General features: G+C 38.5%; 8 protein-coding genes across 16 annotated transcripts in view; 6 read left to right on the top strand and 2 right to left on the bottom strand.

The window, feature by feature from the left end:
- LOC117381924 (protocadherin alpha-C2-like) overlaps window positions 1-6,373 on the top strand; it is a 7,777-nt gene extending 1,404 nt beyond the window's left edge. Inside the window, exons 1-3 of one of the 2 annotated variants that reach the window (XM_033978978.2) lie at window positions 1-1,192; window positions 2,235-2,271; window positions 3,425-3,711. The exon at window positions 1-1,192 is cut by the window's left edge and continues 1,283 nt beyond it. In XM_033978978.2, the coding sequence (XP_033834869.1) occupies window positions 1-1,192; window positions 2,235-2,246 (1,204 nt within the window). In that variant the 3' untranslated portion in view covers window positions 2,247-2,271; window positions 3,425-3,711. Of the gene's footprint in view, window positions 1,193-2,234; window positions 2,272-3,424 lie in introns of both variants that reach the window. The other variant, XM_033978977.2, reaches the window with a different exon arrangement.
- An 8,503-nt stretch (window positions 6,374-14,876) lies between these two features.
- pcdh2ac (protocadherin 2 alpha c) lies at window positions 14,877-33,347 on the top strand. 2 transcript variants are annotated; one of them, XM_033978027.2, is made up of 4 exons: window positions 14,877-17,678; window positions 19,759-19,820; window positions 23,296-23,384; window positions 30,114-33,347. In XM_033978027.2, the coding sequence occupies exons 1-4, from the start codon at window positions 15,144-15,146 to the stop codon at window positions 30,431-30,433; spliced, it is 3,006 nt and encodes a 1,001-aa protein (XP_033833918.1). In that variant the 5' UTR covers window positions 14,877-15,143; the 3' UTR covers window positions 30,434-33,347. The 2 variants fall into 2 exon arrangements, with proteins under 2 accessions (XP_033833918.1, XP_055082380.1); XM_055226405.1 differs by lacking the exon at window positions 19,759-19,820 and having other exon boundaries at window positions 14,904-17,678; window positions 30,114-30,254.
- A 2,632-nt stretch (window positions 33,348-35,979) lies between these two features.
- LOC129456815 (uncharacterized) lies at window positions 35,980-45,713 on the top strand. Its single transcript, XM_055226893.1, has 3 exons — window positions 35,980-36,253; window positions 38,307-41,125; window positions 45,497-45,713. Exons 2-3 carry the CDS (start codon window positions 38,367-38,369, stop codon window positions 45,711-45,713), a joined length of 2,976 nt encoding a protein of 991 aa, XP_055082868.1. The 5' UTR covers window positions 35,980-36,253; window positions 38,307-38,366.
- A 13,503-nt stretch (window positions 45,714-59,216) lies between these two features.
- On the top strand, window positions 59,217-60,704 carry LOC117380967 (histamine H2 receptor-like). The gene is made up of 2 exons (XM_033977800.2): window positions 59,217-59,873; window positions 60,131-60,704. Exons 1-2 carry the CDS (start codon window positions 59,262-59,264, stop codon window positions 60,578-60,580), a joined length of 1,062 nt encoding a protein of 353 aa, XP_033833691.1. The 5' UTR covers window positions 59,217-59,261; the 3' UTR covers window positions 60,581-60,704.
- Window positions 60,705-67,535: 6,831 nt separating this feature from the next.
- On the top strand, window positions 67,536-85,676 carry kcnip1b (Kv channel interacting protein 1 b). Of its 4 annotated transcripts, XM_033978373.2 has the most exons (9): window positions 67,536-67,817; window positions 68,461-68,705; window positions 81,926-82,050; window positions 82,513-82,582; window positions 82,670-82,740; window positions 82,987-83,094; window positions 83,565-83,669; window positions 83,780-83,842; window positions 84,405-85,669. In XM_033978373.2, the coding sequence occupies exons 2-9, from the start codon at window positions 68,618-68,620 to the stop codon at window positions 84,450-84,452; spliced, it is 678 nt and encodes a 225-aa protein (XP_033834264.1). In that variant the 5' UTR covers window positions 67,536-67,817; window positions 68,461-68,617; the 3' UTR covers window positions 84,453-85,669. The 4 variants fall into 4 exon arrangements, with proteins under 4 accessions (XP_033834264.1, XP_055082393.1, XP_033834265.1 ...); XM_055226418.1 differs by having other exon boundaries at window positions 67,769-67,817; window positions 82,513-82,740; window positions 84,405-85,639; XM_033978374.2 differs by lacking the exons at window positions 67,536-67,817; window positions 68,461-68,705 and adding an exon at window positions 75,318-75,538 and having other exon boundaries at window positions 84,405-85,676.
- Window positions 85,677-86,085: 409 nt separating this feature from the next.
- npm1a (nucleophosmin 1a) lies at window positions 86,086-89,653 on the top strand. 2 transcript variants are annotated; one of them, XM_033978389.2, is made up of 10 exons: window positions 86,086-86,326; window positions 87,313-87,392; window positions 87,470-87,589; window positions 87,691-87,784; window positions 87,872-87,981; window positions 88,064-88,149; window positions 88,518-88,635; window positions 88,704-88,814; window positions 88,898-88,972; window positions 89,048-89,653. In XM_033978389.2, exons 1-10 carry the CDS (start codon window positions 86,278-86,280, stop codon window positions 89,096-89,098), a joined length of 894 nt encoding a protein of 297 aa, XP_033834280.1. In that variant the 5' UTR covers window positions 86,086-86,277; the 3' UTR covers window positions 89,099-89,653. The 2 variants fall into 2 exon arrangements, with proteins under 2 accessions (XP_033834280.1, XP_055082436.1); XM_055226461.1 differs by having other exon boundaries at window positions 86,171-86,326; window positions 88,067-88,149; window positions 89,048-89,566.
- A 352-nt stretch (window positions 89,654-90,005) lies between these two features.
- cldn7b (claudin 7b) lies at window positions 90,006-93,273 on the bottom strand. Its single transcript, XM_033978926.2, has 4 exons — window positions 92,858-93,273; window positions 91,039-91,203; window positions 90,880-90,964; window positions 90,006-90,794 (listed from the first exon to the last, which is right to left on the bottom strand). The coding sequence occupies exons 1-4, from the start codon at window positions 93,078-93,080 to the stop codon at window positions 90,641-90,643; spliced, it is 627 nt and encodes a 208-aa protein (XP_033834817.1). The 5' UTR covers window positions 93,081-93,273; the 3' UTR covers window positions 90,006-90,640.
- An 8,000-nt stretch (window positions 93,274-101,273) lies between these two features.
- Window positions 101,274-129,506, bottom strand: fgf11b (fibroblast growth factor 11b). 3 transcript variants are annotated; one of them, XM_055226532.1, is made up of 7 exons: window positions 128,528-129,146; window positions 123,632-123,673; window positions 123,177-123,196; window positions 111,834-111,944; window positions 110,713-110,816; window positions 102,848-103,046; window positions 101,786-102,234 (listed from the first exon to the last, which is right to left on the bottom strand). In XM_055226532.1, the coding sequence occupies exons 1-7, from the start codon at window positions 128,722-128,724 to the stop codon at window positions 102,098-102,100; spliced, it is 810 nt and encodes a 269-aa protein (XP_055082507.1). In that variant the 5' UTR covers window positions 128,725-129,146; the 3' UTR covers window positions 101,786-102,097. The 3 variants fall into 3 exon arrangements, with proteins under 3 accessions (XP_033834919.1, XP_055082507.1, XP_055082506.1); XM_055226531.1 differs by lacking the exons at window positions 123,177-123,196; window positions 123,632-123,673 and adding an exon at window positions 113,172-113,195 and having other exon boundaries at window positions 111,834-111,977; window positions 128,532-129,146; XM_033979028.2 differs by lacking the exons at window positions 123,177-123,196; window positions 123,632-123,673 and having other exon boundaries at window positions 101,274-102,234; window positions 128,532-129,506.
- Window positions 129,507-134,129: the final 4,623 nt, after the last annotated feature.

Below are 134,129 nucleotides of genomic sequence, written 5' to 3'. Positions count from 1 at the left end.
ACCATTGGACAGAGAAATGATCAGTAAATACGAACTAATTCTCATGGTGACAGACAAAGGCAGCCCACCCCTATCTGAAAATGAAACAATAATTTTAGACATTTTAGACATCAATGACAACGCACCCACATTCCCTCAGCCTTTTTACACCATCCATGTTGTGGAGAATAATGTACCAGGGGCTCTATTGACATCTCTCAGCGCTCATGACCCAGATCTGAACGAAAACCAATATTTAGTCTACTTCATAATGGAAAAAGAGATTGTGAACACATCTATGTCCATGCTGTTTTCCATCAATCCAGAAAACGGAGATCTTTACGCTTTAAAGACATTCGACTATGAAAGAGAAAGAGACTTCTTATTCCACATTGAGGCAAGAGATTCTGGTGTTCCTCCACTTAGTAGTAACGTGACAGTCCATATTATCATACAAGATCAAAATGACAACACTCCGATAATAGTTTCACCGTGGAGAGCTCAAGGATCTATTGTAGAGGAAGTAATACCCCGCTCCACAGATAAGGGACATCTAGTGGCTAAAGTTATCGCCATTGATGCGGATTCAGAGCAGAATTCAAGAGTGACATACCAACTTCTACAAATCACCGATGCTTCTTTATTCAGCTTGGACCAGTACAATGGAGAGATCCGAACAACAAGAATGTTCAGTTATAGAGATCCGAGGCAGCAAAGATTAGTCATTGTCGCCAAAGACAACGGTGATCCTGCCTTGTCAGCTACAGTAACCATCAAGATCTCAACTGTAGAAAATGTGATGTCGTTTTCAGAAACTACTGAGCTGCCAATTGAATATGACATGTTCACGGACTTGAACTTGTACTTGGTGATCGGACTAGGAGCAGTGTCATTCTTGTTACTAATCACCATCCTGGTTATAATTGTCCTGAAGTGTCAGAAACCAAAGCCCAAAGCTATCAAGATCCCACCAAACGCCAACAGGAACAGTGTCATCAGCAGAAATAGCGTCATCAGTCAGAGAAGTTCCACCATCGCGGATTCGACCCTGATCTCCAGCGATGCTTACTGGTACAGCCTGTTCCTGGCTGAGACGAGGAAGGGGAAAGTGGTGGTGAGGCAGCCCATCATCCCCAAAGGAGGCTACTTTGTGTCCAGTATACCCCGGAGCATAGGCCCCAGTGAGACGGACTCCAGAGCATCCACACTGGAGGTTTGTATGCTTAGGTTTTATATTCATGACTTTACCTGATCAACATGTTAATTCTGTCTTCTGCTTCTGTCTTGAGTAGCACATCGCAAAAAAGTATATGGAGTCGTGTGTAACAGCAAACAATGAGACTAGTGTAGTTTTATTACCAGTCATAAAACATATTATGTTATTTTGCTATTAATTAACACTAATATGCTTTAATATATAACTAACTGACCTTTAAGTGGAATATGTTTTACCCAGTATTTAGGAAACACTACAACATGTATAGCTTAAAATGATCAAAATATATACTGCACTTATGAATCATATTTTATATATTGTATAGATGTATATGAATGTTCACTCTATGACACAAGACTGTGCAATTAAAAAAAAAAAAAAAAAAAAAAAAACGTCACATATGGAACATTATTACATTATATATTGATATTGCTTCTAGACTTTTGCCGGTCAAGATTTACTACTATTAGCACAACTCTTCAAGTGTAGTAAGAAAATCATGCAAATGAAGCTGAAGAATGAGGTCAGTGTGTCATGGAGGATGATGTTACAAACATAATTGGCTTCTACTACACACAGTGGATAATCATAACCAAGAGCAATCAGAAAAAAGAAAAAAACACAGTTTGAATCTAGTCAAAATGCCACCAAATTACACCTGCGCCAGTGCTGTGCGCCTGTGTAGGTGCTACAGATGCACAGAGAGTAAACAGGCATTCTCCAGTGGGTGTGAGAGGCGCCTGACTTCAAAGCATCGCAGCCTGCAGAGCTATGAATCAAGGACAAAAGATGCTGCCATACATGAGATAAACTGCATCTTGCGGTTCCTCCTCACATACAGATCTGCACAAACCAACAGAGCAGCTGAGTTTTGCAGCAGATGTAGTTTGTTTTTCTACAGCTGGATGTGCAGCCCAAACTCAACCAAGTGTTGCACTGAAAGATTAAACAATATGAATATGCATGAGGACGCCTGTGTATATGTGGCTATTGTCATTCACTTGTTGAACTCAATTTGTCTCTTCTTTCTGTTCTAAAGTATTCAAAATGAAAGGAAGTCCACCCGACAACTGGAGGTATGCTGGTTGCTAACTACATTTTGTAGAGCCACTATAATTTTATTTTTATTACACTTTTGTATTTACTAATCATTTTGGTTTAGTCTAAAAAAAATGCAGAAAAAAATTGGTCATTTTAAGTTAGAGCATTACAATATACACTATGTTCTGGTTGTAATAAAATCCGAATTGGCCACTCAGTTTTTCAAGGGAGAAAACCTTTCAGCTTAGAGATTAGAATGGGAATTGGTTGCCAGTCAGATTTTGTGGTGCACATCTGGTTTGCTTGGCCCAGATTCAAGACAATGTAATGGCGCAAATAGAAAAAAAAAAGAAGAAAAAAAGATAAAGATAAAGGAATGATTTTTTGCAATAGGTTCTCAGAGTGCAGTGCACCTGAGAGTGAAACAACACATCATGGTTCATTAATCACAGAATGGAAGACCATGATAGATTTATTTGTGGCCATCATATAGCAGTTTCACACTGCAGGGACACTACTGGACCACCAAATACCAAATCCTGTTTGTGCATGCTTTGACTACAATAGGTCAGATTTTTGTGTGGATTGCTTGAGGTACTATAAAAAAAAGAAGGAGGAAGAATCACAGAATAATAAACAATAAAATCATACTGGTAAAAATACAGCATAATTCAGACTTAAATACAATTGTCCAAGTCCAAATACGTTTTTTACATGAGATGTCAACAGATCTAACAAGTGAACAGTGAGTCTGGAATCATTTATTTTAACCACAGAATAAACTGTTACTTGGTTGTCAGAAATGGTTCATGCTTCTGGTAGTTTAAACTTTTCATAAAATGTTTGCATTCAGATTACACTTTACGTCTTGTCTCTCCTTCCTCTCGCACTTTTTCACTCCACAAAACAAAGTACCCAATACAGTTCACTCAAAAATCTGTGCTATGTATTGAATTTTCAATCTCCTGATTTCTATATTAGTTGCTGTGTTTAGTTGTCTAATTCTACACCCAACTCCTCCAAATTTCTCCAAATGTTTGCAAAACCCTTGTTCTAAAATGCTTGGATTGCACTAACAGTGGCAGTAACCAGTCAGGATCCAGTGTTGCATGAGTGAGGACTTTCTGTGAGTTTGGGGGGTTTGTCTTCCTTTTTTGGACTGATTATATGCTGTGCTTCTTTGTGCAGGGCCCCAGAAGAGAACTGCCATGATATAATCACCTCTTCACTGGTGACTCACACTGAAGACATACCACAGCTGCCCACCCAACTCCCCCCGTCCCCTCCATCATTGACAATTCGACCCATTCTTTTCTCAGATTAAGCATGAATCTGCATGGCTCTACAATATTCAGGCGTCAAATCGTGTATTGCAGAAATCCTGGACATTCCAAAAGTGGCCTCATGCTGTCATTCCTTAACCAGAGAAGTGCTGCCTTCTCTCCAGCTTTACATACAAGGTGTGTCCAGAGAGTAAGAAGAGGGAGATCTACAATGATAATGCTTTTACCATATGAGTAATAGCAGTTGCATACCAAGTTCTTGACCTCTATAAAGAGCTTTAAGAGTCCATCCTAAGACTGTGCAGGTTCTGTTTTTCTTACGTAATATCACAGTATTAAGCATATGTGTGGGTGGCTAACCTAATTTGGTTCCAAGTGAGTACTTGAGTAAACCACAAGTTTTATTTTTGTTGGAGAAGTAAAAAGTTGTGCTTGCATTCTGGTCAACTGTACACAGAAAACAAAAATAGAAAAACTGTTTGGACACACCTTGCATACTGTAGTGATAGAAATCCCTCATTGTTAAGTTCACGTTCCCACATGATTCAGGGCGAAAAACTCCATAAAACTGTAGCTGGTAATAGTGCTTAGACATTAGTGATATTGATTTGACATATTTTATACAAAGCATTTCACTACATTTTAAGTCTTAAGACTCATAGTGTTACTGGTAAGAAAATAACAAGTGGTTCGGTTTTCATTACCATTCTTAAATAGTGAGTTTTCAAGTGTCTTGTTTGATTTAGCTGATTGTAAAGAAAAGAAAATGAGGTAACAGAAAGAAACGCACACCCTTAAAAAATATCAGGTGCATAATTTATTTAGAAATATAAGCTTTATGCCTGACTGCAATAGGCAGAGCAGACCGCAATAATTCTACTTCTTAAAAAAAAAAGGTTTTATTCAAATATAGTATATAAATGGATTTTTACAAATCCAAACCTCTTTACATCATGAAAAATATTGGTTTATAAATTTCGCAACATGGACTTACAAACTAATAAAAAAAGCATTTGTTTTCAACCGTCAACAATCTAATCAGTATTAAAAAAAGGTACTAAACTTTTGTAATACAATTTTTATCATGTACGATAAGGTCCAGACATAAAGTGTTGTTAATGACTGTTTTTATAAATATTTTATGTATCAGATTTTATGCTGCTTTTGTGAGCTTCTTCAAGGGCATTTTGTGTTGCGTATTTGTAGTTTGGTGATGTTTTTGACAGTGTTATAATTATTACTAATATTAAGTATTTTTCTTGACCTTTGTTGACCTCAAGAGTAGCACCTATATTGCACTATAGAAAAGACCAGATTTGTGTTCATCAAAAAAACAAGGAGCTTTTAAACAGAAAAACCTTTGCAGTAGGAATAGTGGACAGAGGTAGAAGAGAGGGTTCGCTCTCAGACGCCTGGCTACAGACTTAAAATTGATTTAACATAAACAGATCAGACACAACTTTATGCGCAGAATATCACTGTGACCCTGTTAGTGTTGATGTATTTAAACTAAGTAACTGTGTAAGTAAGAGCACATTTCACATAGGGGGTAAACTGTGATCTGTCACCTTCATGATGCTACTCAGTCTCTTTATCCAGGTCAAGGGTGATATTAAGGTGTCCCTCTATCCACAGAGTGAACACTGATCAGAATGCTTCAGTGCATAGTAATAATACATACTAATTCCATCTTTAAATGACAAGACTGCACCTCTGTCCACTATTAGTTTTGATTACAAATAAGGTGCTAAACAACATAACCCTAATGGTGTTACTGAACATAGATGTATTACATTAGAGGCCAGTCTAAAGCAGGTGGCTGCACTCTAAAACCCAGAATGCACTGATTGGTCTGTAAATGTGATTTGAGCTGCCTGAATTCTTATGCAGTGGTTCTGAGTGGATGTATCAGGCTACAGTCTGAGTCAGAGAAATCCAAGCTTCAGTTTCCTGGTGTGGCTGTAACACCAATACAGTGCACTGGCTGTCAGACCGAGGATGTCACTTAATCAGGAAAACACTCACCCTGGGGTACAATAGTGTGCAATCAAGACTGGTGTGAAAAGAATTGCACATGCAATGAGCTCCTTGCGTGCCTTCTGCATTGTTAACTTCTGATGAATGAAATTACAGACTGTTCAGTGCTGTGCAAAAGATTAAGATTTAAGGCAGTCAAAAACAAATGGCTTTTTATCGGTGGTTTTCAGATAGTAGAATGTTATGATGTCATACTCTCTGATGGGGCAAGAGGCAGGATTTCTTATTGATTGCATTGTACTTTCCTATGAAATATCCAAAAGGCAAAGTCACAAATGTTGAACATGTTCATTTCTATTAGTGACTAGAAACCCAGCAGTATAAAAATTGATGACCTAATGATTTCTCTACTGAAAAATGGGCTTTTAATGACTCTTGGCTCTTTATTCCAGCCTCACTTAAACTTTGCACAGCATTGGTCTATTTCCCAGTTACAGTTGTCCCTGTATTAAAACAATAGGAGCTCAGCCTTGTTGTTTGTGTTCAGATTTAGAACCGGTAGATGCATTTATTGTACATTCAACTGCTTTCTACTTTGTGTTTTTATACTGTTTTTGATATATCTGTCTTCACTGTGACTGAATGGCACAGGAAAGTGCTTCTAGATCTCTAAATATTCTCATGTGTGTACATTTTAGGTTCTTCTACTCATTTATTTAGATTGTAATAATCAAGCTCATGCCACTTTTAGAAGATTAGAAGTTTTGGGGAGAGAATGGCCTTGCTTTTTTTCAGTTTATTGTCCGTTTTAGATGTTTCTGATTTGGCGTAAAACGTTCTGCCTGATCATGCTAGTTTGAATAAAGCTTTTTAATCTGACTTTTGTGTATGATAAGAATTTGATCAAAAGTGACTCTCTCTTCTGCTCTGGGAAAAATCCACCCCATAAACACATATTGACCTAGTTCTGTGCTAATTCTTGGAAATTGAAAAGCAAAAATAAAGGCCGTGCTAGCAGTTTACAAAATAATAGCTTTGTCAGGATTAGCACAAGCCTTGCGGTAAATTGCATAGTCTGCTTTCCTGCCAGCGCACAGGCCTACATAGTGCACTGTGTAGAAGAAGTATACACTCAAATACTATTACTCTAATAAGGAAGTTACCTGATACCAAAAAACAAAAATACCAGAATTTTTAAAAGGACAGCTACTGACTCTATTGTACTATTGTATTATTGTATCGTTATCCTTGTTACTGCTACAGCTACTACTTCTATTACGATTTTAATTAATATAACTACAATTTAGTAGTTAAACCTCTATAACTGTTACTGCTACATAGCTACACTTTTTTAGGAACACTTCGTATCTTCCACAAAGTAGCTACAAATAGTATAGGTGTTTGAGGAAAGATGGTATCTATATCTATTAAAATACACTGCATCGAATACACTTATAGCCTAGCAAGAGTATATAACAAGTCATTCCTGAAACGCTGGTACCAAAACAACGCCTAAAGGTTCCCGTGTATAAAGATGTGTAAGTAGGTCGACATAAGACACTGTGCACCTGTGGCTATGGATTGTGTGTGCTGAGTACGCCTGTTATCTGTGCCATCAATTCCCTTCTCCAGACCTCTGCAGGGTTTATAATGGGCGCTGTGCGTGGTGCTGAAACCCAGCTGCAGCAAACCAGGGGCCACAGGGATCCACCAGGGCCGATGCAAGGAATAGCATCATTAGATAGTCAAGATTAGATTATGACTGGGATGTTTAGTGTTTGTTTTGTTTTAAAATAGTGAGATAAAAGTTAAGAACGACATGATGGCAGCATGTTAATAAATGTACAGTTCACTTTTTGACTTGAAACAGTGAACAATGTTGTATTTTCAAATGATAGACCACAAACATGAGAAGAAAAATTACTCTAAGAATTACAGTTACATGTAAGTTAAGTAATATAATGTATCCTTTGTACATCATTTGTGGGAGATAATATGACATGTTTAATTATGTGTTTAAATGTTGCTGTAAAAGCCGCAAAAAGATATTTGTGGTAAACGCGGGTTATAAAAACAGGTATGTAATGGTTCTTAATTGCTAATGGATTTTGTGGTACATGGAAAAAACTGTCTTGAGGCGTGACTCAGCTCTAAATGGCAATTGAAACTAAAAGCGATGAGAGCAGTGACCTCAGCCAAGGCATTACAGTCCGTGCATACACATTTCTAAACCTAGATTATTAACTGGATCAAAATTATTTGTTTTGCTAAACTCAAGCTGCTCTGATAGTCACAACCAATCTTTAAACAAATACCCAGTAACCACACAAAATATTATTCCTTCCAGAAGCCATTAATGACCTTTACTGCAAATATCACCAAAATCTCTCCATAACAGCAACTGTTAAGCTAAATAACAAATATCAAAAGCTATACAAGCTGGAGATAGACAATATTAAGGAATAAATCTGATTCATTTTAATGTTAATAAACTACTAATAGTGATGTAATAATAATGATGGTGGTAATAGTAGTGGTAGCTGCCATATTAAGGTCTGCTAGTTCAGTCTTTTGGGACAGAAATTTGATCCTTCCTCCTTTTAGGCCAAACCATATGCTACACTGGTCTCAATAATGAAATATGGGGGTTTTAGAGTCAGTGGGTTCAGAGCACTCATATGTAGCAGCAGCTTAGCACTAAGAAGTCAGCCACCCCACTCCACAGAGCTTAAGCTGTACATTGTCTGTCTGAATAATGTGAGGTTTGTGCATTTCATCATAAATCATGTAGAATTCCCTCTTCTTCCCTCAGCCGAATAAATGCTGGGGTTGCACACAGAGAGTGAGTGTGGGAGCAGTGCATACAGCGTATTGATCCAGTAAGTGTCTCCTTCAGCTTCAATCACCTGACAACGAGGGCAGAGCTACTTTAATTATGACGTTAATGGAACAAATAGCTTTTGAATGATTTCTAAGCTTACAATTAGTATAGACTTTTTTGTATATTCACTATAGTTTTTAACAGTAATTTCATTGTAATTTAGGTATTCAACTTCAACTCTAAAAGCTAATAAAAAAAGTCTTTCAATATTACTTCCTATACATTAACAATACACTTTTATCATTGCCGTTTTAACACAAAAATATACAAATTTCTTCCTTTAAAGTCATAACTCTGCACCACATTTTGATTCAAACTCAAACCTACATAAAATTACTGTTCATTCGTACTCACAAGGTAGATACTGTTACATCTATAACCATATTTATCCCTTTATCTAATCTTTAACACATTTGATCTTGTGCTGGTACTTGAGCAGGGAGTGTTTATTGACTATAGATAAATATTGACCAGTCCTCTCATTTTAAATTCTCACTCCAGTCACTCTATAGTCAACACTATTGATGTCAGATACAGGTGATGCTCAGGTCAAATCACTATAGCACCAGTTACTGAGTACAACAAATTTACAATGACTCTATGACTATCATTAAGCGCCTTAAAAGGTCAAACACTGACTGTGAAAACGTAACTGATGGACTGATTGACCTGCAGTGTTTGTGTTGACCCGGATGTACATATGATTACCACTGATCACATACTTGTACTTGACAAACTCTGTGCAGATAATACACTGTTTTACTCTTTTAAAACTGGATTCATGAATAAGACACAGGAGACCTTGAGCGTGCTGACCCAGTGCTTTGGCTGCTGACAGAGATGGAACACAGTGGAGGCAGATTGCAGTAAGTGCACGGAGATTTATGCCAGGCTTGAGTGACGCCCACGGCAGGTTTTCCTGTGTGCGGCCGACCTTGCCATAGGGTCAGTGCTGCACCAATTTAAGATGTGCACTGGTTTTGTTTTAGATGGCTGCACTTGAGCACGAATCAAGAGCTCATTATATCCATTTTAGAAATCGGACGATGACATTCCTGCAACACATAATGTCTCTTAATATGCTTTGATGGCACTTGCATAGAACAGTAACCACTCACTTGCACCATTTTAGGACACTGTGAATTCAGAATTATAATGACAGTAATGCTACTCAAAAAAAATGGTGTTGCTATGGAGACTGTGTTTACGCAACAGACGGTAAACAACTGATCAGTCTAAATATGAATTTCATTTACATGTATAATGTAGTTATTTAAATCCAGTCATTGTGAAAGTCAATATGAATCTTTGTGTTGGCCACACATCCTTGTATGTGACGAGGGTTGCACAGCTTCAACTTATAAAATATGTCTCTACACAATGGAGACTAATACATTCTTGGAATAAGGTTTGTTGCTACAGAGTAATGTCAAACATTACAATTTATTTTATATATCAGCTCCGAGCTTGCTTCATATGAGTTACAGATGCTAAATGTAAAACTGAACAAATGTGCGATTAGTCATTAGAAAATCTCAGCTCATTTGAAGAAGTTCAGAATTTGTTAACACCAATAATTCATCACAAGTGTTATTGTTGTTTTGCTTTAGCACCATTCATTTAAACGCACAAAAAAGTCTAAGTATACATAAAAGTTGCATTTTAAAATCACTAAAGCCAAAATATAATAGAATGATGTTCTCTGGGCATGGTATAACTTTCAGCCACACACAATTATTATTTCATTACCTTTATCCACAATTTAATGTCTTTTAATGTTTTTTTATGCATTCGATGTTTTGCCCTTACTATGAATGCAGCCCCAGATGTCTGTGTCGTGTTTGTGAAGAAGTCATCATGGCACTCATTCAGCCAGTAATCTATTCTGCTTAAGGCCATGAGGACAGCAGCCCTGCCAGCTGTTGTGACCGACTTTGCTTGTCTGTTTTGGACCAACTTCCCACGCTCTATGTGTCCAACCCAAAATATTTTGTATTGTAAAACAAACTTGTTGTCCTCCTCTGTGTTGAGAGCAAGTGCCTAATTTCACATCTCGGGCTCCAAACTAATCATCTCTCATTAATGTGATCTCAAGGCTCTGACTCAAAGTTTACACACAGTCATTGTTACTGATCTAATCATGTAATATTGTCTGATTTGGGAAAAAGTGTTTTTATTATTCAAATATGAAATCAACTTGTCAAATCAAATCAAATCAAACTTTATTTATAGAGCGCTTTTCATACAAAAAAAATGTAACACAAAGTGCTTTACAAAGCATTAAAATCAGTCCCACCCACCAAACCCACCCAACCACCCCACAGCCAAACAACCCAACCCCAACACATCAATAAACATAACCAAACAACCCCCCACCCCAACGCACACTCCCACCCACCACCCCAACACATGTTAAAATACCTTGGTTTCATTTAAAATATGTTTAATGCAATAGGCTGGATAAAGATGAACCAGATGAGAGAGCGCCACCAGAGGAACCATCTGCACCAGGAGCAGGGTCACCCGCAGCCACAGGACACCAGCCCAGGGCCCAGAGAAGAGATGAGGTCAAGACCAAACCTCCAGGGCCCACGAGCCAGGGCCCAGCAGCCACAGCCAACCACAGCTCCCGGTGCAGAGGGCTCCTCAGAGGAAACACTGGCAAATCTAAAATTATTAAAAGAAATAAAATAAATCAAAGCTAAACAAGTAAATAAGACATAAGTAAAACATAAACACACTAGCCAGCCTAAATAAGACTAAATAAATAGAGAAGTAAACTAAAATGATAAATACTAATCAAAAGCTATGCTAAAAAGATGGGTCTTGAGCCTGCTTTTAAAAACCTGAATGTTCTCTACGGCCCTGAGGTCCTCCGGCAGGCTGTTCCATAGACGGGGGCCATAAAACTGGAAAGAGGCCTCTCCATGCGTGTGTGGCCTGACTTGGGGAATAACTAGGAGCCTGCTGCCAGAGGAGCGCAGGGGCCGCGAGGGTTCATAGGATAAAAGCAGTTCTGTAAGATAAGAAGGCCCAAGACCATTAAGACATTTAAAAAAACAGTAAAAGAACTTTAAAATCGATCCTGAAACACACAGGGAGCCAATGCAGAGATTCTAAAACCGGTGTAATGTGGCCCCGCCCCCTGGTCTTAGTCAGGACACGTGCTGCTGAATTTTTTAATAATTGTAGACCTGAAATCGCCTTTTTGGGAAGACCAGAGAGCAGGGCATTACAGTAGTCTATACGACTGGTGATAAAAGCATCAGCGTCTCTGTGTTGGCCCGAGAGAGAATGGGACGGACTCTGGCTATGTTTTTCAAATGGTAAAAAACAATTTTTGTGATGTTTTTAATGTGTGGAATAAAAGTCAGCTCAGAGTCAAAAATAACGCCCAGGTTTCTTACTTGTGATGATGGATTAAAAGACTGTGACTGTAATTTGGGTAAAAGTTTCTCTCTCTGGGCCTCAGGACCGATGATTAAAACCTCAGTTTTGTCCTGGTTAAGCTGGAGGAAGTTTTCTGCCATCCAGGATGTGATGTCTAAAATACAGTTAAAAAGAGCATCCACTGGGCTGGTGTCATCAGGAGACATGGAGATGTAAAGCTGTGTATCATCTGCATAGCTGTGGAAGCTGATTCCATGTCTCCTGATGACATCACCAAGAGGGAGTATAGGACCTAAAATGGAACCCTGGGGCACTCCACATGTGATTTTATGAACCTGAGAGGAGTAGGTGTCTAAACTTACCATAAATGTTCTGTCTGTGAGGTAGGAAGTAAACCATTTGTGTACAGTACCAGAGAGGCCGACCAGGTGTTTGAGTCTGTTTAAAAGAATAGTGTGGTCTACTGTATCAAAGGCAGCGCTTAGATCCAGTAGAACCAACACTGTCACCTGTTTAGAATCATAATTTAGTCTAAAATCATTTAAAATCTTTGCCAAGGCTGTCTCTGTACTGTGGTTTACTCTAAAACCAGACTGACATTCTTCAAGAATGTTCTGTGTGTTTAAAAAGTAATTAAGCTGTGTAAAAACAAGTTTTTCTAAAATTTTGCTTAAAAATGTTAGACAATGGTCTGTAATTGTTGAAGTCATTAAAATCTAAATTGCTCTTCTTCAGCAGGCTTGTGTTAATAATTTAAGGTTGGACACTTATGACATTGTCCAAGTCATTAAAAGCTATCAGAAAAATAAATAAATAAATAAATGCATCATTACATAGACTGCAATGGTCACAGTGGTTTATATCACTATCGTGCCCATCAGGCAGTGTCCACTTATTACTACTGTCCTCCAGACCACACAGAAAAAAGATGCCCGGATGAACAAAAGGATTAAAGAGAGAAGACCATCAAACAGCACTGTGACAAACCAAATCACTCTCCATGTTTGTTAGACCACGCTGATGTTAAAGGGGAGGGGACTCAATATAAGCAACTGGAACAGAAAAGAGTAAACTGTTGTTTTTTTTTGTTTTTTTTTAAATAAATGGTCAAGTGTGCTTATATAGAGTAGGCTATGCTATGTGAATTTCATGCCAGTTCATTATTTATTCATGTAAATAAATAAATCATTTGTTGTTATACTGACCAGGCCAAGTTCTAATTTCTCAGATCAGATCTGCTGTCTAGTCCTCTCTGTTTTGAATGATGTCCATTTCCTTAACACCAATCACCTCACACTCCCAGTGTGCTCTGGGGCAGTGCAGTCTATCTTTGCGCGTGTCGCCTGTGAGACAGTGAATAATGTAGACAGGTCGTCTATGCCCTGATACAAGCACAGACCACCACAGTCACAGAGGGTCCTCTGCATTTAGATTACTGCATAATGGAAACAATGGGGAGTCAGAGTCAGGGAGGACTTCTGTTTGAACAATAAGACCACTTTAATTGGGTTTATAAAATGAAGCTGCACAATATTACTGTCTGATAAAAGAGATCTAATCAATGTAATCAGGAAACCTAAACCTAATCCAGCCACTAGGGGTTACAAGTGAAAGTACTTTTTATGCCAGTTCTAAATCTGGATAAATGTTGTCAATATAAGGGTAACCACCCTAAAAGGGTGAATCTAAAATTGTAAATAGAACTAGAGGGAGCAGACCAAAATGTGTCATTAAAGTATAACGGGCATCATTTAACAACTGCACCTTAAACTTAGTAACACAGCAGACTACATCACTGAACCCATATGCACACGTCGCGCTCCCTCTGACCCGCAGACCCACTCTCTCGCAGAACCTCGCATAATGGGGTCCACCACAGGCGGCACATGTGAAGCACGCTTGATCTGACCTGACAGCGTGGGCTCCACTGACAGTGATCCGCGCGGAGGGAAGCTTGTGATTGTCACTGCGATGCTTTGTTTTATGTGCCAAACGCGCGCCATAGTGCGCCATAGAAGTGCCTGCTGTAGCCCCGTGTTGTTGCTAGGCTATAGGATGCTGAGGATGTATGGCTGCGTCGCAGAATTGCCACCGGCCAAATGAAGAGCGCACCCCCCTTTTCACGGTTCAAAGACAGGATACAGACAGGCGGAGAGGAGCAGAGCATATACGCAGCGTTCATTAGGAAAAGGACGTGTTGCTGCTCTCCTTGACCCTGTTATGGCAGTTAATGACTCCATAAATGGTTAAAAAATCGTTTTACTCTAAACAAAGCAATCATTAGCATTCGAGTCATGCACCGGCTTTGAAGTGCCAAAGGTGTGGGCACAACGTGACATAATCCCAGAGATAAACGCAGCTATTGAATCGGGACGCACGTGTATGCTACCGGGGGCAGACTATATAAAGAAAACCCAGGTAAAAGAGGGGAAAAGCAAAAATAGAGGGATGGGTGGGTAAAAAAGAGGAGGAGGAGGGAGGAGGCGAGCTGCGGAGGAGAGATGGGTCTGGAGTCTGAGCGCACACCAGGGTGGGATACAGTGTAAAGACGGAGAGTTTGGATCAAATAACTTCCTCTTGGCCATTTCACCGTAAAATCCGTAACGTGAAAACAATACACAACAATACAGGCTACTGACTGTTAAGAAAACACTAAATAAATACTACACCACTGCACAATAACACTAATAATTCTCACTGTACTAGGAATATACTTTAAATATATATAAATATTAATACATAGATTATAATTGCAATGATGATTATTTTAGGTGTAGTCTATAGTGGGTTTAACATTGAATATGACTATGACTATTAATGAAGGATATGATGGGGAACAATAGTGGCATGGCTTGTTTTATTGAATTGTAATATTGGTGGTTTCTTAATCACGGTGCAGTGGCCAACAGTAATATCAGACTGATCTAATCAATAGTATTACACTATTAAACTATTAATAATCTAAAATCTAACATCATTTAAACAGATCTGATCGTGTCACATTCTCTTTTTTTCCTGAAATGAACTCCATAAAGCAAATAGACATTTTACTTTCTGAGGTGTGGACTAGTCTTCCGGTAACACCACATCCTAACTCTCGTGTCTTGACGTTTCTCACAGCTCCATCGGCAGGGAAACACACCCGTCAGCAGCGCGCAGCGGAGACAAAAAAGAGCGCATCACGGACAAAGGGAATATGGGCGCGCTGGAAAGGATTCACCTGGGCTTGGCAACGCAATGGATGAGCCGCTCGTGTTCGGTTCAGCGGGACACCAATTAGCCCACCTTAATGAGGTGCTGGGACGCGAGGTACTGCAAGCTAAAAAGGCGGAAGGAAGGCAGCGTTTAATCCATCTGCGGATCCTATGAGCTTGCGATGGCTTTGGCGGGCATATGCAACCGGATAGGGGATAATGTGCCTTTTTATTTTCTTACATTGCTTTTATTTTGTGGCCTTTCGTTTGGACAGTTAAGATATTCAATAACAGAAGAGCAAGAAAATGGGGCACTGGTCGGTGATCTGGCGCATGACTTGGGGCTGGATATTCGAAAGCTCCCTAGCAGAAAGATGAGGATAACCTCCAGTAGCGGGAGGCGCTACGTGATTGTCAACTCTAAAACCGGTAAACTGCTCGTCAATGAGAGGATTGACAGAGAGTCTCTGTGTGACACTATGAACACCTGCTTGATTAATCTGGAGGTGATGTTTGAAAACCCCACAGAGGTGCATCATATTGAGGTAGAGGTCTTGGATGCCAACGACAATGCGCCACAGTTCCCCAAGGATGAATACCAATTGGAAGTCATAGAGTCTGCTTCACCGGGCTCTAGATACCAAATTGAACATGCTCTGGATCCAGATACTGGGTCCAATGCAGTCCGTATGTATCAACTTAGCACAAACGACCATTTTGCGCTGGTATCCAACAAACCCTCCCTGAACACAAAGCACATTGAGCTCGTGCTCAAAAAGCCTCTTGATCGTGAACAAACGCCTTATCACCAATTAATTTTAAGTGCTGTAGACGGTGGCACGCCAGAGAAGACTGGTACTGCTAAAATCAATGTGCGAGTGTTGGACTCTAATGATAATCCTCCCAAGTTTGACAACTCTGTGTACAAAGTAAAGCTGTTGGAAAACTCTCCCAAAGACACACTGGTAATCAAACTGAATGCAACTGACCTGGATGAGGGCACAAACTCTGAAGTGTATTACTCTTTCAGCAGTTACACTCCAGAGAGAGTCCGGCAGATGTTTAGCATGGACACTCACACAGGAGAAATACGAGTGAGAAGTAACGTGGACTATGAAGAGACCAACTCCTATGAGATGTACATCCAAGCTATGGATAAAGGCCCTGGGGCAGTGGCAGCCCACTGTAAGGTGGTGGTGGAGGTAGTGGATGTGAATGACAACGTCCCTCAGATAGTTCTGTCCTCCCTGTCCAGTCCTGTGAGGGAAGATGCCCGTGCAGACACTGTTGTGGCTCTCATTAGTGTTACAGACCGAGACTCTGGCTCTAACAAACAGGTGAGCCTAGAGATCCCAGCAGGCCTTCCTTTCAAGATTAAGTCATTCAGAAATTACTACACTCTGGTTACCTCAGCCTTCCTGGACCGCGAGACCAAGGATGCCTACAATGTCACTCTGAGTGCCACGGACGGAGGAAACCCTCCCCTTTCCTCTCAGAAGACCATACAGGTGGACGTGGCCGATGTAAATGACAACCCGCCCAGGTTTGAGCAGACTTCTTACACTGTCTATGTGACTGAGAATAATGCCGCTGGGGCCTCTCTGTGTACTGTTAAAGCTCAAGACGCTGACATAAAGGAGAATGCTCGTATCACCTACACAGTGCTCAATGACAACAATCATGGCATCCCTGTCACCTCCTATGTGTCTGTCAAGGCCGATACAGGCGAGGCTTACGCCTTGCGAGGCTTTGATTATGAGTCACTGCGAGAGTTTCATTTCCAGGTCAAAGCCCAAGATGGGGGCATTCCTCCACTCTACCGCATCGCCACCGTCTACATCTACATCATGGATCAGAATGACCACGCACCACTGATAGTTTCACCTGCGGGGAATGGGACACGCTCCCAGGAGACGGTACAGAAGAATGCAGATCCTGGTGCCTTGGTGACCAAAGTGGTGGCCTATGATGCGGACGCAGGTCCGAATGCCTGGCTGGTGTATGTGCTCCAGACAGCCACAGACATGGACCTGTTCAAAGTGCATGAGCACACAGGGGAGATCCGGACCACCAGGCGCATCCTGGAAGACAACTCCACCTCATTTGCTCTGACTGTTATTGTTAAAGACCATGGCCAGCCTCCTCTCACCTCCACTGCCACCATCAATGTGGCAGTCATGGAAGTGCCCCCCAAAGTGGCCCCTGACCCCAAAAGGATCATCCGCCCTCACAGCACGCTGCTCTTCTCCAATGTCACTCTCTACCTGATTGTGGCGCTAAGTGCCACCACCTTTGTTTTCCTGGTGACTGTTGTGGTTCTGGCCATCGTCCGCTGTCACGCCTACTGCTCTCAGCCAGGGTCCTGCTCCACATGCTGTGGCTCACAAAAACCCCCTCCAGATGGAGGCAGCAGCAGTGTGAGTGCAGGTGCTGCAGGTGCAACTGGTGGACAACCCAATAACAATGTGGTGTTGAGAAGAGACCTAAAAGTGGAGCCTCACTACATTGAAGTGCGAGGAAATGGCTCGCTCACAAAGACTTACTGCTACAAAACTTGCCTGACTGCCACCTCTGGCAGTGACACATTCATGTTCTACAACACGGGACGTCCCATTAGTGGCACCTGGGGAAGTGGTGCAGAGCGCTTCTTCACCAGTGGAAGTGGATTTGTACGCAGACTGAGCATGCCCGATGCCTCACTGCAGCTCTGCCCTGAGGTAGGTACAACTTTACTTTGCACAAAATAACAAGCACTAATCCAACTCCTCCAGTGTTTGAGCCCAGCCCTGCTCTGCACTCACTCTGCATTAGTGTCACTCTTGATTTCAGGTTTGTTGTTTCTGATGATTCAGAGATTTGTGTTTCACTTTGAGCTTGTCATCACATCTCGACTAGGAGCAAACCACACACTGTCTATTATAACTCACTCACACTTTTTTTGACCTGGTGTTGGGGTTTGTGATGTGTTAGAAAATGAAAATAACACTGGGAGACTTTCATTAGGTGAGTTGTAATAAAATGACCAGTAACCATAGAGACAGACACAATCAAAGTAGTGCATAAATCTTTAGTGCTTGTCATTCTGTAAAATAAACACACCCATTCTCGCCACTGACAGGAAGTTAAAAAAAAAAAAAAAATTGAATGCCAAGTTTGAAGGTAGAAAAACTGACAAACACACATTTGACTTTTACATTTGATTTGGTCAGAACATCAACTGTCTGTGGGTATGGTCTATATTAATCCAAAAGCTCAGAGAATTGAATAATGAACAGACAGAGTAAAAGAACAGATAAAAAACAAACAAACAGACAAAGGAATAAATGTGACAGTGTAAAGAAGTTGTCAAACCTCACTCACTCCAGCCTCTTTACTCAGCCTGTTTACTTGAGCAAAAAAATCCCCCACTTTGTCTGTGAGTCATTGTTGGTTAAGTGTAATACAAAACAGACATTGTGTATTGCTGGTTGCTGGAAGATGTCAGCCAGATTGCAGATTGTCTCATGTAAAGCTACATATCACTACAGGTGGCACCCACACAATACATAGACAGTTGGGTATATTATGCCTGACTGGCGTAAACACACAGTAGGCAATAGCAGGTGTTAGGAGAATGTGACAGTTCTGGTACTCCCTTGTCTATACTGCAGGGTTCATATGTCAAACACAGAACTATTTGGCTCATTTTCTGAGGTTTAGAAATATATGTTATATGTTAGGTTCACAGAGTTCAGTCCAACTAGCTAATGGCATTTACAATAGCAGATTAAGTAAACAAAAGATCCCGAGGTCACCAGTCATAACCTGTCAGGTGCCAGACAGTGGTACATTAGTTATACACTGAGACAATTTGAAGCTATGGAAATGAGATTAACCTCTTGCTTCTGTTCCTCAGCCCCACAAATTAGATTTACACAAAGAGGCTGGCCATAGCGGCAGAAAATACTCCCCACTGAATTGAATGAGAGAACATAATGTGCCATTTTATTCTGGGACACCTGCTTTGGCTATAGCAGATTCTGGCATTAAGCATGGCTTCCTTAGTGTTGTTTACTTATCTCTGATTCCCATTTGGGGAGTTTTTCTTTTCTTCTTTTTTGCATTAGCTGTCAATCAAATTAACAGTCTCAGGCTAGTATTACAGAAAATTGCTGCATGCACCACTCCTTATTTTATGAAGATTTTTTGTACAGTACATGCAATGGTGCTATATTAGCTTTAAAAATAGTATAATTAGCATATTCTGCACTGATGAAGCAAACGCCTCCCACTGGTCTAACACAGGCGACGAGACACGCATGGAGAATATGGTTGCCCTGGTGACAGAGGCTCGTGGTGATTGGATATGTGAAAGCCATAAATTACAAGATGTCCTCTGGATCCTCCAAACAACCACCCCGTTTATGATGACCAATGCAAATGTATACACAGATGTTTATAAACTGCAATTTTAGTAGGTTTTTATGTGCCAAATTCTATGTTTCTGTAACAATATTAGGCTTTTATAGTCATAGATAGAGTGTCTGTGAAAAACCTTATCAATATGGCCCTTTTAAAACCCTAGTGGGCCTCTATAAACATATGTGTGTCAGTGTGTGTACGGGGAACACAGCTGCAGTGCTCCTATCACATTCAGCTGGGATGTGTGTCATGATTAATTGATGAGACCATGGCCTAGCCTGGCTCTGCACTGTATGAAATCAAACTAAGCTCTCTCCTCCCTCTCTCCTCCTCCCCTCCTCCCCGGTCCCTCTCTTATGCTTCTCTGCTGCTCTTCTTCACCTCGGGCATGTTCAGCCAAAAGCACCCAATGCTGACTGGCGATATTCTGCATCTTTGAGGGCAGGGGTGCAGACTAGGTAAGCACTTCATACACATTTGTAACTTGTTTTAATCAAAATCATCTATTATGCTTGTTATGCACTCACAGAGAGACACGTGCTTATCATATTTACTTAATTGTACATAAAAGCATTACAAAAATGCCATGTCATGAAGGTAACTCCTCATCCACAGTAATATTAAAGTCCCTTGTTTTAACTTAAGAAAATGCTGTGAATATAGTATTTTTACTTTACATTACCTGAAATAAGATTGAAGTTATACATTTATACAGCCATACAATTTATGTTATACAAAAAAAAAATCAACTCTACAAACAGAGACTTAGCACTACAGTGACTTTTGCTGGTTCAGTGCCTTTCAACTTAACAATAATAGAACTGCAAAGTCACTGTATGCAAAGTTTATGTTACCAAATATTTTGGAACAAAAGGTAATTTCCACTCAAGCTGTGTGCCAATTTTAAGACTAGATGAAGCCTGAAGCCGGTCATCATCAAGACAAAACATCACAGTTAGATGGCCCACCTGGCCTTGTATGAAATCATAAAATCTCCCTCATGTTGCATTTCTACATAAACCAGTGTTTCAAAAAAAATCTCATTAAAACCCTGTCCCAATATTGTTTGAATTTGATATGTAGACAAATACCCTTAACAAGATACCCCAAAACAGACCTTTGTGGACATAATGATATAAAATGACTACAACCATTTTACCATCTGTCAAAATCACTGTCATAACCTCCTTTGGGAGAATGACCAGGCACACCTCCCATCCGTGCCGAGTCGCTCTCCTCCACTGCAGTGTAACACTATATAGGTCATCTACATTCAGAGTACTGCTTCCCCCAGCTCCAGTCTCTAAGCAGGAAGCATGAAGGACAAACGAGCTGACTATGACCTTTCTCAGATCATCAGATGCACGCATACATCTCCAGTCCACACACGTCGCTACAGCAACATAAATAAGCACTTTTACATGAGCATAGTAACAGCTCACGTCATCCTCGACACCTACACGTGTTCATTGTGATGCAAAGGGAGTGCTGCTCACATGTCCAGTCTGGAGGTGTAGAGTACACTGTCAGAAAAGATATTTCAATTTGGTAAGTGCATATACAGATTATTCTTGCAGTGAGTATTAATGGATCTCAGACTGTGAAATGGAAGCCAAGTACCGTTTTAACTTGAGAACTCATTTGGTAAAAGCAACAGTACATCATTTAGGATTTGATATTTCAAAATGCCCTCATCAGAAAGGTTGTTTATTGAGCACAAAAAGGCAGGCCAAATCCTTAACATTAAACTGAAGTGGAGAAAACTAGGCAAAAGCTTTTCAGTCTAGCCAGGATTTGGGAATGATACAAGCAATGAAACACGATAACTAATCCTAAAATAACAGAGTAGACGTAGACACAACAGACAAAAGAAATAGTCTCACGGACATTTGAGAACTACGGGATATCAGGTACCAAAATTAGCCAAACAAATTTAAAATAGCAAACCAGACTTAATGTGAAACTGAACTTTAATCATATTTCATAAACTGTAATAAAATAACAACAATTCTTGTATTTTTTGGGTAGTAATAATTAACTTTTTAAAAATCATAATTTGGTATTTTTCATTCACACTAAAAAGTGGCAAAAGTTTTGAATGTGATCCAATATGAGTAATGCAATTCTTAATGACAACCAATCATACTGCATAGCTTCTAAATAACATGGCCCCCAAAATCTGACTAATGAACAATGGGGTCATCAGTCATTTTAATATGATGATCTGTATCCTGAAGTAGCATTATGGAGTTTAATGAAGCTGCTTTGATGTGCGGACATCTGGATCATAGAGCCCTAATGAGTTTTTGCTTCCCGTCCTGATCCTTTGTACTGAATTTCCCTAATTTCATGCTAACAATGTGCGCTGCAGCGGTGACTCTCTGGCTCCGTCTGACTCGGTTTTAATTAGATATTAGTGTTAATTTTGGTGGTGTGGAGAGGGATCTTAATCTGCATCATGTCATCAAGGCCCCTGTGACATGACATGAATTAACATAAAGCATCAGTGCAATTTACCACTGCCATCAAGTTCCAACGAGCAGTGATATGAAGGAAACCACCATGACTCAGAACGTAATACTGGATTTAAAAAACAGTAATCAAAGTTGAAGTAATGTAATTTCACTATGCCTCACAGTAAAGTGTGACTTAAAAAGACATGAACTACATATTTTTAGACAATTGCCACTTTCTCTGTTATTTCTTGATCATTGTTGATACAAGAAGTAAGAACAATCATGTACTACTAACTACTGTAACCAGAAATGCAAAAGTTAATACTTGTATTGTAACATCTACAACAGTACTGCTAGTACTGTTGATTCAAGTCTACTGATGAAATTAGGAAGTTCATTTGGATTTACTTATCTGTTTCTTTGTAACTATTCTGTTCACTGTGCCGTTGTTATACTTTATATATTCAATGTTTCCTTCAAAATCCAACTCAAGTAAAGTCGTGGCATAATAAATGTATCCAGACAAGACAAGTACAGACCTTGAGTATCTATACATTTCCTTGACTGCTTTGTAAACCTCAACTCAACAGAGTTAAAGCTTTGGCACGATCTGCACTGACCCACATTCTTGGCACACTCAGTTACTCGCTCGTATTCCTGTCTTTGCCACACTTCAAAACAGCACCTATACATTTGTTCCTCCCGCTGCTAAGAATATACTTTTCTGTGCTTTTTGCAGTAGTTTCACATCAGTATTGCACCTACACTCAGATACATAGTAGATGTGTTGCATTGCAGATGCTCCAGTCAGTGGAGGTCCCACTATAAGCTCCAACGTAAACTCATTATTCATTTATGAGCAATGATTCTCAGTGTTAGAAAGGGCAGTAAAGTAGAGCAATAAAAATTACATCATGTGATTTAGCAAGACACAAACTTTTATATGGAATGTTTTTATTAATTTATTTATTTTTACATGCAAGAAAATATAGCATAACTTGATCTGTTTGATATGGTTTGTAGGTGTAATGCATTATTGAAAGTATTATGATAACTTGCATCTTAAGCATATGATGCAAAGATGCAAACCAAACAGTTTCAACATGAGAAAAACGTTAGATCCTTAAATTAACTACCTTTTTTATTTAAATAAAAGGAAGATGCTGATTCAGTGAAAAAAGAACAGAAATGTGTGTTATGCCTTGGTTGATGTGTGAACTTTAAATAATTAAATACATGGGGAATGGTGAAAGTGTGCTACTTTTTCTCCTAATAAGAATACACAAACATTGTGCTCTCAAAAATATTAAAGTTAAAGACTACTTTCATTTTACAACTCTAAATAGTGGCCCTGCATGATTTGATTTCCTCTCAACAATGTTTAGTTTTCAAGTATCTACTTCACAGTGCTTTGCAGTGAAAGTAATTAGCCTAAACTTGATGTATTGATGCTTTTGTCTGATGCTCTTACTTCCAGCTCAGTCCACATGGAGGAGTCGGGAGCAGTGATGCAGGGAGCCCAGGGGATGCTGGTCCAGAACTGGCCCACTGTCTCCAGCGCTGCAGGTTAGTGCAAGTCTTCAAGTGGAAGTGTAGTGGAGGAAACATTCCTACAGACACAGCAAAGACAAGTAGTCTTGTTTTTTTGTTTCTTTTTTCCTTTTCTTTTTTTATGCAGACTAATTTTACAAGCATCTTGCATGTGTACGACAAGACTGAAAAATGGCAGTGGCATTATACAAACGAATTAATTATCATTGACATGGGTGGTTTGAAATACAGTATTTAAAGTAGTGTATTTATTATTTCTTAGTTATAACAAAGTAGAGTAGTAGAACATGTTATAGTCTTTACCTGTGGCTGAATTTAATTAGGGTACTTTCTTGTGTCAGGCAAAAGGTATAAGGTAATAGCCACTGAACAATTAGCTTAATGAGAGTCTGCATTGAGGTCAGAAGCTTTAAAAGGTCAAGCCATGAAAATAAGTTGGGTTGTTGATGATAACAGAAGACATTTAAGTAGGGCTGGCTGATATGGTGATACAAATATAATTGTGATCTGATTCCTATGACAATATGCTATTCTGGTAAAATCATCATACTGTGATTCACAATTGATTAATAAAGACACCTTTTCCACCCATCAGCCTCAGCAACAGTGACAGGTGCTTTTAAATTTGAAGATTTAAAGACTTGAAATTAAATGTGAACTTTCAGAAGAATGCAATATAAAGATACTAAGTTTACATGAATCATGAAAAAAATCTAAATTGTAATCTGGCTCCAAGAAAATATTACTTACCCCTACATTTATGTCATTCAACAGAAATGTCAAAAAAATAATGTAGCATTCACCTCCGTGTGATTGCAGCTGTGTCATTGCAGATAGTTCACTGGGTTCAAACTCAAGATGGTTACATAATAAAGCTTGAGCCAACGTAAATATAATAGACAACAGCTGGACCAAAAGTGGACCCAGTTCATCTCAGCAGCTCAGACAAGACCCACCAGAACATGCTAACAGACTGCTAAAATGGACTGTCTAAGTTGCCATGGTTACCCCCTTTCTGCCAAACTACTTGCAGCAGATATATTTTTCATCACTAATCCTGCAGTGTAGATGAAATGTCAACTCTTGTAATTTAGCAACATAGCCAGAGTAGTGAGACTTTGATTTATTACACGATATCAAAGTTTTGATTTATATGTGGTCTAATACAAATAGAGCTGCAGAATGAAGGGTGTGGAGTAAACTGCGTAGTGGATGTAGAGTGCTGATATGAAGCAACCCTAAACATGAAACATCTGCTCTATGTAAATATCTAATCTAATCTGCCAAAACAACAGGTCATCATTGCAAAATGTTCATTTTTGGCACATCGAAGTGGTGGGACAAGATCTAAAAAATGTAAAAATGTTCACACATGTGTTCACCTATTTTAGACGCCATAATGTGTCACAATTACAGCAGAAGTATAAAATCTAAATAAATAAATCAGAAATTACTGGTATGTGGACAGAATTGTGAATTTATTTATTATAAATTATGTCATAATCTTGTCCCACCTCATTCCTGTGGACATGACATGGCATGACATGACAGGACATTGTGTCACTTCTCCTAAAAATTGTGTTTTGTTCCACCCCTAGTACCAATATTTTCAAAACTAGTGCACTCAAAGTGAAAGCACATTTCCATTTGGTGCAATTATCAAATCACAAAACCAGAAATGATTTGGATAACAGAATGACGTCTGCATTATCCTGTCTTGTGAAGAAAAAAAATGTACTTAGTAGATATTTATGTAGTTTAGATCTCTACAAACATGCATGGGATTTTTGTCTAAGTTTATCAGTTCATATTTAATCTCTCAGTTCATATGTCTTCTATCAGATGTTAAATGTTCAATCAAATGAAGCTGTTTACAATGTGAATCGAATCCTACTTTCTAAACATACATTGCAGTTTTTCCCCCAATATCCTCCAGCCGTATTTCAAGCAGCATCTACATAGGTTAGTTTCTGGTAAAAGTAACTATGGTTTGAAAGCGACGGCCCCAGTCAGTTGTTTGCCCTACTTTTGTTCATTGATTTTCTGTCGAGCATCAGAACTTGTTACACAGGTACAGGCTGGAGGATGAAGTAAGGCGTCAGTCAGCAGCTCTGCGTAAAGATATGTTTGCCTGTTGCAAACACATGAAGGCATACTGAGAAATATGCTCAATATACAAGTTTTGGCATTTATTGTATTTTGAGGCCCTTCTCAGCAAACAAACGATTTCTGTGGTTAGATGGAGCCTGAAATCAAAGGGCCATTTCCACTGCGGTCTAGTGTATGATGGGGAATAATTCAATCTAGAGCATAATGGTGGGGATGTACACTATATCACTTTACATTACAATAACTGGGTGCTGTTATTGCCCAACATCCTGTGCTGCATCTGCCATTCGCCTAAAATGGTGTTTATGTAAGTGACCCATGGTGCAGATGAGGAGACTGTGTCTAATGCCAGAGGCCCTGAGAAGCTATTATCAGCAGTAAAAGAGCACCGGGGAAAAGCTCTAAACATTAAGGCGATTTGGGAGAGGAAGACGAGATGAGACGCACCAGGGATAGAGGGAACAGCATGGAGGTGTTGGGGGGATGGAGGAAGAGAAAGGTTAAGAGGATTGGCAGGTTCCTGCAGTACTGTTGTTGCTAGGTAACGCCATGTGACTTGTTGCCTAGCAACACTGTCTCACTGAGACACTGCAGCAGCAGCCGCACCCTCCACAGCATCCTCCATCAACAGTATGTCTGCTCCCTCCCTCAGCTCTGTACACCAGCTCCCTCCACCTGCACCCACAGTCCTCTCCGACTGTCACCCCAATGAGCACCCTTCAACAACACCACTCCAGTCAGCTCCATCTGCTTTTCCCAGTAGCACCCACTATGCACCCTCTGCAGCACCCTCGATCAGCTGCCTCCACCTTGCTCATCCATCACCTTCTTGTACTTGTACCCCCACCTGGTACCTCTGCCACCTCCCTATTAGCACACGTCAGTGGCTTGGACCATCAGTAATATTTTCCACAGCTCTCTCCAACAGCACCCACCATCAGTTCCCTCCGTCAGCAGGGAGTGGGCAAGCCAGTTTCCATGGTAACGTGTAATATCTGAATGGGGAGCATTAGAGACGGGACAGGAGAGGGAAGGGGACTTGACAAGGGTAGGTAGCAGATAAAAAGGAGGTCAGATAGTAATTTAGGAGGCATTCAGATCGAAATGAGTGCATATGAAGACATTCTCATTCACAAAGCGTGTACTGTACTGCGGAGATTTTACACATGCCCTGTGGATTTGTGCGTGATCTACAAGCCACTAGTGACACATTTAAATAGAAGTGTATTATGGCATATATATAAAAAGATATCCTACTTAAAATGTGGGACACCAGGGCAACGGAAACAAGAATTTGAGACGCCCACATCTCTGCAGGTGTCATGGCAACCTACTCATAAGGAGCTAGAGTGACCTGCTTAGCTGCGAAACTGCTATAATCTATTTCAGACGGCTGTTTGCTGTGAAATATGGGCTAATATGAAGTGGTGGCAGAGGTACACATAATCCTCCATATTAGAGATGCAGCAGCAGCAAAGCCAAGCTCCTTGTGTATGTGACATTATACCCAAAACATGACCTGCTTGTAATAGTAGTTATTTTGTGCATGAATATAATTAACACCTGAGCTGCAATTATAATTAACATGGATTTCAATTGGCCACAGTCTGTGAAGGAAGCAAACGGACATCAAGAGATACACTGACAGTTCGTAATTACTTGGACATCAAAGAGCGACTTGACATTTTGGCACGGGTGAACAGTGTGAGGATGACTCCATCAATTACATTTACTAGATTACCTCAACACAGTAATCCATCAGGACAGACCATAAAATCAGCCCATGTCTTGATCGTACAGTCAAATAAAACCAACATGTCGGCTTGTCACAATAACACATGTTGAAGTGTGATATATTGTTACAGAAAAATACCACAATAACAAACAATAATATGGAACCTCCTCTTTGCCACTGACACAATAAATCTAAAGCAGAACAATCCCAGCTACAATACTTCATTTATTTGTTTGTTTTAAATCATTGAAAAGTAATAACATATTCCTCCACAACAATGCAACAATGATCAACACTGAACCCCAAAAAAACATTATTCCAACTATTATTTATTAAATGGTCCCTCAATAATTATTATTGTTACCAACAAAGATCTCATAGTTGTTTAGACATCTTACCAATTCAAATGATCTCATGCACATACAGCCCAACAGCACTGACATTTGATTGTCCCCCAAGATGGGAAACAGTATTTCAAACCCACTCATGTACATATATAGCCATGTGGCATATTTACAACAGCGCCCCCTGCTTGGGTTCATACCCCGATCATATCAACATAAAGACCACACACAGATAAAGACATGTTTTTAATCCCAGTAAAGTAGCATTAACACTTAACACCACTAATGGAAGCATAAGATGATAATGCGTTTTAATCATTAAATAAGCTTGATCTACTGGCAAGAACTGGCACATTGTAAAAGATTAGGTCACAGTATAAAACCAGAGTTTAGGATGTAAATCTGGTTCTATGACTCAAAGGACGGCAACCAGACGATGGCACTGAAAAAAACAATGTAACATCTTTTGATATTGACTACTGTGCAAAGATTTGTCCTCTTTATACTATTATGTAAATGCAAATAGTCATGGTGGTTGTAGCTTAATCTTGCATTCTGTTTAAACTCATGTTGAAGTATATATTTGTATATTTGTATATATGTTTGCTGAAATGTAGATACTTGATACTAGAACTTGTAGGCACACAATTACCCATACACTTCCACTCAGGTATCATGGGCATGTCTACACACATTTTTTATGTAATCCAAATGAGTATTCCTATTTTTAGAAGAGAGCAACACATAATTTATTTATATCTGTATTTATATTTTAGCATCCCATGCTAGTGCCATGTTTCCAATTCCATGTTGTGATGCCCACACTGAACACTGAGTTACTTTTGGATTAGCTCCATTTCCTATGGCTCATCATCATCAACTCTTTCTAGTAGCGCTTAGCCAAACAGAATGTGCCCATTGGATAATTTTTATTTTAATGTTTTATTAAGTCTGTGGACAGTGAGTAGATTTTAAAATAGTGCATTTCCCACTGGGACCAAGCTGCAGTTCTGTCATAAATAGCCTACAAAGACGAATCAAAGCCCCATGTTTGATCTAAATAAAATCTGTAGTAAAAGTAGGTCAGCGCAGAGGGAACTGGTATGTCTGTGAAAACCCGCCCAGCCCTCCCCCTCCTCATCACCATCTCTCTCTCCGCCACATCCTCCCTCCGCTCCTGTTCTGACAACTTTCACCTTTTGACCTTAATAACTTGATTTTCTCTTTACGTAATCGTCTATCTATGAATAGCTTCTTCCTGACATTTGCTATTGTCTTTTGTTGTCATTTTTTGAGCCATCACAAAGTTTCATAGGGAATTTAAAAGGATTTGCAGTCAAATGCAAATGCATATCAAGTTCAGCTCCTATGTGATTTAAAGGTTACTACCCCCTGGTGTTGTGTGTGGATTTGTAGTCCCGGATGAATTGTTGTCCTCAAAATATCCGCTCTCTCAGGCTGCTCCCCCAGTTCAAACACAGAACCTTCACTACACTGAAAGAGATGTGTCCTCCTGGGAACAAAACATGGAGACGAACAATTACAGCACCTCAAATCTGTGCAAACATTAATTATTGATTAGAATATGAATGGAGGACAAGATGATGGTGGAGATTATTAGGAGGTGCTGGCAGTTTGGGAACGGCTCACCTGATGAGCACTGCAGCTCTGAAGCACAGCGTGTTCCTAAAGGAATGAGAAAAAGGGGGTTAATGAAGAGGCGCAGATGTGTGGGGCAGGGAGGTATTTAGCAGTGAATGGGTTAGGGGGAACGGTGCGCTCATTGCCAGACCTCTATCCAAGGTGTCTATACCTTTGGCGCAGCTTGGTTGGATAGGTCACTTAGCTCAAGAAAGAAATTGTGCTTAGTGCCTTACCAACACTAGATCTACATGAAGAAAAGGTAATGGTATTTTTAGATACATAGAATTGTGTATATTGTTAGGTAATTTGTGATGTACAGTATACAAAAAACGTGGCTCAAACTGAGGGCATGTTAAAAATGAATTCTTGAATTAAAACATTGTTTGTCAAAGCTAAAAATAGAAAACATATACTTGTACATAGTTTAATATAATCAATATATTTTAAACAATTGCTTCCCTATAGGTATTATACTGTGATAATGTCAGTTGGACTACAAATGAGTATTATCTTAGTACAATTAGGCTTACTCATTTCCACCTATAATACTAATCCATAATTTTGTGAATTTTCTATCCCCTGATTCGCCTTAACAACACCTCCAGTTCTATCACTGTTGACATTTCTATGTGGATACCTCTGTCTATAACCAGCGTCATTCAGCGTCATGCACTTCATATCCCAGCTATTTAAACCTCCTTGTGTGGAAGCATAGTCAGGCTGTAAATGCCAATAGTACCAATAAACAACTGCATCAAACATCCAGAGTCTCCTGCCTCTCTTTACAACTCCAAGACTCGTCAGGACAACACTTCTTTTTCCCTAACACATAAATTGCATCCTTGTAGCTGATTATGAACTCAATCCAGTACTTACACTTGTCCTGTTGGCTCTTCTTTTGTGTCTGTGTAGATGGAGAGGGCGGTGGAGAGCTGTCTCCCCCAGTGGGCGCTGGAGTGAATAGCAACAGCTGGCACTTCAGATACGGAGCATCGGGCCAAGGCTACGTGCCCGCCCCCCAGCCTCTGAAGCCCGGAGAGATCCCGCCCGAAGCGTTCATTATCCCAGGATCGCCGGCCATTATCTCCATTCGCCATGATGCCGGACCTGTGGATGACAAGGGAGACTTCATCAGCTTTGGCAAGAAGGATGAGGCCAAGAAGAAAAAGAAGAAGAAGAAAGACAAGAAGGACAAGAAGGATAAGGGCAAGGATGACGGGGGGGACGACTAGGGGTTAATAATAACTAAACAAATACAGAGCTACCAACAAACTTCCGTCCCTATTACTGAGCCAGACCCAAGCCAAATGCACACTATCAAAAGTATGGGAGCCTCTTTGCACCAGATTTTTGCATAGACGCTGTACAGTGGGCAAACTCTCATTCGACCAAGTTTGGCTCCTCACACTATGCGAACAAATCCTACTCGGCTCATTTGGCCCTGACTTTGCCCTCAAATGTTTTCAGGTAAATATAAAATGGTTGGACCAAATTCAAACAGAAAGGATAGTATTGGATGAGAAGAGCCTTTCTGTGATTGTGCTGCCCCTTTGTATAATGCCACACCTACAGAGGTGTCATATTTGTATTGAGAGCACTATAAGCTGTTGACGTTGGCATCTCTGTCTTTATGCAGCCCCCTCCTTTTGCACTTGCAAAAGAACAATGTAAAAATAATGAAACAGATGCTTTTGTCTTTGCATTTCGGAGGCCTTGTAGAAATTCAGAAAAGTGGTCTTTTTTATAAAAATAAGAAAAACCAGTAAAAAGTGCATCACAAGATTAGCACCTTTGATTCCAATGAGAGCAACAGTACAGGACCACGTTTTCAACAAGCTCTGTTTCAGTGTAACATAGCACATCGCAGAGGCTCAGGTCAGGGTTGCACCAACTATGAGCAAGTTTGTTCCCAGGTTAGGGCAAGTAGTGGCTTCAATGGAGGTTAGTGAGTTATAACTTTAAACAATAGTAAAAAGTAATGTTACAAATATAGTTAGATAAATAACAGGAGACGTAGCCAATTCAGTGCAACACTGTGCTAATGGGTACAAACCACAAAGGCTTGTGATCTAAAATGGTGGAATTGGAAATATTACTACTGGAATTGGAAATGTTGTTATTGGACTAAATAAATCACTGTATTTTCAAGGACTAAACGAGCATGCATGCTGAAGTCCTTCGTAAACCTAATATACTTTTCAGCTAACCAGCATTATAAACACCAAAATGTATAAAAGGTGCATTTAAATGCAAACTTTGATTTAAAAAAATGTGTATTAGTATTTCACCGGAAATGGTTAGCAATTATATAAAGTATATGTAATTTGTATAAAAACTTCAAAAATCACTTTTGTGGTTCTATAAGTTTAAATATTCAACAAACAAATATACCCTAAAAGAGAAAAAAAGAGAAAAAAAAAATCTGCTTTATGGTTAGTGATTGCAATTCTGTGACTCTGTATCATTTGCACTTGCTTTTGCTTGCTTAAATATTTAGTTGTTATTTAAGGTTGCTTTCGTGTTGCTATGCTTGTGCTTTAGCAATACGTGATTGGATTACATGCGATAGGGACTATGGAATTTAAACTTAGGGAACCTAAACATGCAGCTGATGCAACCGGCCCGCGACCTTTGCCCCCTTCTGGTGAAGTCAAGGGGGCACAGGGTCACGAACCCACTGTGTATCAGCACAGACAAACACAAACAAACACCTGCTTCTGGCTTGTACATGAATAGCCTATTACACACACACTACAACCATACAACACAATGAGAAAGAATGATGCTCAGCACCATCCTTACTACGAGAGTGTACAAAATGGCTGAAAATGTTTTTTGGAGCCTGATCCCTCTATACTTCTGTCTCTGAATGTTATAGTTGTTCTTCGATTTCCTGCAACATTCGCACCGACCGCTTCAGCGCTTGTAGGATGTCCTCCTGTTTCTTCACATCAACACAGTTTCTGAAAGTCGTAAAATATATAAAAAGAAAACTCACTCTTGGCAAGGCGCTGTTCTTTGCTTTACACAAACACAGATGACAGTTGTGGCGTCTCTATGGGTGATGTTGTGAGGACATGTGACAGGTTAGCAACACTTTGGTGGATGCAAAGAGACAAGACAAAGGAGGGTGGTAAGATCGCTCTACAAATAAGGAATAGAAAAAAGAAATTTGAGTCAGACTCGAGTGAGGTATCTGTTTTGGGAAAGAAAAACATCTAAATAGCAAGAAAATGTTGTCTATATGGAAAATTGACTGTATTGCAATAGTGACCCCCAGTATGGAGTGTATGTTATGTTATAGGGAGTGGCATGGTAGAAAAAGTGTCCAATCTTTCCCTTCTGTGTTCCTTGCTTTCTTGGTGCCATTAACGTCAGCAGTCACAATGGTCCCTGCCCAGGTGTAACTTAACTTCTGTGCTGTCACATCACCAAGTGGCTGTTTGCATGTTCTTAAAGCAAAGGAAACCGAATACTATATAGATAATATATATATACAAGATATGTTCTTTCTTTTTCAACTGGGAAATGCGTATTGGAATTACATATACCTCTGATACCAGTTCTCAAAAACAACACAACCATTGTACAAACGGTCCATGCATACATATATACAGTAAATTGTGGAATAAAACTAAAAGAAACACATTTTCTATCCTGTTGAAAATAAAACTTCTAGATATATGATATTGTGTTATGCTATGAAATGCCCTTTGCTTTTGTTTTATGATTTCGAACAACCCCAGTTCCATTAACCTTGTGTTACGCTTTGAAATGATGGAACAAATGATATTGTGAAATCAAATCACTTACTCGTTCTCCATATCTCTCCCTTACCCCGTAGATTATGTAAGCTGCAAAAGAAGAAAATAAAAAAAACTCAAAATGTATAAAATGCTTTAAAAAAAATGCTGTTTGTGTATTCTCTGCTTGTGTATAGTGAATGTTCCTCAGTCATTGGGTGTGTCTGTGAGTGGCACATCCCATTCGACAGTGACAGTGCAAATCTGTCCAAAGCATCATCTTTTGTACACCTGCTCATCATTGTAAAGGTGATAGTAGTGGTTCTTTTTGATTTACTCAAACTGGTAATGTGTTTTGTTAATAAGTCACAAATAAAGTTTTTTTTTCTTAAATATCTCATAATGGCTCCAGCGTCTGTGTGGATGCATTCAGGGAGGAACGTAAACACTGAAATGTTGAACCAAAGTTTTATGTTAAAGGAATTACAAGTTTAAAATATAATATCAATTTCAGTGATTACAGACTAAGTAATCTGCATAACCATAAAAACTGTATAAAGGTTTTATTAATTGAAATATTTACAAGTCACCTTTTTATTAGGAAATGTATTATCTAAAAATGTTTTAATTTGTTTAATATAAGGCTAGAGTGGTAGATACATTTTCCTTTAAATTAATATAACCAATAAGTTCAAACTGTTACTGCACTAAAGCACATTTATACAAGACAAGATGACTAATTCATTCTATTATTACAAGATGAACTGAATACATTAAACAACTAAGTACCTTGAACAAATATAAAGGATTACATCTCAGTTCAGCTGAATACAAGTGGTCATTGGCATATAACCCTACTGGACTCCTGAGGTTATGGCCCATGTCTTGACACTATAAAATACAGTCAGATAATCCGTTGCTGTTTCCTCCCATCCAGACAATGACTTCATGGAGACTCATGCTTGTGTTGTTGTCTCGTAGTAAACCGTCTGCTTGAATCTGTGCCACAGGCTCCATCTGTCTGTAGAATGGAGTCATCCGTTTACACGCCCATTCATTTTCTCCAGCTTCCAAATGTGCTGCAGCTGCGCCCTCTGCTGGGCAGAGGGAAGATAAATAAATAAAACAGAAAATAAAATAGACAAGTTGACATGTCCAAGCCATCAAACATGACTCATTAGATGAAATGTGTATACACATAAAATAATATTCTGAGTATTATGTTTTTTTTATGTTGTCTCTCTGTAACTCTGTATAATCCAACAGTGTGTAGTTATGTTTGTAAAATCCCACAGTGCAATGCAATAGTACAAACACAAAGTTTTCTTTACTACAAATGCTTACACTTTAAGAAAAGTTTATCATTACTAATAAAAGTACACCGGTTTATGTAAATTGTCAACTATACACAATTTGACCGTGCCATTAGTTGTTTGTTAATGGGCTGTAGATGGCTCTCTTTAGTCGCTTCTTGTCACTGCTCTAACTTAAAAAAGGTCATAAAAAAGCTGACATTGGACTCCCCATGAGACAAAAAGCCACCATGGGGTTTATTAATTTGAGCTCCTCCAAACCATTATGGGGCATTATAATTGTTGTTATCAAGAATTAAAGCACAGTAAGCATTTCCGTGTAAAGCCTTATGTAATCACCTTGAGACTCTGTGGTGATATCTTATTCACAAAGTGAGCCTCATGTTTCCCATGGGCCACAGTGATGGAATATGAGTGCAATATACTGAGCACAGCACACTCAGCAGCACAGCCATTACGGTCAAATATAAGAACTATTAAATATGATTAATCACTCATACATACTACAACATGCCGTACAGCACCAGGCTGCCACTGCACAAGTATAAAATGTAGTGTAAGATCATGCAAGGTTCCTTTCCTTTGCTACGCATGGTCTTCTGCTTTTTCTTGCAGCCCCATTTTCTATTCTGGGGTAACGAAATAAAGAGGTTAATTAGTCTTCGAGCCAGACAAGACTCCAGTTAATTTGGATCAGTGCCAGCAGAAAATATGATGTGGCCCTGGAGCAGAGTACGCCTGAGTGACCGCCCCTGACTGTGAGCACACAATAATAAAGTATTTTTCAGTTTACACAGTGCAATGCCATATACAATACTTTATAGGACTGGAAAATCACTGATTAAAAATATTGATTTCAATGAGATTTCTTAACATTAGTGGAGATGGCTGATTATATAGTATGCTTAAGGATACCCTTGCAGTGCTCTCATTGTCCAGTGTTGGCCTCTATTTAGACAGATATGAGAATGTAGAAGACATTTTAGATAGCGATAAAAATGCTTGTGCCCAAATATAATGAGTAGTTGTAATGTGCAGGACTGCTGACATTAAATTTGATTGTGAATCTGTATACAAAACTATAGGAATGTGTTTCGGCAACACAATAAAGATAAAGCAATGAGTACTAAGACTAATTAAATAAAATATAAGGCATGCATAAAATACAGTGTTATGAATGTAAATAAATATACTTCACTTAATATATAAATATAAAGTATGGACAGAACATAAAAAATGTAATACTGCAACTTTAAATTTGAAATAATAATCTTTTAGAGCAAAAATAGCAGTCTTTTCTAAACATGCATATCAGAAACAGATCCACTGTCCATGATCTATAATGCATAGCAGGATGCACTTAAACATTTCACTAGATTAAATGGTTGGCTCTAACTTTATTTCTCTGGGGAACAGATTCCCATGAACATTTTTCCCATGTCCTACATTCAGCTTCTGATGTAAAATTTATTGCAACACATATGCATAGGAGAGGAGAGGTATGTTCTGAACTTGCTGTAAAATTTTCTGCTTTTTTAACTTGAATGAGAATTCACAGACGCTCCCTAACACGGATGCAAGTCACTTCCTCTGTCTGCCTCACTCCGGAGCTCTCCTTCTCCACCCTGCTGTACATCAGGATGCATGGTCGCTGGAAGGGAGGATGAAGACAGGAACACGAGGGGAAGAGAGAGAGGAAAGGGGAGAGAGAGGGAGAGGAGAAGAAGTAGGAGGAGGCAAAAAGGCAAGACATAGTAGGACGGGGAGTGTTGGAGGGCAGTGCACTGTTTAGCACACTGCACTGTTTCTGTCAGTGAGGTGTGGGCATGAGGCACCGAGACCCAAACAAGGAGAGAAGGGATACAGTGGCCACATAGCATCTCCTGGATCAATACAGGATCGATCAGTTCGGCATCACAGCACTGGAAAACAGGAGGAGCATTGCTTTGCAGAGTCGACAGCCTGAGCACCCCTGGAGTTGCACTACGCTGCTGAGGTATGAAATTAAAAGACAACTCTAAACCAGTTCGAGGGCACTTAGGGAGAGAGTGGGAGTGAGATTTGAACCGAACGAGGACAGGTCAGATTTACAGCTGAGTAGGTTGGTAACAATTGAATTAGACATTTGAAAAGTGTGTGTGGTTTGTGAAGACTGAAGGGGAATTTTAATTGCTTGGGGTAGTTGTCACTTTAGATTAAACAGAGACTGATGACAAAGGTCGCTTGGTTAAGGAAAAGGAGCTCTTAAGTGTTGTGATACATTTTGTACTGATAATTTTAAGCACAGATAGTTAGGCAGAAAGAGCAAGATGAGGAATTGTCAAGATGTGTTTGCATGAATTTTGGTCATTAGAAGATAACAATGACAATCCACATCCCTTCTCTCTACAGGATATTGTTATAATGGTATCCCAAATCTGAATACTAACCCACTTTTCTGTATCAAAACACTCACGCACAACAGTAAACTATCACTTCAAGGCTTACCACACCTACGCATGCACAAACTGTAAGCTCTTTACAAGTGAAATGCACACAAAGCAAGCACCTATATGCACCAGTGTATGCATTATGGCCTGTGTCCAAGGTGAGATGAATGCAGAGGACAGCACCTACAGCCCGTGAAGCATTAACTGGTGAAAAAGAGTTCACTGCAGGAGTTTTGATTTGTCACTTCCAAGCTCTCAAATAAATTATTCTCTCTGCTGTCACACGTATGAGCGAGTACCCGAGCACAATGTTTGAAATGCTAATACAATATAGAACAGTTGTTTTGGCAGCACATCACCATCTTGTTACGCACATTAATGGACTGGCGTTCAAGGGTTGTCAGACAGAGCTGAACAAGTTTGAAGACATACAGTGCATACATTTTAAATAGTGCAGCCAACTACGGACAGGTGCACTGATCTGCAGCATTCAGGCCCCTTTGTCTTTTGTTGTTTTGGACGGGTGCTGCCTACTAATGGATTCAAACGCACAACTGCAAAAAGGTTTAGGTGAAAAGTGAAAATGCTTTTTCTTATAAGGACCCTGGCTGTGGTTACATGCGCACTCAAACTCTGATTAACGGCACATTTTCTTTGGAGTTATGAGATTGTTTAAATGGGATGTAAAAACACAAATCATCTAATCTCTTTCTGATCGTGGTTCCTTTGAATACTCACATCAGATTTTGCAGTTTATATGCCATTTAAGTAATCCTAAAGGTCCAGAAATCAGATTATAATCAGATTTTAGTGTGCATTTGAACAAGATTACTGTCAAATTCAGTTTTTATTATTACATTTTGAAGAAAGATTGGAGAAATTTGGCGCACGTATAGATGTAAAAAAATACGATTAGTTTAAGTAGAATCTTCACCAAAAATAGGCACTTGAGGGTTACTGGATAGAGGAAAAGGCCTGTACCTATAAAAAAAAAACAATAATACCCTTGCCACATAGTTTGTTTGTTTTTTCTTTCCAACAGTAATCCATGAGTGTCAGCAAAAATACAGTTTTAAATAAGAAGTGCTTGAATCAAGTAATAGTAATGTTGATGTGAGTATATTTTGAAATGAGATTTGATAATTGAACAAGCATAAAATGTCTTGTTTTACTTAAAATAAGAAAAAAAACAAACAAGCATTTTCTCACTTGAAATGAGCAGACAAATGACACTGCACTTGCAATAAAATAAAATACAAAAAAAAAAAAAAAATCCTTGTTCCTTTTTTCAAAATATACACACATCAACATAACTTGTATTTATTTATTTTATTTATTTATTTGAAGGACAGTGTGCAAATACATTAAAAAGATGGCTGCACCAGATTTAGCAAAATGCTAATTTCCATCTGTAGTCCTTGATGTCACAAACATTAAAAAACAATTTACATATGTGCAAAAGTGCAATACAAAAGCAAAATACAAAAACACCTACTTCTTTCTAGCATTTATTAACTTATTGTCTTATTTAAGATTGTAATTTTTGCATCATTGATTGACCTTTCATTGTCATTTAACCTGTGTGCTGCTCTACTCAATAAATGTGTCTTCCTTTCCCAGAGATGGACATAATGGAGTGGACACCCTTTGGCTCTGTGTGAATACTCTTAACTTGGCGAAATGGGGAGACGTGCGGCGGACCTGACCACTCCTGTTTCTGTGCTGGGGGTCCCGGCTCTGGTTGGGGTGCGCGGCTTGAAGACGACGGGGGGTGACAAGAGCGACGGGGGGGTGCTGCTGCAGACCTGTGGCGTTCAGTGCAGTGTGGGTGTTCAAACATCTCCCGGGTTTTACAGAGCACCAACCGCACACTGCACAAAGCTACCAGAACCCTGCTACTCCGAAACATCCAACGGCTATTTAAGCGTGGAATCGGACTATAAGGAGACATCACTGCTAACAAAAAGTGACAAGGAAAAAAGGGCTATTTTAAAGCAGAAAAGTGGCGAGCCAAAGACCAAAAAAGAAGTGACTTTCAAAACAGGTGAACCCTCCAAGGATGTGGCCTCGAGTTGGAGGAGTGGGACTTATTGCTATGCCAGGGCGATCAAGACCAACCCGCAATTGGCCGGGAACTCTGCCAACGTCAGGCCTAAATTAAAATCTATTAGCCGGTATGCTAACGGCAGTGTGGTTGATTCGGAGGCGATCGGTGGAATTAGCATTGATAATGGTGAATCAGAGCCGGTCTCTGGAGGAATGGACCTAAACAGACAGGGTCATTATGCAGAGCAGCCTGGGATAAAGACAGCGTTATCTTCAAGCCGACCTTTTCCACAAAAAATATACAGACATTGTGGAGGAGGACAACCTGATAACACTGCGATTCCTGTTTGTTCAGTAAAGGCACTACACAACACAAAGACCCAGAGCTTAACTTGTCCAAGAGAGCCCATTGTAAATCCACATGTACCTTCATCTAACGAAGACAGGAAGTACCAAAACATACCGCACCCAGCATGTCCAGTGCATTCCCTGAACAGAAGCTACTGCACCAATTTAAGCTCTCTCCGCGCAAACTTCACTCCTCCAACAACTATTTTCAATTCCAAATCCGTCACTGTTACTAAAGCTACGATTGAAACCAAGCAATCTAGAACGATCCCCAGACCAACTAGTCTTCCACTAACCCCACTCATGGCTACAGCGACAAAAAGCAACAACCCACCAGTGTTCACATTCCCTATGCAGTTTAAAGCGCCACAGCAAAATACTACAAAGCGCCAAGCTACTTCAGAGACCTTAAATCCACACCATCATGTACAGATAAATGCATGTGTTTCAAACAGTTTGTCAATAAAAGAGGAATGTAAAGCTAAAAATGAATATTCAAATACAAGCAATAATACAGATTATGCAAAACTGAAGAAGGAGTTAAGCGAAACCCCCAAGCTACTCTCAAATAAGCATCAAATAAAAAGTAGCATCACAGAAGAAACCAATGCAATAGAAACATCTGATAATAAACCAGATACAACGTCTTCCAAAGAGATTTCTAACAATGCATTACCGGGTACAGAGAGTGCAGCACAAGAAATTAAAAACTCAAAAGTTCCGACCAAGTCCTCGAGCCTAACTTCTCCTGACAGTGATGAAAACTCTGAGGCTCCGAAGTCATCATGCCCCGCTGCACTTAGTAACAAACTATGTACTGATGCAAGCACCAAATACTTTTGTACTAAAGAGGTTGTAACTCAAATATACAAAACCATTTCCAAAGTTGATCCGCCAGCACTAGTCAATTGTCTGAAAGATTCCCTAAATACAGCTGTTAATTCCTCTACTTTATGCAATACTACCTTGGCAAACTTGGTTCAGTGCCCAGCCCAAAATGCTGCCCAATTGGCATCATCAAAACTGCAGAGTCCCAAAATATCTGCAAAACAAAACCAAGAATTTGAATGTAAAGTCAAAAATGAGCAAATTGACAAACTAATGACTCAAGATGCTTCGAATGTGTCTAAACCTGTGCAAGGAAATGATGTAGTGTATATGTCAGAACCCACTACTACTCACCAAACAACCACGTCATCCAAATTAAAAAATACTACAAATGAGGCTAAATGTAACGGTACAGTCCATGAATCAGCTGCACGGCAACAAGGAGACAGTGTAAGCTCAGGCAGCTCACAGGTCACTAACCTTCAGAATTACATTTCCCTAATTAAATCAAGCAGCTCTTATCCACAGGGTCGCATCAACACTAAACAATGGCTTAAATACGATCAAGGATACGCAGAAGCAGAAGGACAAAGCAGCACTACATGCCCACAGGTACCAGACACACAGAGAGATTCAAAAACCCAACAGCTTGCCTCAGGCGTAGCTGCAGCAGATAAATGTATTCATTTGGAATCTGGCACTGAAGACGACACCCGCAATTCAGCTTTTCAAAAAAACAATATAAGTGCAACAACAAATAATAGAAACAGCTCAATTTCTCACTCGCTATCACATTCAGGTCAGGAATACACTTCACTAGCTTCATTCCACAGCACAGAGCGGTCGCATGAAGACCTCAAATGCACTTCCTTATTGTCATCACCAACAATACGCTTGGCATCTGTTCCTCGCCTCCAACCCGGCACGGCGGAGGAGATAGCAGTAGAGGATTCACGGTTTACCCCAGCTCCTCCTCCTCTTCCTGCTCTTTATCCACTAGCCCCCCAGCAGTGCCCAGAGAAGGGGGCTCTGGCGCACTCTCACCCAGGCAAAGCATCTGCGGTGCTGTTGCCGGGCTCCCCCCACAGTGGTGGATCAGAGGCACTGCAGCAGAGACTAGAAAGTGTGGAGGCCAGCCTGGCAGCTAATAAAGACCGGATTACCACCCTGCTCAACATCATCCATGACCTGGAGACGAGCCATGCACCCACCACTGGGTACGAGCGTGTCTGTGTGAGAGCTGCAATGTATGCACTGGATACAGAACACAAGTTTTAATGTTAACTGAAAAATTGGATATAACAATATTGGCTATATGTTATAATAAAAGTTTCACAAGTCACTGTTGACTCACAGGCAGAGCTGGGCAATATGACAAAAAAATACACACACACTTTTTTTTTTCATCATATTGATTGTTTACAGTGTTTGATTATATTATGTTTTCTCTCATTAAAAACAAATACAAATTTAAGTCACAAGCGGCATCTAACACAGGCCCTGCTTCGCACTCCTGGACGTCCCAAAGAATGGCACTGACACACACTTGTCTCTGTGTTATTGTGGCTTTGGGCTGTACTTCACTGGGCTGTCACTATACACACAAAGTCAACACACATTGGAAGCGCTGACGCACTTCATCGACTTTGACCCCAAGACTTTTTTTGATCAGGGTGACCTGATGAGTCACTGTGTCAAATTTCTTCAATGAAACTAAGAAGTTGTTTAATTACTTAAATAAATATATAAATATAAGAAAATCAGGACATTTTTCTATTAGAATAACATGGCACTGTTGTGCATCCCTACAACAACCCAGTGAAAAATTCCATATGGTTACCATTTACTTTTTTGATCAGGATGACATGAAGGGTCATTGTGCCAAATTTCACATTATTATATTATACTAATATTTGTTTTCTTATTATCGGGAAATTTTGGGATAATATATAACATAGTGACGCATTTACTCAGTATTGGCTATTACATGTTAGCAAAAACTATTATACATATATGCTGCTTTAATGCTTTTAATGCTGGGAGCAAGAGGAAGAGCTCAACTTAGGGGCTCGGGCCTATTGCTTTCACCCATTGCACTCATGACTTTCAATCTTTGCCATTTAACGCAAAATATATTTGTAAAATTTACTGCTGCAAAATCTGACCTCTGCTCCAAACCACATGCTTTTACTGAGAGAGGATTGGCAGTGGACGTCTTGATTAAAAAGATCCAGCCAACAAGTAATGATAAGCCAAAGTCATTAGGATACTGACTTTATCTCAATTGAAATATGATTAATAGCTGAGCCCAACTAAAATATTTGTTTTAGTGGAATGAAAAACAGAGAAAAACAATTTCTATGATACTTTGTATCATTTGAGATGGTGCAGAAGACATTCACATTCAAGTAATAGCCCAAAATTGAGTTTTAAGTTTTCTGTTTGACATAGTTCACATGATCATTTACATGACTATCCACACAGACAATGGCTCACTTTTTGTTGCATCAAAAGGGAAAAAACAGCATGACATTAAAACTATGAATATCCATATTGTGAAACTTGAATATTGTTATATCCCTAATTATTTCCTTAGTTTTAAGAGCCATCATGTGTATCCTGTGTTGTTGAGGGCAGAAATATTGTGAAATGTCTGGGCTTCTTGTAGCTTCTCGTGGTTGGATTTATGTGTCAAGAATTTACAACCTTAGATCAACAACTACAGAAAATGTGTTAGACTGTGTTGCGGTTAAATGAAACACCAGTTCCAGGGTCCAGCCAAGGGCCACAAATCACTAAGGGCTGATTAGAGGGGGCTGATGGATCGTCTGCAAGATCAGACCAAAACAGTTGTTTTGAAGATTGAAATTTAGACTCTTGAGTAGATCATTTTTAACAAGAAAAGTGACAAAATGCTACAACTCAATCAAAAAGTGTAATATTTCAAACAAGGGTAAAAAGGTGATATTTTCAGCAACTTTATTTAATGTTCTATTCATTTTTGTGTGATACCTGCACAGGCACATTTTAGCACATTTCTGATGGAAGGAAAAGATATTTCAATGGGAAAATCCAAACAAATATTCAGAATCTTCATCCACAGATTAAGGGAATAGAATTCTGCAGAATTATAATGAATTCACATAATATATACAGAAATAACCAAGACTAAGAAAAAAATCTATACCTTTACGTTTAAAAATGTGCAACTAAAATGTAAAATATGCATTAAAAAAAAAAAAAAAAAAAAAAAAAAAAAAAAAAAAAAGATTACCATTTGATTTTTGAAAAAAAAAAATAAATAAAATGCCTGAGCCAGTATCAATGTATTGATATTTTGGTCTTGTTCCCCGATCGTTATGTTTAGTATTCTCCCTTGCCCAAAGCAATAGCACAAAAACACAATCTGTCTCAATGTACCCTACCTTCAGTAAAATTCAGAGATATAGTAAATTAAATTATGTGAATTATGTTAAAAGCTGCTCTGCTGTACTCACTGTGACCTCATGCAGTTACCTTGCATTATAAATGTGCTGTAAAGGTAAAACACTAAACCCTAATGTCTGTGCATCACCAAACTCAAAAACATATTGTCAGTGAATCTGAGAGGACAAGTTTGCAAACACATCAGCTGTTGTGAGCACACAGGAAGTGAGTGGGCACTTGTAGAGAGAGGGCATGTCGGACACAGTTTTATTTAGCCGTAAAAAGTCTTGTGGGACAAATAACAGGAATTAACACGGCCTTCTGGCAATGTGTCTGTGTCAATCAAGCTCATCCACTGCACTTGGTCTGATCAGATGTGACTGTCTGAGGAGCTGCGTTTCAGAATAACCAGCTCCTAATAAGCCACTGATGCCCTGACTTAATGCATGTTCTCATTACTGCCTACAAGAGTCATTTACAGACAGGAGACAAGGGAAGAGAGGGAGTTTTAGCCATTTTAAAAGGTCATTCAGACTGACACTTTTTTTTTTTTTATTTCAGCCAATCCAGCACCAAAACAACAGGACAAGATCTGAAAAATTGCAAGATCTGCCAGAAAACAGCATGCATTGTGTACAGGTGATTCAAGTTTAATTTCGTACTGTGGTTATTTCTTCAATACACAGGACTGCTCAATAATGGAAAACATAAGAATCTAATATTACAGTAATACTGAATGAAATCATGATTATTTTAACGGTTATTCACAGATAGAGAGAGTGCGGTGCATCAGCTCAACACTTAAAATTATAAGAATGAAAAGATGAAATGAAAGGAGGAGAGGTAACATATAAAACACTAACGTGATTTTTTTTTAATGGTAGGGTGTATCATCACATTTCAGTCAATTCATAGGCCACAGCATAGATGTATACAAGAGGAATATGAGAATTAATTGTAGTCTGTCACTATGTCTTTGCAATTATCTGTGATTAACTGGGCAGAAAAATCTAAATCTAATGTAATACGCTGTAATATTTGTCATTTTTCACATTGGATTTGGCATTTGTGTGTGTGTGCCAACTCAATACAAACCTTATAGCTATACCACAATGCATTTAATTACATTCAGTGGTTAGTATAGCAGACCAAAATATGCAAATGATAAATAACGAGGCATTATAAAAGGTAAGTGTATAAAATGACCGCATTCACTTTGATCTAATGTGTTTGTGATAGACATTTCAGGACAGGACCCTTTTGCCAAGTTGCCAAAGCAGTTCTTCTGTGAATTAATGACTTTGTAGAATGGGCTGCTTCCCAAAACAGAAGCTCTGAGGCCCTCATTTGTTTCTTGCTGAGAATACATAGGACGATTACATTTTCTTCTGGCGAGTAAGCCATCAATCTTTCATAAAGCAAAAAATCTGACAGTTTAAGTGCTTACTGTATGTACCGCAAAGTGTTCACACAGCAGATTTATGGGGCACACTGATCCAGACAGAATATCAACAAACAACTTTTTGGCATAAGATGTTTAAAATATGAAATGCACACAAAAATGTCATGTTCATCAGTATACATTTTCCTGATATAAACTGACCCACTTTTGTTGAATATGCAGCGTATGAAACCCGCAGCTAACTTTGCACCCATGAGCTTAGACATTGCATCAGGTGACAGCGGAACAATGAAACTCGCAACAATTGAGCCACAAATGAGGCTAAAGATGGCTGAAAAATCAAAACTCATCATTTATAGAAAAAAATCATCCTGTGCTCCACAAAGTACAAAGTTTGTGTAGCAGTCCTTATCTTGAAATATTCAAAACTTTCCGTCTTAATCGACTTATTTTCAAAATCTTTCTTCATCTTTGCATGACAAAAGGAGGTTGCATAATGTGCCATGCATCGGCGCCTGGTCCTAAAAGGCCAGATAAGGATATAATGGAGAGAGCACTTTCACAGAACTGAACCATTGCAGGAGGACAAGTCCCTGCCTGCTAGTACTGCTTTGAATTTCTGACAGAAAAGCTAACTGAAGCCACTTACTACAGAGTGCAACATCTAAGAGTTAATTTGCATTTCTTGGAAGCTGAGGTTTACACAGTCTTCATGATTTGACATTTGTTTATGAATTACTGCGTGTGTGTGTCTGTCCAGTGTGGAGTACGACTTCAGGCAACAGGAAAGACGCTTCATGGAGGTTCTGAATCATGCAGCGACCGGAAAAAATGCCTTCTCCACGCATTCGCCACAGACTGTCAACTTCAGCCTGCTCAGAGACGGCATTATTAAGAACCTGGGTGTATCAAAGGTGAAACGCAAAAAGCTCTGCAAAACGTTATTCAAATGGCTGCCCAGGAAAAAGCAGCTCTGAACCTCACACCAAATCTACTGTAATGTATTGGTGCATCTCAAAAAATGTACAAGCATTATGCATAATATTGTGAGCACTTCCCCATTGCAATAATGAACTTCACCACTCGCACAGAACAATTTGTCCACTATTATTTATTTCCCAAATGCTGAATACCAAATCCAACCGTACAGACCAGGTATTCTCTCTATTTGCATCACCACTATAACATCAAATTAAGAAACTATTCTCTACAAACTTACACCTAACAAAAGTTCTGAAGCTAGTTATTAGTAATTTAATCATTTTAATTGAATCTAACATCAATAAAGGACTATCTTTCTGAGCAAAACCAGCAGTTTCCGTCTTTTATATCTGTGTTGCTAATTCTAGTCACTTAGATAAACACGTAACATGTAAAATTTTATGTAGCTCTACTAAACCAACTTCCATTTTACTGACTTCACCTTTTCACCTTCACCATGCAGTAAATGTAACCGTGTATAAAATGTATAAATGTCAGATTTTTGGAGATGCACCAGTGCTCTGTATATCTTATACATTTTGTACTGAGTATTCAAATGTTGTCTTTGGCTGTACTTTTACACTTGTGTGCACTTTATACCTTTCAACTCCTCTAAGCTTGTCTTACTAATGCTTCCTCTAATACTGCTTTTGGAAATTTTGGAAATGCAAAATAAACTGGGTTGACTCACTGTGATTCATCGTCAAATCCCTTTTCTGTCACAGTGTGGTCCCATCCAAGGCCGACAGACTCAAAACGACAGAAATCCTCCTGACAAACAGCGTGTGCATTTTGTCACACACCTGCCTCGGAGAAGGGAAAAATAAGAAACATTCATTATGCCTTTGTCAATTGTGCCGCTGGTCTCAAAATCCCCAAACAATCTGAAGCCTAAGTGAAGTTCATAAAAGCTTGAGGGTGAAATAATGACATGACAAAAGACTACAATGAAGCACGAGTGAGAGCTGATATCGTGGTGTGCCACTGGTATGAAACCAAACACAAATGATTCACCGAGAAAGGAGGAATAAAACTACTTTCACTTGTTTTGTAGAATTACTTGAACTGACTTGAACTGTGTAACAACAACTATAAACAAGGCTAAAAGCAGCTGATCAGTGACAGATTACATTAAGTTTAAATTCAGACGTTATTTTTCCATGGGGGTTCTTCTTTCTAATGTAGATGAATAAAGGACAGTCGTTTAGTTGGCCTAAACCATGATTAATTTACACATTAAAAACGCAAAATCAAATCAAAATGCCCATGACCAAGGTTGTTAAAATCCAATAATTTGTCTTAGAGATATACAAAGTGTACATTACATATTACGTGCAACAATATCCAAGGCAAATCTCTTTAATAAAGGTTCCTGCTGCAAATTACTTCACTGCTAACAATGCTATAACAATATTTAAATTAGTGTGAAAACTTATGTAATAAATTAAAACTTTTGGAGACAAATTTCACTCTGCAGACTTTGCCTGACTTTGCACAACTATCTGTTTAATTGATTGCACAGTATCTCACTTATGTAATCACAAAAACAGTGTGTGTTTCAAACGTCTTAACTATATTGCTAGAGGCACATAGTGGGTGAGAATTAACGGATCATTGCAAGCCAGTGTACTTCACAACACAAATGAGAGTCCTAATCGCCTGCTGTAGTCACAGCGCAGACCATTTAACTCCCTCCAATTAAATAAAAAGTAAAGTTTGTTGGACTCGATAGCCTATTTCACCAAAGACACGTTCATAAGAGGGTAGTATGTTTTATTGTTTAAATGCAGAAAACAGCAGGTAGAGCAGCGGTGGATGGAGAGGTAAATTGGAAGTGACAAGGATAAGAGTTAGGAATAAGTACATCCAGGACCACTCCTATAAACTGAGATATAGTAGAAAATTGGTCATTTCCGATGTAATAATCTGTAGAGTGTAGGGATTTCTCACTATTGAATACATATCTGCATACATGGGATTTTATTATGTTTGAAGTATCAGAAGAACAAAAATAAATGGTTCCTCCTTTAATTTTATTAGGGGAGCAAGATGAATCTAAACAAAATCACATTTTACACAAATTGCAATGGACACACTTAGAAAATCGCAAAAGCTGATTTTTACAAGTACCATGTTACTTGAAAAATACACTTGAAAACCGTATACCAGATTACCTGAAAAATTATTCTGCATAAAAATAGCTACCCCTATAGTCTAGATCTGTACAAACATGTTCTGAAATATTTGATTCTTGCATTAGTTTTAATAGTTTGTTAGTTCATCGGCCTATTTTAGTCTTTTTATCAATACCTCTGAACGTGTTTAACATGTGAACAAAATCCTATTATGAAAATGTAAATTGCACTCTCAAAGCTTGTCAGAAAAAGCAAAATAAGATATTTTCCCCAAATTGTTCAGCCCTAGTTTTTAATGGTAATTATAAATACCTTTTTTAAAACATCATCTTATTCAATAACACCATAACACTATCTCTTCTCTGGTTGAATACAGAAGAGCTGGGTCTTAATAGAGCACAGTGACTGACAGACGCTCTATTGTGAGGGCCGTATTGAATGATTTGATATTATATTGAGTATTGCTGCATCCCTAGAGAAGAGTACACAGGGAAAAAGGATGCTGACAGAGCTGCAAAAAGGCTTGGACCTGAAGTTTGAAAGAAGAGAATAGGGTTATATTGTGGGAGCATGTTTGCTGTGTCAGCTCCTGAATGTGAAAAGCTCAAAAGGAGAAGATAAAGACTAAAAATCTATTAAACATTTATTATTCTCTTTTTTTGGGGGAGGGAAGCATATATTTTAGTCTCTCAAAGCAACCTTTTTATTTGCTAAAGTCAAAACAAATTGACATGTCAGTCTGCATTAAGCTTGTACTCTGTTCTCAGTAAGGTGAACAGACCAGCAGCAGTGGCAGCACAGAGGAGAAGTAACACCTCAGCTCAATGCCGCCCTCAGCCTCTTTCAGCTCATTATTTTGGTTCACTGGTCCGTCTGGTTCGGGTCCAGTAACCTTCAGCAGGCCCAGCAATAAAATCCTATATGGTCAGCTGCCAATGCACAAGCCAGCTCTGCTACAAAACCGAAGGACACGCGGCACTCAAGATGTGTACAAAATGCAGTAATGTAGTGCTCAACGATTTTGGCACAATATCTACTAGATTAAATTTCAAATTTAAGGTTTTTTTTTTCAAAGTGCACCTTTTGTACGTGTCCTGAGGCATTGATGATAGACTGAAGAATGAAACATCAACTGAACAGCTTAACAAATCCAAAAATCCCATGCATTTCAGAACAGCATTTTTTAGATTACAAAACAGGATATTTTGTTATTTGCCAAGGACTTAAATAATTGCAGTCTGAGATTTGCTAAGTGTAACCATTCAAATTGCAGTTTCGGTTTGATTGCAGCTCTACAGTAAACCACATATAAGAATATGCTGGTGTTTTGTGCATGATGTTAGCATTTCTATATATGATTTGTTTGTGGGACAAGGAATCCACACCAGTCTAATCCTGTAACATGAATACTAATCATTCACAAGTGCTGGCTGTCATTCCAAATAGCAAGTACAGAGAAGATACTTTGCTCAAGGGGACTTCCAAGAGCAGTCACTCCGTTTAGAAAATTAAAATGAGTACACAGCTTTAGAGGTCAAATAAGTTCTGGATCTACTTTTGTCCAAATAATATAATACACAGCATCGATCTTCTGGATCTGAAAGATTAGCTGATGCATGATAGGGCTGGATTATGTAAATGGTAAGAAGAGGGATTTCCATAAGAAATTCATGATTTAAGAATAAAAAAGAAAAGGCCACACAATACCTCACAATGCAGCTCAAGACTATGAAATATTAAACTTATATGAGTTAGTACGAAATACAAATTGTAAATTATTGTTTTTGTTTTTTTTATGTTCCAAAGTTCATAATAGACAAGTTAAACTTCACTCTTGTGGAACTGAGCTGAACAGACAAACATTTGAACATTTTATGAAATTTTAGGCATAGGCACTTTGAAAACTAGAATTACATTCCATAATGAATTCTTTCAAATGTAACTCTGGGTCAGCAGACAAAGCACATTTTCAGCTTTCTTCTTGTGTCAGTTTAACAACTTTTCATATTCATTATCACTTTAACTGATTAGAGTCTCGTCCTATAGAGCAGCCCAGACTTTGTCGCCATAATCATCCTCAGCACGATTAAATGGAGAAAACGTCACTCTTACACCCATCGTGTTAATTGGTCTATTAAGGTCACGCTGTTAAATTGTAATAATAAGCCAAAGTCACAGACAAGAAAGACTTTCTATGTTAAGAAACTTGACTAGAAAAACTGACTTTGAATTTCTGCACATTCATTGATTATGAATGATGGTAAAAAAAAAAAAAAAATCTTAATGGCTGACTGTTTATTCACATTTTCACTCTTCAGTCACTGTGTGTAAACACCACATATTGATTCATTATGATTATTACTGTTTTCTTAGCCAGTCACCCACAAGAAAGTGGAAGGGATCAGCTCAGCCAGGTATGGTGGCCACAGTGCTTAAAGGAAAAGTAATACGTATCTCAGTCTACACTCAGTGGACACGTCTGACCAGTCATTCCACAGAGGTTAAACATTGCCAGAATAAGGACTGGGTTGTTTCAAGGATGATGCTCCCGCAACTGAAATAACAGAACATCTTGAACCTAAATACTTGATAACACTGCACATGTCACCAGTCACAAACCACCATGTTTCAGGGAAGTCTAAAAAAAACAAACAACTAAACTATATAGTTTAGTCAGTTATAATATATTTGTACTGTGCTACATAATGTGTCAGTTAACAGGTTATGTTATATATGGACATAAAGAGACAACGCTACTTTATAATATTTACATGCAAATTTATTGGAAAAGTCTGAGGTCACTGTTGTATAGGTCTCCTGACACCATCATGTAAATATTTTTTTTTTCTATAGCCTGCAGAAAGAGTTTCACAATGTGATGTAAATGGTTGAATAAACAAACTGATGTGTTTTCTTTCAGATTACTGCACACGGTCAACCCTCTTAAGCACTTTCCATGTACAAACCAAGTTGTAAATAATGCAGATGATTGTATTCCCAAACCTTTTTTATGTTAACATTAAACACTGTTGATAAATGTCATTTCAGCTCCTAAACTCACTAAACCGTACTTCCACCCTATATTTTCCTGTTCTATTTCTGGCCTTGCTGTTGTTTACTTCACAGATGCAGTTAAATGAGTCACTTGGACGTGGAGACTTACTGCTGGTGCTCCTCGGGGACAAACGGGGTGGAAAAGGGCAGAGAAGGGCGGCCAGGGCTTATGCCATGCTCCTTGTCCCACAGTGAAGTGTCCTCTAGAGGGAGTTTACAGGACCACTAATCCATGTGGTGAGGGAGATCGGCCTCCTCCTGAAGAGAAATGCAATATGACAGTGAAAATGAAGGAGAGTATCTATACTGCGCACACGATAACAGCCTCTGGTGATGGCATGGCCCTGGACTAGTGGTAATTTGGTGTAATAATCTGATGTGACATAGATGGAGCAGTAGACTATAACTCATGAAACTGAGCAACTCATAATAATAATAATGATAATGATGAGGGCCTGATAATGAGGAAACAGATCACATGTTCCGCATGGATTAAATTAATGAATAGGCAATAAATAAATTAATTAATTGGGGGAAAAAAATGCTATAGCATGGGTGCAAACTAAAATATAAACAGAATGCATAATATCTCAATTTTATAGAGACTACATTATTATGAGCTGGAAAAGGCACTGTTGCTGTGCACTGTTGGTGCCAGTTCCACAGGTTTGTTGCAAGAAAAGGAGTAACCAAATGAAAAGAAAGGCATACTTACAAAATGTTTTGTTTTTTTTAGAAATTGGACTGAAATGGCCTGGAACGAATTATGAAATAGGTTTCTAGGGAAAAATATATATACACTGGTTGTATTAAGTAACTATTGTTTTGTATTCCTTATCCTTGGCATTCCAGTTTCCTAAAGATTTGATCTAAAGATCTGGTACTGAAACAGTACTTCTTATGTTCTTATGCCTCGCTCTAACTAAAGGATTTAACATAAAAGGTAAGAGGATGATTAATGGCCACCCGATAGAAAACAGATATCGGAATACAACAGCCTGTGTTGTTTTGTATCATTTGCGTCACTGACTTTTAGATAACCTCACATTATTCCTCCATCAAAAATGGACTTCCTGTCTCCGTTAAGTCCAAGTCCTTAAGGTACAATTTATTATCTCCTTGTAAATACAAGTGCTTCCTCCCACTAGACGTGAGGATGGCTATAACTCATGCAGCTGAAGTTTCAGTTGGGAGTATTTATTGAAAGTTTCCCATACTCAACATCAACCATATCAGTCATCTTGTGCTTGTAGTGGGCATTGGACAGTTTAAATCTTTCCCAGCAACTATGGGCCTAAAGCAATCCCAAGGGAAGACAACACAGAACCAGCAGGACAATGGCAGGGCAATCAATCTGTCAACTATTTTTTTTTCTTCTGTATACAAAACTACAATGTAATTTAAACTTTTCAGCTGAGTAATGAACATTAGCCAAGAAATATGGTAAAGCAGTTTGATTCTTCCATCTAACAGCCATCAAAATGAATGCCTTGTATGCTAAATTACAGTTCTTAATCAACATAACATAAATAACATACATAAAGTACATTTAAAGTATCAACTTTTGCAGTCTAAAGTTAGCTGCATCACTTTATGCTAAAAATATAAACTAATTAATCATTTGGATGGACAGACATAAACAAGCAATACCCAATGTTCTATCAAGGATTTTATTCTAAAGTTTGTCAGACTTTCTGAATCAGATCTAACAAGTTACATAACGTGACTATTTCAGGTCTAATTGAGGACTGAACCGGGTTTAAAATAGGAGCGCACCACAGTAGTTCTGAATAAAGCAAACTCTAAAACTACAGAGGAAAGTGCATATGACTAGACGGAGATGTGTTTCAGTGGTGGTAATCGTACCAGTCTGAGAACCATTGCTCCATAATAAGTATATTATTAAGATTACGTGAGCTATGATACAGTAAATATGCAAAGTGACATGTTTTGTTATTCTATCCATTTTCATTGTCAGCTCATTTCAGTTGCATCAAAAACCATCACCTCGCACATTAGTGAGTGGTTTGTAAATAGGAGAATGTTACTTTTCCCTTTTCTTTATTTGATTTGGACGACAGCTTTGATGATGGAAGAAAGCTTGAATCAGACTGCACGGCTCACAAAGTGGGTCAGACATGATGCCCTTTAAAACAGAGGAGAAAACGCTTATTAGTGGATGCTACCAGGTTTACTGTCATCCCACAAAAACACAAAAATAAATGGGGATGACTGACGGACAGCACGGCTCCGGGGCCTTTCATCATTGGGTTTGGGAGACTCACATTATGCTTTTGGTCTGTAAAGATCATCAAAAGGCCGGCTCAGCTTGTTATTTATTATATGCAGCAGCAAACTGTGCAGGCACAATACAGACATGTTGTGAAGATCCTTTACAATTCAAATAAACAAATAAAACTGTCAAGGGTTGTTTGAAGTCTGGTGTTGTAGAAGACAGGCCATTATCCTTATTGTTACATGTATTTAACTGTATGTAATGGGCACACATCTCCACAAAGCTCCTTAATTTAAGAGATTTAATTAGAAAGTACAACAAATACATTTCTTGCTGTGTGACAATAACTGAACAAATGAAGGCTGCATGTATCTTGAGCAAAAAACAAAATCAACTTTTGACATACACTTTCTGATGATTTATTTATGTGACATTTTAGAAGAGATTCAAGTTAGCTCCAGAATGAATGCGTAAAGAGTACAGCCTTTATGTACATGACACGTGGATGATTGTTGAAGTATGCTAACCCTAGTATCATAACTTTAAGGTCAATATTAAGGAATTTTAAGCCAGTGATTGTGTGTAGCTATGCACCTTCTCTTCAGCTCTCCATCACTCCACACTCAGTAGCCAATTTGCCCACAAGAGGGAGCCAAAGGTTAAACAAATTTCCAGAGGCATGTCACTGTATAATCAGATTTCTTTCCAGTCGATTTACATTTTTTATATATACGTTTTTTCATTTCACTTTATTTTCACATGTTTATTTTTTGTGAGGACACCACCTACAAATGATCTTGTGGGTAACTTGTGGGCCTTTCTTGGGAACATGCATGTATATGTAGATTCAGAGATCTTTATTTTGTCCTGAAACAGATGATCTGAATCAATGCACCGTGTACTCACTATGTGTATTTCCCTCCCTTTCCTTTGCTTAATTTCATTCTAACATGATGCTGGTTGGTAAATTATCAAGAAATATTTACCCTTATGTCTTTCTTTTTCAACTTCCATACAGACCTATTCATTCAATAACTTTAGTGGATATTGTTTAAACCCTTGAAACCTCCTAAAATATTATGTTATCCCAAATAGTTATCAATCACGTTAACAATGTGTACCAGTATCAGTGAAAACAGACAAAAATAAATAAATATTGTTATGTAACCACTTTTCCCAGGGCTCAGTTTTCTTTCTAATGTAACGAGTCCTTCAGCTGTATGTTCCCTGTAACTATGTTTTTGTTTTTTTTTTATTAGAAAGCAAGTTACTTATATATGTGTGTGTGTGTCACTCGTGAACAAGTTCCTGAGATACTTGAACTCCTCCACTTGAGGCAGAGACTCACCACCCACCCGGAGAGGGCAAGCCACTTTTTTCCGACCCATGGCCTTGGATTTGGAGAAGCTGATTCTCATCCCAGCCACTTCACACTCTGTTGCAAACCGCCCCAGTGCCTGCTGCAGGTCCTGGCTCGAAGAAGCCATAAGGACAACATCATCCTTGGTATCCCACATGCAAATGGTGACCTTTAAAACGAAACAAGGAAAGCGGCCACGGCCAAATACCTCTAAGTATTAAGGCAAGTCCTAAGGAGTCAGCTCAATGGTAAGAACAAGACCCAGGCAATAAACAGCTACACTCTGCCAGTAATCAGATACCCAGCAGGAATCATAAGCCAAAGGAGGAGATACAGACCACAGATGTTCAGACCCAAAAGCTCCTGACCATGCATGGCGGGTTCCATCCCAAATCCAGCACCCTGAGACTGTACACAAGTCGTAAGGAAGAAGGTCGAGGACTAGTGAGTGTGAGAGCCACAGTCCAGGATGAAACATCCAAGATCCATAAGTACATCAAGGACAAGGTCCCAACAGATGATGAGCTCAGCGAATGTCTCAGACAGTGGAGTGCTGAAGGAACCATCATGGAAGGACAAGCTCCTGCACGGGATGTACCACTGGAACATAAATGAAGTGGCTGATATCAAGAAATCCTACCAGTGGTTTGAGAAAGCTGGACTGAAGGACAGCACACAGGCACTCATCCTGGCTGTACAGGAGCAGGCCTTGAGCCCCAGAGTGATAGAGGCCCAGATCTACAACACCAGACAAGACCCAAGATGTAGGCTGTGCAAAGAGGCCCCTGAGACAATCCAGCACATAACTGCAGGGTGTAAGATGCTGGCAGGGAAAGCACACATGGAGCGGCATAACCAAGTGAAACATCTATGCAGAGTACGGACTGGAAACCCTGAGGTCAAGGGGGGAAACACCTCGAAAGGTAATGGAGAATGATCCTGTGGGACTTCCAGATACAGACTGACAGAATGGTGATGTTTATCCACCACCACGATGTCCAGTTGGTTCACCAACAGAGCAAAGCTGTTGTGGTGGACATCGCAGTATGAACTGATGGGAACATCAGGAAAAAGGAATATGAGAAATTAGTGAAATACCAGGGGCTCAGAGAAGAGCTGGAGAAGGCTTGGAAGGTGAAGGTATCAGTTGTGCCCGTGGTCATCGGAGCACTCGGGGCAGTGACCCCAAACTGGAGGAGTGGCTACAACAGATCCCAGGAAAAAAACATCAGACATCTCAGTCCAGAAAAGTGCAGTACTAAGAACAGCAAAGATACTGCGCAGAACCCTCAAGCTCCCAGGCCTCTGGTAGAGGTCCCAAGCATGGAAAAGAGGGGATGAGACCACCCGCGGAGGGTGAGGAGAAGATTTTACATATAAAATCCCAAATATAACTCTATCTTTACTGGAAGAATATGGATTTTATATTATTATTATTATTATTATTATTATTATTATTATTATTATTATTATTATTATTATTATTATTATTACAGAAAGTAATTCATGGCTAAACATTGCTGACCATTGCAGTATGCTGCATGTGTGTGTGCTCCAGTGTGTTGCAGTGAGAGGAGGCAGGCGGTGAAGGAGGGAGGAGAGACACAGAGCTCTGGCACTACATGAGGACGGTCACATACAAGCTGGATCTAGGAAGTATTTGAATGCTATATCTGATTTATAAGGACTTTAATGCAACCATGTGAGGTAAGTTCTATAAGGATTTCATAATAATATGTTTAGGGATTACTTTATGATACTTTTATTTGCCATGGTTGGCTATACATTTAGAGTCCATTAATGTAACTATAATATTACATTGTTGCAATTTGGGCATTTACTTTGAGTTTGTCCTCATGGCCACTAGCCTTTTAGCACTTGTGATTAGTTTAGAGGGACTTACTGTTGCACAAGAAGGATAATAGTGTGTTACTTATTTAAAGCTTCTTTGCTCTAGTTCTTTGTTTCAACATCCAGATTGGAGCAAGTATCATAGTTTTTGCAAGATATATTAAATGAATACTGATCTAATTTTATACTTGTCTATCTAAATATAATAATATAATTCAAATAATTATCTAAATTATTATTATACAGTATTTGGCTAACTACACATTTATGAGGAAGCTGTGTTGTTTCTCAAAGATGATGATGAATAGTCCTGATAGAATTAAAAAATAACTGCCTGAATAATCTTATTTAGAAAGCCAATGTAAGGGTACCAAGGATACAAATCATATTGTTCCCAGGATGTATTATTCATGTGAGTCAAACATTGGCTGGCCCATAATCCATTGCTGTCCAACCTATTTGAGTGTAAATGTTTCACTATATTCCATATGGACTTCACTGCTTCAGTATTATTTGATATAGAGAACTTGGTAGAAAAAAGGAATAGTATTACTTATTATTTTTTAAATGAAAGAAAAAACTTGAATTAAATTCAGTACATTACACCCAGAATGTATTCATGGTATTATATTTTTAGGAGATAGGCCAATAAATTATGCATAGAGTCTCTATAGAGCCAGCATATTGAGTTTCATGAGACCTCATTGCGCACACAATGATATAAAGTTGTGTAATATGTGTGCAGACCTATAGGAATTGTTGAAAGGTTTATGTTTCCTAAGTGCTGCAGGCTAAGAAAGCTCCATCTAAAGTGAGTGAAGAACTGTGTCACCATAGAGACTGTATCTATGGAAGAGCAGGTGTGGGTCACATAATACAATTTATATTACAAAGACATTAAAAAGATCTATACCGACATGTCAGGTTATAGTAATATTTATTGACCAAGCTGCTATATTTTTCAGAAGCACAAAGTAATATTTAATGATTGATTAAAATACTGCATTGCGTACAGTAAATGGGCTATAATTTACATCAGTGTTTTTGAAAACTGTGGTGTGTGGACCACATGGTACATATGTTGTTGCTGGTGGTATGTCGTGTCCTCTGCTGTTTGTTTTATTTAGAGAGAAATCTATTTGTGTTTTTGTCCTCTTTTTGGGTTGTTATTATTTAGAACCTTATCATGGTCTTATTTAAGTCTGGTTCAGTCTCATTTTAGATAATTTTAGCCTTAATTTAGACCTGATATAGTCCTAGTTTAGAGTTGGTGGCTTTCAGAAAGGCAAATCTTGAGTGATACTTGCATGAAAAGTTTGAGAACCACTGAACACTGTTCGTTGACAGTCAGTAACGTGCCTTGCCATAAAGCAAGTAGTTGGAGTACTTATTAGTATTACTTGAACTAGTGCTGACTTTAATCTAACCCGCTCTTTACTAATTCTTCTATGGCCTTATCACACAGAATGGTAAACACACGTCTGCCATTAAAAGGGTTATGGCAAGGTTTGGGAAAAGCCTGGATTATTAGTATTTAATCAGGTGCTGAAGAGTTTTTATTACTCAGTTGTGTTTAGAGTAGATCAGTATGTTGAGATTGTTATGTACTTCTCTTTATAGCCGCTGACCTAATATGCCTCTGTGTTTTAATAATCGTCCGTGTCATATGCTTGTATTTTTTATGAGTGCCCTATCTAAGAGAAGCTAATAAATGTGCAATTCAATAGTAATATGCCCTTTGACTTGTATGGAATTGTTAGCCACACATGATATTTTTAGAGCAAAGCATCGTGATTAATGAAGATTTACATTTCACCACATTGTAACATTTGTGTTTTATGGTATTTTAAATATCTTGTCTTCCCCAGCCCTGACCCTGTTAACTTTAATAATCTTCCTGTTTACATTAGCCATGTTAACCATAAATTCTTTCCTCACCAAGGATTGAGATAAAAAATTCACAGCCACTTTCTAGGGCAACGAAGTTATTGTCAATCATTGCACTGTTAGATTTTGTATGAAAGGAAATTAACCAAATGTGCAATACTTTACTTTAAATGGAAAAAAGAACTATCTTAAGGTGTTACAAAAGTGAAAAGCATCTGGGGCAAAAATACAAACCAAACACAGTTGAAGTTGGAGATATTTATTTTAATAGATTCTTTTTCCAGACCAAGATTTAGTTTGTTTTCATCCCTGACAGTTTTGACTGCTCACTAGCGCTCTTCCTCAGAGTGGTCATGTGATGTGACGTTGTAGCAGATTTAAACAAGTTTTGGGGCTGTCCTCCTAGTGATGGAGGAAGGATGACAGCGGCATCTGCGGTCCGGCTTCTTCAGGACAGTATATCAGGTGTGTGAGAGTAAAAAGGCCCCCCTCATCCCAGTTTAAAGTCCCGTGGACATGTTTCCATTTCTTGATTTTGCTTCTTTAATCCAACAACAATGTTTCTTGTCCTCTGTCCCAGTGATGTTTGCTCCATCCCAGTCAATAAGGGGTTCTCTCTTTTGTGGTGGTCAGAAAAGGCCGATTTGAGTTACTCCTGTTCTGTTTTTGTGTTTTGTTGCTCACATGCACACCTAAAATAAAATAAAATAATGGACTATGAAGCTGAATATGTTCCAAAATAGTCACAGTTATTGCTATGGGCCATAAGGTCAGGGTGTGTGTGTTTATCATAAAAGTCTAACATAAAGGAAGTAATGTTAAACTGCAACAGAACTGCACAATGCATCCTTTTTTTTTTGTTTTTTTTTTTACAGGCATACGGTCAGCTGAGTGGCTATGCACATTCAATGCACTGTGACACAGAATGAAGAGAGGAAAATAGTTTGGTGTGCCATGGTCCAGGACTGTCGCCTTTTTGAGCCTTTCACCCTGAGCTCAGAGCGAATCTGAAGTGGACAGAATGATTGCCACTGCACTACTTTGGCTGGCCCTCATCTCCCACATCATCATCACCATTGGAGGTAATGTGCTGGTGTGTCTGGCCGTTGGGCTGAGCCGGAGACTGTGGCGTATCAGTAACTGCTTCGTGGTGTCTTTAGCCATCACGGACCTCCTCCTGGGCCTGCTGGTGCTGCCCATGTCTGCCAGTGTGGAGCTGCGCAGGGGGCAGTGGTCTCTAGGGGGCGTTCTTTGTAATCTATACATCTCTGTGGACGTCATGTTGTGTACATCCTCCATTCTAACTCTTATGGCCATCAGTGTGGATCGGTATCTGGCTATCACCGCTCCTCTCAGCTACTCCCGCAAAGTGACCACAGTCAGAGTCATAGTGGCCACTGTGGCTATATGGACCTGTTCACTGGCTGTGGCCTTCCTCCCTATTCACATGGGATGGAACACAGCAGACTACAGCGTGCAGCACTTGGACTGGGTCATAGGAGATGAGGACCGACACTGCCTGTACGAGTGGAATAACAGCTATGTGATTGGGTATGCCTGTGGAACATTTTATCTGCCCCTGCTGCTCATGACTGGGATGTACCTATGTATATTCAGAGTGGCTCGAGAACAGGTACTTTTTTTGTAAGACATTCACAAATTTACTTTATTTAAACAAACAAACAAATAAACAAATAAAAAGAACATACTAGAAAACATCAAAGGTTGCATTATGGGGACTGGTCCAACCACTGGACAAAATGTGCCAAACATATTTACAGCTGATATGTAGGTGCCTGAAATTATTGGCACAAATATCTCTCTAAGTAGTGCCTCTTAATGACTTATTTGTGTAAATACTTTTGGTGTGTATTTTTCTTTCTGTTACAGGCACGTCGTATTCGAGCAGCTACTCCATCATTTGCGCGCACTGCCTCCACTGCAGCCATATCCAGAGAGCACAAGGCCACAGTGACTCTGGCTGCTGTTCTTGGAGCCTTTGTCATCTGCTGGTTTCCATACTTCACTTATTTCACCTTCATGGGCATGAAAGGCAGAGCCATCCTTCCTAACACATACCACTCTATAGTACTGTGGTTAGGATACTTCAACTCAGCACTGAATCCCATCCTGTATCCAGCTTTTAACAAGGACTTCCACAGTGCATACAGGGAACTGCTTCACTGTCGGAGGCCATCTCGAAAGAAGGTACACCTTTCAAATATGCCTGTGCATAAATGCTTAACAAACGGCTCTGGTGCTTCACAACATTTAAACAATGAAGAGCAAACCAATAAAGAGAGTACAGAGCCATATGAGGCAAACGGTGCCTGTGTCTAAGAAATGCCATGGACCAGCTGTTCAACTCTGGACTTTGTACTCTTTAGCTGCTTTACTCTTTTAAGAAGACGTATGCACTCAGTTTCAGGGGCTCATTTTGTTTAAATGCAAGTGTTCACATGGTTTTTAATCTGAAATCCACTGATAAGCAGTTAGTGCATCTACTGGTTAGCCTAGAAAAGATTCATAAAATAGTTTTTACTTGTTGCCCTTTAGGAATACAAGGCTGGTTGGTTTGGTATTTTTCCTCATCACAAAAATAACTTTCAGTACAAAACTATGTAAATAATCTGAAAAAAAAAATTGTCAAGTTGCATTTTGTGCTTTCTTAAATGAGTACTCCATTCTAACTGGTCATTGTGACCATGCAAGTATAAGCAAATAAATCAAATGTTGCCTTCTGCTGAAAAAAAAAGAAAAAAAGAAAAGGTTTAGAACGCAATAAAACCAACTCTACATCAGGACTCAATCCCAGACCAAAGAAATGAAAATGTCTTGGTGTTGGACTCATAGTAGAATCCAGACTAAACTACAGCGCAAATTACGCTGTGACCTCCAGGTTTATTTGGTTTGTTGTTGGGTAATTTATCTGATACTGATACTAAACCATTTATGGAATAGTATGAAAGACTACAAACAAGTGAATTGTCTGTGTTTGTTTTCATATATTTGATTAAAAACTACAGCCGCACTAACACCTTGCATTGTTTTGAGTGGACTACAAGATAACAGTGTTGTGAATATGTGCTCTGTGACCTTTGGGACGCCACTGGACTGAATAGATGACCAAGTAGTTTCGCTGCAGTCTGTGTGCTTAGGACATTAGTAAATTGTTTCTTTTCACAATCCTTCTGAAAAAAAAATAAAAAATACCCAAGTCAATAAATGACGAGATGGAGACAGGCAACTCTGGATCTTGTAAGTGTGACATATTCACCAAATTTAGGAATTCAAATTGAAATATACTTTAAAACACATTTAATTTGATATGCAGTAAATTGTTTTTTGTATTTCTACTATTGGCCAGTGGTAAACTCAGTGAAGAAGATAGTGTTAAGTATAGTGTAATAGACTCATAAGTCCATGAAGCCTGGCAGTGAGAAGGGACATTATATTAAATGTGCTCCAGGTCAGGAGCCACAGGGGCAAGCGAGGATGAAGAGGGTTCAGTGGAGCATTAGTGCTGTATGTGCAGAAAGGCCAGTGAATAATGGAGGTGCCGCTCTATATGGCTACAGCTAGACTTTTGTACTCCACTGCATTTAGCTATAATAAAGGCCATTTTGATTTACCCTCACCTTTCTGATTGTCAAGATTTGTGAACATCAACACATAAATGTTTGATAATCTAAAATAAATATAACAAACATTAGACAAATAAATCACCACCAGAGGGCAACAAATCTCCATGTTCACACAGGGTCATCTATGGGTTTATGTTCTCATGTCAAAAGAGCAAACTGCATCAGTGACAGTAAAATAAGGCTACATTTGTGAAATGGATATAGAATACATAATGTGAGCATTCTGTCGCCTTAACCTAGGTCAACTCTTTTTGTTTGTTTGTTTGTTTCATGGTGGCACTGTTGTAGCCAAATTCAACATTCTACAATTCACACTAAAAAAGCGTTAACTTTGAGCAGTCAGTGGTTAAATGCAATGAATGTACTGACCACGATGGAAAGTGGCAGTGGTCTTGACAACAATAACCTGCCTCTCCAGAGCGAGGGCAAAGAAAGAGGACCTGGAACCTCCCTGTGGTAAGAATGATCAAAGTATATATATTTGATATGTTATCAACGTATTATTACTTAAACCCTGTGGTCCTTGTCCCTGCAGATTTATCCAAAACCTCTGATTTGTCCCAGTTATATAGAAAAAAAAAACGAAAAGTAAAGAAAAATTCACTGAGTTACACCAACAGAACTCCCTCAGTTTATGACTGACACATGTGAGTGGAGAATGGCATGCTGGGATGTTGGAATGTTACTCTCTTTTCACAGTTTTATGTTTTTTTGAAGGCATGTACTCTTCCAATTCTCCAGCTCCACATATCTGACCTACATGTTGGCTGGATGGCATGACCTGTTTGTCTACTTGGAGACAGGCAAGTTCAATGCTATGAAACATTCCACTCAAAGAAGCCAGGAGACGAGCACAGAATGGCTCTTCACTAGAGAAGTTACAAAGTGCACATTTTAGCCTGCACACAGCTTATAGTGTCAATCTCTGCTCTGTAGCCTACTGCTTGCTTCCAGTGGACCACAGCCCCTGATGGCTGAATGAGCTGTATAATAGAGAATTGACTTAAAGGTGGGTGGCCACAAAGGTGTGTTCACAGACAGGTCACAGAACGGGTTTAGTTTAAATATTACACCCATACTAAATAGTGTAGCCTGTCACACTTAGTAATTTCTCCCATGAGCATTTTCTGCACTCTCCGCTCTGCTCAAATGTAAAAACTAACTGGATAATCCTTTTTCCACAATAGCTTCAGAATGTTGCGCCATTAATTCAACAAGTCAGTTGTCAGATGAAATGACTTAAACCCACAGGTTTAACATGACCAGTTTACTGGGGCCATTTCATAACAAATAATGATAAGCTTCAAAATTTGTCTTTCTGTCTGTCTTTCAAACACCAAACTATCGGAAAAGTGGGGGAGAAAAAGTGTTTGTGTTTAATACTATACTATAAACAGAGAAGAGAAGTTATTATTATATTTATTTTAGTTGAATAGATTCTTTTTCAAGCCCAAGATTTGGTTTGTTTTCATACCTGACAGTTTCAAATGCTCACTAGCGCTCTTACTCAGAGTGGTCACATGATGTTGCTGTGACATGTCCAGTCAGGTGATTTAAACCGTTAAAGTGCAGTCAAAACTGTCAGGTATTAAAACAAACTAAAAATTGATCTAAAAAAGAAGATTTGTTTTTTTATTGTCCTATTGCCCAATGCCTTTTTAAACAGAAAATACATTGCTACTATTGTTACCTATGGACCATTAACATATTTATAAAACGATTACTGCCTATTTTGATAAATGTTGCATAAACACTCGAAGGAAATGTTAGTTTAGTGCTTGTACATTACCTCACATATGTTTGCCTTCTCCTCTATAGTGAAGGTGCTGTAGCTGCATTGGCAATATACCCGAGATTGGCAGAGGTTATTAAAATGTGCAACAATTCATAACTGTCTGTAAACATAGACCTCACCAGAGACAGTAGAGAACACATTTCATTTTATGTCACGCCGTATAGGTTTACAGCTCAGCCCACCAAACTGGAACTTTTCTTAATATATAAATGCTAATCAGATGAAGATGGTGATAATATTTAGGAGGACAAGGCTGTATGTCTTACTATACTATTATATCTAATGCCAGTACATTCATTTTATCCCAAAAATATATAAAACTATGGCATTTTTAGCTAAAGCTGATTTGAGGTGGGCCCGTATGACTTCACTGTATGAGCTTGACATATTGAAGTAGTGTAACAGGGCATTTAATTTGACCTCAGTTTAACTACTTTTGAGATTTGGGAATAGAAAAACATACATAATTACTTTCTTCCCATTAATAGTGCACATGTAGACACTGCACAATGTGTAAACTCTTATGGCATTTGATTTAACTGTAATAATAAAATGTAGGAAGTGGTATTCTCACCATTTTGTTTGTGAGACTGTATATGTATTTCTTAGAGGTATAAATTGTTGTTTAATTAGCATAGCTTTATTATATAACTCTGTGGGTGGTGGAAACAGGGGTTGCCCCAAGGGGCTTGAGGGGGCACTAGCCTCTCCTAGAATGGCCAATGCACCCCCATAGCTCCACCAAGGATTTTCATTTTCATAGGACAGTCATGTTAACTTAAAATGTGACCACAAAGTGTTCAAAATGAGGCTACAATAAAAATAATTCCACATTAGGTTAGCACCCCCATATCTCCTCCAACCAAAAATGTGCACAACTGAATTTTTGCAGATAACTGGGAAATTTAAAAATTAAACTGACTTAGGTCATATTGACCTTATCTAGGGCTGTATAATCGACAAAAGAAAGACATTCTCTGTGCAGGGACTAACTGACCAAAAAACAACTAGGTGGCACATGTAGGTAGGTAATTCCTTCATATGTAAAAAAAAAAAAAAAAGGGAGATTAAACTCACAATTCACTCACAGTTTTTTCAGTTTTCTCACTGCATTATAATCCTATAAAAGTCTGTAAGAAACCTGTAAAAAGTCTTACAGCTCGACATTATTCCATAAGCCGGACAGTACAAGTCACATGTATAATTGAATAGACCTGTAACGCAAAGTGCACCAGGAGTGAACTATGTGAGGGGTGCCCTGCTGGTCAAGCCTGTCAGTCAAAATGGATCAACTTCAGTTTGGATGGAAGATTTCATGTTCTTCAAAATGTATGTTTTTTGTTTGCATTGTTTTTAGTTACTTAGTACCACTAAGGTATGTTTTTGACACTTACTTACTTACACTTACTACTAAGGGAAAACTAATGAACCTAATAATAGGATCACCAGCATCATTTTGCATAAAGTCAGACCAGAAAGAATAAAGATGACAGCTGTGAGTTTCATATCATTGCCTAAAGAAAACTGTGCTTTTTGAGCTTTAAACCACAGTTAAAGACTTGCTTACAAGAAGTGAATATCTAATATCTTGTAGCTTATGTGTATGTGAATCTGATTGCCAACAGTTATTTTGGAGAGCAGAATATTTTTGTATAAATCTGATTTGTACTGTATCCACACTCGCCCACACAAACACTTGACTAAAGCTGATTAAAACTGTAGCCATGACTTTGTGGGTGTGAGATTTGAGCGTTTGCTGCTCACAGTGATAAGCACCTTTCCCCTGTGTTCCATCGCTGTGGTCCCCAGCCTCCCACTGCTCCTGTCATTCCCCATCAGTCCATGTGCAGCGGTTATTAAACTCCTGACTCTTACAAAGCGCTCAGTGGAGAGTCTCCACAGGGCTTAAATCTGTGTAGGAGGAGGCGCAGTGCTGCACAGGTCAGATGCACCAAAGTACTGGCTTATTTTCAGAATGAAGTTATGGATAGAGTAAGGCTGATGCAAAACTATCTTTGCTGGCACCCTCTGAATCTTTGATGCAAATACAAAATGACTGATTGAACAAGTGCCACAGTAAATTTACATCTTGAGTGCGCGGGTGGTGTATCCTCCCCCATATCAGGATATTTCATGCAGAAAAATGTATCTAATTAGAATCTGAACCATATCATAATGCAAGTAATAAGAACAATGAAAAGCGGATGGCCAAATGCATATATCTAATGACTATTTGTACTTACTCTCAAGTCTCGGCAATGGCAACTTTTGTAACAAACTCTTGTGTTAAAATAGCTAGCTGTTTATTATAAGATGCTGTTATTATGAGTTACATCAGGGTTAAGATAAAGTACCTCTTAACTGCAAGTCACAGACAGAAATGTTTTAAAAGCAAATACTGAATAGATAGATACTGAAAGTTTATAGACAGTTAGCAACTATAAGCCATAACTTAATAACTTAAAAGTGTGATGAGTACAAAGAGTATTTGTCAGATTTATAAAACATGTATAATCTATTTCTAGTTGCTTATTAATATCACATATACAACCAGATCAGTGTCAGTATGTGCCTATTTCTAACCACACACGCACTGCTTCTCTCATGGGACTTACACAGGCTTCTGTGAACAATCTCGTGACGAAAATCCAAGGCTCTGCATGCACTGTTTCACTCCGTGGGACAGCGGTCCCAAATATTATGGTGACACTCTCTGGCTGTGAAGTAGATAAATAGATTCTCAGAGCATTAAATATAGACGGAGGATCAGACAGAGGCACTGCGTCATGCTCTGCTCCCTCCAGTTCAGTGGAGTGAGAAGACCTAAAAGTCTCCACCAGCAGTCTGCAGGCTTACATAACCTTCAGTGACTTTATTTGTTTTGTTACAGAGACCTCTTCGCAGTCATGCCTCACTGGTCCCCTATTTACTAGACTGGGGAAAAAAAATTCAATATGCTCCAGCGATGGCCCCATCTTCATACCAAATACTAAATATAATACATATAATATGACCAAATATAGTATAACACAGATAACAGTCAATAACTATCAGAAATATGTCGTTTGGCAGTACAGAATATTCAGCTTATTCTTGAAACAAAGGTTTTATAGCATTTATAATCTTGGAGAATTTGAAGAATGGTAGACACAGTAGAGGTGATTCAGAGCCACACAATCTTCACACATGATACACATCATCAGTGCCATTCCAAAACTCCAAATGCTTGGCAAATGTTTTTATTTGAATTATTATGGAGAATTTACACCTGTGTGAAATACTATAGAGGCAGAAATACAAATGTTGATATTGGGAATTGGGTCAAATTTCAAATAAGCTGTATCAAATTTTAGGTATTCAGACTTTAATTTGGGCTGGACAATGTGAAAATATATATTACAGATTGATCAATTACAATTCCATTTTTTTTCTTCTTTTCCTTGGCTTTCAAAAATATTTTTTCTGAACATAAACAATACTGACAATAATTGCATCGGAACACAAAAATATAGTTATTTCTCCCTCCAAAGTCTGAATTCAGCTCCAAACTACATGCTCTTCCATACAGAGGATTGGCTGTGGGCTAAAATGACAAAGGTTGACCAAATCTCAGTCTTGATTAATTTCATAATCTACTAATAGTGTCCACTGTTTTTTGAGACATACAATAATCCCAACCTAATTCAGACCACAAAGTTCAACAAGACTTAATGGACTAAGGCTTTTGGGACTCCATGGCTTAAGGAAGAGCTTGAGCTCAGAGTGAGAAAGTGTTAGACAGGAGGAGGAGGGGTCCTCGTGTTGGCGTCAGTGGTGGCTGCTAGCTGCAGTCCAGAGCTGCTCAGAGCACTCAGCTCCTCCACAGCCCACAGCCGCAGGATCGCAGTGACCACCCTCAGCCACAAATACTTGTGTATGCAGGGGGAACACCGGACCACCACAGAGGACAGGAGGGGAGAGGAAAAGTGACCTGAGACGTGAGAGGCGGAGGAGGGGGCTTCTCTTCAGACGAGCTCCAACTTCCTTCCATTACGCTCTTCGGATGTCGGAGTTCAGTCAATTATTTATTCTCTGTCTCATTTCTGGTCTGGGGAAGACAAGTTTACTTGCTTTAAAAGTACTTCCTGGAATTGGTAGAGTACGTATTCTTCCTTTCAATCATATACTTGTCTTGTGTTTTTTGTCTGTTTTCATCTAAATTTAATCTGACTGAAGTAAGTGTTAGAAAAGAGTATCATTCTCAGGTAAGCACATTATCCTGTGATACTAGTGCTTCTACTATTAAAGCTCAACACAATTATGTTTAAAGGGGCAATATGGAGCTTTTCTTCTGGTGGATGTTCTTCCTGCTTCCTTTCCCTGGAATGTTCCACAGTATGTCATGAAACATTTCTCAATGGAGACAAAACCACCAGGATAAATTACAGGTCCAATCTGTGGAGAGGCACTTCTGCTCACAGGAAGAGTGTGTATTTCAAGGTGTTGAGTAATAAGAACACCTGCAATTGAATAAATAAACACCTGTAATTGAATAAGTAAAGTATTAGCACATGCCTGGATACAAGCAGGTGGCAGACCCTCCACCAGAAAGTTGCTAATATATTAAATGAAAGAAATGGGAAAAATTACATCATCAATTCATAACTAGACAAAAAATGAAAAGAAGTCATATTTCAACCAATTTGTAGTTTCATATATCATGATGTATTCTGTGCCCTTTAACCTACCTTATTATATTATATTATATATTACCTATTCATCTGTGTTTCTTTTTAATGAAGGGCCTCCAAATTTCAGATCATCAGTTCTGAAGTTCCTTTGCTCCAGTGGACCACTCCCCTCATTAGCAGACTTCTCTATGCTGCTGTGCCCTTTGCTCACACACTAAGGCGGATAGACCCTTCCTCTGTGGTGGACCCTCTCCTCCTCTCTCTCAGCATGACCGGCTGTACAGCACGCTGCAAACAAGGCATCGCCAAACTAATGCAGTCACTACAGAGGCTAGTCTTTGGGACTCTCACCAAAGGTACCCTGTTTTATTTAAGTTTTCTCTCCTACCGTTTATCTTTCAGTCACTGGCTGTGTGATAAATACAAAGTATTGATTCAAATATTGAACTATTATCCCGATAATGACATTATGTCAATAGACCTGTGCAATTAATTGAATTTCAGTGTCCATCCTTAATTAAAGCTGTAGTCTTTTAGTCGATAAATGGTGTCTAAGTCAACTAAATGTTTTATGAGTTGGCTAATTATTTTTGTAGGATTATAAATAGAATGAAGAATGCATGGAGTGAGTTAGTTGGAGTTTTGGCAGTGACTGGACAGTTTAATCTGTCTTTTCACTGGTGAAGATGCTGTTTACCAGTAAATATCTGTATGCATACATAGAATGAGATCATTTTGAGAGGTTATGCCAGTGTGATGTCTCCTTTTAGTTGATTAATTGATGCACAGGACATGTCTACAGCTTTGATTACAATTATAATTATTACTCTAATCAGTTACAAAAAAAATGTGTGATCAAGAAATTCTGATTATTAACATGACTTTGTAAGTGCTATCAATGTGCATGTTTGTGTTTCCTTCAGTGGAAAAGTTCTCACTGCATCTTTCTGTGAGATCACACCTTTGACGTACTTTATTGTATTTCTTCTTTTCATTTTAGACACAGTGGCGCCAACCTTTTATTAATTAAAATATATATACTCAATATTTCAATTATCCATATCTTCAACAAACATATCCAACATCAATATTTCTGCTCACCTGCACATTAGTCATGTGAAATTCTGTGCTATGAGCCTTTGTGCAAACTGTCTGGTGAAAGGCAACTCTGTTTCCCTTGTGAAGCAAAGTGACTTGATCAAAAGTGTGTTCTAGCGCAATGTCCTTGAGAGCGCCACAATAGTCTGAGCTTCAACACTGCAAAGAATTGAACACTAATATTTTTAAATGGTGAAAACTATCTTTCTAGTCAAGTTATTGTCTGTTGAAAAAAGTAAAGCTAGATTGGAAATTTTAAGTTTATAATCCACATAAAAATGTAATAAGAAGTCGTCATATCCATAGTCTGCATGCATCCTGAGGAGAAACGGTTACACGCACAGTCAGCAAGAGACCTTAAATAGATCAGGCTGACTACAGATAAACCACATTTATATTTAAAATGTATTGACTCTACTGTACATAATCTATTCACAGGCCCATAAGCCAGTATACCAGTGCCAGCCTTACCTTCCAAAGTTCGTTATGTTTGCCAAAGCCCAGAAAGCCAGAGAAAATGTGAGCTTCCTGTGCTTTGAGTTGACCTTTTCTTAAAATGGGTTAAGACTATTGTGCTTTGGGCAGCACAGGGAACACTGCTTGATTTTTTAATGTCACTGATTTAATTGAAGTGCCTCCAGTAACACACAGTGGTAATTTGTCTAATAACGAAACAAGGAAGTTAGTTTGAGCTGGGAAATAAAATGTGTGTGAAGTACAAAGTTGTTTTTTTTTTTTTTTTTTTATAGTAACCATGGCAGCACCCACTGATGGAGATATGTAAGACATGGAAAATAGGAAGAGGATGAAAGGAAACATTTGAGTTATGTTTAATGTTACAGCCAAAGGTCTCTTCACAAATGACAAAGGGTATATCATTTTACTATAACATTATGGGACCATAAGGGACATTTTAGAACAAGTTAACAATGCATTTATTTTAGTGTGGCTTTTTATTACTGGCTGTGGTTATATGCTCTCTCAAAATCTGATTAATATAAGATTATTTAAATTACAAATCATCTAATCTCTTTCTGATCATAGTCCCTTTGATTGCTCACATCAGACTTTGCAGTTTATATGTGATTTAAGTAATGTTATAAATTCAGAAATCAGATTATAATCAGATTTTGGTGTGCATGTGAACAAGGCTACCGATTTATAAGACCTTTATATTGTGGTGTATGATTCAAGGTGTGGAGGTGTGGATATATCTGGGAATACATGTCTGTTTGCCAATAAGGGCTGTCATAATGTAAATAATAAGGCTATTGTCCAAGGAGCATGCTCAAAGCTCAAAGCTGCAGTGAGTCTGACAGCTTTATCTACGTTCTTGTGTTACATATCAGTTGGCCAAAATCTGTTCCATGACAGGACCCAGGAATGATTCAGATAAAACAGCATGTACTGTATTTTCTGTGTTGTGGGCTGAGAGCTGAAGGTTAGTGTGCTTTTCACTTTGGTTGGCACAGTCTGATGCTGTGGTGGTGGGTGTTTTCTGATTTTATATGAATCAAATGCAAAACTTTATCAGCGAAGAGTGATTTTCAGAAACACAAAACTATTTTTTTATTTTTTTATCCGATTTGATGAAAGTTGTACAGTCTAATCGTATTTTCTACTACATATTATATTATATTATACTAGATATTATACACTAAATTATACCTTTTTCTGAGGCAGATTTCAGTGACTATCATTATTATGTTATGCATAGTAGAAGACATGAAAAGCTGCAAAACCCACGGAAGCATGTTTGGTAGACTGAAAAATTCAGGTCCCTCACCTCATTCTTGCAGTAATTTGATTTGTTCTGCACACTTGCCTGTACATAGAAGACTTGGAGAGATAGTGTATAGAGTCATGTGAGCTGAAGCATGAAACTTCTGCTCAGTCACGTCTGAAAGGCTGTGTTAACAAATGCAGCACATATAGATTCATGTGAGGACCTTTAAACACTGAGCACAGAGCACGACATGTGGAGGGGAGTGGGTTAGGCCTCAGGGGCCACACCACCAGAGAGGAGAACTGAAATCTTACACTGCTCTTATGAAATCATCTTTGTTACTTTTATACTCCTGACCTAGACAGAAGATGCATGTCTAATCTTAAAACATACCCGCTGGATCACAGGGAAAGATGTTCTACTAGACACTGGAGAGATGTAAATCTGTAGCCTCTGGTGAATGCCTTTGAGACCTGACACTGAAGAAACAATATGAGGCAGATTGAAGCATTGATAATATTGAGAAAAGGGGAATGGATAGAAATAAAGACATCTAAGACAGCTCAACAATACACATTTTTATATACTTGTGCTTATATACAAAGATGTGTACAGAACATACAGAGAGTAACAGCTAGAGGTAATAGTTTTATTGTTGGGGCACTGATGGACAGTGAATGACAGACATAAAAAACCTAAAACAAAAAAAAACAAAAAACAAAACTGAATGAAGCCAATAAAAGTCATCATAAACTCAGGTGAGATAAGAACATGCAGACAGAGGATATACAGTAATATTGAGACTGATGGCTGGTTGTAGTACGACCAAAAGTCAAAAAGTAGTATTAGTAGTAGTAAAGTAAAAATGTATTTAAAAGCATCACTTATTCAAATATACAATTAAACGTCCTGCATATTTTACCTTATAGTGCAGTTCATAGTTACAGTATGACGTGCAGAGCGCAGAGGCAGAGCAGGTGCAGCCTTGTCTCCTTCATGCTACACCTATCTTGTTTTATTCCACCTCACCTGTGTCCTTTGGGTGCATAACCTTGCAGGAACAACACAGCACAACATGGGCATAAATCTCTAGCCCCTTCTGATATAACTTCCCCTGCAATATTTCAAAATAACACACCGTTTATGACCCCTCTTCCAAAATCCATCTTCAACCACTCTCCTTCTGCGTGGAGCTGACAGTGTAACTATGCTTTTAATTTTTCAAATCACCTCACTACATGCATTTATGTAACGGTCTTCATCTGGAAGTATTTTTATCTCTTGATTCCTTCTCCTAGCATGAAGTGTAGCATCCTTGTCTGTCTGTAGTTGTAGATGCACATGGTAATAGGTTGGTCAGTTATGGTGCACTCTATGTAAAAGAAATGCCTTGCTGCCTATTTTACCTGGCATGTTAATCTATTTCTAAAGTATGATTTAATTTGTTCATTATGTCTATCTAAATGCACTCTTGAGAATTGTGGGTTCAGTGCTGTTATTCAAGTACACCTACTAAGTATAATGTACATTTGTAGTGTGCTGCCATCTCTTGGTCAGTAAAGGACATTGCAACACCACATACCAATACCCTTTTTCTTCTTGATACTAATACTACTTGACTGATTCCATGCACACATTAACATAATACTTAAAAAAAAAAATAATAATAATAATGAAATGAGACAACAAAACAAAATATTGAGCGCTTTTACTGCATTATAATATATACCAACCATATGCATATCAGTACAAATATGATAATCAGATAACGAATAAAGGAAGTTTCTATTATTTGCACAGAATCACCAATCTAAATGATTATTCCGCAGTGCTCTGTATTTCTTATAAACGCAATAGAGATTGGTGGTATTGACTGACAACTGATTCAATTTGAGTCTTAGTTCTGAATAATAAATGTGTTTATAGTTATAGAAGAAGCTTTATAAAAATGTTCTGAGTGCAGAGGGAAAGAAACAGCATTAAGAAACAACAGAGATTTAACACTGAAAAAGTCCCTTCCTGTAAAACAAAGTATATAAAATATGAATGTGTTGGCTCAGTTTTATTAAGGCCTTGTGTGAAATGCTTTAGGCTACTGCGGAGTGACGTTTGGATATGCTTTCTGCTTCTTTGTTACATAAAAAGATAAAAATATTGGTTTATTTGTGAGTATTAACCACATAATTGCCCAAATAAATTAGAATATATAAAGTAAGTTGCCACAAGGGTAAGAGCATGAGAAGAAACATATAAGACTCACTGAGGTGGTTAAAATACACCAAAAAAGAAATAAAATATCTTTGTAAATACACTTCATGTAACACTATAAGCTCAATGTTAATACTATTACTATTTTTTTCTCAGCTTGTATTTTAAATTTCAATGCATATGATCAAATTCATGAATTATTACGATAGGTTTGCTTGTTAAATAGTTAGGATGTTAAGTATAGGTGCGTGACTTAACAGTGTGCTCCAGTATACGGGGTGTCACTGATGTTACTCTACTGATCGTGATGGAAATGCACATTCACCATTTTATGCATGACTTTGACTTTCATGCCAACTTAATCTGTTTAAGTATGAACTCTGCTCAGCCAGTTGCATGACAGCACCTGACCACTACCACACACGACCTCCAAGTGAAAGAAGGAGAATAGCACACACCATCAGCAACGACAGAGCAAGTTTCCAGGCCTTACGTAACCCCTGTGCAATATTAAACAGGTATTTATGAATGACAACATACTCCCAGTGTCCATATTCCATACACTATACATATGACTCTAGTAAATTAAATAGATTTTTTTTTTCTTTCTTGTGTGACTTGTAAGAAAACTAGAAAGCTGAAAAATTGCAGGTCATGAATTTTTTAAGCATTGAGAGGTTTTTCTGTAGCACTCACAGACGTGGAGGGGCGGGGGCGAGAATTTACATATCCGGCTTTCACTTTGCAACCTCATGCACCACGGCAACCATTTTATGATGTTACACATGTATTGGCTTAGTCTCAATATCGCTGTGCTAATTCTACCACTTACTACCAATCTGAATGTCGATCGATGGAAAAACAAAGTAGTAATTTTCTTCCTCCGAATGCAAGTCCAGTCTGATCTGATTTGAATCGAATACGCTATTAAAGTCGTAAAAGACTTTTTACATCAGTATAATGCAAGTGCTTACTCAGTGTCATATTTCATCCCTGTTAGATAAGACTTTATGACTGTAAGACAGAATTTCAATAAGCACCGGAAAATTACTCACTGCATGCATAAATAAACAAAAGAAAAAAGGAGTAAACATGTGGTTCATCCTCTATATTCATTTAAAACAGTATGCAGTGAACATTAAGCTCCTACACTCAGTCTGTTTAAATAAAATAGGTTGACAACTACTGCCAAGTAAAGGAATTTTTTGCTATGGAGAGAACTTAAACAAAGCCAATCTTGCGTAACTTCTGCCCATATCTGACCATGATGAGATTGTAGTTCAGGGAATGTAATGTTCATAGAGAATAAATCTCTTGTGTAGGTCTATAATGCCCTGAAAGAATGTGTGTGTGTGTGTGTGTGTTTCTTTGTCGTTTGAGTTCTTTCGTGCAATAGATGTATTTTAATTACTATTTTCCATTACTAATACTGTACATTTGGTTTAGCTATTAATATTTCCATTGATTATTTTGTTATAATTCTGTTTTCATGACCCTTCTGTATGAGATTGTCCCATGCTCAGTATCTCAGTGATGTTCATGCAACATTCTGCGGACTTTTTCCCATCTAAAGCATATAATATTTAAATTGTTCATCATTTCATCGTTCCGAAACACTAGCGTACATAAGAAGAGGGCATGCCTGCTTATTTAAGAAGAGGGCATGCCCACTTATTTCCCCACTTACTCATTACACCTCCAATGACACCTTAGGGAGCACTTTACGGATTTGTTCGTGCTAAGTAGTTATTGGCCTGTGTGAGTTGCATTGTGTTGTATGCCAGGTTTGTCCTTTACCTTTTCTCTCAATGCGTTGGATGTTATTTAGTGGTGCCAAAAATATGGTGAAACATGTTGAGGAGGCAGGGGTAGGGGAGTGAGAGAGCACCCTGACAGATGAGTAGAGGGGAGGGAGTGGCGCAGAGAGGCAGCTTTATATACTGTATGTGCAACAGAGAGCGCGCCAATCCCGTGTGTGCAGAAATGCTAGTGAGCGGGTTATTGCAATAGTAGAGGATATTTATGCTTTATAAGGAAGAGGACTCTACCAGGACTACACGCTGGGTTGTTTGGCTTAGGTTGGTTTCCACAGCGACAACATGGGTGCAGTGGTGGGCACTTTGACCATGCAAACCAAACAGAGGAGACCATCTCGAGGTAGGAAAGTATGAATCAATAGCAAAGTAGTTGAATTTAAATGCAAAGAGTTGTTCTGTAATGATGCTGGCCACGCTTTACCACACTTGTGAATTATTTAACTAGAATGACTGAGCATTTGAACTCCAAAATGTGTGGCAAATGATAGGACAACAACACAAAAAAAAATCTGTCACAGGATTAAGGCTGATCTAAACGTCCCAGATGTACAAATGTGGGCCACCAGACACATGATGTAGAGATTACAGCGTGCCATAAAGTAGGTTGTCCTTGGTTGAGACTAAAAGCGGCTAAAATCACTAGCCTGCACTGTTGCTTTATTATTGTGTGGTAGCTGAGAGTGAGGGAAGAGGGGGATCGGAGGTTGGGGCTGTGTGAATTAACACGCAGCTCACATATCATACGTCTCTCCACGGCCGTATGCTTGGGAATCGGGTTGTCATGGAGACTGGGTTGAAGGGGGCATAATACAAAGAAAAAGAGTAACACTGATATTGCTTCAGAAGGGCTCATGGATTTGAATATGTGTTAGCCAGACCATGCTGAGGGCTTCCTGCTGTTTTCAGATCCATTAGTGATGGCTTTGATGGCTGGCTTTAAGATAAGATCAGGTAGACATAGATTTAGTGATGCCAAGCGTAAAAAGCAAATATGCTGTCAACGATGACTTGTTGCACTTAAGCAGTCAATCTCGATTAGATGGTACACATTAAGACAATAGTCCTTTTTTAAAACTTGTATGTATTTATTATTAATCATGTATTTTTTAATGTGGCCTACTTATTTACATTAGAGGGCTGATGTTATATTAGCAGTTCCCATTGTCTTGGAAGTATCACTCAATGTTGTATCTATTTTTTTCTTTTCTAATTTTAGGTTTAATTCTCTAACCTCCATCATGGCGGAACTTTGCCCCAGATGTCGCCAAATAAGTAGTTAGCAACGCTTCAGTAGACAGTTTAAAGACCAAGGCACACAGACCTTGACACTCACCACATGACTCATTTTTTTAAAGAAAATTCAACAGAAAATATTTATTTAACTTAGCTATATAATACCTTTTTAATAATTTAAGAATAATAGTACTGTTGGTCTCATTTTTTATTCATTTGTTACTTTATTTAATATTTCATTCCAATAAGTAAAGTACATGTTAAATTAATTAGGGACAATGGGCAGTGAAAGACACTCGACAGTTATCAGGAGCTGCCATCTGCTGTGTGAAAAATTCAAGCTTTCTGTTGTATACAGGCAGATTCAGGGTTGTTTCCTTTAACTCAATTACATTACAGTCTGTTGTTTCCATGCATCCAGTTTTCTCCAGGTAATATTTAAATCAAACATATGCTAAACATTACAACAATGTCACTAGAATTTGATGTTGTTAAAAAATCTAAAATCTAAAACTGAACCTGAATATGTCACCTTGGCTGTATTGGTTCAGTTTCTATAAACACTTTTATTTTTGTATTTATTTATTTGATTGGGACAATGCATGTTAATGAACAGACATGATTCAAAGGCTAATTTTCATCCGTTGTCCTGAGGGTTGGAGTCAAAAAAGGGTCAAAATAAAAATTGCACACTATACTCATTGCACAGTTCCCATAATTGCACATTCTACTCATTGCACATTCCACTCATTGCACATTATACTCATTGCAGTTCCCATGATTGCACATACACTCATTGCACAGTTCCCATGATTGCACATTCTACTCATTGAACAGTTCCCATTATTGCACCATATAAAATATTGCACAGTTCCCATAATTGCACATTAAACTCATTGCACAGTTCCCATTATTGCACCATACAAAATATTGCACAGTTCCCATAATTGCACATTAAACTCATTGCACAGTTCCCATTGTTGCACCATACAAAATATTGCACTTCTTTTGTTATCACATTTTATTTATTTTTTTCATTATCGATACTTGTATTTTTTGTGAGAATACCACTAGAATTTATGTTGAACAAATGCATTTCAGCTGCTGGGTAAAATATTTACAATCATTAAGTCAAATCTTTAACTCCTTGGGGGATTAAAAGCACCACGCACAGTCAGTGGCAAATCTCCCACATCTATTGACTTGAGAGATTGTATGTTTGCCCTGTGTACAATGCTGTGCACTCCCTCCTCTTCCCTCTTCTCCTTCCTGTCATCTTGTTCACACATCACACTTGTCACCCCTCTCCCCCAATCAACACCTCGCCTCTCTTTGCACCTTTTCTGTTAAGTGGAAGATACCACTGAAAATGAGTCAATGTTGGATCAGGGCCTGTGTCAGGAAATAAACCACATTTGTATTGTACATATGTGGAAATGCTGATACCTTTTTGGATTCAGTTCACACTTCAACAGCTCAAACAAATTTATCACGGCTGTCTATCTCCATGACAACAGATTTCTTGGGGTTCCTGCAAGTGTAGCCAATACAGCACAGAGGAAGATGAGGGTCAGGCTGTGATTTATATGTCATAATTAATATATCAATCTATGTTCAATATATGATCGGAAGAAACATATTTTGTCCGACTCAGTAACACTTGGACCTTTGTTCTTTATTTAGGATGTATTTGGCCTATACAATAACATTTAAGCAGCAGCTGGTTGAATAATTAACATCTCTGACATATTCTTTATACTTGAACTAAGCGCTAAAGTGTTGTGCTTATTATCTACTGAAACATTTAAGTAATCTGTCATATTTTAAATCAATTTAGGAAAATAGGAAAGGAAAGAAATTGCGTTTTTATTTAACCTTTATGTAACCAGGAGAATGTCATTGAGATTAAAAACATCTCATTCAAGGGTGTCCTGATCAACACATAGTTACAACATACATATAAAAAACAGTAAAATAACATATAAATCACAGATTAAGAAAATGAAGTGCACATTACTGATAGTCATTAATGCTTTCCACTTGGATTTTAAGGCTGGATTTGTTGGTATAATTTTTTTTTTTTTTTCAAGATTTTCCTCACTTACCTTATGAATTCACACCATTCTTATTATTCACTAATTATTCAGTGTTTAAAAGCACTTTTCACAACAAGCACGCTAACTGCGCAGCTTTTGATTCTCAGATATTAAAACGATTTATAATTAGATGCAGTGGACTTGTTTTAACCCTAACATATATGTACTGGAGCAAGACTAATTTTACCCAAATACAAGAAAAAAATTGTCCAAGATAATAGCTCTGTCAATTTAGTCTTTCTCCAACACGCAAAAGGAGCTGAGTGGACAAAGCTTTCTTCCTCAGCTCTGTGCAAGCACAAGTAACAGAGCGCAACAACTGATCATGCCATCGTAAGGAGTACGAGTCAACACTTCTCTGTGTGATCAAAGTACAAATGTAGGGAGGCAGTTGTGCGAGCATAGCCCTGTAAATTGAAGTACAGCGATACCCCTGCCTCCTAGTGCACAGAGAAGACCATCCTACTCATGAAAAACAAGTCACAGTGATGCGTCATGGCTCTACAGTTAGTAATGAACCTCAGCGAAGCATGATAAACAACCTCGTGTCAACCATTTAAGGACAAGGATAGTTACGGACAAGAAGAAGCATTCATATACAGAAGTGTGTGTGTTGTATCGAAAGTTTGATTGGTACAGTTCACACACACACGTTAACTATTGAACTGGAAACATATTTAACCATTGGAAGCAATGTTCACTCAAATTTTTCACGAGTCTGAGCAAAGACACAAACTCAATGAGCGTCCCATGGACCACTGTGAGCGACATCAGACGTGTGCACTGTGGTCATGCTGCATCGCATCCATGTTAAATGGTTTATTAAAAGAATCAAATTACCACATTTATATCGTACTTATACAATGAAAATGACAAAAACCATGACATGTGTAGTATGTTAATGCTATTGGAAGTATAAATATTTAATTTTAACTATGGAAAACCATGAACTTCCAACCAAACCAAGACAACTGTAAACTCCAATGTTGAAAACACACTTAACATTTTTATGATAAAGCTCTGACTTGTATTATGAGTATAAGCCATTGTGTGACGCTTTTGCTTGATTTTTACAACTCATAAACTAGTGACAGTATCAATGACCAACACACACTGAGAGGAATCTGTGTCTGCACACCCAGCTGCTCTATTAATGTACATTTACATATCATATCAAAACACAATATAAAATGTATATTTGTACATAAAATATATTCAAAACAAGTAGTATGGGTCAAACTAAATATATATTTACAAACCACACACTGCAAACAGTGAAAAAGCACACACTGGAAACTAAAAATACACTGTACATGTGACAGTGTGACAGTCATTCTGTGACAGAGGTTGGAGGATCGAGTCCCGCTCGGACCAACTTCTGTCATTGTGTCCTTAGGCAAGACACTTCGCCCAAGTGGTGTGTGTGTGATGATTGGTGGTGGTCGGGGGGGCGCAGATTAGCATTAGCTAATGCTAATGATTACACATGATACACATTTGACCCACAATTAAGTCAATAGCAGAATAAACCACACTTACCGATCAGGAACAGCATCCAGTCCATCAAATCTTAAGGTCCTCTGCTCCTGAGTCCATCATGAGATCTTCACTCGGTTCCACGAACCGCTCCAGGTCCGAGATGCCTCTAGTTTAACTTGTACAAACATCCAGTGTCCTCGGTTTTTGTCCGTTTCGTCATGATTAAAACGCAAAACTGCTGCAAAAGTTACGCGTAAAGTTACGCAATTACTCGCGCGGATTCTGCCCGAGGGCGGGCCGTGGGAACGTTAAGGTGTTAAACACTTAGCATCATTAGCGAGTCTTCACTCCACATCGGCCACATCGGCTAAAACTCTGGTAGCGGCTCATGAGGACATGAGGACATGAGGACGCCTGACGTAGATAAACTGTGCAAATACGTGGATCACATAATTGTCTGGAGCAGCTCGTCCCCGGTCACACTCACTGACTCACACTGAAAAATAGCGCAGAATGAATTGTTGTCTGTTTATTTTATTTTCAACTCCGGTTCGTTTTTTTTGTGCGCAGCGCAGATTTTCTGTGCGCGGAGACCGTATTAGCAGTGCGCAATTGCGCACGCGCGCAGCTTAGAGGGAACAGTGATTGGAAGCCTAAAGAGTATGAACAAATGAGAGGACCAAACAAATCATCCTGTCCCTGTTAAATAAACCAAACTGATACAACAAAATAGATGATTATAATCAACGATGACTGATAACATACTGTTTTAAGATCCATCAAAAATAGAAACAGAGATTGTTAAAGAAAATGCACATTAAAGAAAATTTTATACAGTTAAATGTTGTACAAGTCACAGGAATATTTATAGGTGGTGTAAAAAGTGTAATTAGTGGCTGGCGCTCAAAGTTAATCATCACTGCACCTTGTTTGTGCTGCTGGGAATGATCTAAGATTATTTAGACAGTGATTGGCTCTGGGGTGCAGTGTGATGCATAACAAATACTCAGTGCTGTGACTGGTGGTTAATGGGATTCGATATGGCAGGGGTATAGGGTGATGATAATTGTATTTGGTGTTTGCTTTCCTTTCTCTCGTGCATTAGAACATTCGGTAACCTAGAGGCACTGTACTGTATTGGTGTCTTGAGAAACAACAGGGGGCTGGGTTAAAGTGGGGGATAATTTAGTTCAAGGTTGGTTTATTGACCAGCTAAGAATGATTCATGAGAGTTACTGGCATCATGGGGGAATGTGAGAATCAAGAGGTTTTCGAGTGTGCAACTGCGTCGGTTAATTGATAATCGCGATTTTGCAGGTCACGATATCATTTTAAGGACTAAAAAAATGTTATTTGTGAGAATTTCGGCAGTTTAGTTAGCAGGTTCTTACTCAATTTGTCCAACATATGCGGCAGTGGTAGTAGTGCCTCTCTTTTGGTTCCATTAGACCTTGCCCTTTTCTGAACAACACCACTTTCTTCTAATAATATACACTGTGATCAGGACTTTATTTCCTCTGCAATCCTCTTCACCACACAATAAATAATACCATGTTTTTTTTCCTAATCTGGTTTTGTTGCTGGTACTGCTTGCTGAACTATTGGAGTGTGCTCAGTGCGTTAGTATTTAGCCCACAGCCCCGTGTACAGTCACAGTGATAAACATTCGCCTGCAGCAAACCCAACTCAACACACCATTAACTGCCATCGATCTTTATGTTACCATTAATAAAAGCCCTCAGCTCCCCGGGCTATGTAACATTTGTCAAACACCGCTCCCCAATGCCCACTTTCCATTCCTTTTTCTATTATTTTCACTTCAATAAAGCTTTGATATGCGTTGCGGTTGAACTAAAAAATTACCATAAATGTAAATCCTTAGCTGATGCACTGTATGAAATGTTCTTTTGTTTCCTTAGATAAAGCTGATGATGAACTGGAAATGACGATGGTGTGCCACAGACCAGAAGGCCTGGACCAGTTAGAAGCACAGACCAATTTTACCAAACAGGAGCTGCAAATTCTCTATCGGGGATTTAAAAACGTAAGAGACAAACAACCAGATTTTGTCAGTTTTATTTCATAGTACTACACTTGCCTTGCGTATTTATTTATTTTGGCACTGTAGTAGTAGTTGAAGGTCATTAAATTATATAGTGTTGTTGTAAAGTTGAATCAAATTAAGTTGAGAAGAGTAATATTAGGTACAACAGTGAGAGGAACAGTGAAAGTAGTGATATCATATTTTTGATGCAAACATACTTTTTTCATTTTCAAGTAGTAATTTTGAAGACAGCTTTTACCAAATAATTAGCAGGAGTAAAAGAGCCTCCTGTGTACTTTTCGCTCCCCTAAATCAAAGAGGCCTTGTTGTCACTGGAGTGAAACTGTTTAGACAATGTATTAAAAACTTCCCATTCGATTATTCACTTGAAAAACATATACAAAAAGGCAAAAAATAAGCTGAAAGGTGCTTAAGTGTGATCTCTCTATCTTGTTTTAATAGGAATGTCCGAGCGGTGTGGTGAACGAGGACACTTTTAAACATATTTACGCACAGTTCTTTCCACATGGAGGTAACATTTCATTCATAATCACATCCGCACTCTCTGTTACTATCTGTGAATTTCAAAGGAAAACTTTTAATTGTATCCCTTCTTCAGATGCAAGCATGTACGCTCATTATTTATTTAATGCATTTGACACGACTAACAACGGCTCCATCAAGTTTAAGGTAGATATTTCTTGAGATGCTTCTTTCTTTTGTATTTATTTGACTTAATAAGATATTAATCAGTGTGTTAGCAATCAGCTTCACCATAATGATAAAATTAATGTGCTAGAGTTAGCAAAATATCACCCATTTAGAGCAGGTAAAACCAATACATATTCGACTAGACAGCAACATACAGTTTGAGTAGTTGCCACAGTTTGTGATTTTTGAACTGATGTATATTTGTATTATTTTTCACCCCAACAGGACTTTGTAATGGGCTTGTCCATACTTCTTAGAGGAACCCTGCAGGAAAAACTGGAGTGGACATTTCACCTTTATGACATCAACCGAGATGGATATATAAATAGAGAGGTATGTGACGTGTACAGGTGCATGTAAATAGATCTTTGATTTAGACTAAACCATCATGAAAAGTCATCATGAGAAGGAAGGAAAGTAGGATCAGGCCTGGATAGTACTGGTCTGGATAGGAGACCACTGGGAATAACAGGTGCTAGAGTGGGACAGCAGTGGCAGTGAGAAGAGCACTTTCCCACTCTGAGAGTGGCATATTGTTGTGTCCTTGGGCAAGACGTTTCACCCATATTGCCTCTAGTGTCCATGTATGTCATGTATGTTCTTTAACATCACAATCCCAACCAAATAAACCTAGTAATAATAATTAAATGAGATAAATTATTTATTGTCCATAAAACGGAATTTGATTTACATACATGCCACTGGTCCCACAAAAAATAATATGTATTTACATTTAAAATGATTTTAAGTCTTATTGGTGAAGCTAACCTTTGGAGTGAAACTCAAATGTTTACATGTTTCAGGAAATGACTGAGATTGTCAGAGCCATCTATGACATGATGGGAAAGTACACTTATCCTGCCCTGAAGGGGGACGTCCCACAGCAGCACGTGGATGCCTTCTTCCAAGTATGTCACATTCATTTACATATTACATATTGGAAAACAGTGACTTATTCCATTTAACTCACCGAGGCTTTGCATTATTCATATTGCATGTGTGACTTTTTTTCTTTTAGAAAATGGACAAAAACAAAGATGGTGTTGTAACAATGGATGAATTTATTATAGCTTGTCAAGAGGTCAGTATTGTTATTATTATTATTATTTTTTAATATATCAAATTAGACCGTCCAGCACTTTTGAGGGATGTCTTGAAAAGTTAATGTCATATTTTCCTTACCAGAAAAAAAACACTACCTTTGCTATTTAGAAACAAATGAACCAGAAAGTTGTGCATATTTACATCTTGTAAATGAAAAGTGAACAGGTGCCCATCTGCTCAGGATGCCTCCTGGACGCCTCCCTAGGGAGGTGTTCTGGTCATATCCCACTGGGAGGAGGCCCCGGGGAAGACCCAGGACATGCTGGAGGGACTACGTCTCTCTGATGGCCTGGGAACGCCTTGGGGTCCCACCAGAGGAGCTGGAGGACATGTCTGGGGTGAGGGGAAGTTTGGGAGTCCCTGCTTAGACTGCTGCCCCCTGTGACCCGGCCCCGGATAAGTGGAAGAAAATGGGTGGATGGATACAGTACAGTTTTAGCAGAATGTGATTTTTCTAGTTGAGAGTCACCAGTGCTTGAGGCTTTTTTGTAACTGAAATTATAAATCTTTTTTTTTTTTTTTTCTGTGTTTGCCTACAGGATGAGACGATGATGAGATCCATGCAGCTGTTTGAAAATGTGATGTAGGAGCAGAGGATTCAACATAAAACAGAATCAAAGAGAAAGTCTGAGGGCTTGTGTGCTTGTAAGTATGAGTGTGAATGTAGACAATAGGTACCAGATCTGGTCTCTAGACTCTGGACAAAGGGACTATTATTTCACTGGACCTCAGATTATAATGCTACAGCCTCTGCAGTGACTGGTGGAATTAAGAGACAATTTAGGCATCTAAAGAAGAATGGTGCATACAAAGCTGCACAATACCAGAAAAGAGCTAATGCACATCCAGCCACTTCATTTACTTTGCCAAAATATGTTCTTTATTGCCAAAAATAAACTGCATGCTTTTGCAAGTTTTTGTTAAAATGATAAAGGAATAGGGCCATAAAGGGACTTAACATATTACCATTGACATTCATTACATGATGCATTATATGTTGTTTATCACCATTTAGGGATTGGTGTATCTGTACATTGACCTTGCTGTATTGCATCGATCAGCTGTAGCTTGCTGTTAATTGTGTCATTGGAACATCTTTGTCTTGTGTCTTGTATGTTAAAGGCCAGTGAAGATCTAACTATGTCTAGTCAAAAAGATGTTTTTATAAATGATATTTTAATATTTTCTCTGCAGCTTTATTTCTTGTAATTGTGTAATGTAAGAAAGTGTACCCATTTAATGAAGTGCCCAATAATGTTCTACATGACTTTAAAAGAAAACTGCACATGAGAGAGGTGGTGTATTCCTGCAAATTAAATGTACATTAAAATGAATGAGTATAATATAGAATCTTGCAGGACATACACTAAATGTAAACATATTGTATTGTTATATTTATGGCACTGAGGAGGGCTACATCTGTGTCAACATTTGGCCCTGCCTCCTCTTTCCAAACTCAAGATGTGATGTCACTCTGATGTGCAGACAGAGTATTGGGCTAAATGAGTGACTCATGCTGGCTCTCTGCTGCTCACTGTGTTGCAGGGTGTGTTTTAAAGCACCACCATAATAGAACCTCACCAGGATATGGGCACATAAACTCTGAAATATTCATCACTCCTTTTTGCTGGTTTTACTTGCTCCTGTGAAAGACTTGCTCTTAGCTGTATAAGCCATGACACATCCGCTTGACATCACAGCTTTGGTTTTTCATAATCATATGGACATCAAGGTTAAAGAGAGAATTATTGTGTCTCACAAACATGAATTTATTTGAAGCCATATAAATAAATATTTAAGTTATTAAACTGAGTTCGAAGTCTTTGTTTAAAAACAACAACAACAAAAAAAAAACCAACAACTTATTTATTCAATATCACCTAAGTAGACCTACAGCAGTTTATTGTACAATATGACAATGTTGCAGTTTGGGGTGGGGGGCAGTGGATACTTGCAGTATCTGTTTAACTGTATTTTCTATTTTTATGGAGGATAACAGAAAAAAGGCTAATTATGAAGATAATTTAGGCCTACTTGATTACTGATGGGTCCATTAACTTTACCAGAATACAAAACATCTGCACATTAATAAAAAAAAAAAAAAATGCTGTGGTGTACCCTGAAACCCTGCCTATTGTTTAATTTATGTTAAAATAATACGTTTCATTATACAAGTGGCCTGTACTACATAACGCCCTGTGAGTGTAGTTCTTATACGGTACTGTAGAGGGCAGTGTTATTTCATGTCGCTGGTGAGAGCTCCGTGAAGCGCAGAAGAAGGAGCAGGGGGCGGGGCCGGAGGCGGGGCTGCGGCACCACGTTTATCACCGGTGGTCACAGTGGAGGGATCAGTGTGGTCCTAAGAACTCTGCAGCTCTTTACACTGATCGGCTTTGGTCTTTTATTATCAAGATGAACGGTTTAGAAGAAGAACCCATGGCCCCTCAAACATTTCTTTACGGTGAGAATAACATAGTTTTACGACACTCCGCCATAATGTTAAACTGTGCTCGTGTTATTTAAGGCTAACGCAGAAGGGAAAGACATGCCCTCAAGTTACCGTGCTGCGTATTAATTTTGTTCAACTCAGAGCCTGCTTTAAGATAAAAGATGATATACTTGAATGTTGGTGTTAAATGATGTTGACATGTTGAAAGCACAGTGTAGAGTGTAGTATGACTACGCCGTACACGTGTTTGTCCACAACATGGCGGCCGGCTGGTCAAAAGCGACAATACAGTTTATTCTTTCAAAATAGAGGTTTTATTTTAAATTAAAGAAAACAAGACCGTACTATACCGCACTATGGTGTAATCGATTTATCTGAAATGTCCACTGTGTTTGTTAAAAAGCAGTTCACAGCTAACTGTGAACTTAGCAATGCCACAACGTGGGTTTATCACATGGAGCTCAAGCTGCCTAATAAACGATTCATTTAAGGCCTACCTTCAAGTCTTTGCCCACTCTACTATATATAAAAGAATATACATTTACCCCACCTACTATTTAGTTTAATTTGTAGATTTTAACGCATTTTTATAGCGTGTCTTGACTGGGAATCCTCAAATGACCCCCTTTTGGGGTTACTGGGTTAATAGTTTTCAGGCGTCCTCCTCGTTAAACGCATCTTACTATTCTGTCTCGGCCACATTATGATCAGAATAAGAACAATTTTCTTAAAGTGGAAAAAACTGAACAAAAAAATAAATTTTGGAAGAATCAGATCTGAATGCACATGCAAAATATTGACGTATATCAACATTTAGTACAAAATTAAAACTATTCTTACATCTATTTAGATACATTAAATGTTTATTCTCAGGAAGTTTCTTTTCTGTCAATTTTTTTTTTTTAAATATTTATTTTACGTGTGGCTCCCTCTAGTGTGCAGACTTGTGCATTGCAGGTAAGAGCCCATAAATTTAACACATTAATGTTCCTATTTAGGGTGTGCACTGGAGTCTGGTAAAGATTATGTTTTCAACCCTACGGATGAGGACTTTGAGCACCAATTGGACCTCAGAATGGTAAGAGACCATACCTTTACCTCATGTATTTCTTCTGAAAGTGCATAAATTAATGCTTCTGCATTTGACATTTTCAGGCATGTGTGGACCCCAGCACAAAAGATGAGCTGCAAGTAGTTGAGGTGGAAGGACAAGATGTTGAGGGTCAGAAAATCAAAGCGGTTTTAGTTTCACTCAAGCCCTCTGTGCAACCTAGTGTGAGTAATATTCCTAAATTAAATGATTTTTGGCTTTCTGTCTGTAAATTACTTTTTAAAGGTCTTTTTTTTTTTTTTTTTTTTTTTTAAATGTACTGCAGGTGTGCCTTGGTGGGTTCACCATGTCTCCTCCGGTGGCTTTTCGCCTGAAAGCTGGTTCGGGACCAGTTCATCTTAGTGGACAACATCTTGTTAGTGAGTATTTCTCATCCAGAACTTGGTAAAATTTGTTTTTGTCTCCCCCCCAACAGTTTTTAAAATATTCCATTGTTTTTGTTTTAGTGGCAGTTGATTTAGAGGAAGAGGAGGATGATGAAGATGAAGAGGAGGAAGAAGAAGAAGAGATAAAAACATTAAAGAGACCTGCCACTTCTCCTGCCAATAAGTCAAAGGTTTGGACCAGTTGAGTCTACAGATGTTTGGTGCAAAGTAAGTTATGTCTGTTAATTTTTTATTTTTTTTTGTCTTCCCCAGAAGAAGATGAAGATGCAGGTGGATGATGAGGAGGAGGAGGAGGAGGATGATGATGATGACGAGGAGGATGACGACGACGATGATGAGTAAGTGATAAGGCAGCAATGAGACCTTGATAAACATCTTACAGAAGTCTTGTTATCAATTTGAAAATGATGAGAACAATGAACCCCAGGGGGGTAGTAATTAACACAATGTGTTTAGATCACCATGTAAACTTTTTTGTGTATGTGTAATTTGTTTGCTTAATTTGACATTCTGAGCATTGTACTGCAAGTGTAAGGGAGGTTCAAATAGTATCCTGGAGAGATTGCAAGATTACTCGACAATCATTGACATATAAAACCACTTCAGGCATGTTTTAGATTTTTTAATAATGTCCCCTCTTTAAGTAAAAGGGTAATGAAATTCTTATTTAATCTTGAGTGTTCGTTAAATTCAATGTGTTTTTAAGGGATGAAGATGAAGAGGATGAGGAGGACCAGACACCAGTTAAAGCAAAGCCTGAAACAAAACCAAAAGCTGCTCAAAATGGCAAAAGCCCCAAACCAACAACTCCTAGTAAAAAGGAGGTAAAGACTAATGTGATTTCTAATCTAATTTGGACTGAATCATTACAGACTCCCTGTGCTAATTTCAGGTGAAGACACCAAAGGGCAAGGGTGAGAAGTCTCCCAAAACTGCAACCACACCCAAAAGCCCTTTAACACTTGAACAAGTAAAAGCCAAAATGCTTGAAACAGTCAAAAAGGTTTGTGTGCCACCATATTTTCTAATGCTTGAATTTTTTAATGTTTAATTAATTGGAAGATATTTTTTTTCTTTTCCCCACAGGGAGTGACATTACCCAAAGTACAAGTCAAGTTTGACAATTTTGTGAAGAACAGTTACAAAGTTACAGATGAAGCGGTAATGATCATTTTTACTTGTTTAACTTTCTCATCTAAAAGTATCTTCACTAAACTGTCTTTTTCCCTCTTCTAGATTTATGCAGATCTGTGGAAATGGAGACAAACAGTAAAGGATCCAAAATAACAAACTGGTCTTTGTTATATTATGTTTTATAGCTTTCTAGCACCTGTTCTACCAGAAACTGAACCCAGTGCCTCTTATCAGTGTCTGCCGTCGGAACACACAAATCCCATCTCAAATTGGTTCATATTTGTAAATGTGTAAATACAAATATACATGGGGAGGGGGCATCTTGTCTGATGCCTTATGCAGTAATAGGTTTTATTTTAAAAGCTATATTACAGGCAATGTTACTACAGATTAGCAGATGGACCACTTAAAACTAACATGACCCAGAAAGTAAAATGTCAGGTATTGAATTAAGTTGTCTATCTACTCTGTACATGCAATGTTTTGAAAAGCCTGTGCTTTGAAATCTGCATGCCAATTTGAAATGTGTAGTTTAACTATATTAAACAGTAAACCAGATAAGGTGTACAATTTACATTTTGACCAAGGTGAATGTGGTTTGAGGCCATTTCGAAAATGTTTGATTTCTTATACAACATTCATTGGATATAAGGGTTAAGTGAGACCTGTAAAATATCATTCCAAGTTGTCAATAAAAGTTAAATATCGAGTATACCGGTAGTTGCTTTTTTTTTTTTTTTTTGTAAATGGTGTTGCTTCATTTCACCACAAGATGGTGTTTGATGAAGCTGTTTTGTAGATGGCTTCCAGAAATATTAGCATGATTATGTATAAAATTTAAATCAATTTGGGAAATAAAATCACTTGATATCATGGAAAGTAAAACTGGTATAATTGAATGTTTAAGGCTAGCCCGGCCTGAGTCTACCAGACTGCAAAGGTGCTTTGTAACCTTATTTATAAAAGACACCACCTCATTTCAGGTTGATTACTTAATTACACTTAATGTATTTTGTACCCCTTTAAAACTGAATCAAACAATTCATCCAACTCTTGAACAGACATGTATGATATATATTTTTTTTTTATTAATATACAACAAAAGTTTAAAAACCTGCATTTTTTGCATTGCAGAAACAAACACTGTATTCACATCAATTATATTTTGCCGATCAGCCTCCGTTACGTGGCACAACACAATGGCCTCTCAGCAAGTTCACAACAATCCAGCATGATCTACTTACAAAACTAGGCATTGATTACAACGTCAACCGTACTGAGCATAAATAAGGCACATTTACATGGTTTAACATGACATGAGGACCTCCGCTGCAGTGTCAGATCATTTAGGGACTGTCTAAATGGAGATTTATTCAGTGCACTTAGACATTTCTCCAAAGTTGAACAGAAATGAAAATTTACATTGTAGATCTCAGTATGGAAGGTTACTTTAGTGCTTTATGTGACATTTTGAACCATCTCCAGAGGTGAGCACTGACTACGACACAAATCTGATAATGAAGTAAACAGGTATTAAAAATGTGTTAAAATGTTACAGTAACAACACAGGGCAACCCTGAAAGTTCAAAAAGCTGAGGCGATAAACTTCTGCCTAATGTACAACTGGTCATTCTCAGGTTGGCTAGTTTGAATGTCAAAGTGTTCCTTGGGCCTCGCACCACAGTCCTGTCTTGTTTACACGTACTCCTTGCTGCTGCTAGGAGCTCGGGGATACCTGGGTGCAGATACAGATTTGCCCCGTGGACAAGACGCAGCCAGCATTCCACCCCCAATGATGACGAGGAAGGCTCCGGCCCAGGCGATGAAGATAGCAGAACCAAACTCATACCTTTGTAGAAGAAAGAACAAAAACATTACAATTACTCAAACTTGTTAAGACCATAATAATTAGGTGGTTTGATTTTTGCACTTACTTTGTGTTGACAGGGGTGAAGGGGTTGTAGAAGGCTTGGATAATGTCGTGAGCGTACCACGAGCAGGCAACAATTGAGCACAAAGCTGTTGGAAGGATTTTATAGTCAACTGCATTGCATAACATGTAAAGCACAATAAATATTTAAACAGAATCTTACATCCGACCACCAGGATAATTCCACCAGCCATTGCAATTTTGGATTTCTTTGCTTTGTCATCTCCTCCACAGGTAGTGCACTTCATTCCCATGCAGGCTACACCCAAACCAGCAGCCGTTACAATAATGCTCACAATCATGAGGGCACGTGTTGCCTGAAGGGCACCTGAAAGAAAAGGTAAGAAGAGTCAATCTATAATAGTGACACCATTTTATAATTTTAATACAGAACAGGTGTAGCAGATGCCTGCCGTTTTCTATTTTCAACATAAAGTGGACTGAAGCACTCAAAGGAGCACTTGTTGTTTGAGTTTAACAGAGTGCCTTGTGTCTCCTGTGGACCGTAGCCCCTCCCTGGGACAACGCTCCACAGAAACTGGCTTAAAGCGGAAGCTGTGAGAAACCGTGGGAGGCGGGGGTAGGGTTGGGCCTGTGTGTAATAGAACAGGTCTGACCAGGTTTCAGGTTTTCGTTTAGAAGACACTCCCAATTTCCCCGTACTACCAGACATTTAGCAGGTGGATATTTCATGGCCTGAAAATTCCCAAGTTTATTTAAGTATAACATTTTTAAAACTGGGTAACAGTTTTAAATTGTATATTTAAGATAAAAAAATAAAAGCAGTTTAAAAAAATAAATTGAATTCCTCGAGTTCCAACATTCTTGCTTTCGAGCAGGTATGAAAAAGTTTATTGGCCCATTATTTACTCAGTCTTTTGGTATCTGACCTCCTTTATCTATTACTTATCTAGTACTTGCTAGAGTTTATCAAACAATATTTGAAAATGCGATAAGACGCATTGTGGAGTGGATACATTATCAAGTGTTTTAATGAGTTACAAAAGGCCAAATACAAAAAAGTTGTACAGGAAATGCACTCAAACATAATTTATAGAATTTTCTGATCATTTAATAGAGCGATGGAAGAATTTACAGGCCTACATGAAAGATAACGCTCGAGTGTTTTATAGCCTGAGGGAAAATTAGGTGAACCTTAAACACCAACTGCCATGTTCAAGGGTGACCCATATAGCCACTGTTTCAAGACAATGATGATACAGGTGCACCTTACTCATTTACCATCCAGGTTTGGGTAATGATTTATGGAAAAATATATTGGCCTTTCAATTCATTGAATAGAGATATTCTAAAGGCAACCAAGAGAAAAAAAAATAAAAAATGTATTATATATATATATATATATATATAAAAAAAAAAATCACTGAAAGTAGAAGGCTCTAAGGTTTACATTTTATAAATACGAGTTTGATGATTTGGTTTTCCTTTGTTGACCCACCATAGGTGTTGTTTAACCTGTAAGTATCTGGTGTATTCAAATACAACACCAGATACTTGCGCAAAAAGGTGGTGTAATACATGAACTAAAGAGTGTACATGCCAGGTAAAGTATATAAGCTAAATATTTAAAACAGCTCTATAAAACAGGTAAGTGCCCTAAAACCTTCAACAAAACCCTGGGAGTGAAGTGTTAATCAGTGACAAAACCGGTTGAACGACAAACTCTAAAGCTGTAGGCCTGTGTACTCTAGAAACACTGAGGACTGTAAAATGCAGCAGTTTCTATTGGCCTAGAGTTGGGCCTGGCATAGATCAGTGTGAGACAGCACACAATGACATATTTTTATAGAAACTAAACAGTCTACATTTTCGGTAGACAAATGCGCCAATAGCAGGTTTAGTTTAACTTTGTAAATTAACTTTGAATGGAAAAAAACAAACAAACATATCAACAGAAAAGTTGGCAGACATGGTCTACATGAGACTGTCCCAGGACAAAGGCACAGGTAAAAGGGACTTACTGTTGAGCTGCAGGATGGAGTCGTACACTTTGCACTGGATCTGTCCTGTGCTCTGAAACGCGCAGGACATCCACAGTCCTTCATACATGGCCACGGCCGTGATGATGTTGTCTCCAACATAAGCGGACATCTTCCACTGGGGCAGGATGGTCCCAATGATCAGTCCAATCAGGCCCAACAGAGCCAGAGCAAAGCCTAAGATCTGGAGACCTGAGTTTGCCATTGCACCTGTTCAGACTGACCTGATCTCACACAAAAAGAGTCCACCTGTAAGAAAAGTTTCCTCCACAAAATAAATAAATATAGATAGGTAAAATAAAGTCCTCTGCTGTTTATCCCAGGAGTCTTTTGTAAATAAATCACCGACGAACAAAAAAGGTGAATCCGCGCACCTGTTCCTGAGCCGCGCCTTGAATAAGGAGGAAGCAGCGGGAACGAGCTTTTAAGGCGGTTACTACGCGTTTACGTAGAGGCGGTGACGCGCACGTAGTTTCGACTCGACGTCCCAGCAGCGAGCGCGTGCAGTTTCATGATGTAAGTGTTTCGGGAGACTCTAAAGTTTCACATTTCACTCGTTTCAAGGCTAAGATGTCCAACTTAATAGACTTTGAAAGATAAAAACAAAACAAAAAAACCCCAACTATGATGAATTGGGCCCAAACAATTAACCAAATGTTGTATTAAGTGGAGACACGTGCTGAGCGTCTCAAACATGGGTCCATCTGAAGAGCATCAGTCATATTGGGTGGATGCCTGGGATCCAAAATACATATATCTTTCTGGATTTGCCAAAGTCATTAATTAGATTAGTAGAGATGACAAAAATAATCGATTAATCTATAGTCTACTTATAACAGGCCTAACTGAATCTAATAGGCTAAAGTAAAATAAACATAATAGTTAGTTCGATACTTTGATTCCATAAAGCTGTTACAAACTGCAGTGTTGATCTTTTACAATTAGATAATAACAGGATCTCACACTTTATTTTATCATCATTAATTGAATAATCATAAAATCCAGATGCTTCCTCTCACACTATTTGTAGGCCTAATTAAAATGTGTTATATTGGCATACTTATATGTTTATTTTGGGACATGTCTCTAAATAATTGACTTTACCTAATGGCTTCTCCATGACACTGTTGCCTGTTATTCCTCAAATGTGCCTATTCACATCTTAAAACAAAGCATGCCATCGTTTGTCAGTTAGAACAAGCTACAAAGTGTTATTGTTATCTACATAAGTTTGTGTATTTAACTGAAACGTAGTGGCATATTTCAGAATTTTCAAAGGCTTCAAAGTGCAAGGCCACAAACAACCGGAGTTCCTTTTTTCAAAGCTCAAAACAGAAGTTCCATTACTGTCAGACTGTAAAGTGATGCCATGTCGGAAGTGGAGATGCACTGATACTACTTTTTTTCCAAAACAAGGACGAGTGCGAGTACTGCTTTTGAGTACTTGCAGATACAAAGATACATAATTTTTACATTGGACACATTACAGTTATATTATTTATTGACCAATGTTATTATCATCCTATTCATTTTTTCATTGTATAATTTGTATATAATTTCATTATATAGGGTGACCAGATTCAAAATTGTAAACTGGGACACATCCAAGTTGGGATGGTTGGTATAAATAAAATTGTGAAATGAGTGTATGACATTGTCCATTCTCGACTCACTTCTGACTCAGTATATAATCTTCTGTTGGTGCATTTGTTTTGTCTTATGGTCATTTTCAAGCATGGTTTTATGTATTTTAGCTAAACCAATGACAATATATTCACCTCTTTACTCCTGGCGGGGATCATATTAAGTATTTGAGTGGTTGTTTTACATTTGTACCAGAATCACTGTAATTAGGTGTAATTTCAATATAATTTAGAGAAGTACCTTTAATATCTACTTGATCTTTGCAGACCGTGCTCTGCGCTAACTGCTAAAGAGCAGCTTTTAGTACAACTAAACTTTGAAGAACAATGAAGTTTGAACCTGCTCTATTCAGTGCATTGTTGTAGGTTTGTTTTTCACCTACAAGTTCCTGTGTATGCACTGCGCTAATATCCTTTCTGAACTATAAAAACCATCAAGAGTCCTAAATATTTTTCATAGTTCATTTGACAGTCACATGTGATTAAAGCTGAGCTTAATGTGCAGAAATGTTAATATGCTTCGTTATGGTCAACTCCTCAGTGGTCAGAGCTCGCTGCACAGCTGAGAGGTGAGCTGTGAGTGTCAAATAAGATGCAGCACATTTATAGTGGTATTGGCCCCTGGCATCGGTAGCACATTGATGAGTATGAGTACTAGCATCTGGTAACGGGCCGATACCCGATACTGGTATTAGTATCAGTCCATCTCTAGTCAGAAGTATGAGCACATGTATTTCCTACTTTTCCCTATTCATGATGAGAAATGATACATGCATTTTGAAAACGTATTAGAATAACCGCAGTTTTACCTGACAAACTGGTTTAGGGACTGTATTTATCCCTAAACGGTTTAAAGAAAAACAAAACAAAACACAATAAAAACAACAACATAATATTCCTAGAGTAACTGATGAGACACACGCAGAGACATGCTCCTCATGGCCTATCCTTAATTGTACTAGCGAGTGTCACCTAAACATAATACGAGTAGGTTTTGGTGGTATTGTGCAACAGAGATTTGTTTATAGCCGTGCAAAGGTGAGTCATTATAAATGGATAGTAGTAAATATTTTTAACCTGTCACAAGGTGAGGTGACTCATCCTGACTCTCAGAATGTGTAAAAAAAAAAAAAGAAGGAATCATTCTTGGAAATCAGATTAGATAAAGTCAAGGTAAGTCCAACAATGACCGAAATATATTTATGTCTTTACAATATGTTGTCCATTTGATCATTGAACCTGAACTCATTCTTGAAATTATTTGGATCTTTAAAGTATGTAGTTTCAAACAAGCAATTAGCCTACTTTCTGTATGAGTCATATCTTTGAGAGAAACTAGCTCTTTGTGCAACATCACCATCTAGTGGTCAGGGTGAGTACCACATTACATAATGTTACCTTATATCTTTGACTGTCTTTGTATTTTGAATCTGGCTGTCAAACGCAAAAATTGGTTAATTAAAATGAAGTGCTTGATTAATACATTGATTAAACCATTCCTCAAGTAAGATTTGTATCAGAATGTTGAGATCTCACAGTTGTCTACATAGTGAGTGCCTGCAGAGTGATGTCTACTATGGAAACAGTATTATAGTAAATCTAATTAGTTCCCATAACAATAGAGGCTATATTTGCTGTAAACCTAATTCCTGTTTGCTGAATTAAAACAAACTAAACATTCATGGTGTCAAAGTGCAGACTGGTGATTGTAATCATTGTTAAATGCACACAGCATGTGATTAGAGATGTCCCAGTAAAGCAGAGAGAATCAGAAAAGTAAACAAGTGCGACCCTGACTGAGGTCACCTCATCAGGAACAGAAGCAGTACGCACTAATCTGCCAGATCAATTTAGGTTGTTCCAGGGGAGAGCGCCCTAGCCTAATTAGCATAATCTCTGGGACATGATCTAACATCCATTTGCTATGGTTATCACAGTAAGAATGTATCGTCTAATTGACTGGTGGGGAAGTAATTGCTGCTTTTCATCCGTGGGAGACATTCGGTTAAATAATCCGAGTTCATAAAACAGAGATAAACAGATCCTTTTTTAAGTCCCAACCAGTAAATAACTGCTTTAAGTAGAAATCTTAAGGACGACTTAACTAATACACTACAGTTATACACTTTTTATACATACATATCATATATATTGACATATCATTTATACATTTCTTATTTTTCCATAGACTGTGCTGGTGGATCCTGCATTGCTGTGGATCCAGTCTTCTCATGGCTGGACGGACTTCTTCTCAGCTGGAACGTTGTCACGCTTCGTGGCCCAACACAATGTAGCAACTGAAAACCTGAGGAGTTGGGGGAGGTTGGAATACAGACCTTTACAGAGCTTATTGGGTAAGTAGCCTATTACCATACATTAATTAGCCTGGGAACTAATAATTATCACTTTAAATGGTCGCTTACAGTATCGTAGTATAGTTTATGAAGGGTTTGCTAAGAATTTCAAGTTGTATAGCTTTTTCCCTAGACATTCTTAGAATCCCCATTTACTGCTATGTTCTGCTATGCAAGGAAGATGAAATTGCACAGGGGATGACAACATTATGTTTATTTTATTATTGTTTATGATAAGACCCGCTATTGTTTATTGTGTGTCTTAACCCAAAATATGGAAATCCCATAGTATAAATATCTAATGAGGGTCTGGTACCAGAATGCATTCATTTTCCATCTAACAACTCAAACAACCATGGCACAAAAAACTATATTGTATTCTTGAGCCTTGAAGAAATTCTTAAATACACAGGTCTTATTTGACACCTTGCAGTTTTTGTCCAATGGTGAAATTAGTTGTCTGCATAGACTCAAACCCTTTGCTGCACTTTGGATGGATACGATTCACGGCAGGTCAAAAGAAGCCATATGGCCCAGTGGGAGCCTAAACAGACCCCTAACCTCTTGTTCCCTCCCACTATTGGGCGTTGCTCTACTTTATATTTACTGACACACTTTCCACTTTTTTTTATATATATATTTAGCTGTCACATTCAATTTCTTCTAAATAAATGAAGAACTCAGACTCTCTGATTACAATCATACAAATATATGTAATTTATTGAATAATATTTTAATATAAGACATCTCCTTTAAATTTATTTGTAAGTTATTGTAGAAATTTACACAGGTCCAATGACAAACATGAAGGAAGGGTGATTTTTTTTTTTTTTTTTTTCTTTTTTTTTTTTTAGGGATTGTGGGTTTAGATACAGAAAAGGGTCACCTTAATGAGTGGGACAACAGTGACACGACATATGCATGCTTTGCATTTAAAGTTCTCACATATAATTAGTATTGCAGAACAGCAAGTGCCTTTGAAGCCTGCAGTCCATGATTGTTATGTGTTAGTCCAAAAATTTCCCCTTTCTTGAAGCGCAGGTTCATTGCATAAAACTGGTCTTCATTCCTGCATGGCTCTTTAGTTGTCTCTGTGGCTCTTGATGTTTGAGTCCAACATTTATCTGAGTTCCTGGTAAGTGGCATCTGAGGATTCCGGCATTTGTTCTGTGGCTTGTAAAGTTTATGGCTTTTTGGTTAATCTTATTTTTGATAGGTAAGGGTTTGTTGTTTAATGGAAGACCATAGAATTTTACACAAGAAGAAAGTGGCTACGGACACTTTCTGGAAGACTTGCTTGACCGTAGCTCACCAAGGTCACCAAGGTCATTACTTTACGTGATGGGGCTGTTACCCTGTTGTTTTATGTTTCACAGAGGTTAACAGTTGAATAGAGGTTATCATAAGGAGTATTAACAGTACATGTTACAGTACAGATAAGAGACTACAATTCATAGAAACAACAAAATTGTGTGTTGTCAAAATCTGAAAACTGTAGACATAAGTATTCAAATTACAAGTTAATGAAGCTGCAGAATAATAGAAATTGGATGCCACATTCTTGGAAAAGGAAGTCATTAAAAAACAAATGTTAAGGGCCCTGATCAAACTCAGTGCAATCTTAATACAGATGATAGTTTGGCATCAGTTGATAGTTTAAGGGATCTACAGTATAGCGTATCGATTTATAAATGTAACCCCCAATAACATAAAAATATGGGACACATCGTAAAAGACAGTACATTATGTTATATCCCTGCCATTTTATACACTTTTCTCCTCTGCATGTCAGACAAACTTAAAAAAAATCAAGTTTGCGCAGTAATTGTTTCTGTACACTAATGTGATCCAAAAAGAGAAGCTTCGTTCTCTTTTTGTAGAGTGCAATAAAATCTCCCAAAACATTGTCGGTTTAAGGTGCACGTAACATTTCTGGAGGAGAGTATGCCACCTTCATGTTGCCATAGAGATGTTTTGCACTTTCCCTAGACAGAATATTCCACAGTATGGCATTAAACTTATCTACCTCCACAGTGATAAGCAGGGGACCAGCAGCCACCTGGCTAAGTCAGATCTGTGGAGAGGCAACACCGCTTACAGAAAGATGCATTTTTGAAGCAATAAAAAGGCCTTTAATTGAATAAATACAAGATAGATAAGCTTATTACCATGCTGTTGAACATTCCAGGTCAAGCAATAACATCTCCATGGAAACAAACAATAACTAGACCTTCCACCACAAAAGTTACATACTGCACCTTTAAAGTTTGAGATGATATGGCTCCAGATTTAATATTGCCTTTACACCCACTACTTTGATAAAGTCGAGGGCTTCCCTGGGTTTATATTTATGGCAATGGGAACCACTTAAGGTAGTTTTAGTCTGCCTCTGTAGTACTCTTGACTCCTCAGAATTGCTAAGCTGCTAATGTTAAAGTGGTCCTTTGGAAATGGAAAAACTCCTCTGTTGTTGAGTTTCTGCTTACATGATCCCTCTGAGTTCATTACGTGCCAGGAGAGTTGGCTGTCTGCTGTGGCCCCTGGGGAAATTTTGAGCGTTATCAAACAATGGCTGTACCCACTCTCTGTCCTTATTGAATCAATCTATCACTGTTTTGTCTTCTGTCCTTCCATTCAGTCTTGTCTTATCCAAAGATGGGCACCCTTGTATGTCTGGCTTCCTTTGTGTTATATATCAGTTTAGTGCTGCAATAATAACCTCCATTGCTGTTAAATGACAATATTTTCTTTCCTCAAATGTATAAATATTTTGACCACACATGCTCACCGTGACAGATTAAAATGCACATGCAGAAGATTTACAATTACATTGGCAATGAGTTGTCTGGGTATCAAAGAAAATAATAAAAAATATAGTAAAACTTTAGTTTATTATTATTTTTTTTTTATTGTATATATGTGTTTATATAGGTACTTTATATCACATCCGTTACTTTCTCAATGGCTTTCAAAGTATATCAGTAGTCAGTTAACAGTCACTTATGACATACACATGTCTTACACCAACTTAATTTCACATCACAATCACTGTAAGTTCAACTTTTCTGATTCTTTCTAATGTGACCACATTCAAAAAGCATCTTGTCTCTACCTCACTGTACACCTTTGTCTACTTACTGCATTACAATCTCAACACACTTACAATAACCATCTTCAGTAGGACAATACATAGGCCCATCAGAAATGTAGCATCCATCGTGTACATTGGGATTGAAAGTCTCAGCCCTTTTAGCAGTAAACTGTAATGGTTTACAACCACAATTTGAGGACAACATCTCCATATTTGGATGCAGAGTGAAAGGTTCTCCCGGTGGAACAGCTCACAAAATTAGAAACTAATTTCCTCCTTAGACCCCTTTTTCATAAATAGCACACAGTGCTTTACATGCCACTCTGTCTCACATTCATTCTCATATCCACAAGCTACGAGACCCTGCCAAGAATCTTGCTTACTTTACCAGGGAAATTCCTTATCAACATTCCTCAAGAATACACCTGCTAATCCCTCATTGTTGTGAAGCACCTGCATTAGCCAACTTCTTTTCAGTTCACAGTTTCAAACTTTAAATACAACACATTCAAAAGGCTTCTTTTCACATGCTGCAGCCTTCTTTTACATCTCATTACCATCAGATTTAGACTGTAGCCACATATAAATCATATCAGCCCTGAAATGAACTTTTAGCTGTCTGGTATTTCCACATATCACTTCAAAACTGACAATGCAGTTGGACATGACGTCTCTCCCATGTCCTTATTCATTCACAGATGAAAGCTACAAAAAAGACAGCAAAGGTTAACCTCTTTATCTCCATCTTCCTCCCCTCACTCACACACCTACAATCCCGCTGGGCATACATCCAGGACACAGGGAGGCTGAAATGAAATCACAGAAACACATTTCCTCAAACAGCTGTGATTTTGTGAGGCCGATACTTCCAAGGTGATTTGATAAAGAAAGCGAAGGGATAAGCTGCCTGACACCCTCCGAATAACAAGTACGCTAGTTCTGAGGTTCTTTCTGGCTTTGATGTGCACTTCAAACCTGCTTTGTGCTGACAGCAGATGCAGAAAGTGAAGTACACGCTAAGAAAGCTACAACCACTTTGCTTTGCAGGTGACAGAGTTCAGACACTTTCCCAGCCGTCAATATGACCCAGTTGTTAATGTGTTACCTCGGATGAGCTGTTGAAATAAGTTACCATGTGGAAGTAAGAGCCTGGAAATACACTTTTGGTTTTACTACTCTAACTATTAACTTTATTATGATCTTTTCTTTTGGATTTTTGGTAGGATAGGATGATATGCCATTTCATCTCTTATTTTATCTGTGCATTTGTACATCTTTTTATCTTTTTATCTTTTTTTTGTTTTGTTCTTCTAACAATATTTGATTGTTCTTTGAAGCCAGCCAAATTGCAGTTATGTAGGGGGGAAAAAGTATATTTTTATACATTAAAGGTGCATCATGCAACTTTTCTGATCAGGTGGCATACCTATTCGTCTCCATGGAGATGTTATTGCTTTGCCTAGAATGCACGGTATATTATTAAATCCATCACTTCCTCCATAAAGACAAGTAGGTGACACCACCAGGCCAAGTTCCTCATGGTAAGTGCATGATACACTGTTGACCATTCCAGAAAAATCAATAAGATCTCCGTGGAGACAAGCAGGTGGTGAAAACATCAGAAAAGTTACATAATGCACCTTTAACTATTTTGTGCTGTGCATTCTGACCTTAGGGCCCAGCCCTGCTTTGAGACATTTCAGGAGTAGTAACCTCAGTAACCTATTTTGAACCTTTTTCTCCTCTGGTGTTCACATTTTCTTTACTGGTGTCCACATTGCTTGTAGTTGACCTTGGTGATGAGCTTAGCTTGTCAGAAGGTGGATGAGAATCTGTAAGAACCATGACGCTGTGATTGTCAGGTGGGACCGAGAACTTAAAGGAAACTGCATATCATAACGGGGCACAGGAGTGGAGGTTTCCTGGGCCAGCCTGGGTTTCTCTCAGGTGAGGGGGGTTGGTGTACTTCTCTTCTTGCCTCCTGATTGGCTCCTCTGGACCCCTCTGGCTTTTGTAGTGAACCCCTGGGATTTAGTGGCCCATGTGAAGTATTCCCTTAGCCACCAGCAAAGCATAATGGGTGGCTGTGTTCTCGGCATCACTGCTGCTCTTGTCCCACCCACAGTCTCCTATGCTATGAGGCGTCTGTTTTGGGAGCCTCTTTCCGCCCATTCTTGAGGGACGGAGAATCGGACGTCTTGACCGTTTTCCTCGGAGGACTTACTGGCTCACTGGCCAGCTCATGTAGGGACGGCTCTTTATACATGGCAACTGTAAAACAAAGGAATTGTGTTATTTTCAAATAGTTACTTGCCAATTGTGTTAATCAAAGATTTTATAGGATTTATCAAAACATTTGATAAACACAACAGAACTGTATTTGTGAGTAAAAAGTAAGACTGCACAATATATCACCAAAAATTTAGTTTTCATTTAACTGAAGGTATTATTTCAAACAGTGCATTAAATATCATGTTTAAAAATCACAGCATTCCTCTGAAGGCAATTGTAGCGTAATTACTCAAAATTGCATTTTACAGGATTTAAAAGTTGCTTATGTTAACATTTTTCCTTTTAGTTAGTCAAGCAGAATGTACTTTCTTGAGAGTTGTCAGATCCAATTGCTTTGCCATGAACGCAAAAATGCTTTCTATAATATGATGAATTGTGTCCTCATTTCATGGTGACCCTGGTTCAGTTGTCATTGCCAGTTGTAATTTTTTTAAGAAATAAAAGAGTTTGTTAAATACTTTAATGCTTTTTAAACCAGCAGTTTCTGTGATGAGAATATAGTACATATGTATATTTTATCTTCTTCTGCTAAATATTTGAACAGGCTTTTTAGATATCACTTAGTGTAATAAGTTTTGTGTTGTAGTAATACCTTCTATAACTTTAGGCAGGAAGTGAGCTGCTCCCTTGTTCTTCTTGACCCTGTTCCCCTTCATGATCTGGCCATCCCGATTGATACCGATATACCAGGACCGCCCTGACTGGGTCTGCCGGTACAGCATGGAGGAGTATGTCACGTAGTAGTTCTCAAACACACTCTCCTTGAACTTGCACTCTGGGGTAAAGTGCTCCTAAAAGAAAACATTAGCATAAAAATATAAGTAAACAAATATAAAGATTATTTTAAACCTCCATGAGAAATACATTCGTCTTTGAGCATAGATTTTTATACATGTATGAGCACACATGAAAAACATAAACATCAGCATTGCAACATATTAATTAGGTGACTTTGCCCTGAGGGAAAGGAAGGCTAGAATTATATCTGGACTTGAGATTCTTTGAAAGCGTGAATGCTCTGATCCTTTGGGAATGTTAAGAAAAGAATGCACACGTGAAGAAATTACAAGAGCATATCTTCTAAACAGAACACATCCCTGAAGGAAAGATGAAAGGATCCAGCATCGAAACCCACCTTAGTGCTATAACTAATGAAATATTTACAATACAGTCCTCCACTGCCCACTGAGTCTAGAGACAGTTTGACACACTCCACTAGGAGAGAAAAAAAAAGATTTGATGTGAGTAAACGTGGATTATGGGGCAGGATGAGAGGTCAGTGGAGGTTAAGAACATATCAACCCAACAGATGTCTGGGTATTCTTTTAAATTAGTTATGTGTCTTGGATGCATAATACTTCAGCTTGTATATAATCATGTGTAGTGCTACTGCAGATGAGTATTAAAATCACTGTTTGTAGTAGGTAGACATCATTATCTCTTTTAAAAATACATATTGCTTTTAGTATTGCAGTATAGCATATGTAGGCAGTGATTTAACATTCTGTTCATTGTAAACCGCTATATTGATCTAAAGCGGCTTAATTATAGAAACAGGTTCATTGACTTCCTGTTCAAAACTGAAGAACTAAAAGGCCCCACCTCTTCATAGTGGATTTTCAGTGTAGCAAGCAATGGATTTTTGGATGGATTTTCATTTTATTGTTCAGAATTATGAATACATGAATCCTACATGTATGGCCCAGAGTCTTTTTTTTTATTATTTATTTTTTTTTAATAATTGCAGGTACAATTTTGGTAGAAAAAACTTTTCTGAGCACTTGAGCCACAAATGCAGGGCAATAAATCAATCAAAATACAATTCTGAGTAAGCTAAGGATGAGGGAATACTGTTATAACATGATTAAAAGCTCATAAAAGTCTATTTTACATAATATATCCCCTTTAACATGCTGCTCTCATGACATGTCAATTGTCTGTGACTGAGTGCATCTGAATATACATTACCAAATCAAATGAGGCCCTCTGGATCAAATCCAGCTGTTGAGCTGCTTGTTGTAAATGATTGTGTCATAGCAGCACTTGGCCCAGCAGTCTGTCCTCAACATAAGGACTACTGAACCCTGCATAATGCTCCTCACTGATGTTAACCAGTAGCGACAGATATACATCTCTGTGAGCCTGTCAGTCTGGACAGGGTCCTTCCTCTGTCTCAGAGCAAAGACGATCTTTTGGATTGATTAAGTGAGAGCAGCCGGGCAGAAAAGGCTGACGAGGAATTTCTGTGACACCACGAATGATGAAGGATTGTTCAAGAATCACAAGTTAGCTGACTTTAATGCAAAACACACAAAGAGAGGGAGACTGAGAAGACACTTTTCCATTTAATCACAGATCATCAACTTTCTCCTTCACGTGGAGGCACCATTCTTTAGGCTCAGATTATAATACAATCCTTAAATCTCTTTTTGGTCATTGACCCGCCATTGTCCTGGGCAGTTTACGTCTCTTTTTGCACTGCAAAAACAAGGGCTTACCTTTAACAAACTCTCCCACAACATCACATCACTGAGCTATTTTAAGGTCCTCTGACAGGTTTGATATCTTCTGCTGTGCTAACACAAAGAGGATGGGATCGATAGATGATCCGCTTCATTCATTATTAATCAGGCTAGATAGAAAGGGGTTGGGAAGTGCAGGGGACAGAAGGAGAGGAAAGGTAGCAGAAGATCAGGAGGAAGAGGGCAGAGGAGGAGGGATTGTGGCTAATAGAGTAGATCCAGCTTCAGTGCTTTACCCTCTGGGACTAAAGCAGGAGCACTGCACTTTAATGTGCAGCACCCCACGCAGTGACACTCACCTCCGCCATGAAAGAGAAGCCGTGACTTGACCGCGATACCCTTGAACTCCACCTCTGACGGTCTGCAGTGATAACCTCCAGTGTCACTGCTAAGAACCTTTCGTATGTTGACTCTTTACTATGAGCATGTCAGAATGTGGCCATCTTCTAAAAGGTCACTGAAAAGTCACCTTGTGAGTGCACAATTATTTCTGCTCATTGAAAGATGAACGATACACTGATGATTTGAGGCACCTTTATTTTCTTCCACATTATTCAACTTGAAACATTGACTTTAGGAAGGGCATCTCAGTAAAACTGATTGAAAGTGCTGTAACTATATAAGGTCAAAACATATTTGTTTACTTAATATTTATGTTTCCTCTTTTTGTCTTTTTTCTTTTTATTAAAATCAGATTTCTTGATGGCAAATATTGGTGTCAGTATCTTCTGTTGCCGTAAACAACTGTGCACTGCAAATGAACCTCCTCTCCTCAACACATCCTTGAGGTGACCTCTAGACTGACCACAAACGACCACCAAGGACTCCGAGTCCTTCTTTAATGTCTAGATTTACAGCCTCTGACTGTCACTATACGAGTGTAGTGTATATTTTGGGATATTTCCACCTCAGTGGAGAGTGGTAGAGACCAAATAAAAACCATGAATTATTGTGATACATCTCAAGACGGAAATTAATTCAAATGAAAGACATGGAAAGGTAATACATAGCAGCCGTGCTGAGAATCCCGAACCTGGGAAAAACCTTTTTATGATGCAGAGCAGCAACCCAACCTTCGCCTCCTGCCCACACACACTAGCTCCTTCTTCATCCCTCGTGTCTGATTACATCTATTCTACCTGCTTTAGGGCGCTTAACTCTCCATCCCATCATGCACTGGGAGTGCTCCTAGTCGTACCCACCACATTAGAGCACTGAAGTAGTAAAAAAAAGTGCAAAACATTTGGCTTGCAAATTGGAACAGTGAAATGTATTATCATAGCAAAAGCATGACAAATTTGTAATAATTTGTTTTCTTTAGGAGTAACTAATGCAGCCAGAATATTGCCTTAGAATTCAAAACACATTATTGGTTGTTTAATGATAATCTGCAATGCCTGCTTTAAACAGCAGGGGTCAGAATGCCATGCAGGCTTTTCCTCTGTATTGTCACATCTGCTCTGAGGTTAATCTTTAGCTGCACCATCTCTAAACTTCCCCAGAAGTGTATTTTCACATAACATGGAGTTCATTCATAACTTTACACTACATGGGACATAATCTGTGTGTGTAGAAAGTCACTAGTGGGGCATGTTGCTGCTGATCAAGTCAAGTCAAACGTGGACGTTGTAGCTATGTTATGTAAGTCAAAAGGGCATGTGTGCTTATTAAGAAGCTTAGGGAGGATGAGACTAGCTGTTAATACTGTCTAGCACCACACATGTATGGTCTGTTTAATGCTTTATGATAGGCCAGAGACATGGGCACGACAACAGCAGGACAGACAATAATGTGAGGGGACTAGAGGCTGCGTGTGATGACTGGCAGCTGGGAAGCCCCTGTCAAACTGCAATAGGAAGCAATAACATTGATGCTGGCATTCATACACGCAAGATACAAGTAATGTTCATTGTATGCAAGTTTGGTGTATGATTTTGTACTGGGTGGGTTTTTTTTTTTTTGCTTCAATGTTTGTGTGTAAACAAACAATAATGATTCTAGCAATGTCCTGCCAAGTATGATGCGTTACTGTGTGTCATTCTCCCAAAGTTTACAACCACATGAACACTGCCAAGAACTAATTCTAATGAATTCTTTGGATAAATTTGGAAAATGAGTTAATCAGAAAGAATAACCATCCCTAAGTGCTCTGCCTAATGTTTGTCTTTATCATTGCCTTTTCTCCTCTGTAAGCCTTTCCTCGCACTCAGGTCAATTAGTCTTTCTGTTATTTTTGTCTCCATTTTCTCTTGTCTGTCGAGAGCGATGCAATCTGGCTGCCGGTGCTGTCCTGCATGTCAATGCAATTCTTTGTTGAAACAGCACCGGGGCATTGATTTTCTGAAGTACATCTTGAATGTTTTTTGTATCAACATTTCCTATAACAAATCATTATTTATTATTATTATTGTTTATTTGTTTTTTGTTGTTTTTAGGCTACCATAAAGCATGTTTTTCATGTATTAGATCATTTTTACCCTGAAAGTGTTGAGAAGTGTGTGTGGAAGTCCAGTTTAGTAGTCCATGATTCTCATGGCTTACATTGGTTTACCTGTTAACACCATGTTGTTGTGGTTCAGCAGCAGGCTCGCTCTAGCTGCTCTCTCTCGCTTGCTCTAATGTCTGGGGGAGTTTTCCGGAGCACATAGATTATAAAATGGGGCAGGAAAGAGCCAAGCTCTATTTTTGTATCAGGATCAGCCATTGTCACCTACAGGTAGTGAGGCTGAGATTTATGGCCAGACAAGGCCCTGTTCATGATGCATCCTGGCACAACAGCCTGACCACTGAGCGTGTTGGGCGAGGACAAGGATATGTGCAGCCATTCTGTCAGGACATTGGAGGGAAACAGCCAAATAATAAGCCTCTGTAAGCAGCAGCAAACAGCGTCTTTATGCAGAGAGCAGAGGAAAGAGCTGGAGGCATGCTGCTAGTCACTCTGTCAATCACCACAACTTCTCTGGAATGACAGTGATGGCGCCGTTTATGATAAATGAAAAAAAAAAAATTCTTGGCATTGTCACGCACTGCCGCCACATGCTTTTAAATCTGAAGGCAAATCTGCACGTCCACACAGTGCCCAGTGGTATGCATAAAGGGCCATGGCATGCCACCTGCACGTCCTCTCGCATCAGCAAATTAGCTCATTACAAACGCCACTGAGAATACTATAGGGTCATAAAACCAGGCATGCTACATAACACACATAGTAGATGGCAGTTGTGGTGTTTCATACATTTACCGCATGTACCATTCTCTATGTGAAAGTCCCTGAAAGAGGTCAGTGTAGACTTTCTATACAGCTATTGACTGCTGCTGAGGAAATCCCTTCTGCTCAACTATCGCAGGCTCCGCACCACAGTAATGCATGCTAATCAGGGACTCACAAGATAATATGAGGTGGCATAGTTGCTATAATTCAAGAGTTAACTTTCACATGCAGAAATGATGCTCTCCCTTCTATGCCTCATCTGCATAATACCACTCTGGCATTCAAAGCTTCTCAACATAATAGGACTTCAATCACATCTGCTCAGAGCCAACAAACCACATGCGAAATGAGAGAAAGAGGATTATATTATCACAAATATATTAACTGTCCAATCAAAACATTTCAGTCCATTACTGTATCTGCATTCATATAAATATAAACTATGAGAGCAAACGTAACGCATGCTAACATCCTTTAATGCACTTAACAAAAGTTGGGGTTGCATTAGAAAGTGCATCTAGCATAAAACCTTGCAAATTACTATGCAAATCTGTGTATACTCGATAGCAGATGGTATGCATTGGTACCCCCAGGAGGAATAAGCCAAAAGAAAGAAGAAGAAAAAATTTAGTTATTCAGACTCAAACAATGTGCATTATAGAATAGTATTGTCAAAACTAGATATTCATTCGAACAAGTACTGAAAATCACAAACAAAATGGAACAAAATTTCACTTTTCATGAATGTACAGCTCTAATTAGTCTTGATTAGAACTGACAGTGAAATGATCAATGTTTAAGAAAGAAACTATTAAAGAAACTACTATTATTTGTTGTAGGGCTGGGCAATATGCTGATATCAAATGATGATGTCAGTTTTGTGACAATATGGTTCACAATAGCTCTATGCTCAAAGACACATTTCTCGTCTATGTCTCCTATTGGTCAGCCTCAGCAATGACAAGTGGATTTAACCAGTTGTAATGAACTGTGAAAAAGCACAGTAAGTTAACTCTTCAAGGCAACATTAACATACTATGAATTGTGATCAAATTTAAATTGTAATCTGGTTTTACCATATTCTACTTCATTTCTGTATGCCTTTATGTAGTGCTTCCAGGTCTATTGTATTTCCATTGCACCAGGAATGTGAAAGCTTGTGCCGCTGTCCATGGTGCTGAAACCCTCCAACTATCCCAGGCTTTGTCCAAAGAGCCAGTTACACAATGCTGCCATGAATCCCCCATGAATAATAGTAACAAAGAGTCTTATCCGCAGTGGACAGGCTGACTGAAAACGCACAGGTGTAATTAATAACAGTAACAATAGCCGCTGCACCCTGAGCTCCGTGCGTGTCACAACTTGGAGTGTCCACTCAATGTAACAATAAAGTGAGCCGGACCATCGTTAATGTTTGTGCTACCAGTCTAAAACCAAGTGTCGACTGTAAAAAGGCTCTTAAATACAAAGTGGCTCTATATAAACTAGTGACTCCATAAATGCATTAATATCTGGCACCAATGCCTTTAAGGGACTCATAATATGTACCACATCACATTGCAATACCATCATCATTTACCATATTTAAAAAGTATTACTGTGCTCAAATGCTCAGTATCATCTTTATCATGTTCACCATTCAAATTAGTTCTCACATACAAACCCGACTGTTTAATTGTGGAGATGTTGTTGTTCATATTGTTTAATCGACTTGCAACATATGCTGATTGTAGCACTAATTGTCTGACGCTCCCCTTGATACTCCATTACCCACAGAAGAAATGCCATTTTTATGCAAAGAAAAGCAATAATACATTTAATAACATGATTCAGATATGTTGTATTTCACTTAACTGCAGTCTAATTGAACTATGTCCCCATAAATATGCCTAATTGCTTCTTATCTGCCTGCATCTAAACAATCCATAACCCAGACATACTAAAGTAGTCTGATGTATTGCAGTGAATACATCATGCACTGTTTCTTTTCTCTCCATATTTCAGCACAGTGGACAGACGGGAACACTGGCGTCATACAATTTAGTTGCATTCACAATATGCATTTGTCACACAATGTGCCAATAACCTCTGTAACTGATCTATGCAGAGTCCGTGTATGACCCAGGAAAACAAGAGCAAAGACCAAAGCTACTGGGCCTCCATGAAAAAAGTAAAAAATAAATAAAAAATCACAACCACAATAAAGACACAGACAAAAATGAAAGAAAATTACTATAAAATCCCTCAGCTTAAAGGTGCACTATGTAAATTTGATTGTAGAGGGACCACTACCTGCTTGTGTCCATGGAGATGTTATGGCTTTTCTTAGACTAGACTGAAAACTCATCTCTTCTCCATTTAATACTATCACCAAACACTATCTTGGTGTTTTATTTTACTTTTCCTATGTATCGTGTTATCTGTGTATTTGAGTTTTTTGTTGTTGTTTATTTTTTTTACTTTTATGTGAAGCACTTTTCTTTCTTGACACCTGCAATTGAATAAATGCAAGGTATGTGTTCATTATCAAGTTCATAACATATGCATGAGACTAACAGATGGAGCTAGCTAGATCCTCAACCAGAAAAGTTACATATTACACCTTTAAACAACCCAATTTGTATTTTTCTGAAGTTATTTGACAAATATAGTTTTTGTTTATAGTATACACCTGCAATTGAATTTCCTTTATACTTGCATTAGTGATCTATGGGGCATACTTACAGAGGTGTAGAGGTAGCCTTCGCTGTTCATGGCCAGGTACATCCCTGTCTTCGCACCCTGGATAGCCACTATTCTCAGTCCCACTGGGATTAAGTTGAACTGTGCTGAAATGAAAAGTTAAGAGGGAGAGAAGTAGTTACAAAGAAAGCAGTACAGGCTTTATGTAGCGAGGCTTAATGGTCACAGTGTCACCGCCGCATGCTACATCTTTCTCAAGCCCAGTGACCTCTTAGTTTATGGTGCAGCAAATGCAACGCCATGTCACCTTCTCTGTATTTCACTACCTCTAAATCTGCTCCACAATGACAATGTTCTGCCTTGCTAGATGTAACTGAAATGTTTTGTCCAACAAACATCATAAAACATTGAGAGCTTTAAAAAGACTCCAACCAGGTTAGCCAGGGGTAAAGGCGAATACGAGTGTGGAGTGATGAGGGGAAAGGACAGACACTGCACCGCTGCTGGTCTCAAACCAAATTTAGATTGTGAAAGGTCAGGAGGCACATTCTCATCATCTCAACTCTGGCTCTGCATGGCTCTGAGCAGATTCTACAACTCCTCTTTCACACAGATAATCCTTCTGGGTTTACTTGGTTGGTTGAGATTTGTCATTACTATTACAAGTCAATAAATCGAGAAATACCACCTTTTCTGTTTTTCATTTGAGAAATGTTGTTTTCTAAACACATATATGTATAATCTGACTATTACTATCTGACAATAATCTGACTAGTTGATGTTAATAATAACTCACAGCATCGTTCAAATAAGTAACAGTGACATAGGATGGAGAATCTTATGGGTTTTTAATGTGCAGTTTATTTTTCAGTTAATTAGCAGGAGTTTATATATTGAAGACAAGTGTCAAGCCATCGTTAAATAGAATATAATACTGCATCTAATGATAATACTGTATGTGTGGAGATAGTCACCATGTAATGGGTGCTGAATAGGGATTCAAATAATAAAACATCACCATAAAACATAAATGTTGAGCTGAGTTGAATACATGTCATACATGTCATCATAATTATCATCTAAATCATTAGGGATGGCTGAGAACCATATTATCCTGTATTGCATATGTATTGTATGACTTAGTTTAAAGCATAAACACTTACTGAAAGAACTGCCCTCGTCCCGTGTGCTGTCCACAGTCCCATCAGGCTGCATCTGCAGATAGTATCCATGCTGGCTGAACAGACGTGTCACGATGCCTTTCAGCTGAGGCTCTGTAAGACACACAGGGGAGAGCTTCTTAGCAACTGTGTAATGAAGACACAACACAACAGATTTGGACAGGTTTGATTAATTCTGAGATCAGATTCTTTTAGTGGAAATTACATCATTATTTTAGAAGAGGCAGTAAATGTACAGGTTTACTACATTCAAAAGTTAACACAAACCCACCAAGCAAAGTATTTCACATTATGATGAAATGTATCATATTGCAGTCAGTCACATTTGTCTCTTGAGCTATCAAGTTTGAAATCAAAGCATCATTTATTTTCTTACTTGCCCTTTTATGTATAACTCATACACTGTCATTCACCTGAGAACCACTTTAAATTACAGTGAAAGTTTCTGACAAAATACTGCTCAGGAGTCACAAGGACAGCCATACAGTAGGCCACATTAGTCATCCTGATATTTTTAGAAAAACTCATGTCAACAGAGGTCAAAATATAGTGAGAAACATTCTGCCAAATATAATATATATATAATGAAGAGGTTGACTGTTTTATGAGCCCACTTCCTTTAGTTTGTATTTTAAGAACTGTTGGCACATCAAATACTCTTTCTGTATTTTATTCATTCTCAGTTTCATTAGAGACTTTATCTAGCACTCTTTTCTCAAGTTTTAATTTTGAACAGTGACTACTGGAGCTTCACATGAAAACCAAGCAGCCTCATCACTGGGAAATCCAGATGGCAGGTTGTACCAACATATCAAATGTTGAATTCAGGTTATAATCAAGAAAGAAAGTAGTTTTCTAGAATGAAACAGGCTAGACTAGGTGTAAACTAGAATTACACCAATGTTACAGAAATGTTATGATGATCTGGTCATTGTAATCCCTTTTTCTTGAATGTTTTTAGAACTAAAACATCCAGTTGGAAATGGGCAATATTGCTACACCAGGTACAATGGTAGGTGCGCCCTTATATCTGTCTCATTAGATGATTAAACTAAACTAAGTATTAAACTACAATTAAAGCAGGACTAAACTAAATGGAAACAAAAACTGAAATAGAAATATGGTCCAAGTCGAGACTAAACCAGAACTAGGAGGTCCACAGATCTTCAAATTAGAACTACTTTAAAACTAGACTTGATCTAAACAAGTTTTTAACCAGAACATTTTATCCTTGTGTATTTCAGTAAAGCAGAGGAACCATAGATGAAGATCAGTCATGGTTCCAGTGGATTAGTGGTCACCTGGGAACATCCCACCCACCCCTTCCCGGTTTAAGATCCGCCCCTTTCCTCTCATCATTTCCCGACATGGGACATACAGCGCTGTGCCGTCCCTCTGCCCTCTACAGACTGCCACAAGAGTACAAAGGTAAGATGTGCAGGACTACTCCCCATGGGACAGAATCAGTCAAAGTGTGTCCTACTCCCATTGTACCACACAAGCTCTCATCTTCCCCACTTTCAAAGGCGCTTGTCAAAACATCTTTCTTTTGCGTTTCTTTTGTCTTCCTTTTGAGTTATGTACGCTTTCATCCCTCCTAATAACTCCATACATCATCCAATCAGAGAGGAGGAAGCCGTTCATTACACAGTTGCAGAGATGAGAGATGAGAGAAAGGAGTATTGGGAAGTGTGGGGACCGCCAAGTCTTGTCTTTTCATTACAACTGACAGGTGATGTGCGCTAGAGAAACCATGTTTAGGTTTGAAATTCAATAGACGGTTCATGCAATACAGAAGCAATCACAATTCCCCATGTTTACTGTCATGTGTAGAAACGAATGTCTCTATTACCAGAGTTTGCTAACATCAACAGTGATACAAAAGCAATTGTGTCCAACACCTCACCCCCAGTTAAACGTGATAACTATGCTAATATTACAATGCAAATAGACAGTAATAGCATGTAGGGTGTAGCTAAAGTGCAGGTATTTATAATGGGGCTGTAGACTGAACACTATTTCTTTTAGTGGAAAAATTGTGCATTGATGTCAAACTCAATTTCACACTGGACTGGATTAGCAAATGGACATTGTTAAGTGGCCTCTATATTGCTGATTGGCAAGCACTCATTCAATACAAAACATATAGAGGCTTATCATAGGAAATTTTTTGACACGGAAGTCAATAAGTTACTGTATTTTAACTGTCTTTTAAATTATTATGAATCTCATTTAAGCATCTGGCATTACCTTTCTTTTTCTCAGGATTTCAATATATTAATTTAATGTATTAGAACGTTTTTTCTTTACGTTATTATGTTTGCGTAGTGCGTTGGTGGATTGAGATTTAAGTCTACAGTAGTGCTAATTCTTCTGGGTTTAATGTTGTTCTTATTTTAGTGATAGTAAACATTGCCAGTAAATGAATTAAAATTTCCCATAATACAAGTCACCTAACTCGTGACTACATTGTAAGTTCACAAACTACATTTTAATGACTGTAAACAGAGGCAAATAATGCTTCAATGCATGAATTTTAATATGCTGAAAAGTTATTAATACATTTTTGCTCAGTGGCGTAAAAAGCAGCGCTGCCTACTGAAGCCTTCAGTCATTAGAGGCAGCAAATAACCTGCACAAATGATTAATTAGTGCAGTAACTTTATTGCAGAAAGGCAAAAGAAAATAGGTAATCGTTTCTCTACTTTTGTCGGATCTTTTTAGTGGTTTGTACTTGTCTTGTTTGGTGTAAACTACATAACAGCTACTTAAGTGTGTTACTTTTTCAGCAAATTGGCCCTAATCACATGTAAATGAACAAACAGTGTATAATCACAACAGAGTGAAATCAAATAGCTGTGTTGCTCTGGCTTCCCGAGTGCATTGTGCCAAAACTATTGACAGCATCTGTGCCTCAGTGTTTAATATGGCACTGTCTGGGCATTGGGGCTGAATACACACAGGACTGCTATACAAATCTGCCACACTCTGTCATGCCTGCGAGTTATGCAGCCTGCTAATCATAACACAGGAACGAATTGAACGCACTCACTCTGAACGCAACACACCTGCTCAAAGCCGCCAAAATGAAATTGGTTTTTGAAGGTTACGAGTTGTAGGGATATTAGGAGTAAATGAAGTTAATGAAGGCCAAATAGAAGATGTGCAAACTTAATTGGAAAAAAAAATATTAGAATAATGTTACATTTTAGTTTGACAAATTGAAATCTAACACATTGCTGGATTATTGTACTAGTTCTTAAAAATACTAATTCAGGACCATGAAAAGGGATAATTTTCTCTTATTTTAAACCGGGTGATTTTACTACTGGATGCTGGATACTCGCTCTTTGCAAATGTGAGCAAGAATTCTGTATTGATATAACAGTGCTGGTAACTTTTGCATCAGTTTTTTGCCAAACTTTTCCCTGGTGAGTTATTTATTATGGCTGAAGGGCATTGCAATTAGTCAAATTTAAAAATCAAATTGATTGCACACATTATGTAATCAACTAAGAAGATTATTAACAATAACTCTTCAATGTGCTTGCACGGCTTTCTTGGAGTGGAAGAGTTGCTCACGTATCTTTCAACTTCAAAATCTGGTGTAATTATTTTTGTTATTTTATCCCCACTATTTCTGTGGTGTAGAAAATGTTGAGTTGGTGCTGGTGCATTTGGTTGCTGCATAAGCCGTGGAGGAGCAGTGACTGATAGTGACAAACGGTGACAGCGGTTTACCTCTGCTGGATTAGAGGAGCATGCAGAGCTGTTTACATGCGCACAGAACCTAGGCCGTTAGTGTGACTCACAGTGTGCTTCTGTATCTCAGCACAGGGCTAAACACCAGCCAATGAGAACTGCTGCACTCTCAGGTCACATATTTTCCTGCAACTGAACCCTCACTGAAGTCAAGTTCACGTTCTACAATCCAATGATGTCTTATTTTCAGATGGAGGGCAGCGGTCTATGTAACTCTATGGCAAATATACTCTTTTTTTTAGTGAAATATCAAAATGTTTAATCCACAAATGTTATCAATATTTGTGTGGAATTGTCTCCAGTCATGTTATCTTATGCCTTAAAGTCCTTTGAGTTGACAACAATGGCATTTCGAGGGTTGAATAATGCCACAATTTTATGAAGCTATTGTAAAAAAGGTCGCTTTTGTTTATTTATACTGTCAGAGACTATGTTGAACTTTGTGTTCATTTTTGGATAGGTGCAGTAATTACAGAGAAAATGACCTCAAACCAGGTCAACTAATCTGCAATCTGACAGTTAAACAGCGCTATATAATTCTGACCTGTCCTCCAGCTCAACTATTGTGATTCTACAATGTGGTGATATCATGTGAACACAACCTCTAGCAAGTTTATCATCTATATGTTAAGAACACGTGATTATTATTGTAATCAGTCTAGAAATCAACAGAACCACATAGTACAAATAAACAAAAAAAACACATTTGTTAGTAGATGAAATTACAGACGCCACTTTCTGTTATAGTTGCCAACTCTGTAGTTTAATTTACTTTCAGTCCCAATCCCATAACATTTCAGAAAGGGTTCCTGCAAAACCTCTGCCAAGTCAAAATGTAAAGAACTGCTCACTAGAAGTCGTTTTTCACAAGTCATTTTCTGAATTTGCCTCGGAAGGAAAACAATATTCACAAAGACGAGCATTTCTCCCAGATAAGATTGATGTATCGTGTTATGTAGCTAATATTAAAACAAATGTTTACACACTCTTTTATATTAAATGCTTACTCCCGAGTGAACCATAAATATCTATAAGTGACAGCTAAATCTCACCAGGAGTTAAAACCATCTATTCAACTGACAGACATGCAGAATTGCTGCATTAGCCACTTAAAGGCATACACAGTTGTTTTTATAGACCCATATGAATGAATAGGGCTGAATGATTGAAACGTGCATGCTGTGAACAGTGAGAGTGGATTTTGTGAGGAGTCTTGACCAAACTGGAGTAGGTTGACAAAGAAAATATGGTATAAAAGTGTCAACTCAGCTCATATTGCTAGCTCATGTTATCTACTGTGAGCAAATGTTTCATATTGCTTCATTTTGAACACATAGAGTAAATGATGCATCAGCATTTAGGGGCAAACCCCTCCCTTGAACCAAATAGGAGCTTATACCCTGAATAATCCTGTGGTTAATACTGTAAGTAGATTTGGGGACATATGCATGTAATAGTGTGTTTTGGACTCTGAGGTTTGGTTTAAAATATTCTTGTCTTTTGTATTCATGACCATGTTTTTCTATTAAGATTCAGAGGATTGACTCCCAAACCTAGATCCATAGCTTTCCTCATCTTACTGAGCTGGACAATAGGCAGCGTTTGAGTGGCCCCCTGCTGTGGCCAAGATTACTGACATGACACTTTTTTTTGCTTTATTGCTTTATCATCCAAGCAGCACTTTCCCCCTTGGTTATTATGGCATATATTATATTTTTGTCCAGCGTCTGTAGCTGAGAGAGATGTAGCAATGAGAGAGTTATTAATACTTATCATTTGTACTAAGTACACTAGGTCTCAATGATCACGCAGTTTTTCATAAAGCACTTTTTCTCCCAGAGGTAAATATCCTTGTGTATCTGTGTGAGTGCAGTGAGTGCAGATTCTCTCACAGGGCTAACCCCCTGTCACTAGAAATTACTAGAAGCACCCAACAGGGCGCCTCCATTCACCAGGGTGTTTTTTGCAGTGTGTGGGGGACCACGCCTGTCACCGTGGCGACATGAGGGGACACGAGTAGTCCTGAGTGGCTGATGCAGGTCACTGGAGTGTAGGTCACAGAGAGTTTGTGTTCAGGGGTGACTCAGCAGTGGCCCAGCTGACCAAACTCAAAGACACCAACGGGACTGTGGTCAATAGGGAAATAACAGATAGTGTAAAATAGCAGTATTTGTAAAAGTTAAAATAGAAAACAAGGTGCATACTGTTGTTACCTTATCTTGATAATGGAGTTAGTTTAAACTGATTAATGCCATATTTTTAGCTTATACTGTAAAAAAATATATATAATATACATTTTTAATTTGACTTAGACAATACATGTGTTGATTTGAGTGTTTTAAATATTTAATGCTGTGTGTTTTGTATTACATTCTGTTATGCACACAACACAATGACAAATTTATGATCCGACATGTTTGCTATTTATAATCTTTTATTTCAGAACTGACAGTAACAGTATTTAAGATAGTTCTGGTTCTGATACATTTCCCTTCTTCAAAGAATGGATGAAAATACTGTTATCTGTCCCTTGTAAGCAGAAATGTGCCTGTAAAGGCATGTTTTGTCAACAGTCCAATCACCACAGCATTTGTGTTTATTAAATTGGGCTCCATGCTAATCCCAGCTCTGCACCTCTCTCTGCACACTCTACACAGGGATGCCCCTCATCAATTTACATTCAGCACCGATAATCACTTTGAAAATCACCTGGGGTAGACTGGAGCCTAATCCTACAGCCATGCACACTGCAATTATGTGTCTTGGAATAAATGAGGTCAGTGCACATAAGAACCCAAGGTAATCGCTTCATGCATCACCAGTGCCATCAAGGACACTTAAACTCTGCGCCGACGATGTAATTGCTCTGAAAAATAAGCAGTAGACTTGGGCTTTTTATCACTAATCAGTGGAGTGTGTGGCTCGATGTTGGTTATCGTTACATTCATACTGATCTGCCTTGATTTGTGCCCACTGTGTGACTGGGCCTGTTCTCGATAAGGTTGGAGGTAATTACTGGGGCCCGCTTCAGTGCCCGACCAAGGGCACTTCCTCCTCTTCACTGACTGACCGAAATACAGGGGCTTTCCCAGCATTATATATTATCAGGACTCCCCAAATGCTCATATTGCTCCATAGCATACACCCCATTAATGTAAAGAGAGGATGGGGGAGAGCCTGCCAGTAAACTCATTACACTGTAATTGATGAATCTGTAGTTATTTTCACAGCCCTGATTAACCAAAATTAAAAATCAACCCACTATATATATATATATATATATATATATATATATATATATATATATATATATATATAGTGGGATAAAAATCACAAATTCAATATTTGTCTATTAAAATATAAAAATATAATGCTTAAAGGGTTAATGTCACATTTACTACTTTACTACCTGTCAGGCCTATACTGTATGGAATAGGAACAGTGTCTCTGGTGTGGAGCTTGATTCTACTCTAATAAAAGGAGAACATAGTTTCCTGCCTTTTCCCTTCTCTAAACTGGGCCATGTGCTCCACAGAGCTGCTAGTAATTATCAACCTGGTGGGAAGATAGAGAGAGAACAAGAGGACAAGGGAAAGAAAGGCTGAGGCACAGAATAGAGATTTCATGAAGCTGATGATGTGAAACAGAGACCATCAAATACAAAATGTACATTTTAAACCCAAAGGATCTATTCGAGCTCACTCATGGCCTTTCAATATACTTTTTACAACATCCTTTGAGATTTTACTGCAATTTGGCAGTGTAATATTATCTTTTAGAAAAAAGACAAAAGTTATTAAGGGAATTTTTAAGTCCTATCACAAGTTTGATCTCCATATAAATGGACAATCTCTACTAAATAATGCCAAGCATTACTTTTGTATTGATACTGTCAGGGGAAATTCACCTCTGTTCTTACTGTAAGAAAAGAACACAACCACAGAGATCTACAGACAAAATAGTGTAATCTGAGGCAAGCCTCACACTTCCCTCTTACAATGCTTCATAAATACTGAGACATGACAGTGACACAGAGCACAAAGTGCTGCTGTGTTACCTGTGCTTACTAATGCTGCTGACATGTCAGACAGCACCAACATGCACACACAACACACACTAACTGTGTATGTGTCTCATTAGCATTAGACAGGTGCAGCTCTCTGACAAGTCCACACAGGAGACACACCTCTCTTCAATAATGTATTATACACTTTATAAGGGCCACATGGAAAAAGAGCCAAGGCACAAGACTGCAACACCCCAGCACACCTCATGTATCCTTATTTATGCAGGCCCTCCAGCAACAACACAAATAACCACATAAATATATGCAGAACAAACAACCACAAAAATGCCTTTGCTCTCCCAGAAGGGTCCCAAGCAGTCAGATCGAGTGATGATCACAGAGGCAGGCAAACAACGAGAGGAATTGGAGTGTGGACAATAAAGACTTTCAAATTTAGGCTAGGACTGATATGCTTTTCCCCTCACTGTGAAGTAGGAAATAATCAGAAGAGATTAGCAGCGTGACTGGAAATCTAGAAGAAAATATGCACAATATGTATGTGTGGATGGAAATGTGCTTCTTAATATACATAAAATATACAGTGTTCAAACATGAGCAAAAGTAATACCTGTCTCATGCAAATCGCATGCAAAATAAATACTAAGGAGACATATTCAGTGCCTGCTGCTTGCAGAAAATGCATACCTTAAATACAGCACCTAACACAAAGCCTTTTTATACCACAAATGCATTCTGGTTGACATTGCCACTAGCTAACATGTTTGTTGTGTTGGTCTCTCGTTTTGTAAACCAGTTTTAAACTACAGTGTACCACTTCTTGGTAGCTTCAGATCCATATGTGCTTTTACAAGTTACCAAGGAACTAACTCTGTTTTAAGTTGTTTAGCTGAAGTCTCAACTGTGATGTATGTCATCTGTTTTATTTTTTGCATCTAAAGCAAAATATTGATATGTATATACTTAAAAAGGAAGACTATCGGCTGGGGCAACAACACATTTCTAAGGGAACAGTAACACAACCTCAATCTTCTTTCTGTAAAGTAACAGTTTCATCTTCCTGGTATGTGCAACATTGTGAGGACCTTTTTCCAACTCAAAAAATGTAATATTTAGTTATCAAATTGTTAATTGCAACAGTCCTAAGTTTTCACAACTATAAAACACATGGACAGATCATCACATGTTACTATTCTGCTACTTTGAAAATGGCACACATTGTCTGCTGTGATTCTTTTGCTATGTCCCATCACCAACACCCTCCTTTCCCCAATTCACATTTCTGTCCTTCTCTCAGCATGTCTGCCGCTTGGTGTTTCCGCTGTCTTTCTCTTGTCGCAGCTTCACTTTGTCCTTGTCATCTTTAATAAAGCCACCCACATATTTAATTTAGCCGCATAGTGTGGGAGGTTAAGGTGCGCTCTTTGGGACACTCAGTTAAGGGGGGGGGGGGGGGGGGGGGTGTTTTATTGTGTACACATCCATTCGCTTACCCACTTAGACCGAGACTTACGGTCATTGTCAACACTCCTGTCACCTCTGACTTATTATCAGATCTAATCTCTGACAAAAACAAGTCCTCCAATGTGACTTCAGTTAAGAAGATTTGGCAACCCAAAGACACCATGTTACATAAATTTAAATTAAAATAAATGAACTGTGGCCTTCTAATCTGGGGTGTATAAAAGTTCACCCAGAGCAGCCAAAGTCATGTTGGCCTGTGGTCGTAATCTGTGTCCTCATCTTGTATGCTATTAAGGGCTCACCAGCTGTACCCCTCTCACTTGCTACCACATATTTAGAAGCTCCTGATGAAATAAGGGTTAAAGCTGAAAATCCCTGGTGGTGGAGTGACCTTAAAAGCAATCAAGCGTTGGCAAAAACACGACTGCAGTTTGGGAGTGCGTCTTGTTAGTTGTACAGGCAAATGACCAGGCGACTCATGTTTTGAACTGAATTATTTAGTTGAGCCCTACACTTAACATATCCACGTTGAAAAGATATAATAGCATTTTTTAGGTGGGACAGTGTGTACTATCCAGAACAGTGATAAATTAGGCTTCTTGCTTTGTTAGGATTTTATCAGAATTGCAAGTTATTGTAGGTAACTTTAGCACAAATAAATACAACTTTATTTTATAACTTTCAAATGTAGAAGTCTGTACCTCTGCAAGATGGATACATGCAAAATAGAATAAAAGGGGTGACATGTTAAGTTCTTTTTTGTTTTTTTTGTGCCCCCAATTATTCGTCCCCTTGGAAATCAGACTGGATCGGTCACGGGACAGTCCTGTTCCATGTTTAGAATAGAGAAAAAAACATTTAACATGGCTGACCAGACAGGGCACCTTCAACTGCTCAAATGTTCCGATGTATTGTCTGACGTCTGGTTGAAAATGTTTCCATCAGAAAATGCACTCCTTAAATTTATTAAACAGATAAAAGCTGAGAGGTCAAAGTAACTGAGAGAGAGCCAAAGAAATGTAACACAACTCTTTTTGATTTCTTAGCAGTTGGACAGTTGGGCAGCTCTGTTCTCCACAAAGCAATGCTCTAGTTTGTGAGCCTCAAACTTTGTAAATACCTTAAATTTGTTATTACTTGTTTTAAATACTGACTACATTTAAATAATGCACACAATTAATTAAGAAATAATCATTTTAAAAGGTGCCGGAAATGCATATTCGCAGTGCGTCAAAAAAAAAAGAAAAAAAAAAAAAAAAGATTTGACATTTTCTGCCTGAGAAATGCTTGTCTTGTTGTAGCTTTGGTGTTGCACATCAATTATGCCAATTAAAACATTTTGAAGTGGCTCATAAGCTGTACGCCCACTCAAAAACAACAGCAGCAGCACACAACTAATAAGACAACCATTTTGAATCATATTAAACATCAGACTACCTGCTTTACAATTCAAAAAGTGCGTAATGTTTCTGGTAAAGCACTGTGCAGAGGCAGTTAATATCCAACCCCATGATTTCTGCGCTTCATCTTCTTCTCCACATGTAGCTTTTACACAACACACTGATTCACCCGCCCACCTTTACTTAATCTCCCTCCTATCTGCATTCACTTTGCTGTAGACTGACTACCTTATCACAATATTTTTCTTTGTCACTTTTCAAAGCTTTTAGTGACATTGAATTTCAGCGGGTTTGGTTTCATTGTTTAAAGGCTCTATATTACGCTGTTTTCTGATCTATGTTATGATGTTTCCTCATCAAGAACAGACTTGGCGTTGTGTTTTCTTCTTCTCTCAAACAAAAACCACTCTGTTCCACCTTGTGATGTCATGTGGTAATACAGGAAGTGCTCCACTGTGTTTTTAAACTCCATATACCTGGATGATTTCAGACCTGGAATTGCCAATCTCTACTGAACTAAAGGTGAAAAGTAGCTGTTAACTTCAAAACTACCACTTCATGACATGGCATTTCCAGCTTTGGACGTGTGAATGAAACAAAACACAACTCGAGCTACGTTTTTGATGAGGTAACACCATTATAACATGGTTTAATGCTCACAAGAGTCAATTTTGCGCAATCTAGGACCTTTTAACCTTCAGCTCTTATAGAAGTATGTAAACAGGAAAAGGTCATTTCACAAATCCGCACCAAGTTGTTCCAGTAATCACTTCATACATAAAAACTGTGGCAATATTGACCAAAAAAAAAGTTTGTTCCTTGAAATCAATATTAATTCCTTTTTACATCAAGTGCAATAATGTTAATGTTACAGTATACTTTTATTGATCCCAGTAGGAAATTCGTCCTCTGCATTTGACCCATGTTTTAATACACCCGAGGCGACGTGACGGGAGCCGGGTGTAGGCGCAGTGCAGCACCCGGGGACCCATCTCCAAACCTTGAGCTAGGCTTGCTCAGTCAGGACTACCCTAGCTGGGAGATTTTGCCTATTGTGCATGTTTTGAGTTGATGGGGGAAACCGGAGCACCCGGAGGAAACCCACTCATACACAGGGAGAAAATGCAAACTCAACATAGAAAGGCCTGGGAGTCGAATCAGGGACCTTCTTGCTGTGATGCAGGAGCCACTTTCTCATTCTTATACCATACTAAATTAAATTCTTTCAACTTCTTTCTTTCTTTCTTATTAATGTTGCTTTAGTTCATATTTTGCCATTGAATTAGGGCTATATCATTAATCTAATTAATCCAAATATTGTACATTCATTCAGTCGTTAATGATCAACTAGGGTCTTCGCAACGGAGAAGTCCACAGGTTGTTCTCTGACAGTAAAAGCATGTGGTTTTGAGGAAGAAATGTGAACATTGTTGGTACTAGAGTCTTGTATACTCGTGCAGTAGTTGGATGTCATTTGCGTACTTATACATTACGATGTTTCGTTAGTGAAACTTTGAATGCTGTATTTTTCTCACTATTTTATTAAGTTCTATCCATGCTATTGTTCGATGCTATTGTTCTTTTTCGGTTGAGTTCACATGGGCTCTCCCTTCCCTCCCCCCTGACTCCCTCTCTCTCTGTGTGTCTCCCTCTCTGACCCCTGCCACAGTCACTAAAGTTCTGATGGGGAGCTACCTAACACTGCACTGTCTGATCAGGTGTTGTCGAGTAAGCGAGTTTGCAGGTTTGCCCTGATCTCCTGGGGTCAGCTTAATGCTATCCTTTGCTGAATCTCTCCTTGTAACCCAGTCCGGAGCTTGCCAGCCGGGGGCCTCCTCTTGTGCTCTCCCTATTGATGATGGTCCCTTTTTTGGGGGGGATGCTGCTGACAACATACTACAATGTACCACCATGCCAAACAGCCCACTGGGATGTCGAGCTGTGCATTACATCGGATGCTGAGAGTTGCCTTTCCACATGGATATTTATATTGCAGCCGGTCCAGTTGTTTAGTGGTTGGACGGAGCACAGAGGCGCGGGGGTGGGCCGCTCAATACCACCCCTTCTGGTTTCCTTCAAGTCAGATTTCACCTTGAACAAACTAAGAGGCTGATTATTGATTAATCACTATACATTAATGAGCTGAATTGATTGGAAAAGGGGGCAACAGTATAGATTTTTGACAGTGGTAAAGAGGGATTTTTGTATTAGTTTTTGCAGACTAGGAGTAGTAATACCAGATTAATCGCAATCAAACCAAAAATCTGAATGAGCGCAACTGCTAACCGTTTAGTTTAGATCTGTACAAACATGATCCGAAATACACATGTTTGTTATATTATTAGTTTGTCACTTCATATGCCTATTTCGTTTTAGTTTTATGCAGCTGTAACCTCAAACAGTCTTCCTGAAGATGTGAGACAGGCCTCTACTTTGACAATGTTTAAATCCAGACTCAAAACGGTCGTGTTTAGCTGTGAATATGACTGAAAGGGTTTTATTCTGCATCTACTTTTATGATGATTATTTGTGGTTTGATTTGTTTGTATTGTGATTTTAATGCACTTCTTATTCTGTAAAGCACTTTTGTACAAATGGTGCCTTGCGTATTTAGTCTTTTTTTTGTCAGTTCTGGATGCGTTTAAAATGTGAACTTTGAGCAGAATCCTGGTTTTAAAACATAAATCACAGAAAAGCTAGATTTTTTTTTTTCCCAAATCGTTCACCCCTACTGGGAGTATATGCAAGTCTCCCGTAAGATGTGTGTAAATTATATTGCAGTTTGCACATATCCCTTTACTTGTCTTTTACTTCATGGCTATAAATAAAGGTTGTCTGCAGTGACGCCAATATGACAGCTGGAAACATGTTACTCAGTGTTGTTATGGTACCACATAATGTTGATTTTGTTAATAAGGAAAATGCTTGATACTTGTTCCTGATACGAAAATACAACATTAATATAAAATCACAATATATATAGTAGTTTCTTTTATATGTATTTCAGATATAGTACTTTTTTTTTAACTTGTTTTAGTATTTGTATTTGTTTTAGTTAGTATTTGGGTATTGATATTTTGACAACCCTACTAGTAATATTTAGAGGACAGCACTAACAACTCTTAAATATAATTTTTCTTTTTTTTTTTTAATTTAGTTTTGCATATTGGGGAGAAGCACTTTTGTTTGGAGGCTACTTGTCCTCTCTGTGTCAGTGTCTATGTTCACATACACACTGAAATCTGATTATTATCTGATTTCTGGATTAAGATTATTTAAATGACATGCAAACCGCAAAATCTGATGTGAGTGATCAGAGGGACCATGATCAGAAAATGAGATGGATTTTGCTGCTTACATTTCATTTGAATATCGTTATAATCGTATAACTCAAAAAATCTGGTAATAATCAGATTTAGAGTGTGCATGTAATCGCAGCCAGTGCAGATGGATAAATAGTTAATTCACCCCATAGGAACATTTAGACCTTCATTACTGTGGACTCTCAATACACACTGCTGTTGGTGACTCTAAATTGTGTTGTTTTTTCACATAATTAAGCAGCCCTAGATACTCGTAGTTGCTTGAACCTTTTGGTGCAATGTGAATCTAAAACTACCACTAGAAATATACCAAATATAATAAATAGTGTTTCATATGTGCTGATTTAAAATAGAGCATATTGTATGTGATTTAAAACTACTTAAATAGCTTTGTTGAGTGAACAGTAACTGAAGGAACAATGACTATTTAGATTAGATTAGATTTATGTAAGATTGACTTGGCAGGAGACAACGTAACATGCTAATCCCGAGTTGCGTCAGTCACAACATCAGAAAAAAATAAAACATTCCCATAAAAAAAAAATAAATAGAATTATAAATAGGTCTATACAAAATTTAACAGTAAAATACATTAAACTGTTCAAGAACTAAAGACTGAGATAATGATACAGCCTTTCCTAAAGACTACATTATGTAACGTAATCAAATGTAGCATAATTTGTTTTGATTAGCCTGCAATGAGCTCTTTTGTTAGCTAACTTTTGATAGATGACATTTATAATGTTTTTCACTCAGCTGTGTATTAATGTATTACCTCAAATGAGTATGAATCAAACATTTCCTCAGTAGTGATTAGTGCACATTTTTGATCATTCGTCACTTCATTGCCTCATTTTATGCAATTCTTGTGGTCTAATACACAATCATTTTCCAGTTAGTCACTAATTTCATCCTCTTCAAGTGGCAGCACTGCATGGTGAAAACATTATATGCATGAAGCTATAAAGGCACTGCAGTGGCAAAGTGTTCTGCACAACATTACACAATGAAACACAAATGTACCTGAGTGACTATTGCATGTATACTTTCTTGTTTCCATCATTATAATGCCAGACACTGTGCACTCCAGCAATACTTCAAATACCAGTTAGCTTTAGGTTTAATCATTTCTGTCACTTATGTTTAAAGTGACTCAAACAGGAAATGCTAAACTGTGTCTAGTATCACTAGAGGAACTAGGTGACATCTATAGATTAAGCCTTAATTCCTAGTCTTACTAAATCCTTTTTGTTTAGGTTTGAACTATTTAGTGTTTCTGGCAAAGCACAGTGTTTACATTTGAGCATATTCAGAAAGTGCATTTTAATAAAGCACATAAACATCTGGTATTACATAAAACTACTGGACAGATTATGCAGCACATACATTGGAAATGGTGACCTTTTCAGAGAAATCTCTGTGTGTTATGTTATGTTAAGTATTATGCTATTTTCATCATTACTATTTGAGAATACATTCAGTTTGGTGAAAATTGAAATATATATTTATTTTATACATATTACTTCAGTTATATCCATACCTATAATTTTGAATTAAAACTAATTGATGGCAATCAATATAGTTTATTTAGTTAAAAGCAGGTGCATTTGGTTAATTATAAATATTTAAACAAAAAATAAATAAATAAAACGTAATTCTGATTTCTACAGTTATTGCATGGCACCAGGCCTGCAAATGAAAGTACTCATCATCCCCAATGCAGGCTCGTGCATCGTTCTCACGTTCAATCTGCTTAGATGCAGTCTTTAGCTGCGGGGGTTTGAGGAGGAGGAGGGGGTCCGCAAAACTCACTGTTTCTTATCCAATCAGCCATGAAAGCATGTGGCCTCTTTATGATAGATGTGTGTTCTGCCATATTTCTGTAGTTTGCATAACTCATCTTAACCATCCACCAAAAAAAAAAAAAATTATAATAATAGAAATATGCACAGATGCAGAGAAAATGTGTGCAGTTATAAATTAAAAACATTAATAGTTCTGATTCTAAATGAATCATGGTGTCACAACAGCTGTGGTTCTTAAACTTTTCATATCTGGTGAATACTACCTGAACTAAACCAGGTTTATTACAGGACTCCAACCTGAAAAGGCTAAACCTGATCTAAACCAAGTCTCAATCATAACTAAAATGTTTAAACACTAAAGACGAAGTTGGACAAAACGCACAAACAAGTATCTGAACTATAGTTCAGGAACAGCCCACGTACCATCAGTGGTACCCCTACCACTGTTTGAGAACCTCAATAGTATTTTAGTCTAAATTTACAAATTCACCAACAGTTACAAAATCCACTAATTCAACATAAGACAATGGTATAGAGAACACTAAATATTCTCTTTTTCTTTTTTCTTTTCTAACTGAAAAGTTGATGAGGAGTGAAGGAAAGATGAGGCTGTCCCGGCATCACAATATTATCCAATAAAACCTTCAAGAGACAACTAGCCTTGGGACAGCGCACACTTGAGCTATAAAGACCTCCAATGAACGACAAGCTTTAGAGTCTTGGGAGACCGAAATTGTGGACGTCACAGCGGATAATAAAATAACCCAAAATACGAACCTTTGTTTTTGCTATTTTAGAACTAAACAACTCGTCCTTACACTAAACCTAATTGTGTGACGTCCGTAGCGTAGAAAAATGCCTGATGTCAGTGAGTCGTCATTGGTTAGAAGAGGGTGACTCACCTGGCCTTTTTTCGTTGCGCCCTTTCCGACCCCCGCACAGGCGCACTTTGGAGATGAGGACCAGGATCTGCTTCTGGCACAGGGACTTGTTGCTCTTGGGACAGGGCTTGCGTTTGCTGGCTACCGGTCGGTTGGCGTGGTCGTCCTTGACTGCCCGTTTCTGTCTGATGAGAGAGCTGGCGAGAGCTGCCATCTTCCCCCCCTCTCACCTTTGGGAGGGGGGTGGCTTTTTTTCACAATACCCCCTTTTCTTCTTTAGTTTGGCCTTCGCTCTTATTGAAAAACTAGAAAATACAGGACCTTTAAAGAGGAGCCCTCGGAAGCGGAGAGTTGAGTGTTTAGTTGTGCAAGTGCAAGTTCACCTGCAGCCACACGGAAGAGCTCCCCGAGCTAAAGAATACAAATCACTGACACAGAAAGAACAGAAAAAGTTCTGCAGTCACATCTTCGGTTCAAAAGCAGAGCAAGGTTAGACTGACTTTAAAAAGGTAAGGACGGAGTCATCCTTCTACCCTTCCTCTCCGCTCATCTTTCACGATACAAATTCCCTCATCAACTTATACAAAATTGCAAAATACCTACTGTAGCCTACTTATCAAAGAGGAGTAGTTTAAAATAATTTACATATAAAAACACCTTTACTAAAGTTAAGAGGATTCATCTTGGGTGCTAGGAAGCTCTTAATAAACTGTTTGTCACCATTTGTGCAGTCCACAGAGGTCCAACTTTGCCTCCCATCTAAAAGCAGCGGCATGGAACGCTGAGCGGAGATCCCGAGCAGTAATCCGAATGTGTTATATCCAGATGTGGAGCAGCGGTAGCGGTGTGTGTCGGAATGTAGCCCAGCACGAAGCGGAGACATGGACACACGGGGGGGAGCGATTCCTCTTTCCTGCCTTTTCCGATGGCATGCTCTTTTTTCCCACAGTCCTAGCCGAGCCCCCCCTGCTGCCGCCGCTCCTCCCCCTCCTCTTCATCCTCCTCCTCCTCCTCCCGTCCCAAAGTCAGCGAGTGGTTGCGAGAGTACGTGTGCACGGATTCCAGCAGCCACCATCAGTAGAGGTGACATTCATAAGCGGTAGAGAGAGAGAGAGAGCGGGGAGAGAGAGGGGTGGGTGCGAGAATGAGGTAAAAGAGAATAGAAACGTGGCGAGGAGGGACTGGCAAGTTCACCAAAATCACAACCCACAGATGGTACAAATTTGTTCCACTTTGGCTCAATAAGAAAACCCTCCATCGTGTTACAGACAGTGCCCAAGGGGGACGGTGACTGGAGAGAGGAGCGCTTAAGGTGTACATTGTCACACTTCACTCCCTCTGATAGGAACATTTTCAACAGTCCTTGCTTTTTCAAATACACCGAAGTGGATGCCCCATTTTGCCTGTGTCTTTGTACAGCTGCCATATTCCAGAAGTCAAGCAGGCAGAAAAGTGAGTGCGCTATTTTTGGGTGAAAAATCAATAAAGTGTTAGATGTGGGAAGTTGACTATGAATACGATTTCATAAACCTCATGCCATTGTGTCAAACTGCCTACATGCCTACAACAAAGCAAATTTAAAAATGGAGGAACGGAGGGAGTTTGGCCGTAAAAAGAACTAATCAGTTGTTTCATTTGTGAGTGGTGTACAAGTGCCTCGCTCGGACAAAGTGACAACGTATTTAGCAAAGTCAAGTAGCTCTGGAAAGCCGGCTGTTCAGAGCTGGATCATAGCGGATTGTAATCATGTTATATATATATATTTTTTATTTATAAGCCTCTTTCTGAACACCAAAGGCAAGTTAAAAACACCAAAACCACAGATAAAACGCATTAAACTGGATGTCGCATCAAAACCTATCAGCATTCTAACTTCTATCAGCAGTGTTGAATTTCAATTAGCAAGACATTTTTTTTATTTTTAGAACTTGTTATTTTGTAACACTGTCTTCTTTTGTCATTCTGTATAATCGCAACATTAAGAAAACGGGGGAAAAATGCTGTAATTTTTCTTGACTTTTTGGTGCGATCGAGAGTTAGTTGAGAGTTTTATGGCTCAATGGGTGCGGCAATTACTTTTGAACTTGAACATCCCCAGTTTGTGTCCAGGACCAGGCTGTTCAGTGTTGATATATAGAGTCTACATCGGTGCAATGGCCCGTGCACGTCAGAGGTCCTACGCAGTGCTTTGTTTTTCAAAAAAGAAATGAGAAATGTCACTATTAAAACTATGACATTGAAACTGCCTCTCAAAGGAAAACTAAAATTACAAACAAAGTAGTATCGTTGAGATTCTTCACTCAGCTAAACAGTGTGTTCTAGGTTAGGCTAAACTTTTCCGACCCCCAAAATAACCAAGCTCACCAACACGGGACTGTCAAAATGAAATTGACAGCAAGCGACAAATGATAAATGAGAGTTAATCTTATTTATTTGATTAGTTTGTTGTATTATTTTATCTGTTTTCATTGCACTTGTTTTCAGTAGAAGAGAAACAGATTTAATGCATTTTAAATTCTATTTTGCAATCTCCACTCAGCCCCACCCCATGTCCCTTGTTCTAGATAAGGTAAGATAAACTTTATAGATCCCTGTAAATTATCTTCGTCCTCTGCATTTGACCCATCTTTCAATTACTTTACATTATATGCAGCGTGGTCACAATGATTGTGTTCACCCTTGCCATTTCGCTTGCAATTATAGATTTAAAATATGTCATCTACAGCTCTTTTTCTGTGTTAAAACATCAGCTCATTTTGGGATGCTGAGTTCCTTGCGTATGTTTTTCCAAATGACGTCTAACTGTCTAGTCAGGACTCCCACGCATGCGGTTGTAACCTCTGCTTCAACAACACTGCCTCTCTCACTCAACATGATTTCTTGTATGAGGCACAAAGCAAAAATGACATTGTCCCCCTCCAAACTGCCATTTAGTGTCTGCCATCGCTGACTGTTGGCTTACACTAACCCTGACAGAAACATGAGGCTGGACAGATTGAGTTAGACAGTGAACCAATGCAGCCAACACACACACATTCACCTGCACAATGTCTCCACAAAATAGGCTTGTTATTTAAAGTGATTTGGCTCTAGCTCTGCAGTAGAGTGACTTTCCCGTGGCTGACAGAATAACACGTCCCTTTAATATAGAGTTCTTTTGCATTACACAGTGGGTGATGGTGGTTCCCTGCAGACAGGCATTTGTCATCTTTGCTAAATGCATTAAAGGTGAGGTTCGCGTACTGGCATTCTACTAAACAGGCAGAGAGAAGGTAAATGTACAAATATACAAAACAACAGCTATCTGACTTAAACATCTAGCTTGGTCTAATTCATATTAAGAAGCGGCTTGGTTGTGCAGCAAAACTTCTTCACTCAAAAACTTCTTTCCAGTTGACAGGATTAAATTTTTCTTTTACTTTATTAACAAGAGGTCAGTGGTGATTTGTTTTTTATTCACTGGAGTTGGCTGCAAGGATATAGTGATGGCATTTTTAGTAAGAAGTTATTTAAAGCTTGGGCACCTGACTTTTTTATTCTAAATGAGTAAATTTAGTTTTTATACTTAAAAAAAAATCTGTTTGTGTGAAAAGCAGATTGCTGTGTGCTGTCTGACTCTGATATAAAATGTATCAAGTATTTATAGTTTGCAAACCTGGAAAAAAGTGTCACCAAACATGTTTTGGGATTAGAGCGTATTGGCTGTGCTGTGGTGGTCTACCCTTGCTTTGCTGTCTGAAAAATAAATAAATAAAAAATGTTTCTAAAGCTATACATGCACCCAAAAATCCATGCATGTAAATATTAGTGAGAGCTATGGAAGAGAGTTTGATTTATTTCATGGTTTGATACTCAACTACCCCAGCATTTAAGACTTGGCATGTGAGCTATTTGAGCCACAAGCGTTATATACAATTGGATATTATAAGTACCCCTGAATAAGGACTGACTCCATGTGTGGGTACAGTATCTTCACAACTCTAGGCTGGACCAAATGCCTTGTAGTACTTTTACATTAATGTTCCCATCACTTCTGAGCGCTAATTTTAATCAAAATTGTAACTCTTGCAGCCAGTATTTAACGTCGTCATTTCACGCTTTAAGTCTGTATTATTACTGGTCTGCAGCGCCGTGAACATCTGGCCATCGGTCCATTTAGACTCAAAGTCAATAAATCAGCTAATATTAGATGCAATCAATCCACTTTATATTTGCAGTCGCACCTCCTTCACAAGCCAATTGCTGGGGAAACCCTGCAGTGAAAGCAGCCTGAAAACGCAAGGTCACTCCCAAATGTTTTCCTAACAATGCCGAGCAAGGTCAGTGTCAGTCAGGCCGATTGATTGACAGGTGACAGGGAGGATTGGGTCTCCACGGACACGGGGCAGCCTGGAGACGGAGGGGGCGGAGCCGAGGAAACACAGATGAGATAACACATTTTGTATCGGCAGCTAAATGTATATATTTATGACAGATTTGTTTTTGTAATAGGTCTCTGCCATCTTCAAATTCATCTCCATTCCCTCAGCTAAGAATCAATCTCCTAATGGAGCGCACATACTCGCATTGCCAAAGGTTGTTCTACTACTTCTTTTTTTTTTTTTTTCTGCTCACAAGTACATGCCAAGTTACACCAAAAGAAAGCTAAGTGGAAATACTTTGGGACATTACAGCGTCTCAAGGTTAAGATATGTTTCCATCTTTGTAATGAAATTTGATGCCTACAACTGGGGATCATTTTAAGAAGCTGCCACTTTTATGAAATGTTACAAACCAAATATTCATTATGTCAAGATTGTTCATTAGAGTCTGAAATGATAACCCGTTTTAGCAAATGAGAAAAGTCAAAGGAAGTTCAAGTGACAGTAAATATACTCACGGGCAGATATTATGCACTTCCCTTTTATTCTCCATATTGCATCAGGACATGGTTAAGCCATTGCTGCTATGATCCAAATCCCCCATAATTCCAAATTACAAATGCAACATAAAAAGGAAATGTTTCCATATATAACTTCCCCTGACTCTGATTGTAAAGAGGGGATTAAATACAGATGTTTCAGCAAAAACAATCCTACCAGCTGCATTATTGATTGGCATGGATGATGAAGGAGGCTTGACAATCTGAAATGTTTTGTTGATTGGTTCTGGTACGTAATCTCTGCTACATGTGTTGTCGTGTGAGGCTGTATTGTATTGTGCAGCATAAATGAGAGACGGCCCATTCAGAGAGCTTAATAAGTTTCATAGGTTTGGTTGTTGGAATGTTGTTGTTTTATTCATTTTAATTATTACAACCAAAATATACCAAAAAGCTACTATTACTAAATACTACTACTGCTACAAGTACTTTGATACTTTTTACGTAGGGGTATGAAACAACACTCTACAATTTTATACATATTTTGTCCCCACTACATTTCTTTTTGCTTTGTTATTTGTATGCTAATCAGTGCAAACAAAACACACATACCCAAATACTTTCCATGAATACTACTACAGTGATCCAGTGAATTGTAGCTAACTGTTTGATATATACCTTAGTGTGTGGGGCAGGAATTGTAAATGAATTTTATATGGAAGCTAGAAAGGTAGAGGTCACAATAATTAATAATTAAT

The sequence above is a fragment of the Periophthalmus magnuspinnatus genome, chromosome 14 (genome assembly GCF_009829125.3).
Source record: "Periophthalmus magnuspinnatus isolate fPerMag1 chromosome 14, fPerMag1.2.pri, whole genome shotgun sequence".
Lineage (NCBI taxonomy): Eukaryota > Metazoa > Chordata > Actinopteri > Gobiiformes > Gobiidae > Periophthalmus > Periophthalmus magnuspinnatus.
The sequence above is the reverse complement of the archived record's forward strand: the minus strand, read 5'-3'. Positions and strand labels throughout refer to the sequence as shown.

Bases quoted from the DNA above. Each gene is read 5' to 3' on its own strand.
- pcdh2ac (XM_033978027.2), top strand. From the start codon at position 15,144: ATGGCTTTGGCGGGCATATGCAACCGGATAGGGGATAATGTGCCTTTT. The intron at 17,679-19,758 runs GTAGGTACAACT...GGGCATGTTCAG, and splicing joins CACTGCAGCTCTGCCCTGAG to CCAAAAGCACCCAATGCTGA. The intron at 19,821-23,295 runs GTAAGCACTTCA...TCTTACTTCCAG, and splicing joins AGGGCAGGGGTGCAGACTAG to CTCAGTCCACATGGAGGAGT.
- LOC129456815 (XM_055226893.1), top strand. From the start codon at position 38,367: ATGGGGAGACGTGCGGCGGACCTGACCACTCCTGTTTCTGTGCTGGGG. The intron at 41,126-45,496 runs GTACGAGCGTGT...GTGTCTGTCCAG, and splicing joins AGCCATGCACCCACCACTGG to TGTGGAGTACGACTTCAGGC.
- LOC117380967 (XM_033977800.2), top strand. From the start codon at position 59,262: ATGATTGCCACTGCACTACTTTGGCTGGCCCTCATCTCCCACATCATC. The intron at 59,874-60,130 runs GTACTTTTTTTG...TTTCTGTTACAG, and splicing joins TCAGAGTGGCTCGAGAACAG to GCACGTCGTATTCGAGCAGC.
- kcnip1b (XM_055226418.1), top strand. From the start codon at position 68,618: ATGACCGGCTGTACAGCACGCTGCAAACAAGGCATCGCCAAACTAATG. The intron at 82,741-82,986 runs GTAGATATTTCT...TCACCCCAACAG, and splicing joins ACGGCTCCATCAAGTTTAAG to GACTTTGTAATGGGCTTGTC. The intron at 83,670-83,779 runs GTATGTCACATT...TTTTTCTTTTAG, and splicing joins ACGTGGATGCCTTCTTCCAA to AAAATGGACAAAAACAAAGA.
- npm1a (XM_033978389.2), top strand. From the start codon at position 86,278: ATGAACGGTTTAGAAGAAGAACCCATGGCCCCTCAAACATTTCTTTAC. The intron at 87,393-87,469 runs GTAAGAGACCAT...TGACATTTTCAG, and splicing joins ACCAATTGGACCTCAGAATG to GCATGTGTGGACCCCAGCAC. The intron at 88,150-88,517 runs GTAAGTGATAAG...TGTGTTTTTAAG, and splicing joins GATGACGACGACGATGATGA to GGATGAAGATGAAGAGGATG.
- cldn7b (XM_033978926.2), bottom strand. From the start codon at position 93,080: ATGGCAAACTCAGGTCTCCAGATCTTAGGCTTTGCTCTGGCTCTGTTG. The intron at 90,965-91,038 runs GTAAGATTCTGT...TCCTTCCAACAG, and splicing joins AATTATCCTGGTGGTCGGAT to CTTTGTGCTCAATTGTTGCC. The intron at 90,795-90,879 runs GTAAGTGCAAAA...TCTTCTACAAAG, and splicing joins TTCACCCCTGTCAACACAAA to GTATGAGTTTGGTTCTGCTA.
- fgf11b (XM_055226532.1), bottom strand. From the start codon at position 128,724: ATGGCAGCTCTCGCCAGCTCTCTCATCAGACAGAAACGGGCAGTCAAG. The intron at 111,945-123,176 runs GCAAAATTGACT...TGTGTCTTACAG, and splicing joins GTTAAAAGGTCCTAGATTGC to AGCCTCAGCTGAAAGGCATC. The intron at 110,817-111,833 runs GTAAGTGTTTAT...TTTTCATTTCAG, and splicing joins GGACGAGGGCAGTTCTTTCA to CACAGTTCAACTTAATCCCA.